The 144179-nt window shown below is 40.4% G+C and overlaps 1 protein-coding gene across 1 annotated transcript; it reads right to left on the bottom strand.

The window, feature by feature from the left end:
- Positions 1 to 38864: 38864 nt before the first annotated feature.
- LOC132406558 (nuclear receptor subfamily 5 group A member 2-like) lies at positions 38865 to 121278 on the bottom strand. The gene is made up of 7 exons (XM_059992383.1): positions 121159 to 121278; positions 116309 to 116424; positions 81984 to 82125; positions 72593 to 73248; positions 56764 to 56883; positions 52539 to 52686; positions 38865 to 40783 (listed from the first exon to the last, which is right to left on the bottom strand). Exons 1-7 carry the CDS (start codon positions 121232 to 121234, stop codon positions 40539 to 40541), a joined length of 1503 nt encoding a protein of 500 aa, XP_059848366.1. The 5' UTR covers positions 121235 to 121278; the 3' UTR covers positions 38865 to 40538.
- Between the last annotated feature and the right edge of the window lie 22901 nt (positions 121279 to 144179).

The raw sequence follows: 144179 nt of genomic DNA, 5'->3' as shown, positions 1-144179 counted from the left end.
TAAAGCACTGAAATCCAGGAATATTGAGAATCCATTCCTGCCCTGGTGCCAGCCAAGTCTCTGTAATGGCCACTACATCATTATTCCATGTATGTATCCAAGCTTTCAGTTCATCACCTTTGTTCCTGATACTTCTTGCATTGAAGTACATGCACTTTAGCCCTTCTACCTTATTACCTTTACACCCTTTATTCTGTTTCTTTTTCCTCAAAGCCTCTTTATATGATAGATCGGCTTTACTCCATGCACTATACTTGCAGCTCTTGCATGACATTTATCCTCCTCCACCTCACTATCTATTCTAACACTCTGGTTCCCCTCCCCCTGCAAATCTAGTTTAAACCCCCCAGAGCAGCACTAGCAAACCTTCCCGTAAGGATGTTAGTCTCCCTCCAGTTCAGGTGCAACCCGTCCTGTCAGAACAGGTTCCACCTTCCCTGGAACAAGGCCCAATTGTCCAGAAACATGAAGCCCTCCCTCCTGCACCAACTCCTTAGCCACATATTTAGCTGCATTATCTTCCTATTTCTAGCCTCACTAACATGTGGCATGGGTAGCAATCCTGAGATTGCATCCCTGGAGGTCCTGTCCTTCAACTTTGCACCTAACTCCCTAAATTCTTTTTGCAGGACCTCCTCCTTCTTCCTATCCATGTCATTACATGGACCACGACATCTGGCTGCTCACCCTCCCTTTTTAGAATACCGAGAACTCAATCCGAGATATCGCGGACCCTGGCACCAGGGAGGCAACAGAGCATCCGGGATTCTCGATCTCTTCCACAGATCCTCCTATCTGTCCCCCTAACTGTCAAATCCCCTATCACTACTGCTGTCCTCTTTTCCCTCCTTCCCTTCTGAGCTGAGGGTCCAGTCTCGGTGCCAGAGATGCAACCACTGCAACTTGTCTCTGGTAGGTTGATCCCACCAACAGTATCCAAAACAGTATACTTATTATTGATGGGAACAGCCACAGGGGTTCTCTGCTCATTTTGTCTGATCCCCTTCCCTCTCCTGACAGTCATCCAGCTACTCTTAGGGGTGACTATCTCCCTGTAACTCCTGTTTATTTCTGCTTCTGTCTCCTGAATGATCTGAAGTTCATCCAGGTCCAGCTCCAATTCCCTAACTTGGTTTGTCAGGAGCTGCAGCTGGAAGCACCTTTTGCAGGTGTAGTCATCAGGGACAATTGTGCTCACCCTGACTTCCCACATACTGCAAACAGAGCACTCGACTGCCCTAACTGCTGCCTCCATTACCTACTCCTAAGCTAATTAGATTAATTAAAGGAGCTTACCTGGCCTTACCTGAAAGCGAGCAAGCTCGGCCTCAACCTCTGCTCACCGAAAATGAATTCCACCACCTACGGTCTCATTCCAAGGGACTCTACAGATCATGTTCTCAATATTATTCCTTTATTAATTTATTTCAACCAGATGACCATAAGACAGAGGAGCTGATTAAGGCCATTCAGCCTATTAATTGTGCTGCATCATTCCATCTTGGTTGATTTATTTTCCCTCTCAAGTAACTTGTCCTAACTCCCATCATAACCTTTGATAGTCTACTAATAAAGAACCTACCAACCCCTGCTTTAAATATACCCAATGACATGGACTCAAGTCTTAGAAACATCCTTTCCACATCAATGTTATCTATGCCTTTCAATATTCAATAGGCTTCAATGTGATCCCCCTTCATCCTTCTGAACTCCAGTGAGAACAAGTCCAGAGCTATCAAACATTCCTCATTCATTAATCTTTTAATTCCTGGAAACATTCTCATGACTTTCTCAAATAGCAGCACATCTTTGGATAGTTGGTGGGGGGGGGGTCCAAACAGCTCATAAATTACAATTTATTATTATTAATTTTTGTATTTTCACACATTCAGATTTTTCAATGGACAATTAATTCATGAATATTAACTCACTAATCCTTCTTTACCCACTACTTATTTAATTATATATATATTATATATTTAATTATATATATTTATCTATATTCTGATTGTAATTTATAATTTCTTCTTATTAATATGTATTGCACTGTACTGCTCCATCAAAACAACAAATTTCACAGCACATGCCAGCGATATTAAAGCTGATTCTGATACTGGCTCTTTGTCAGTTTTTTGTGCATTGATTCACTGATTCTATTGTATTTCTTTATTTCTAATATGAATACCTATAAGAAAATGAATTTTGAAGTAGCACCTGGTGATATATATGGTATGTTGTACTTTAATTATAATGTTACTTTGAATTTTGACCTTTGAAATATTTATCTCCTCTTTAACGACTTACAGTGATCTGTTTCCATGCTCATCATGGGTGGAACATTCCATGGATTTCCCCAACTCTACAAAATGTTCCAAGTTGGTCTTGTTCCTACAGTACATCTTCTAAAGAATCAGTTTGAGACAGTTATGAATATTAAAAGCATTAACTTCCATTTGTCTGTTCAGTTCACCATATACCTTAGGGTAAATATTTATTTATTGTACAGACTACTTTTATATTAGATTGCCTGCAGTTATTAAGGGCAACATACACAATATGCTGGAGGAACTTAACAGTTCAGGCATTATCTGGACCTCTGCCCGAAACTTTGACTGTTTATTTGCATCCAGTATCTGCATAATCTTGTGTGTTCCCATTATTAAGGCCAGTTCGACCTTAAGTGATAGATGGAGTATGTTATTCAATGCCATTTTATGTAGCTGATCTTAGGAATACTTGATATACCTTCCATTTTGATTATGTTGAGCATTCCTGTCTCTTGGAACAAATAATGTCTTTCCATGGAAAATTAAACCTTCCTCTAGCCATGCAGAATTAAATAGTTCTGCACTTGGTATGCCCACAACATGGTCAATGTTTAACACAACCCTACACACCTCCAGTGTTGAAAGTCCCTGTGAATTCCCCATTTTCCAAAATAATTGCCCCAAACTTTCCAACAATATTCCTTATTTAATACCATTTAAAATTAAATCAGAAAAATGGGAATATTCAGCACATTAGATAAAGACTCAACTGGGAGATGAGAGAAGAGTGGAGCCTTGGTTCACCTGGATACGGGCAGTTTCAACATTACTATGTTCCCTCAGTTCTGTACTTGGAGCTATGGCTTAGATTTTTTGCTTAGGGTCTGAAGTGAGATGAACCTGGAAAGAGCAAGCCCTCCTGAAGAGGTCACACATGGCAAAAATGAAGCTCCTCCTATGGAGAAACCAGAGGTTGTTAAGACACATCTTCATGACAAGGTTATTCTTCCAGAGGTGGTTGGTAGCATGGTTGGTGTATACAATAGTAAACTCTTGAACTAAAGCCTGAAGTGATTGGTAATTACCTTTCACTTTTTCTTCATCATCTACCAATGCGTCATGTGCGGTAGACCACTCCCTCCTCCAGATTCATCCCTTTGAAGTAGTGGTTATTATGCAAATATTGTGTAAATAAATCTCATTCCAGAAATTAGAGCATTATGGGTTTCTAAGACAATAAGATGTCAGCACAGTTGACAGTTAGGTCGGCTGGTGGTGCAGTGATATCAGCGCCGGACTTCAGTCGGGCCGTTCCTGAATATGCTTTACATCCGTGCCAGGTTGAATGTTAAGCTTGCAAATGAACCTCGTAAAATAAAGAAATATACTACGAATTGTCTGTGTGAGGAGTGGCATGCCACACAGCCTTTCATTCCGCGCCTTGTAAGGCATGAAAATGCCCGACGCTGGACTCTCAGGCCTGAGTCAATGTCATCATCATCACAGTTGATAAGAATTCTGCATTCAGTAAAAAGCAGAGAGCCAGGGATCACAAGACAGTCTGATGAAAAGCCCCTTGGTCTCATTTGCATTCAAGTGGCCAATCAATTGATTCAGATTCAGATTCAGTTTATTGTCATTTAGAAACCACAAATGCAATGCAGTTAAAAATGAGACAATGCTCCTCCAGAATAATATCACAAAAGTATATGACAAAACAGACTACACCAGAAAATCCACGTAATGTTTGGCAATCCCCAATCCAGAGTCCAGAGAGGCTGCTGGGTATTAATATCGCGCTACCGTCTAGCGTGTTCCCCAGAAAGGAGCTCCAAATCCACCAGACAAACAAGACCAAAAACTAAGGCTACAAGACCTGCACAAAACCACATAGTTACAACATATAGTTACAACAGTGCAAACAATAGCATAATTGATAAAAGAACAGACTATGGGCACAGTAAAAATAGTCCAAGATGTTAAAGGACAGTAAGTTCAAAAGAAATCACCACAGTTTCCACAAGTCCCCAGGGTCCCAACAGACTCGCCATCCCATGCCGGCGGCAGAAGGGAGTACCCCTGCTATGGACTTCTAAGGCGCTGCCCGACTCAGCCTCGCAGACGCAGTACACAATGGAAGCTCCGTCAAAACCAGCCTCACAGATGCAGTACACACCGAAAGTGACCTGAGTCCATCGAAAGGACTCCGAGCCGACGACCATCCCCTCCTGCACAGCTTCTCCGAGCACCATCCTCTGCCGGGCGTATTAAGACAGCCCTACCAATGGCCATCGGCAACACGACCCCGAGGACTGGGGGCCTGTTCTTCCCAGTAGAGTCCCGGACCTCACAGCAGCAGCAGCAATGAAGGAGGTCTTCCTGGAATTTCCCGATGTTCCTCCATGCTCCCACGTCCGTTTTCAATCGATTATGATTGTGCATGGCACCCCACTTCACAAATAACAGATAATCAGTTCTGGAGTGGCCGCTGCAAGCTGTGTCGCGCTGCCATCTTGGATCATGAGTCCTGATGAACAGTGACAGGCACTTCAATTTTCCACAGCATTGTTAGTTATTGCTGTCCATTTAAGACTCAGGCTGTCAATGAATGCCTACCACATGCTTTCATGGAAAGGATTCATGCTGAGCACTCAGTGCTCAATTGTAAGAGTTCCATTTCTAGTGCTACTGTTTGTGGTTTTGCCTTTTGATTTCATTTGTGTCATCCTGTTTATTTTGAGTCTAAATCTTAGTTAATTCTACACCTTACTCTTCACTTGGGTTCACCACCATTGATAGCTCTCTCATTACAAGTTGATATTTTGCAAATTTGGCCCCTTTCTGTGCACTCCTCACCTATAATTTTCTGGTTGATATTCCAAACAACACCTAAGAGAAATTTCCTGGAAATATGACCACTTAACATTAAGGAAACCTTTCACCTCTACAATAGCTTTCAAACTTACAAATTCCCAAAGTATTTCACAACCAATAAGGAGTTTTTTTTAAATATTGTGTTTGGAGCAAGATTCATCAAAGAAGGGTAAAAAGACAGCATTTTTTATTCAGTAGTTCTGCTTTAAAGTTGTGGATTAATTATGGAATCTTTTACAGGCATTTGTGAGGATACATCTAATTTTTTTCCCATTGACCCAATAAAGATTTGAGATTTTTTTATTAATTTTCGTATAAGTTTGTACACTACAACAGAAAAAAAACTGCCAACAAAATGGAGATTTGTACAGTGCTAAACAAACATGTCAAATATACAATTCATAACAATACAGAAAAAGCACCCAAAATGAAATCATATAAGGTTAGTATCCTCCACACCCTCCCACTACAAAACACCAAGCCAACCATTACAATGTGAAGAAAAGTTAATCAGACCTGTCTTCACCACAGAGCTGTAAATATATAAAAATGTATAATGTCTATTACCTAAACTATAAAGTATTTCACAACAAAAAACTGTAAAACTTAACCAGAGAAAAAAAAAGCTGAAAGTAAGAGATTGTAGTACATAAAAGAAGGATAGACCTTTAATCTAAAGAGGAATTATGAAAATATTCAAGAAAAGGTCCCCACACCTCATGAAACTTTATGTCCAAATTAAGAAGTGAATAATGAATCTTTTCAAGGTCTAAACAGGATATAAAATCCCTATGCCATTGAGTATGAGTGGGTGGGGCAACATCTCTCCACCTGAGGAGAACTAACTGTCTAGCTAAAAGAGATGCAAAAGATAATGTTTGATGTTTAGTCAGACTCAAATGTATGTCAACTTCACCCAAGGTGCCAAAAAGATCAATCAGAGGGTTAAATTCGAAATGGCAATTAAGAATATGAGATAAAGTTTAAAAAAATCTCTCCAAAATTTCTACAAACTAGGACAGGACAAATACATATGAATAAGAGAAGCCTCACTCCCTTTACACTTATCACAAAAGGGACTAATATCAGGATAAAACAGTGATAATTTAGTTTTAGACATATGAGCCCTATGTACAACCTTGAACTGCAAAAGGCAGTAGCAAGCACATAAAGAGGTTGAGTTAACTGATTTAAGAATTGAATCCCAAACCTCATCGGACAGAGAAATACTTAAATCATGCTCCCAGGCAGTTCTGATTTAATCAAAGGGGGCACGCCTCAAGGTCACTAACTTATCACGAATAGTATATATTAAACCTTTGCCCATTAGGTTTATACAAAGAATCAAGTCCACAACATTTTTCTTGGGCGTCTCAGGAAAGTTTGATATTAAAGGATTAATAAAATATCTATTTTGAAGATATCTAAAGAAATGAGTATTAGGTAGGCTAAACTTTGCAGACAATTGTTCAAAAGTTGCAAAATGATTATCAATGAAAAGGTCTTCAAAGCGCCTAATGCCCTTTCATGAAATGTTAAGTCATGCATAGAAGGTCGAAAAAGATGGTTATGTAAAATAGGACTAGAAAGACAGAAACCATGAAGGCCATTATATCTTCTGAACTGAGCCCATATTATCAGAGTATGTCTAATAAGAGGATTAACAATTAGTCTAGGCAAATGACAAGGAAGTGCGGATTCAAAAATCCTTACTAGAGTTCAACTCCATTGGCATCCATTTTGGGCAGTCAGGCTGATTATCAAAGAAAGACCAAAAAGTAAGAAAGCATATATTGACTGCCCAGTAATATAAATGAAAATTGGGCAAGGCCATACCACCTTCCCTTTTAGGTTTTGAAGGTGAATTTTATTCAGTCTGGAACGTTTGCCCTTCCAAAGATAGGACAAAATAATAGAATCTAACGAGTCAAAAAAAGCTTTAGAAATAAAAATTGGTTAAGATTGAAATAAGTATAAAAATTTAGGAAGGATATACATTTTAACAACATTAATTCGACCTACCAGAGACAAGGACAGGAGTGATCACTGTGACAAACTCTGCTTTGTATAGTTTAAAAGATTAGTAACATTTTCTTGAAAAAGACTCTTAAAAGTTCCTTGTTACTGTAATACCAAGATAAGTAGTTTTATTATTTACTTCTTTAAAAGAGAGGTCATAAAATTCTAATATTTGTGCTTCTCTGTTAATTAGGAAGAGTTCACTCTTATGTAAATTAAGTTTGTATCCAGAAAGCTGGCTAAATTTACTAAAAAGTAAAAACATTGAGGGTAAGGAAGTAATCAGATTTGACATAAAAAGCAAAAGATCATCGGCATAAAGAGAAACTTTATGCTGAACCCCCTCTCCCCCCCCCAAATCACTATCAATTCAGCACAACTACGAAACGCAATCACCAGTGGCTCTATGGCCAGATCAAAAAGTAAGGGATTTAAGGGGCACCCTTGCAGGGAGCCACATTTAAGATTAAAGGGCTGGGATTGCTGAGAGTTAGTCAAAACAGAAGCAGTGGGACATGAATATAGCAATTTAATCCATGTAATAAAACTTTGACTAAAATCAAATTTTTCTAAAACCGGAAAAAGATAATTCCACTCCACACAATCAAACGCTCTGTTTGCATCAAGAGAAATGACACATTCAGGAATCCCAGTTGAGGATGAATATATTAAATAGATGCCGTATATTAAAAAAAGGGAGGTGATTTTTAATAAAACCAGTTTGATCGTCAGAAATAATTGAGAGTACAATGTTTTCCAATCTATGAGCCAAAAGTTTAACATCAACATTTAATGAAGAAATTGGCCTATATGAAAAGCACTCTGTTGGATCTTTAGCTTTTTTGCTAAAGTATGATACTTGCCTCATTAAATGATGCTGGCCATTTACCATGTTTAAACGAATCAGATAAAACTAAGAATAATTGAGGTGAAAGCAGTGAGGAAAATGATTTATAAAATTCTGCAGAAAACCCATCAGGTCCAGGAGATTTACCAGACTGCAGTGCAGAAATGGCTGAAGATATTTTCTCTAGTGATAATGGCCCATTGAGTCTTGCTTTAAGATCAGAAGAAAGTGAAGGAATATTTAAACTATTTAATAAATGCTCAACAGAAATACCATCATTTAAAGATTCAGGGGTATAGAGTCGAGAATAATAATTCTTGAATGTGTCATTATTTTCAGAATGGTTCAGAGTGATATTCCCATTTTCCATTCGAATTTTGGTAATTTGTTGTTTAGCTTTAGTGCATCTTAGTTGGTTGACTAAAAATTTACCAGATTTATCACCATGAATATAAATCGGCTCTTATTTTCGAGAAGTTGGCATTCAACTGGGTGAGTGGAAATAAGGTCAAATTTAGTTTGAAGTTCCACTCGCTTCTTCTACAGTTCCAGAATTTGGGCATATTGTTGATCTGTTGCTTTAATCTGACTGATCAAATCTAATCTCTCTAAATAGGTCTTTCTTTTTAAATTCACAGTATATGAAATTATTTGACCCCTCAGATAAGCTTTCATGGCATCCCAGACAACCAGAGATGAGATTTCAAATGGCATATTAGTATTTTAAAAAAAGTTATCTGGTCCTTCATAAATTTTATAAAATCGTTATCCGACAGCAAGATCGGGTTAAAACGCCAATGTTTATTCATTTGTGGGAAACCAGGAAAAATTATAGATGGGGTAACTGGGGCATGATCCAAAATCAATATACTTTGATAGTCACAAGAGCAAACAGATGGAATCAGTAGGTTATCAATTACAAAATAATCAATTCTGGTAAAATATGATGGACATGTGAAAAAAAATAATCTCTTGAAAAAATGCCACATGTCAGAGATACCATACTATGAAAAAAATATTCACTGACCTAAAAAAAGAGCGATCAAGAGAAAAAGGAAGAGAGAAAAAAAGTACTTATACGCCATTTTAATTAATCAGATTGAGTCTAAGGAAATCGAAGTGAAAGGGAGACTTTCAGTAAATTTCTGAGCTTCTGTAACCAAATTAAACCACGTTTTGTCTCCAGTACTAAGATTTATTCAGAGATGAGCTGGAAAACACAGAGAGGGCCTGAATTTGCAAATATAAAACTCTTTCATAACTCCTTTATACTCGGTGCAAAGGCTCAGAACTTGATGAGCATAATCCTCAATAATACAAATAACGTAATCCAACTTTCCTCTCCGATGTGCTTCCATAATCAAAAGATCTTTCACCTTATAGTGATGAAACCACAGAATTACTGGGCATGGTTTATGGCCCAACTCTGGCTTAGGCACAAAAGTGCGATGAACTCTGTCTAACACAGGTGGGGTCGGAAGAATGTCTTTCCCAAAAATGTCACAGAGTACAGTACAAAAATATTCAATGGGAGATCCACGTTCAATAGCCTCTGGCAAGCTGAGAATTCGTAGATTATGGTGTCTGCTCTGGCCTTCCAGGTCAGTGACTTTGGATGTTAACTTGCTGTTTTATTCTCTCAGGCCGGAACAAGCGGCCTCCAAACCATGAAAATGGCATTCTAAATCATCAGTAGCAAACTCAAGATGGAAAGATGTTTGGCATGAGCCTCCACTTTGGAATGAACTTGATCCAATTTAGACTCCAATGACTGTAAGAAGACTTAAATTCAAATACTATATCATGTCGATGCTTTTCCAAAATGGAGACAATCTCGGCAGAGGAACCTGTCGCAGAAACTTCTTTTTTCCCTGATCTGGTGAAGTCATTATAAGACAGATAAAACGGAGTGACAGTTTTAAGCGACTAAACCATTGCTATCTTGACCGGAAGTCCAAGATTTGATATCTTAAATGAAAATTTTCTAAAACATGTGTACAATATTCATGTTTGCAGAGGTTTCATTTTGAGAACAAGAACTGAAGGGTACTGTAATTTGTATGCTTTGTAAAGGTAAATTCCACAAGTGTATGATAATCAGTTAAGCAGATTGGCTAGGGTTAACTGGTTAATCTCCCTTCAATGGTAATTAAGCAGGACTTCTAACAATGCTGAATGGATTACCATTCAGGGTAAGGAAAAAAATATAAATAAATCAAATCAGAATCCAGCAATCAATGTACCCATCGATAGAGATAGTCTGAGTCCAAATTAGAGTTAATATTTATCTATTAAATCAATATTACAGATATTGCATTGCCAAAAGCATGGTGGGATGATAGTAATAGCAAATTCATTTGAAAATACCTCCAAGTTCACCAAGTGATGTTGAACTACTTAGGGTTTTCTTGGTCCTGATCCATTTTTACACAGTTAATATCCCATCCCTTTTATGCCAATACCTCTGAGAACGCTCCATCAGGTAACAAATAGTTAACCATCTACATGGCAGACTGCCCTAAAGTACAGAAACATTTATTAATTAGACCATAAAACATAAGAGCAGGATTACGCCATTCGGCACATTGATTCTGCTCCAGCATTTCATCATAGCTAATCCATTTTGCTCTCAACTCCATTCTCCAGCTTTTTCCTTGTAACTATTCATGCCCTGAAGAATTTTATAGAATCACTATAAAAATATTCGTCTTTATAACTGTTCTAAATGGATGTCCCCCTAATTTGAGGCTGTGCCCCCAGGTCCTGGACTCCCACACCAAAGGATACATCCTCTCCATATCCATTCTATAGAGGTCTTTTAACATTTGATAGGACTCAATGAGATACTCCACCCCACCACCCCCCAAGTACTGGCCCAGAACCTTCAATAGCTGTTCAAATAATAACTCTATCTATGCTATTATCTTTCCTGTAACACTAAGGGCTCTTAACTTGTTAAGCAGCTTCAAGTGCCTTTTCAAAGGCCTTCTGAAAATCCAAGTATACAGCATCAACTAATTCTCCTTTGTCTATTCTGCTTGTTATTTCTCCAAAGAATTCCAGAAGATTTATTAGGCAAGATTTTCCCTTGAGGAAACCATGCTGACTGTGGCCTATTTTATCATGTGTCTCCAAGTACCCCAAAACCATATCTTTAGCAATTGACTCAAACATCTTTCCAACTACTAGGTCAGATTAACTGGCCCATAATTTCTTTTTTTTCTTCCTCTCTTTCTTTTTGAAGAGTGAAGTGACCGCAATTTTCCAGTCCTCTGGAACCATTCCAAAATCTATTTATACATGAAAGATCATTACTAGTTCTTACCCAAAGTTTCATCTTGACAATGCTAAATAGCTATTAATGTTTATACTTATGCTTGATTCAAAATGTAATTATTTTCTTTTCAAACTTCTTTTCTCCTCTCCAGCATTCAAGATAAACCAGAGGAATCCACACTCAATGGCCATTTTATTAAACACGATACTCCTGTACCTAATAAAGTGGCCACTGAGTGTATGTTCACGGTCTTCTGCTGTTGTAGCCCATCCACTTCAGGGTTTGACATGTTGTGCATTCAGTGATGCTCTTCTGCACACCACTGCTGCAACACATGGTTATTTGAGTTACTGTTGCTTCCCTGTTTGCTTGAACCAGTCTGACTATTCTTCCTTGACTTCAAGGCATTTTCACTCACTGAACTGACACTCAAAGGATGTTGTTTTCAGTTTATTGCATCATTGTCTATAAACTCTAAAGAGTGAAAGGCATGAAAATGCCAGGAGATCAGCAGCTTCTGAGATACTCAAACCACCCCGTCTGGCACCAACAATCATTCCACGGTCAAACTCACTTTGATCACGTTTCTTCCCCATTCTGATGTTTAGTCTGAACAACAACTGAACATCTTGATCATGTCTCAATACTTTTATGTATTGAGTTGCTGCCAAAAGGGCTGACGAGATATTTGCATTAACGAGTAGGTGTACAAGTGTAGCTAATAAAGTGGCCACAGAGTGTGTATTACCCAAGATGAGCAATTTATCTTGAAATTGAGCAGAAGTTGAGAGTGGATCATTGTTCTACATTCAGCCTTTATGTGAGATATCTTATTGTTCAATCCTAACTCTCTCAACTACTGTGGCTTTTATTGAGTTTTGGCAGGGAAATGCCATTTTGTTGTGGCCCTGAAGTTCAAAACTGAAATAAACAGCTTAATTTCCTCAAATGATAAGCTAATTCTACATTATTTTTACCAATATATTTATGGTCTCAAAGATCACCAGGTATATCTTTAATTAAACTGCAGGATATGTTTAATTCGGCTGCAGGATGAAACTCATATCTTTGGCCCAGTAATGTACCACATTTATAATGTAATTTCCAGGGCATTAATGAAAAACACAGGGAACCCAGCAGGAGAAATAAAAGATTAACTTTTTAAATTTTCATTTAAGTACATTGGTCATAGAAAGAATGTGGCCCAGAGTCAAGAGTGAATCAATTGGACTGGGTTGCACCTATTCACTTTCTTATTGGTTGAGGGAAGCTTAGGCGCCATGCAGACAATCTGTCAGGCAACCAATGGCAGGAATGTGTCAAGGTGGCTGTCGGAAGCAGAGGGCATGTGATGACCTTTACTCATCCAGAGTCACTTCAGTGAAAATTGATAGGGTGGAGAAGTTGATTCTCAGATTGAAGGACTTGCCATACTGTCAGATTTCCCATTATATCTGAAATTTGGAACCAGCGTAATCAATGGGATAAAATATGAAAAGCAGATAAACATAGTGATATTGCTAGTGAAATTTGTGGCAAATTGCAGCCTGTGCTCAATCATCAGCCAATGCACAGACCTGGAAACATGCAGAAATGAGATCATTCAATGAAATGCAGACACTTTTCAAATGTATCAGTGAAATCAGCTCACACTGTCACCAGCATATCATGACAGTCATTTCAATTTGCACACACAATTTGCAATGATTTACTTAAGACTATAGCTTCTTGAGGGGTTTGCAGGTTAAATGCCTGCAAGGCAGTTTGCAAATAACCAATGAGTTGATAGTGCACTTTTTAAAACTGTGGAAGTTATTCGATTCTGTATTGACCCCATACCAATGTGCATTTCAACCATAGGCTAGGATGACTTAAGTAATATATTAGTTAACTTTATTCTGTCTACTGTATCCATATTTCACTACTCAGTTTCCTGTTGAGACTGATTCATTCGGTATTGAATGTCTGACCCAGCCAAAGTACAAAATTCAAAGATCAAAGCATATTTATCATCAAAATACATTTATGTCACTATATAGACCATAAAACAAAGGAGCAGAAGTTGGCCATTTGGCCCATCGAGTCTGCTCTGCCATTTCATCATGAACTGATCCAATCTCCCCTTTCGTCCCATTCCCCTGCCTTCTCACCATAACCTTTGTTGCCCTGACTACTCAGATATCTATCAATCTCTGCCTTAAATATACCCAATGACTTGGCCTCCACTGACACCCGTGGCAACAAATTCCATAGATTCACTACCGTCTGGCTAAAAAAAATGTTTGCATCTCTATCTTGAGTGGGCATCCTGCAATCCTCAAGTTACGTCCTCTCGAACTAGACTCCCCCACCATGAGAAACAACTTTGCCACATCCACTCTGTCCATGCCTTTCAACATACGAAATGTTTCTATGAGGTCCCCCCTCATTCTTCTAAACTCCAAGGAGTACAGTCCAAGAGCGGTCAAACGTTCCTCATATGTTAACCCTCTCATTCCCGGAATCATTCTAGTGAATCTTCTCTGAACCCTCTCCAATGACAACACATCCTTTCTTAAATAAGGAGCCCAAAACTGCACACAGAATTCCAAGTGAGATCTTACTAGTGCCTTATAGAGCCTTAATGTCACAACCCTGCTCCCATACTCTATTCCTCTAGAAATGAATGCCAACATTGCATTCGCCTTCTTCACCACCGACTCAGCCTGGGGGTTAACCTTAAGGGTATCCTGCACGAGGACTCCTAAGTCCCGTTGCATCTCAGAACTTTGAATTCTCTCCCCATTTAAATAATAGTCAGCCTGTTTATTTCTTCTACCGTATACTTTCCAACATTGTAATTCATTTGCCACTTCTTTGCCCATTCCCCCAATCTATCCAAGTCTCTCTGCAGGCTCTCTGTTTCCTCAGCACTACCAGTCCTTCCACCTATCTTTGTATCATCAGCAAACTTAGCCACAAAGCCATCTATTCCATAATCTAAATCATTGATATACAATGTAAAAAGAAGCAGCCCCAACACGGACCCCTGTGGAACACCACTGGTAACTGGCAGCTAACCAGAATGGGATCCCTTTATTCCCACTCTCTGTTTCCTGCCAATCAGCCAATGCTCTATCCACATATGTAACTTTCCTGTAATTCCATGAGCTCTTATCTTGTTTAGCAGCCTCATGTGCAGCACCTTATCAAAGGCCTTCTGAAAATCCAAATACACAACATCCACTGCATCTCCCTTGTCTAGCCTACTTGTAATTTCCTCAAAAAATTGCACTTGGTTTTGTCAGGCAGGATTTGCCTTTAAGGAAACTATGCTGAGTTCTGCCTATTTTGTCATATGCCTCCAGGTACTCCGTAACCTCATCCTTGACAATCGACTCCAACAACTTACCAACCACCGATGTCAAGCTAACATGTCTATAATTTCCTTTTTGCTTCATGCCCCCTTCTTAAATAGTGGAGTGACATTTCCAATCTTCCAGTCCTCTGGAACCAGGCCAGAATCTATCAACTTTTGAAAGATCATTGCTAATGCTACTGCAGTCTCCACTGCTACTTCCTTCAGAACATGAGGGTGCATTCCATCTGGTCCAGGAGATTTATCTACCCTTAGACTATTCAGCTTCCTGAGTACTTTCTCTGTCATAATTGTGACTGTGCATATTTCCCTTCCCTGACACCCTTGAATGTCTGGTATATTGCTGATGTCTTCCTCAGTGAAGACTGATGCAAAATACTCATTCAGTTCCTCTGCCATCTCCTTATCTCTGATTACAATTTCTCCAGCATCATTTTCTATCGGTCCTATATCTACTTTTACTCTTTATATACTTGAAAAAGCTTTTAGTATCCTCTTTGATATTATTTACTATCTTCCTTTCATAGTTAATCTTTTCCCTCTTAATGACCTTCTTAGTTTCCTTTTCTAAGCTTTTAACAACTTCCTAATCCTCTGTCTTCCCACTAATTTTTGCTTCCTTGTATGCCCTCTGCTTTGCTTTTACTTTGGCTTTGACTTCTCTTGTCAGCCATGGTTGCATCCTGTTTCCTTTCAAAAATTTCTTTTTCTTTGGAATATATCTGACTTGCACCTTCCTCACTTCTCACATAAACTCCAGTCACTGCTGCTCTGCCGTCCTTCCTGCTAGTGTCCCTTTCCAGTAAATCTTGGCCAGTTCCTCTCTCATGCCACTGTTATTTCCTTTACTCCACATATACTACCACAAAATTCAATTTCTTGCAGGCCAAGGCATGTTGGTTTATAAAAAGAAAGATTCTTGTACTGGAGGAAGTCAATGGCTAAGTTAGGATATCATCAAATTAATTTTCAGAGTGACTTTATTTAACATGTCATTAGAAGGGTCTCAGAGAAAACAGTCCACCTGGATGCATCACGACTTGGTATGGCAATTGGAACTGACACCACTTTTTATCACTTTTTATAGAAACACGGCTCATTAGCTCCTCAGCGGACTCAATGGTGGGAAAACCACCTTTCTCAAACTTCATATGTCTAGGGTTGGTATGATTTGGGTTCAACCAAAACCTGGAAGTTGGGATGTTTCGACCACCTGAACCCTGAACTGTGTGAATGCTATGTAAGTATTGTTCCCATGCAATTAGACATTGGCAAGAAATGATAGATCATACACTGCATGCAATTATAATGAAAGTATATTTACAAATTTCAACTTTACCGAACAGATAGTAGGAAAAACAAAAGAAAAAAATAAGAGAGCCCAGTTAACCCAGTCCAAATGTGCACATAAATTTGCAGCTCATGTTGATCTTGTCTTTAACTCATGCACTGGACCCACACACCATCTTCTGAATGTCGGTTGAAATCTATCGCAACAAATGGGCTCCCACATGGGAGTATTGGCCCTTTCTCCTTGAAGCCATTCAACTGTACAAAGCTGCCAGTGTCATCTGGACAATATCCTCAGCCATCTTCCCTCCTGTCTTCTCCCAGCTCCCACCAAAAAGACCTCCACCCACACCAGAGTCTGGAACAAAAAACCTCTCTGCCTAACTTCTTCTGGAGCTTTCTTCCATGCTGTGAAGATTACTGACTTGGTCATGACTAGACTGAACTCTTGCCTCAGTAAGGACCTGGACCCATTTTGCCTATCGTCACAATCAGTCAATGGCAGATGCAATCTCAATGGCTCTTCACATGACTTTAAAGGATGCTATTTATTGACTGTAGCTCAGCATTTAATATCATCACTCCCACAATCCTGATTGAGAAGTTGCAGAACCTGGGCCTCTGTACCTCCCTCTGCAATTGGATCCTCAACTTCCTAACCAGAAGACCACAATCTGTGTGGATTGGTGAAAACATCTCCTCCTTGCTGAGGATCAACACTGGTGCACCTCAGGGATGTGTGTTTATCCCACTGCTCTACTCTCTGTATACACATGACTGTGTAGCTAGCCATAGCTCAAACACCATCTATAAATTTGCTGATGATACAACCATTGTTGGTAGAAACCCAGATGGACAAAAGGGCGTACAAGAGTGAGATATGCCAACTAGTGGAATGGTGTCGTAACAACAACCAGGCACCGGCATCCTCAGAGGGATCAGAAGTGGAGAGACTTAACAGTTTCAAGTTCCTAAGTGACAAGATCTCTGAGGATCTAATCTGATCCAAACATATCGATGCAGTTATAAAAAAGGCAAGACAACAATACTTAATTAGGAGTTTGAAGAGATTTGGTATGTTAACAAATACACTCAAAAACTTCTATAGACGTATTGTGGTGAACATTCTGACAGGCTGCCTCATTGTCTGGTATGAGGGGGGTGGGGCTATTGCACAGGACCAAGAGAAGATGCAGTTGGTTGTAAATATGGTCAGCTCCATCTTGGGTACCAGCCTACAAATTACCCAGGATATCTTCAAGGAGTGGTGATTCAGAAAGGTAGCGTCCATTATTAAGGACCTCCCTCACCCAGGGCATGCCCTTTTCTCACTGTTATCATCAGGTAGGAAGTACAGCAGCCTGAAGGCACACACTCAGTGATTCAGGAACAGCTTCTACCCCTCTGCCAGCTGATTCCTAAATGGACATTGAACCCTTGAACACTAACTTACTTTTTCAATATACAGTGGCATGCAAAAGTTTGGGCACCCCTGGTCAATATTTCTGTTACTGTGAATAGCCAAGTGAGTAAAAGGTTACTTGATTTCCAAAAGGCATAAAGTTAAAGATGATACATTTCTTTAACATTTTAAGCAAGATTACTTTTTTATTTCCATCTTTTTCAGTTTCAAAATAATAAAAAAGGAAAAGGGCCCGAAGCAAACATTTGGGCACCTTGCATGGTCAGTACTTAGTAACACCCCCTTTGACAAGTATACCAGCTTTTAAACACTTTCTGTAGCCAGCTAACAGTCTTTCAATTCTTGATTGGGGGATTTTCGTCATTCTTCCTTGCAAAAGGCTTCCAGTTCTGTGAGATTCTTGGGCTGTCTTGCATGCACTGCTCTCTTGAAGTCTATCCACAGATTTTTGGTGATGTTTAGGTCGGGGGATTGTGAGGGCCATGGCAAAATCTTCAGCTTGCTCCTCTTTAATCCGTTGTGGATTTTGAGGTGTGTTTAGGATCATTATCCTGTTGTAGAAGCCATCTTCTTTTCATCTTCAGCTTTTTTACAGCTGGTGTGATGTTTGCTTCCAGAATTTGCTGGTATTTAATTGAATTCATTCTTTCCTCTACCAGTGAAATGCTCCCCGTGCCACTGGCTCCAACACAAGCCCAAAGCATGATTGATCCACCCTCATGCTTAACAGTTTTGCACCCTTATTTCTCCAAATATACCTTTACTCATTGTGGCCAAAAAGTTCTATTTTAACTTCATCAGTCCATAGGACTTGTTTTCAAAGTAGACAATAGACAATAGGTGCAGGAGTAGGCCATTTGGCCCTTCGAGCCAGCACCGCCATTCAATGTGATCATGGCTGATCATCCACAATCAATACCCCGTTCCTGCCTTCTCCCCATATCCCTTGACTCCCCTATCTTTAAGAGCTCTATCTAACTCTTTCTTGAAGGCATCCAGAGAACTGGCCTCCACTGCCTTCTGAGACAGAGCATTCCACAGATCCACAACTCTCTGGGTGAAAAAGTTTTTTCTCAACTCTGTTCTAAATGGCCTACCCCTTATTCTTAAACTGTGGCCTCTGGTTCTGGACTCCCCCAACATTGGGAACATGTTTCCTGCCTCTAGTGTGTCCAATCCCTTAATAATCTTATATGTTTCAATCTGATTAACTCTCATCCTTCTAACTTCCAGTGTATACAAGCTCAATCGCTCCAATCTTTCAACATATGACAGTCCTGCCATCCTGGGAATTAATCTCGTGAAGCTATGCTGCACTCCCTCAATAGCAATAATGTCCTTCCTCAAATTTGGAGACCAAAACTGAACACAATACTCCAGGTGTGGTCTCACCAGGGCCCTGTACAACTGCAGAAGGACCTCTTTGCTCCTATACTCAACTCTCCTTGTTATGAAGGCCAACATGCCATTAGCTTTCTTCACTGCCTGCTGTACTTGCATGCATTAGGCTTGTTTAGATGTTCCTTTGCAAACTTCTGATGCTGAATTTTGTAGTGAGGATGCAGGAAAGGTTTTCTTCTGATGACTCTTCCATGAAGGTCATATTTGTGCTGGTATTGCTGCATAGTAGAACAGTGCACCACCACTCCAGAGTCTCCTAAATCTTCTTGAAGGTCTTATGCAGTCAAACGGAGGTTTTGATTTGCCTTTCTAGTAATCCTACAATCAATTTTCTCGGAATGTTTACTTGGTTTTCCAGACCTCAACTTGACCTCCACCGTTCCTATTAACTGCCATTTCTTAACTACAGCATGAACTGAGGAAACGGCTACCTGAGAATGCTTTGCTATCTTCATATAGCCTTCTGCTGCTTTGTGGGCATCATTTATTTTAATTTTCAGAGTGCTAGGCAGCTGCTTAGAGGAGCCCATGGCTGCTGATTGTTGGGACGTTTGAGGAGTCAGTGTATTTATAAAGCTTTGAAATTTGCATCACCTAGCCTTTCCTAACAATGACTGTGAACAAGCCATAGCCCTAACAAGCTAATTAAGGTCTGAGACCTTGGTAAAAGTTATCTGAGAGCTCAAATCTCTTGGGGTGCCCAAACCTTTGCATAGTGCTCCTTTCCTCTTTTCACTCTAAAATTGTACAAAACAAAAATAATACACTAATCTTGCTTAAAATATTGAAAAGAATGTTTCATCTTTAACTTTATGACTTTTGGAGATCAGTTCATCTTTTACTTAACAATTCACATAACAGAAATTTTGACCAGTGGTCAAACATCTCCATGCCACTGTATATTATTTCTGTTTTTTGCATGATTTTTAATCTATTCAATATATAGAATATATATTGAATAGATTATATGCAATATCTAATTATATTCAATATACCAATGCTATCACTTATTTGTTTGTTTGTTTGTTTATTTATTTATTCTTCTATATTAGGTATTGTATTGAAATGCTGCTGTTAAGTTAACAGATTTCACGACACATGTTGGTGATAATAAACCTGATTCTGATTCAATTCTACTTTCCTGATGGCTGACCCAGTGTTCCTAAGTTGAATATCATTAACATCATTAATATCATTAACTGCTTGTCTCTAACTGAAACCCAAACAATCAGCAGAGCACTCTGCTTGTACAGAAAAATAGTTAATTAAATACCCTAGAGCGTTTGCAGTAAAATCTTAACCAGGGCATTACAGTACACTGACAGTTAGACTGGTACATGGATACTAAAGATTTAGCATGTTATGAGCCAAATATAGATACCTTGGGTTCAGGCACTTTGGTCAGCATGGACCAGTCAGGCCAAAGAGCTGTAGAACTTTATGAAGTACTCTGGCCAACACCACAAGGAATGGCAGGGAGTTGTGGACACAGCTCAGCACATCTTGGATACCAGCTTTCCCTCCATTGAGCCTAATTAAACTTCTCACAGTCTTTAGCGCAGCATTATGGTTCAACCTCTGCACACAGCTAGGACTCCCTACTGAACCTATCTCTCACTTCTTCTGCATCACAGACATCAACAGATTTCCCATAGAATCTGGGATGGTCAGAGTGCAAACACAGCTATGTATGAGCAACAGGGAGCACCACAAGTCCAACCAATTCCTTCTGATCCATTCACCCAATTCTCCACTCATCTTTGGTTACTCTTGGCTCTCCGCTCATGACCCTCACTTCAGCTGGTTATCCAGTTCACTGCTGAGTTGGGGACCCACCTGCTGGCCCATCTGTCTGCAACCTCGGTTGACTTCACCCAGTAAATCTGTGGAGACAGAGGAAACTTTTGACCTCACCAAGCTCCCACAGGAATACCATAACCCTGCCATCAGCTTCAATCAGAGGGAAGCCAGCATCCTGCTGCCTCACAGACCATACGATTGTGATATCAACCTCCATCTGGGTACCACCGCTCCCTGAGATCATCTGAACTCCCTCTCCCCTCCTGAGACCCATCATAAATGACTACACCATTGAAGCACTACAGATTAGCTTCATTCAACCATCCCAGTCCTCAGAAGGTGCAGGATTCTTCTTTGTCAAAAAGAAAGATAGGGTCTTCCTCCCAGCATCTTGGATGAGTCTTCGTGCAAGACTTCCAGAAGGTTAACTTACAGGTTGAGTCTGTGATAAAGAAGAAAAACACAATGTTGGCATTTATTTCAATATAAAAACTGAGGCTTTATAAGACACTAGTCTGGGAATGAAGGGATTAACATATGAGGAGCATTTGGCAGCTTTGGGCCCGTACTCACTGGAATTTAGAAGAATGAGGGAGATCTCATTGAAACCCATTGAGTGGTGAAAGGACTAGATAAGGTGGATGTGGAGAGGATGTTTCCTATGATGGGGGTGTTCACAACTCGAGGGCAGTACCGCAAAATTAAGGGGCGACCTTTTAGAACAGAGGTAAGGAGGAATATTTTTAACCAGTGTGTAGTGAAACTTTGGAATGCTCTTCCACAGACAATGTTGGAGGCCAGTCCGTGGGCATATTTAAGGTGGAAGTCGATCATTTCCTGATCTGTCAGGGCACCAAAGGATATGGCAACAAAGCAGGTGTATGGGGTTAGGTGGGATCCAGGAACAGCCATGATGAAATGGCAGAGCAGGCTTGATGGGCTGAATGACCTCAGTCTTATGGATTATCGTGGTCTCAACAAAATCACCATTAAGAACTGTTACCCTCACCCCTTGATGGATAGCACAGTTGAAACACTGTGTGAGGCCCAAATCTTCACTAAACAGGATCTACGGAGCATATCCAACCTGATTCTCATCTTCAAGTGGAATGTGTGGAGAACAGTGTATGTGACATCAACTGGCCACTACAAGTACTTGGAGATGCCTTTTGGATTTTTCAACAATCCAGCCATTTTCTAAGCCTTCTTTAACAAGATCCTTTGAAACATGCTATGCAGGTATGTGTTCATCTACCTTGATAACATCCTCATCTTCTCCAAAGACTCCCAAGACTATGTCCATCTGGTCCTTTCAGTCCTTCAGCATCTCTTTAAAAACCAACAGTACTGTAATTTAGAAAAATGCCAGTTCCACACCCTGGTCATTTCCTTCCTGGGTTACATCATTTCACCCCAAGGCATAATCAATCTTTGAATGACCCCAACTGTACTCCCTCTAACTGCTATAGCATTTTGTGGGATTCTACAACTTCTGCTGCCGGTTCATCAGAAAACTACAGCTATAGTGTGCTATATTCTGTCTCAATACTGACTCCTCTTCACACAGTCCGTTCCAAGAAAACCTGGATTATAAATTACCTATTCCTGCCACTGTGGATGACAACAGGAAGCAGATCATCTTCAGTATCCACTTCCCAGCCTCAGGCTGAGTTGATATATGCCACACATCGCACTTTGCTCCAAAGTATTTTGCATGAGAAGGCCAACTGAGTATAACCCACTGGCTCCATTAGTCTACAGGAGGAAGCAGACCAGCCAAAGGGTTTCCTCGACGCATCAGTTTCAAGTAGGATGACAGCACGGTCAGATGCAGTGACCACTTGGTGTTGAATTAAAGGTGCATTTGCTTGTCTTCAAAGTCTTTGCTATGATCACAGACCACTGCTGGATTCTAAGAACATCAAGTACTACAGGACTATCCCATCAGCAAATCGCTCAATAGTGATGTTTGCCACTTGATTGTGCCTTTGTAAGTAATCAGATTGCGTTAAAATGCTGCAGGATCCTGTAGTGTGCTGGTTTGTTTTTGGATTCTCTTGGAATTTTCTGCATTTATTGTGTAGAATTTGTTGGTCTTCAATTGTGTATTTTTGAAATTTTCTGTGTTAACCGAGTGATCCTATATTGTCACAACCAAACCCTTTGTTTCTGGGAAGACGTCTTCAACACTGAGCCAGACGTTTGATGCTTCTGCTCAGATCATAAGGATGTCTTCAATGGAGGGTCATAATCCTCCATTGGTTAACATTTTCTTCTAGAGCGATAATTTCTTTATTTTTCAGGGCTGTGCTTTCATTCAAGTTTAGTGGTGTGTAGTTCTTATCCAAAATACATATGCTTGCATGGAATGTTGAATCCAGTTTTCATTGATGAAATATAACTTTGGAAGATTTATCTGACTGTTGTGTAAACTTATAATTTCTGTTATTTCTCTTCCTCCTGTCTTAGGTAGTGTTAATCTAAGTGTGTTTGAGTATACATATTGTTTTCTAAAATTTTTCATTTCAGTCCATATTTTTCTTAGTAAATTTCCCATAAGAACATAAGAAATAGGAGCTGGAGTAGGCCATCTGGCCTGTCAAGCCTGCTCCTTCATTCAATATGATCATGGCCGAACTGACCAGGGACTCATCTCCACCTATCTGCCTTTTCCCCATAACCCTTAATTCACTTTCTATGCAAAAATCTATATAACTTTGTCTTAAATACATTTACTGAGGAAGCTTCCACTGCTTCATTGGGCAGAGAATTCCACAGATTCACCACCCTCTGGAAAAAGCAGTTTCTCCTCAACTCTGTCCTAATTCTACTTCCCCAAATCTTGAGGTTATGTCCCCTAGTTCTAGTCTCACCTACCAGTGGAAACAACTTTTCTGCCTCTATCTTATCTACCCCTTTCATAATTTTATATGTTTCTATAAGATCTCCTCTCAGTCTCCTGAACTCTAGTGAGTACAATCCCAGACAATTCAATCTCTCCTCATAGTCTAACCCCCTCATCTGTGGAATCAACCTGGGTGAACCTCCTCTGCATCGCCTCCAAAGCCAATAATCCTTTCTCAAGTAAGGAGACCAGAACAGCATGCAGTGCACCAGGTGCAGCCTCACCAGTACCCTGTATAGTTGCAGTATAACTCCCTGCACTTAAATTCAATCCCTCTAGCAATTAAGACCATCATTCCATTTGCCTTCTTGATAGCTTGCTGCACCTGCAAACCAAACTTTTGTGGTTCATTTACAAGCACTCCCAAGTCACTCTGCACAGCAGCATGCTGCCTTTTATTGCTAACTAAATAATAATCTGCTTTTTCATTTTCCCTTCCAAAGTGGATGACCTCACATTTACCAACATTGTACTCCAAGGCCAGATCCTTGCCCACTCACTTAAGCTATCTATGTCTCTCAGCAGACTCTCTGTATCTTCTGCACAATTTGCTTTTCCACTCAATTTAGTATCATCAGCAAACTTTGATACACAACACTTGGTCCTCTCTTCCAGATCATTAATGTATATCGTGAACAGTTGTGGACCCAGCACTGACCCCTGCAGCATACTGCTCACTACTGATTGCCAACCAGAGTAACACCCATGTATCCCAACGCTCTGCTTTCTATTAGTAAACCATTTCTCTATCCATGCTAATACATCACCCCCAATTCTATGTATCCTCCAGATCAGTTTGCCAATAGAATATATTAATATGTGTATAGCAAAAGTGTTTATTGCCTTTGCTATATTTTTATTGTTTAGCTCTGTTTGGCAGAATTTCTTAAACCTTGAAGTAAATCCTGTTGAAAGCTATTCCTTTATCACACTATGTCTATTTTCCTTGCTTGTTGAATCCCTAATACTTAATATTCATATTCATCCATCAGTTGTATTGTATCCTGCTGCTGTTTTGTTTTCTATTAGCTCTATTGCACCTTTCTTTATGTCTAATATTCTGCACTTATCAAGTCAAGTCACTTTTATTGTCATTTCAACCATAACTGCTGGTATAGCACATAGTAAAAATGTGATGTTTTTCTGGACCATGGTGTTACATGACACAGTACAAAAACTAGACTGAACTACGTAAAAAAAAACAACACAGAGAAAGCTACACTAGACTACAGACCTACACAGGACTGTGTAAAGTGCACAAAAACAGTTCAGGCATTACAATAAATAATAAACAGGACAATAGGGCAAGGTGTCAGTCCAGGCTCTGGGTATTGAGGAGTTTGATAGCTTGGGGGAAGAAACTGTTACATAGTCTGGTCATAAGAGCCCGAATGCTTTGGAGCCTTTTCCCAGATGGCAGGAGGGAGAAGAGTTTGTATGAGGGGTGTGTGGGGTCCTTCATAATGCAGTTTGCTTTGAGGATGCAGTGTTTAGTGTAAATGTCCGTGATGGCGGGAAGAGAGACCCCGATGATCTTTTCAGCTGACCTATCAGCTGCAGTGTTTTACGATCCGAGGTGGTTCAATTTCTGAACCAGGCAGTGATGCAGCTGCTCAGGATGCTCTCAGTACAACCCCTGTAGAATGTGATGAGGATGTGGGGGTGGAAGATGGACTTTCCTCAGCCTTTGCAGAAAGTAGAGACACTGCTGGGCTTTCTTTGCTATGGAGCTGCTGTTGAGGGACCAGGTGAGATTCTCCGCCAGGTGAACACCAAGAAATTCGGTGCTCTTTACGATCTCTACCGAGGAGCCATCGGTATCTGGTCTTAAGTTCATGTTTATATCTTTTATGTTTATAGACAATAGTTCTATTATTTGAATTAATTGCTTTAACTTTACAGATGAAGGAATAATAATTATTAGTATTATATTATAATTTTATATAATTTCGAATTGTCTTTATATAGAAGGTAAGTCAAGGTATAATTCATTCTGTCATTTCTGATTTAATACCTAATTTTTGTCCAATTCAGTAAATGAGAGAATGGTTTTAAAGCTAAACAAAGCCATAGTGGGCTAAGAGAGATGCCCCAGAAAATATTTTGATAACAATGGTTGTTCTTTTTTGGTTGGTATGCCAATGCTTCATCAGATATTGAAAGAATTTCACAAGTATTGGGTGTAGTTTATATATATTAAGAACTTGTACTAACCATGATTGTGAGACAAATTGAAATGCTTTTTGGTAGTCAATATAACAGCATGAAAGATTTCTGCTTTTCCGCTGGGCTTGATTTAGAATTACAGAATCTATTATCAGTTGCTCTTTCCGTCCTTTCATACCTTTTCAACATCTTTTCTGCTCTTCTGTAAGTATATTGTGGTTATCTAAGTGAGTGGTGATTAGTTGCGAGTTGCTTGATGTTACAATCTTATATATAGTTTGTAACCAAATCATATTACAATATTTTGATGGGTCATTTGTGATTTCTCCTTTAGGTAAGAGATATGTTTTGCTTTCTGTCAAATATTTGGACACTTTATCAGAATTTTTTTTTAAATTATAGATATGTTTTAATAGGTATAGAAGAAGGCAAGCAAATTTTAACCAGATAACCATATAACAATTACATCATGGAAACAGGCCATCTCGGCTGTCCTACTCCATGCCAAATGCTTACTCTCACCTAGTCCCACTGGCCTGCACTCAGCCCATAACCCTCTGTTCCTTTCCTGTCCATATACCTGTCCAATTTTACTTTAAATAACAATACTGAACCTGCCTCTACCACTTCTACTGGAAGCTCGTTCCACACAGCTACCACTCTCTGAGTAAAGAAATTCCCCTCATGTTACCCTTAAACTTTTTCTCCCTAACTCTCAACTCATGTCCTCTTGTTTGAATCTCCCCTACTCTCAATGGAAAAAGCCTATCCACGTCAACACTATCTATCCCTCTCATTATTTTAAATACCTCTATCAAGTCCCCCCTCAACCTTCTACACTCCAAAGAAAAGAATGAAGACCTAACTTGTTCAACCTTTCCCTATAACTTAGGTGCTGAAACCTAGGGAACATTCTAGTAACAGACACAAAATGCTGGTGGAACATAGCAGGCCAGGCAGCATCTATAAGGAGAAGCACTGTCGACGTTTTGGGCTGAGACCCTTCGTCAGGACTGACTGAAGGGAAAGATACTAAGAGATTTGAAAGTAGTGGGGGAGGGGGAAATGCGAAATGATAGGAGAAGACCGGAGGGGCTGGGATAAAGCTAAGAGCTTCAGCTCCGGTCCCTCCGGTCTTCTCCTATCATTTCGCATTTCCCCCTCCCCCCACTACTTTCAAATCTCTTAGTATCTTTCCCTTCAGTCAGTCCTGACGAAGGGTCTCAGCCCGAAATGTTGACAGTGCTTCTCCTTATAGATTCTGTCTGGCCTGCTATGTTCAACCAGCATTTTGTGTGTGTTGTTTGAATTTCCAGCATCTGTAGATTTCCTCCTGTTTGCTCTTAACATTCTAGTAAATCTTCTCTGACCTCTCTCTATTTTGTTGACATCTTTCCTATAATTTGGTAACCAGAACTGTACACAATACTCCAAATTTGGCCTTACCAATGTCTTGTACAGATTTAACATTACATCTTAACTTCTATACTCAATGCTCTGATTTATAAAGGCCGCAAACCAAAAGCTTTCTTGACCACCCTATCCACAAAAGATTCCACCTTCCAGGAACTATGTACCATTATTCCCGGATCAGTTTGTTCTACTGCATTCTTCAATGCCTTACCATTTACCATGTATGTTCTATTTGGATTATTCTTACCAAAATAATAACACCTCACACTTATCAACATTAAACTCCATCTGCCATCGTTCAGCCCACTCTTCTAACTGGCCTAAATCTCTCTGCAAACTTTGAAAACCTACTGCATTATCCACAACGCCACCTACCTTAGTATCATCTGCATACTTACTAATCCAATTTACCACCCCATCACCCAGATCATTAATGTGTATGACAAACAACATTGGACCCAATACAGATCCCTGAGGCACACCACTAGTCACTGGCCTCCAAACTGACAACAGTTATCCACCACTACTCTCTGGCATCTCCCATCTAAACACTGTTGAATCCATTTTACTACTTCAATATTAATACCTAACGATTGAACCGTCCTAACTAACCTTCTGTGCAGAACCTTGTCAAAGGCCTTACTGAAGTCCATATAGACAACATCCACTGATTTACCCTCATCAACTTTCCTCATAACCTCTTCAAAAAATTCAATAAGATTTGTCAAACATGACCTTCCACGCACAAATCCATGCTGGCTACTCCTAATCAGATCCTGTCTATCCAGATAATTATTAATACTATCTCTAAGAATACTTTCCATTAATTTACCCATCACTGATATCAAAATGACAGGTCTATAATTGCTAGGCTTACTTCTAGAACCCTTTTTAAACAATGGAACCACATGAGCAATACGCCAATCCTCTGGTACCATCCCCATTTCTAATGACATTTGAAATATTTCTGTCAGAGCCCCTGCTATTTCTACACCAACTTCCCTCAAGGTCCTAGGAACTATCCTGTCATGATCTGGAGATTTATCCACTTTTGTATTCCTTAAAAGTGCCAGTACTTCCTTCTCTTTATTTTGCTATTAATATAACTGTAGAAAACCTTCGGATTTATTTTCACCTTACTTGCCAAAGCAACCTCGTGTCTTCTTTTAGCTTTTCTAATTTCTTTCCTAAGATTCTTCTTACATTCTTTATATTCCTCGGGCACCTCATTTACTCCATGCTGCCTATATTTATTGTAATATCTCTCTTTTTCCTAACCAAGTTTCCAATATCCCTTGAAGACCATGGTTCTCTCAAAATTTTAGCCTTTCCTTTCAACCTAACAGGTACATAAAGATTATGTACCCTCAAAATGTCACCTCTAAATGACCTCCATTTCCCTATTACATTCTTCCCATAAAACAAATTGTTCCAATCTACTCCTTCTAAATCCTTTTGCATCGCCTCAAAGTTAGCCTTTCTCCAATCAAAAATCTCAACCCTGGGTCCAGTCCTATCCTTCGCCATAATTATATTGAAACTAATGGCATTGTGATCACTGGACCCGAAGTGCTCCCAAACACTTACCTTCGTCACCTGACCTATTTCATTTCCTGACAGAAGATCCAACACTGCCCTTCTCTACTCGGTACCTCTATGTATTGCTGCAAAAAACTATCCTGCACACATTTTACAAACTCCAAACCATCCATTCCTTTTACAGTATGGGCTTCCCAGTCTATGTGTGGAAAACTAGAATCTCCCACAATCACAACCCTGTGCTTACTACAATTATCTATCTCCTTGCAAATTTGCTTCTCCAATTCTCGCTCCCCATTAGGTGGTCTATAATACACCCCTATAAGTGTTACTGCACCTTTCCCATTCCTCAATTCCACCCAAATAGTCTCCCTAGACAAGCCCTCTAATCTATCCTGCCAGAGCACCACTGTAATATTTTCTTTGACTAGCAATGCAACACCTCCCCCTCTTGTCCTTCCAATTCTATCACACCTGAGGCAACAAAATCCAGGAATATTTAGTTGCCAATCACACCCCTCCTGCAACTGTGTCTCACTAATAGCTACAACATCATATTTCCAGGTATCAATCCATGCTCTAAGCTCATCTACCTTTTTAACAATGCTCCTACCATTAAAATAAACGTATTTAAGAAATTCTCCACCTCTTCCTCTTTGTTTATCTCTAACAGTACAAAGAACTTTACTGTCTTCTTTTTCTTCTTTCTCCCATACGTCTGTTCCTACACTCTGTTTCCCCTCCCCCCTCATATCTAGTTTAAATCCACTGGAGCCTCTCTAGCAAACCTACCTACAAGAATATTTGTCCCCCTCCAATTCAGATGTAATCCATCCCACCGGAACAGGTCCCACCTTCCCTGGAAAACTGCCCAATTATCTATAAATCTGAAGCTCTCCCTCCTGCACCATGTTTTCAGTCATGTGTTGACCTGCACTATCTTACTGTTTCTAAACCCACCTACATGTGGCACCGGTAGCAATCCTGAGATTGATACCCTGGAGGTCCTGTCCTTTAATTTTGCACCTAGTTCCCTAAACTCACCTTTCAGGACCTCCTCACTCTTCCTACCCATGTCATTGGTCCCTACATGGACCACAACATCTGACTGCTCACCCTCTCTCCTGAGAATACTGAGAACTTAATCCGAGATATTGTGGATTCTGGCACCAGGGAGGCAAAAGACCATCCAGGATTCTCGATCTCTTCCACAGAACCTCCTATTTCTCTCACTAACTATCGAATCCCCTATCACTACTGATCTCCTCTTTTCCCTCCTTCCCTTCTGAGCTGAGGGTCCAGTCTCAGTGCCAGAGACGCAACCACTGCAAATTGTCCCTGGTAGGTCTTCCCCACCAACAGTATCCAAAACGGTATACTTATTGTTGATGGGAATATACCAATAATTATGGATATTATCACTGCCACTACTTTTCCAGTTTTAGGTATTTTCATTAACTCTTATTATAATTATTGTATTTATTTTTTCTCAGCACAAATTGAACATAGCCAAGCATACTCATTTCTCAATTGCTGGGAACTTTCGGACTATTCTAGTGGAGTTTAGCATTGTGGCTTTCTGAAGATTTACATAAATATTGTTATGTAGGCCTTAATTGTTTAATGCTATTGTATAGTGACTTTGGGATGATACCAATTGTAGGTATTACTATCGGGACAATATATATCCTGTTCATGTTCCAAAGTTTTTCAATTTCCTCTTTTAACTCAGCGTATTTCTGGTGTTATTTTTTACTAATTGATTTCTGTACGGTATGTGTGCTTGGAATGGCCCACATATCTCAAAGATTTGATGATTCAAAGTGCATTTATTATCAATGAATGTATAACTTATACAACCTTAAGATTTGTTTGCTTAACAGTGACTCACAAAGGAAGAAACCTGAAAGAACCCAATTTAAAAAAAAGTAGATCAACCCCCAGTGCCCACAGAGAAAGCAAAAAAAATCAAAACAAATGAAATAAGAATAGAAGTGAGCAACAATGTCATTCCGATGGAAATTCAGTCCTTAGGTCCAAATCCCCAGGGTAACTTGGAGTAGGCCTAAAGCCTCAATATTCAGTTCATCATTTTGGCAGGGCAATCCGCCAGACATGAAGCATTCTCTCAGCCTTAGTGTCACAGAGGGACGAGCTCACAGACTCTCTGGGCCAGCATTTAAATTGTCCAAACCTCGCACTAGGAACTGGCCCCCACCATAGTGAATCACTCTGAGCCTAGATTTCACTGTTGAAGAATCCGTTCTCAACTTCTTCAAATCAGCTCAGCTCTTAGCATGATCCAACTTCACCAGGCTCTCAACACCCTGCCTTGCTAGTCTTTATGGGCCAGTGTTTAGTTTGTCCAAACAGCATATTGTACCTCGCATTAGGACCCAGGCCTTGCCACAGCGAATCACTCTGGGCCTAGCACATGCCACCCAACAATTTGCTTCAGACCTGGATTGTGCAGCTGAAGAAGCCATTCTAGACCTATCCAAATTGGATCGGCACCTAGACCGATCCACCCTTGCACCCAGGTTAGTTGGACGGGCAACAGAACTCCTCAGTCCTTTCTTCTCCCCTCTGAATTGTCCACTCCAACTAGTATGCTTCGGCTCCAACTCCAAGTGCATTGATTTTGCAGCACACAGGCAGTGCCCATGTCACAAATTTGTTTTACCCTCACTCGCATCTTCACTGTTTCTGGTGATAGGTTACCACATTTATTTCAAAAATGTGTTATTAATTACTGCATGTATTTAATCAAATTTATTTGGTTTAAAACCTCAAGTAAGCTGTTGCCAATATTCAAAAGCGCTATCTTAAACAGGGTCTTGAGAAAGTTGTTCTTGCTTGTTTATCCTGTATTATTATATCCAGAAGGTTAATATGGATTGTCCTATCCATAAGAACTAATCAGTCATCACATAACTTGTGGGACTCTGAGGCTAAAATTGGATCAGAATTGTATTCATAATAAGGTATGGTTTCTTTCATGAATTTGTATTTTAAAGCAAGATTTTGGTGAATGATGTTGGCCTCTTGATTCTGCCTGCATAAGTAATCAGATTGAGTTCAACTGTTGGAGGATCCTGTAATGTGTTAGATTGTTTCTGGTTTCTCTTGGCATTTTCTGCATTTATTGTGCAGAATTTGTTGATCTTTTATTATGGTTTTCTGATTATTTTTATGTTAACCACCTGGTCCTGCATTGCTACAAGGATCCCTTCTGTTTCTGGGAAGAGGTCTTCAACTCTGAGCTAGGCATTCAATGTTTCATTGTTGACATATAGTCTGCTCAGATCGGGGAGATGTCTTCCATGGAAGGTCATGCTCTTCACTGGTTAACTTTTTCTTCAATAGTTATAATCTCTTCATTTTCCTAGTTTGTGGTCACATTTAAGTGTAGCAGTATGTCCTTCTTATTAGAATTGCACTTGCTCACATGGAGTGCTGAATCTTGTTTTAATTGTTGAAAGTGTTTCCTTAAAAGTGACTGTTGTGTAGATTTTTTGATGTCTAATATTCCTCTTCTCCCTTCTGTCCCAGGTAGCGTTATTATTACTATTATTTTTTTCTCACCTGAGGTACAGGCATAGCCAAGCATGCTCATTTCTCAATTGCTAGGAACTTTTGGACTCTGCTAGAGGTATTTAGTATTGAGGCTTTCTTTAGATTTACATAGATGTTACTCTGTAGCCCGAATTGTTTAATGCTATTGCGTATTGCCTTTGAGATGACACCAATTGTAGATATTACTATCCAGACAATGTATACCTTGTTCATGTTCCAAAGTTTTTCAATTTCCTCTTTAATACAGCATATTTCCAGTGTGTTTCACTTATTGATTTCTGTAAGTTATGTGTGTTTGGAATGGCTATATCTATTAAATCAGTTATTTCTGCTTGCTTACCCTGTATTATTGTATTCAGACAGTTATTATGGATTTTCCTGTCTGTAATAACTGATCAGTCATGATATAAGTTGTGATATTCTGATTCTAAAACTGGATCAAGCTTCTATTTATAGTAAGATGTGATTTCATAGATGAGTTTGTATTTTAAAGCAAGCATTTTGTGAATGATTTTTGCCAGTTGATTGTGTCTGTATAAGTATTCATATTGTGTTAAACTGCTACAGGATTCTATAATGTGTTGGATTGTTTCTCATTTTTCTTGGCATTTTCTACATTTATCACCCTGAATTTGTTGGTCTTTTATTATGTACTCTTGATATTTTTCTGTGTCAACCACCTGGTCCTGTATTTGCACAAGGAACCCTTTTTTTCAGAAGAAATGTCCAACTCTGAGCCAGGTGTTCAACACTTCCATGTCAACATCTAGTCTGTTCAGATTATGGGGATGTCTTCCATGGAGGGTCATGTTCTTCCATTGGTAAACTTTTTCTTCAATAGTGATAATGTCTTCATTTTTCTGGGTTTACATCTAATTTAAGTTTAGTGGTGTGTACTTCTTATCAGAATTGATTATGCTTGTGTGGGGTGCTGATTCCTGTTTTTGTTGATGAAAGTATATCCTGAGAAGTTTTATCTGACTGTTGTGTAGATTTTCAATCTCTGTTATTCATTTCCCCCTTCTGTCCTCTGTAGTGTTAATCTAAGCACATTCAAATGTATGTAACGTTTTCTGAAATTTATCATTCCAGTTCTTGTTTTTCTTTGTAAATTTTCCAAATCAGTTTTGGACCAAGATATGCCAAGAGAATACAATAATATAGATATAGCTGAAGTGTTTATTGCCTTTGTTATATTTGTACTGTTAAGCTCTGTTTGGCAGATTTTTTTAAGCCTTGAAGTAAATTCTGTCAAAAGTTTTTTTTTCCTTTATCACACTATGATCTACTATCTTTCCTTGTTGCTATCTGAGATAATTATAGGTTTCATATTTATTCATCAGTTGTATTGTATCCTGCTGTTCTGTTTTGTATTCTATTAGCTCCATTACACCTTTCAGTATGTTTAATATTCTACATTTATCCAATCCAAAGTTCATGTTTATATCTTTTGAAAATAATGCTACTATTTGAATTAATTTTTTTGGCTTAACTGATGAAGGAGCATATAACTGCAAATCACCCATGTATAAAAGGTGTGTTAAAGTTCATTTTGTTGTTTCTAATTTCATACCTAATTTTTGTCCAATTCAGTAAATTAGAGAGTGAGTTTAAAGCTACACAGAATGATAGTGGATTTAGAGATTCACTTTGGAAAGTGTCTTGGTTTATTTTGATAACAGTAGTTGTTAATAGACAGTGTGATTACAGTATGCCAATGCTTCATCAGATGTTGCAGGAGCTTCATAAGTACTGAGTACAGTTTATATATATTTTAAAAACCTCTACTAACCATGATTGTGGACAAATTCAAATGCTTTTTGGTAGTCAATATAACTTGAAATATTTCTGCTTTTTCATGGGCTTGATTTAAAATTATAGAATTTATTATCAGTTGTTCTTTACACCCCTTCATACCTTTACAGCATCCTTTCTGCTCTTCTGTAAGTATATTGTGGTTCTCTAAGTGAGTGGTGATTAGTTGCAAGTTGCATGATGTTACAATTTTATATATAGTGTTACAAACCCACAGGTTTTGTTTACTGTGGACTGTTGCTTCAAGCGCCTAAGTGAGGCAGAACTATGATGTTAGTCACAGGCTGTCGCAGTCTGTGCAGATTATAATACAGAGACACAGTAAGAGAGACTGGGGAAGCCGGTAGCTTCAGCTTGCTGCAGCTGGGGCTTGGAACTCTCCTATGCCCACAAGGGTGGAATCAGCACATGGTGCATACCAAATGTGTGACTGTTGCTTCATATAATCCACAGGAGTGGGTTTTGGGGATATCCTGTGGGACCACTTATGTGTTAACCCTTGCCTGAGAATGTTGGGTGGTAACCACTAGAAGACAATATTCCTGTGACAGGTCACTTTTGGTGATAATTCATATGTGGCTTTGGGATGACACAATGGACAAGATCTACGGTAACTGTTAACTCATTTCCAGTGTGGAACCTGTGGAATACTTTGTGCTTACCTACTCTCTCCAGTACAATGTGGATTACAAATATCTCTCCCCTCTCATTTATTCCATGGATGACTGAACTTTCCTACTTTACCATCTCAAGACTCTAAGCCTTGTTCCTCAAGCTTAATATAGTTTGGGAGCTATATTTACACACATTTATACACACAGCACTGTTAACTTCTGTTTATCTTGGTTGAGTTACTATATTACAAGTAGTTACTAATAAAAATAGTGGTTTTAACATCAAAACCAGACTCCATATGTAATTTATTGCTGCTGGTTCATTTCTAAAACATTACAGGTCTTAACAAATTGGGGGCTCATCTGTGACATGAACAAATTTAAAGCTTATTGATTATCAATCCTATTGGCTATTTCTCCTTTGATTGACTTGTGTGCAAACAAGCAGCAATAGATAGTGGGGCATTTCTGGAAGTGCCAACCCCTGAGGCATTAGAGAAGGCCAAAAAGAATGAATTGTTGGCCTCTAATGAGCTGAGCCTTATGGAGGTAAAGCAGGGTATGAGAAAGCCAGAGATTCAGAGGAAAATAGTTGAGTACTGTGTTTACACAGGTGTTTGATGAGGTGTTAACAAGTTTTTCCCATGAGTAAAGAGGAAATCCAGTTACGACTGGAACGAATGAAGTTTGATATATTTAGATTAGAGGCGGAAGAAAAAGAAAGACAGAGGCTGTTTGATGCCTGAGAAGCAGACAAACAGAGGGAAGAAGCAAAAAGCCAGACCCAGTTTGAAATGGGTAAGTTAAGGCTCGAGAGAGAAGTTGCTGTCTCTGAGGAACTGGCCGTACCATTTATTGCCAGCCAGGAAGTTAAACTGGTTCCTTCATTTGAAGAGACTGAGGTTGATAAATACTTCCAGCATTTTGAGAAGGTTGCTCAGAGCCTAAAGTGGCCAAAAGAAAGCTGGTCTCTTGTTACAAAGTGTAATTAAGGGCAAGGTTCAACAAGCTGCCATATCAGTTGGAGATGCAGTTAATTATGAGACAGTGAAATAGACTGTACTTAAAATCTATGAATTGGTTCCAGAAGCTTGTAGGCAAAGGTTTAGAAATTTGATGAAATCTGTGAATCAGACTTAAGTGGAATTTGCTTATCAGAAGTTTGTGTTTTGACCACTGATGCACATCTAAAATGTGAATGATTTTAACAGCTTGAAAGAGTTGATTTTAATTGAAGAATTTAAGAGGTGTGTCCCTAATGAAATAAAGGCATATTTAGATGAAAAGGATGCTGCACTTCACAGGAGTCTGCTAGATTTGCAGATGAGTTTGCTTTAACCCACTGGGTTAAGTTTACACCAAGTGAAAGCTGCCAAAAGAGTAGCATGGAAAGTCAGGGAAAACCAGACTTTAAATCTGGAATTAGTGACAAAGGATGAAGGGAAGTAAGTGAAGGAGAAATATTCTGGTCCTATTTGCCACTATTATAAGAGAACTGGTCATATTATGACTAATTGTTCCATCCTGAAGGAAAAGACAGTCTCAGATGCTTGTATTCAGCATTGTGAAACACCTATAACCCCACTAGAGTCTGCACATTCTGATGAAGCTATTATACAGGTGTTGTATCAGGACCCAAATGCAGGGCACAGACACTGCAGTGCTAGGAACAGGGTAGGACAAGGGACTGGGAACAAGCAGCCTGGGGTAGACTCCAAGCCTGATACTAGACAAAGACCCAGAACCCAAGTCTTACCTCAGGCTCAGACCCTCAAGACCAGGCAAAGACATGACAAGGCTTAGTTAGAGGGCCAAGGCTTAGCCTGAGCTTGGAGGCAGACTAGGAACTGTACATAAACAGAGGCAGGACTCATCTTTCACAAGACATTAACACAAGACTGGACAGAACATAGACAGAGCCAGGACTTCTTTGACAAGCCAGGACTCAACTTTCACTCCACACCAAGGTGAGGCAGGACCATCCCTTAGGTAATGGTAGAACAGCCAGAGGCAAAGACAAGACAGATTTCCCCCCACAGGAAAATAGCAGAACAGCCTGACTTACCCCAGAGGCAAGGACAGGAAGAGACAAACACCAAAGAACAACAGACAGTTCCATCTCTGCTTTGGGGCTGCTCCAAGTGGCTGTTACAGCCAGCAGCCTTGACTGGCTACAGAAACAACCAGATCTCTACCTAGCTCAGAGTGGCTGACAGCCACCCATTTGCCCCAGGAAACAGCCAAACTCATACCACAATGATAGCTCCAACTACTGACAGCAAAGCTTCAAGAAGTAATAGTTCTCCAACACAGCCTAAAGATAGCAAATGGCCATACCAACTACTTGCCAGAGAAGCTTGATAAGACAACCCCAATACCACACACAATACCAGGGCCACTTATATTCCCAGCCAACAAAATGAGCATCAGGTGTTTATGGTTTAGTCCAACCAAAACAAGGGACAACTGGAGGACCCGGAGTCCGGAGCCCACGGACTGGAACGCGGACCCCGGACCGGACCATGACAGATGCTCAGTTAAGGACTGAGAGGTCTGACCGAGTTAGGAAGGGATTCGATCATTTTATGTCAGATGGGCTTGTGTCAGTAAAGAACGGGTCAACCCCGGTACCAGCGAAAATTCTTCAAGATACTGGAGGTTCTCAGTCACTTATATTGGACAGTGTTCTAGAGTTTAGTGATGAGACTGACAATGGTGAGATAAATATTATTAAAGGCATTGGGCCGGCATTGTTTCTGTGCTGCTGCACAAGGTAACTTTAGTCAGGGTTAGTTTCGGGACCTGTTAAGATAGGACTCTGCTCTAATTTACCAGTGCAAGATGTTACTTTGCTGTTAAGGAATGACCTAACAGATGGTAAAGTTGTTCCTGCAGTGCAGCTGACAACTAAGCCAACCACTGATGATCCACAGATGGATTCTACCATTTATCCCTCCTGCGCAGTAACCTGAAGTCAGCCAATGCAGATAGACCTGTGCAGCATGATTCTGCTACCCAGGATAGCCAGTCAGGATTCAGTTTTGATGACATGTCAGGGACTTCTCTGCCTTCATTGTTTCACCAGGATCCAGGTATTAAATCTGATGAGAAAGATTTTCTCTCTGTTTAGTCTGCCTTTGTATGCACCAAGCTTTTGCTTTAGTGCACCTATAAATTCTACCATTCTTTTGTTAAGCTTATTGAATCTTGTATGAACCTTATATTTCCTTAATTCTTCTTTAGCTTTCCCCTTAACTTTCTTGCTCGGATTTTCCTTTTTATACTCCATTAGGTGGGCTATTTCCGCTCCTAAAGTTTCAATTTTGTTTCTTAATCTCTTCTGCCATATTGGTGATTTTGTTTCTCTACACAGTTTTGAATTTCTGTTAATGTGTACTTCTATTTTTATAACTGTTGCTCTGCTCTGCTTTTAATGCTGCACAGTATGCTATTGTGTGTAGTTCTTTAAATGTTTCAAGTTTTCCTAAATGTTGTGGTAAGATAATGTTGTTGAGAGTATTAACAATTTTTGCAAATTTTGTTTTTGTCATGGCCTGGACCATGAAGTCCACGTTCCGGTTCATGGTCCGGTCTGTGGACTCCAGACTCTGGGTCTTCCGGCTGTCCCTTGTTTCATTTAGGCTTTATCCTAGGCACCTGATTCTAGTCTTGGGACCGGGAATGTAAGTGGCCCTAAGTTTAAGTGCAGGTGCTGGTTCCTCTTGTTAGTATCCTGTCTTTGCCTCTGTGGGGTTTGTCTTCCATTTGGGTCTGTTCCCAGTGCCCACCTTATGACACAATGAACTGGCAATACATGGACCCAGCAAGGCAGACACTGTCATCTAACTCTTGTCATCCTGGGTTCCCTCCTGATTGAATACCTCTCTCCACCACCACCCCCCCCCATCCAAGTCATCCTTAGTCCTGGTGAGCCTGTTAGGTCAACTGGAGGCTCCCATGGGGGTGGGGGGGGGGTACTGTCATGGTCTAGTTAGAGAAGTCTGTGTTCTGGTTCATGGTCCAGTCTGTGGACTCCAGGTCTTCTGGCTGTCCCTTGTTTCATTAGGACTTAATCATAGGCACCTGATTCTTGTCTTGGGTCCGGGAATATAAGGGGCTCTGGGTTCAAGTATAGGTGCTGGTTTGTCTTATCAGTATCCCTTCCTTACCTCTGTGGGGGTTGTCTTGTATTTGGGTCTGTTCCCAATGCCCACCTTATGCTAGTTTTGGTATGTAGGGTATTTTAGTTGGGTCAATGCTCATATGTTCTGTTAGTGTAGTGTTAAATATTAGGATAATTTTGTTTATAAGCTCAGCTTCATCATCAGCTTTCTATGAAGGCTCTAGAACTGTCTTACTGCTGTTAATGTATAATTGTGAAGCAGTTGAAATAATTGTATTTTCATCAGTGAGTGGGTTACATCTTCATTATTTTCTTGTGTATTATTACTATTGTATTTGCACAGTTTGCTGTCTTTTGCACATTTATTGTTTGTCTATCCTTTTGGGTGCAATCTTTCTTTGATTCTATTGTGTATCTTAACTATTGTATATGCCTGTAAGAAAACAAATCTCAGGGTTTTATATGGTGACATATACTGTATGTATTTTGATGATAAATTTACTTTGAACTTGGCACTTTGACAATGACAGTGAACTTTGTCAGTTTGGAGATCCAGCCGTACAGATGCATTTAGGATTCCATGATTTGGTCAGCACTATGTAACACATTTTAAGATATTAAGGTGTTGCAAGCAAGGTAATAATTCATTGCTGACTTGAATTACAGTAACCTTTGCAGTGAAGGAACTCCCATAAAGTTTTAAAATAAGTTCTAAATTTAGTCCCAGGAAAGATTCAACTTATAAATGAGTATGGCAGAGAAATGGGCCCCTTTTGGACCATGATGTTGTGCCAATGACACCTCTTTTCTACCAGCACATGGTCCATTTTCTGCATCACCATCTGCCTTTCTAAAAGTGAGTGCTAAATAAGAGAACTGTAGATTTCCAATTAAGGATGTGTGTATATGTTAGAGGGAATGAACATTTGGGTCAGTGGATGGCTGTTGATCAAGAGGGCTCCCTCACAAGTACAAGACAGTGTAAACCAAAAGTGTTGTGTGACCTCAGTTACTCAGTTCTATCCAATAACTGCCTAGACTCTTAATTAATTTGGTGGTGGGATTCACAATTTTTGAATCTCATTGACAGTGGAAGCCTGATTAAGACTTCCATTTTGTTGTCATGATGCCATCACCCAGTCCTCCACAATTGACAGACATAATTATGATTCAGTGGCTTTGCCAAATTATTTTCAGATGCATGTCTGCTTTACCAGGTGGACCCTAATGGTTCATTTCATCCTCTGAAACTGCATTCTTTCACTCATTCCTGTAGAGCAATAGTGTCCTTGAATCATGTGGCTTTCAATGAACTGCACCAACACAGCCTGACATCACACACAAGGATCACAATCTTCCTTAACAGACATTAGTGAACCAGATGAATGTTTATGACAAATTTGTATTTTCATGTTCACCACTTAATTAGCTTTAATTCACATATTACTAAACTGACCCAATTTCAATTGGCCCAACAGACATGGTTAAATTTGATCCTATCACTTTAACTCATTAGATCCTGGATTACTGGGCAAGTGGCATCCATCCCTTTCGTTACCAGTTTGAGTCTTTCTGCTTTGCTTTGAGAACTCCAGTAAATGAATGGTATTCCACACAAGAACAGTGGTGACTCATTATGATGGCAAAACAATGTCTAGAATGGTTCCATTATAAATAGAATCCACAAACATACAGAGGCAGTATTTAATTTTACATCTGCCAACATGTGTTTGTTTCTATCTGTCCGGTCATCAATGTGCAAATTTGTTTCCATATGTTTTCTGTTGGGTTCCCAAGGACTTTTATCCACTGTTTAGCGCTCGTTCATCCCTCAGAAGTGCTTGGCATGGAGCATTTCAATGAGCAAGTTGTTACATGGCACATCTCCATTCAAATGCTTGAGGTAAAGGTACTCCTCAGCTTGCATGCTGATAGCTCGTATTTCCGGGAGCCGTAGGAGTAACTGCCCAAACTGGTCAACCTGTTGGGGGAAGCGCATGGTGTAGTCCATCAGAGCCCTGTTAACCTTTTCCTGGATACTTTCCACAAAGGGCTGGTTCTCTAGGTTCTTCACATCTGTGTAAAGAAAAGTTGACAACTTAGTGGCTAGAAGCTGATGCCCATTTGTTTGTTATTTACAGTGAAGATCTGTCATCCAAACATTCAGAAATCACAATGACTTGGCATCAACACGCTCACATTCAAGGAGGAGTGTTCAAAGGCTTAGATAGAGTGGATGTGGAGAGGATGTTTCCTATAGTGGAGAAATCTAGGACCAGAGGGCACAACTTCAGAATAGAAGAACCTCCTTTAGAACGGAGTTGAGGAGGAATTTTGTTGGTCAGAGTGTGGTAAATCTGGAATTCATTGCCGCAGGTAACTGTGAAAGCCAAGTCTTTGGGTGAATTTAAAGGGGAGTTTGATAGATTATTGATTGGTGTTAAAGGGTATTGGGAGGAAGCAGGAGAATAGGGCTAGGAAGAACAGTAAAACAGGCATGGTGGAATGGCATAATGCTGTTTCTCTGTCTTATGCACTACACATCTTATGTTCTCAGTATTGTTTATTTTTTATCTGTACAATTTGTCTTCTTTTGAAGTTGGTTGTTTTGTCAGTCTTTATTTATATATAGTTTTTCATTACATGTATTGAATTGCTTTTCTGTTGCATTGTCAATTACAAATTCATTACATTTCTTTATTTTACTGTAAGTGCCTGCAAATAAATTAATCTTTAAAGTAAACTTTTTATCAAACTAACATATATATACTGTGACAATAAATTTACTTTCTATTTAATTGACTTTGATCTCACAAGAAGACATTTCCATTTTCTGCTCACTGTGGCCACTGTTCCCGTGACCCATCCACTCACTGAAGCTCGGTCCCTCATTTCCCTTCAGCTGACCTGGTTTTGTTGGTGTCCTTTCCAGGAAACATAGCTCTTTCTGTTTCCTATTCTCTCTTTAAATTAACTGGGTTCATTGAAATATTACTATGATTTCAAACCTTTTAGATTATCAATAAAATAACATCAGATAATGCAGAAAATTAAAAGTAAAAACAGTCCCCAAATTATCGGAGCTTTACTGTTATTGTTTACTGTGTTAGTGAGAGACAATATTCATTGTCAATTCATTCTTACTTCAGAAGTAGTTAAGAGTCAAACACTGAGGTCAGCCAAGCAGGGCAAGGATTGCATATTTGCCTCCTGGAAGGACATCAGATCGAGGCACGACTGCATAAGTGCGTGGACATTAGTGAGATAAAAGGAAGACAATTTTATAGAGTGGGCATCAGATTAGAGGGAGACAGAGTACGAGGGTTTTGGCTCAATGGGACTTCAGCGATAATGGGTCAAGGTGAGGTAAATTACCTGTGAAGAATAGAAACAAGAAGTAAATGTGTGAAGCTGGTGTTCTGTACTGGGTGTCAGATGTGGGATACCTGCATGACTCCCAGCCTCCTGGATGGACACACCTGTGCCAGGTGCATCGGGATGCAGCTCCTTAGGGACCGGGTTAGGGAACTGTAGATGCAGCTCAATGAGCTTTGTCTGGTCAGGGAGAGTGAGAAGGTGATAGATAGGAGCTATAGGCAAGTAGTCACACCGGGGCCTTGGGACACAGGTAAGTGGGTAACAGTCAGCAGATGGAAGGGAAGAGTCAGATACTAGGGAGCACCCCTGTGGTTGTCGCCCTTAACAGTAAGTACTCTTGTTTGAGTACTGTTGGGGAGTATGGCCTATCTGGGAGAATTAACAGTGGCTGCACCTCTGGCACAGAGTCTTGCCAGAGGGGTAGGGAAAGGAAGAGGGTGGTAGCAGTGATAGAGACTCCATAGTTAGGGGTCAGACAGGCAGTAAAGAAACATGGTTGGTCATTTGCCTCTCAGGTGCCAGGGTCTGGAATGTTTCTGATCGTGTCCATGATATCCTGAAGTGGGAGGAGAACAGTCAGTGGTCGTGTTATGTATTGGTACCAACAACAAAGGTAGGAAAAGGGAGGAGGTCCTGAAAACAGATTACAGGGAGTTAGGAAGGAAGTTGAGAAGCAGGATCCCAAAGGTAGTAATCTCTGAATTACTGCCTGTGCCATCAGACATTGAATATAAGAATAGAATGAGATGGAGGATTGGAGCAGTGGGCAGGGATTCAGATTTCTGGATCATTGGGACCTCTATTGGGCAGGCATGACCTGTACAAAAATGACATGTTGCACTTGATATGAGGGGAACCAATATCTTGGCAGGGAGATTTGCTAAGACTATTGGGGTGAGTTCAAATTAGAATTGCTGGGGGGTGAGAACCGAACTGAAGAGACAGAGGAAGGGGCAGTTGGCTCACAAATAGAGAAATCTTTGAGACAGTGCAAAAGAGAGGATAGGCAGGTGATGGAGAAGACATGCGCTCAGCCCGATGGTTTGAGATGTGTCTATTTTAATGCAAGGAGTATTGTGAACGGAGTTTAGAGCGTGGATCAGTCCTTGGAGCTATGATGTTGTGTCCGTTACACAGACTTGGATGTCTCATAGGCAGGAATGGTTACTCAAAGTGCCAGGCTTTTGATGTTTCAGAAAGGAGAGGGAGGAAAGCAAAAGAGGTGGGGGTGTGGCACTGTTGATCAGAGATAGTGCCTTGGCTGCAGAAAAGGAGGAAGTCATGGAGGGATTGTCTACTGGGTCTCTGTGGGTGGAAATTAGACCACCCAATAGTAACAGGGACATTGAGAAGCTGTTAGGAAGACAGATTCTGGAAAGGTGTAATAATAACTGGGTTGTCGTGGTGGGAGATTTTAATTTTCCAAATATTAATTGGCTTCTCCTGAGAGCAAGGGGTTTAGATGGAGTGGAGTTTAAATGTGTTCAGGAAGGTTTCTTGACACAATATCTGGATAAGCCTACAAGCGGAGAGATTGTACTTGATCTGGTATTGGGGAATGAACATGGTCAGGTGTCAGACCTCTTGGTGGGAGAACATTTTGGAGATAGTGATCACAATTCTATCTCCTTTACCAAAGCATTGGAGAGGGATAGGAACAGGCAATGTAGGGGAGCATTTAATCGGAGTAGGGGGAAATATGAAGCTATTGGGGAGGAGCTTGGAAGCATAAATTGGGAACAGATGTTCTTGGGTAAATATATGGCAGAAATGTGGCAAATGTTCGGGGGATATCTGCGTGTCGTTCTGTGTAGGTACGTCCCAATGAGACAGGGAAAGGATGGTAGGGTATAGGAACCATGGTGTATAAAGGCTGTTGTAAATCTAGTCAAGAAGAAAAGAAAAGGTTCAAAAAACTTGGTAATGATAGAGATCTAGAAGATTATAAGGCTGGCAGGAAAGAGCTTAAGAATGAAATTAGAGGAGAGCCAGAAGGGGCCATGAGAAGGCAGACAGGATAAAGGAAAACCACAAGGCATTCTACAAGTATGTGAAGAGCAGGAGGATAAGACGTGAGAGAATACGACCAATCAAGTGTGACAGTGGAAAAGCGTGTATGGAACCAGAGAAGATAGCAGAGGTACTAAATGAATTCTTTGCTTCAATATTCACTACGGGAAAGGATCTTGGCGATTGTAGGGATGATTTACAGTGGACTGAAAAGCTTGAGCATATAGATATTAAGAAAGAGATTGTGCTGGACCCTTTGGAAAACATCAAGTTGGATAAGTCTCCGGGGCCAGATGAGATGTACCCCAGGCTACTGTGAGAGGTGACGTAGGAGATTGATGAACCTCTGGCAATGATCTTTGCATCATCAATGGGACAGAAGAGGTATCAGAGGATTGGAGGATTGCAGATATTATTCCCTTATTCAAGAAAGGGAGTAGAGATAGCTCAGGAAATTATAGACCAGTGAATTTTACTTCAGTGGTTGTTAAGCTGATGGAGAAGATCCTGAGAAGCAGGATTTATGGACATTTGGACAGGCATAATATGTTTAGGAATAGTTAGCATGGTTTTGTCAAAGGCAGATCATGCCATATGAACCTGATTGAACTTTTTGAGGATGTGACTAAACATATTGTTGAAGGTAGAGCAGTAGATGCAGTGTATATGGATTTCAGCAAGGCATTTGATAAGGTACCCCATGCAAGGCGTATTGAGAAAGTAAGGAGGCATGGGATCTAATGGGACCTTGCTTTGTGGATCTAGAATTGGTTTGCCCACAGAAGGCAAAGGGTGGTTGTAGACGGGTTATATTCTGCATGGAGGTCGGTGGCCAGTGGTATGCTTCAGGGATCCTTCTCTTTGTGATTTTTATAAATGGATGAAGTGGAGGGATGGGTTAGTAAGTTTGCAGATGATACAAAGGGTGGAAGTGTTGGGGATAGTGAGGAGGGCTGTCAGAAGTTACAGCGGGACATTGATAGGATGCAAAACTGGGCTGAGAAGTGGCCGATGTAGTTCAAGCCAGATAAGTGTGAGGTGGTTCATTTTGGTAGGTCAAATATGATGGCAGAATATAGAATTAATGGTAAGACTCTTTGCAGTGTGGAGGATCAGAGGGATCTTGGGGTCTGAGTCCATAGGACACTCAAAGCTATGACGCTGGTTGACTCTGTGGTTAAGAAGGTTTATGGTGCACTGCCCTTCATGAACCGTGGGATTGAACTTAGGAGCTGAGGGATAATGTTGCAGCTATATAGGACCTTGGTTACACCCCACTTCGAGTACTGTGCTCAGTTCTGATAGCTTCCCTACAGGAAGGATGTGAAAACCATGGAAAGGGTGCAGAGGAGATTTACAAGGACATTGCCTGGATTGGGGAGCATGCCTTATGAGAATAGGTTGAGTGAACTCAGCCTTTTCTCCTTGAAGTAATGAAGAATGAGAGGTGACCTGATGGAGGTGTATAAGAGGATGAGAGGCATTGATCGTGTGAATAGTCAGTGGTTTTTTCACATGGCTGAAAAGGTATAGTTTTAAGCTGCTTGGAAGTAGGTACAGAGGAGATGCCAGGGGAATGTTGTTTACACAGATGGTGGTGAGTGTGTTGAATGGGCTGTCAGCGATGGTTGTGAAGGCGGATACAATGGGGTCTTTTAAGAGACTCTTGGATAGGTACAGGGAGCTTAGAAAAATTGAGGGCTATGGGTAACCCTTGGTAATTTTTAAAGAAAGTACATATTTGGCACAGCATTGTGGGCCAAATTGCCTGTATTGTGCTGCAGGTTTTCTACGTTTCTATAAGATATAGAAGTAGAATTAGCCCATTTGGCCCATTGAGATTTTTGGCCCATTGGTCATTTTTATAAATGACGTGGATGAGGAAGTGGAGGGATGGGTTAGTAAATTTTCCGTGACACAGTGGTTGGGTGCGTTGTGGATAGCGTGGAGAGCTGTCAGAGGTTACAGCGGGACATCGATAAAATGCAAAACTGGACTGAGAAGTGGCAGATGGAGTTCAACCCTGAGAAGTGTGAGGTGGTTCATTTTGGTAAGTCAAATATAATGGCAGAATATAGCACTAATGGTAAGACTCTTGGCAGTGTGGGGGATCAGAGGGATCTTTGAGTCCGAGTCCAAAGCTGTTATGCTGGTTGACTATGATTAAGAAGGCTTATGGTGCATTGGCCTTCATCAACCATGAGAATGAGTTTAGGAGCTGAGAAGTAATGTGCAGCTCTATAGGACCCTGGTCAGAACCCACTTGGAGTACTGTGCTCAGTTCTGGTCGTCTCACCATTTAGGAAGGATATGGAAACCACCAAAAGGGTGCAGAGGAGATTTACAAGGACATTGCCTGAATTGGGGCGCTTGAGTTATGATAATAGGCTGTGAACTCAGCCTTTTCTTCTTGGAGTGGCAGATGATGAGAGGTGATCTGATAGAGGTGTATAAGATGATGAGAGGTGTTGATAGTCAGAGGCTTTGTCCCAGGGCCGAAATGGCTAAAATGAGAGGGCACAGTTTTACGATGCTTGGAAGTAGGTACAGAGGAGATGTCAGGGATAAGTTTTTACACAGAGAGTGGAGAGTGCATGGAATGGGCTGCCAGCAATGGTGCTGGAGGCAGATATATTAGGGTCTTTTAAGAGTCTCCTGGATAGGTACATGGAGCTGAGAAAAAAAGAGGGCTATGGGTAACCCTAGGCAATTTCTAAGTGAGAACATGTTTGGCACAGCATTGGAGGCCGAAGGGGCTGTATTGTGCTGTGGGTTTTCTATGTTTCTATACTGAATAGATTAAAAAAAAACATTCAAAAACAGAAATACTGTATTTAAAAAAAAGTGAGGTAGTGTCCAAATATTCAATGTCCGTTTAGGAATCGAATGGCAGAGGGAAGGTCTGTTCCTGAATCGCTGAGTATGTGCCTTCAGGCTTCTGTACCTCCTAGCTGATAACAGTGAGAAAAGGGCATGCCCTGGGTGCTGGAGGTCCTTAATAATGGACACTGCCTTTCTGAGACACCATTCCCTAAAGATGTCCTGGGTACTTTGTAGGCTTTTACCCAAGATGGAGCTGCTAGATTCCAACCTTCTGCAGCTTCTTTCAGCCCTGTGCAGTAGCCCTTCCATATCAGACAGTAATGCAGCCTGTCAGAATGTTCTCCACGGTGCAACTATAGAAGTTTTTGAGTGTATTTGTTGACATGCCAAATCTCTTCAAACTCCTAATAAAGTATTCTCGCTATCTTGCCTTCTTTATAACTACATCAGTATGTTGGGACCAGGTTAGATCCACAGCGATCTTAACACCCAGGAACTTGAAAATACTCACTCCCTCCACTTCTGATCCCTCTATGTGGATTGGTATGTGTTTCTTCACCTTACCCTTCCTGAAGTCCGCAATCAGTTCTTTTGTCTTACTGACATTGAGTGCCAGGTTGTTGCTGCGGCACCACTCCTGTACACTCAGTTGTCACCACCTGAGATTCTACCAACAATGGTTGTATTGTCAGCAAATTTATAGAAGGTACTTGAACTATGCCTAGCCACACAGTCATGTGTATATAGAGAGTGGAGCAGTGGGCACAGCACACACCCCTGAGGTGCGCCAGTGTTGATTGCCAGCAAGGAGGATACGTTATCACCAATCCGCACAGATTATGCTCTTCCCGTCGAAGTCGAGGATCCAAATGCAGAGGGATCCAAATGCAGAGGGAGGTACAGAGGCCCAGATTTTGCAACTTCTTATTCAGGATTGTGGGAATGATGGTATTAAATGCTGAGCTATAGTCAATGAACAGCATCCTGACATAGGTGTTTGTATTGTGCATTTGGTCTAAAGCCAAGTGGAATGCCATTAAGTTTCCATCTACAATTGACCTATTGTGGTGAAAGGCAAATTGTCTTGGCAAATTCCTCCAACTCAAGCTACAAATTAACCTTTAGAAATACTGCACAAGGACTCCCAACTCCCCTTGCTCCTCAAATTTTTGAATTTTCTCTTGATTTAGAAAAAGTTTATGCAGGTATTTCTTCTACCAAAGTGCGTGACGATACACTTTGTGACACGATATTCCATCTGCAACTTATTTGCCCATTTTCCTAATCTGTCTAAGTCCTTCTCACTACTTCCTCAAAAGTACCTGCCCCTCTACCTATTTTAGTATTGTCTGCAAACTTGGCCTCAAAACCATCAATTCCATCATCAAAGTCATTGACATACAACATAAAAAGAAGAGGTTATGACACAGATGCCAGTGGAACACCATTAGTCACTGGCAGCCAAACAGAATAGGCTCCCTTTATACCAATCTTTGCCTCCTGTCAATCAGCCACTGCTTTATCTATGCTAGTATCTTTCTTGTAATACCATGGGTCGTAGCTTGTTAAGCAGTCTCATATATGGCACCTTATCAAAGTCCTTCTGAAAATCCAAGTACACAACATCCACAGATTCTCTTTTGTCTACCCTGCTTATTATTTCATCAAAGAATTACAACAGATTTGTCAGGCAAGATTTTCCCTTGAGTAAAGTATGCTGACAGTGGCCCCAAATGCCCCCAAACCACATCCTTGACAACTGACACCATCATCTTCACAACCACTCAGGTCAGGCTAGCTGGCCTATAATTTTCTTTCTTCTACCTCTGTCGAGTCAGCAGGAGACGCTCATGGAGTGAGTACTGTTTTGGATTCGCTCCACAACCTTTACTTTTTTTTTAACCTTTGATCACCCTTATTCAACTTATTTTTACCTATACCGAAAGTTTCTTTGTTATTTTTTTTGAACTTACTGTTAAGAGTTTGTCGTGAATTTTTGAAGATATGCAAACAGAAATGTCTCTCAGGTCTAAAGGACGAGAACCTGGACGCAATCCGAACGGTAACGGAAAGAAGCAGGCTCTGCCATAACACACTCAATTAACTTATGAATTGTTTATGGAGGTTTTGGACAAAAAAATTTGATGAACTACAACAATTTTTTAAACAAGATATAAAGGCTTTTCAAGATTACATGGTTAAGACGGATTCAGTAATTAACCAGCAGCAAGCTCTTATCGCTTCTCTGCAAGAAGACGCTCGGAAAAGAGATTGGACTATTGAAAAACTGCAACAGGATTTAATTTTGACCATTAAACTGATGGAAGCACTTAAAGCCAAGAGTGACGATTTTGAGAATCGGTCCAGAAGACAGAACCTACGTATACTTGGTCTTCCAGACGGCATAGAAAAAGATGGCCCTTCGAAATATTTTGCTCAACTATTAAAAGAAGCATTCCTGTTGATTTTCCCAAACAACCCTCCTTTATTGGATCGAGCTCATAGAATTCGGCATTGATCACCGAATGCTACAGATAAACCTTTGGTTGTAATTGTCCGGTTTCATTATGTACACGACAAAGAACAACTTATTTGTGCAGCTTGTCGGGCAGGAATGGTTAAATTTCAAGAATACTACTTCCGTTTGGTTGAAGACTTTAGTCCGAATCTTTTAAAAAAAAAAGGCTTCTTTTCAAACCGTTGATGGCTGAATGTTACGAGAAAAATCTGAAACCTGCGCTTCTATACCCTGCGAAGCTTTGAATCTCTCCACCGAATGTCCCTCGTCAGGTTTTTCTTTCAACTTCAGAAGCGAGAAGTTATCTGGAGAAGAACTTTCCTACTGCTACAGATACCAGTCTCTAATAAATGAACAATTCTGATTGTGTAAGATGGTTCTCGATTTCTTAAACCAGAATTAACCTCTGGTTATTGGTGTAGGTTTATCCTATACTTTATACTTAAGTTAAAGTGTGTTTTCGTCATATCAATTGCTTTGTCTTATACACTTTAACAATTATACTATATTCTTGTCTATTAACTTTGTTCCTTCGAAGGTATATTTTTAACCCTTTGAAGGTGAATTCTTTTTGATTAAGATGGTGGTTTTTTGAAAAAGATTTTTGGTTCTGTTTAAGATGACGTTATTTTTTTTTCTTTCGTCTTCTTCCTACAATGCATCGCTTATCATAGCTTAAATATTTTTTGTTTTGTCTGGGCTAGAGCCCGATTTATAAGTTTTTAGTGACTATATTCTTATTTTTTTACAACTAACTATATTTAGAAATATGGTTTTTAGTATAGCGATTTTAATTTTTAAAGTTGGGGTGGTTTTTTTATATATCCTTTATATATGGAGTGGTCTTCCGTTGACATAGGGTTAGAATTAGTCTCATTTTTTCCTTTTTCAAGCCATATTTTGGCTTTTTCTCTTTTTCTTGGGGGGTGGGGCGATGGTCTGTCTTCTAATTTTTTTTTCATCAGTTTGTGTTAGTTTTTTCATTTGGGCTGTTTTTGAACTTCAAATATGTCTGCATTGTCATCACTTCCGGGTCCTCTCTTTACTTTTGTTCCTCTTCCGGGTGCATGAGTTTACAAGTTGGTTAACCCTTTCTATACCAAAGGGTTGATTTTAGAATTATGGCTCAGACCATTAATTTTGTGTCTTGGAATACTAATGGTTTAAATCATGCAATTAAATGAAAGAAAATTTTCAAAGTATTCCAAAGACTTAATGCTCATATCATTTTTGTACAAGAAACTCATGTGAGGAAGGAGGACAAATCTCATTTTTTTAGGTTTTGGCGGGGTCAACAGTATCATGCAAATTCGAACGCTAAAGTAAAAGGAGTTTCAATTTTTATTGACTCCTCTGTTCCATTTGTTCAACATGATATCTTTTCGGAACCGAATGGTAGATTTTTGTTAATTATGGGTTTACTTTGTAATAAAAAGGTTGCTTTGGTTAATGTTTATGCTCCAAATGTGGATTGTCCTGACTTTTTTAAGTCCTTATTTACTTCTTTACCCAATCTAAATGAATATAAGTTAATAATGGGTGGTGACTTTAATTGTTGTTTAAATCCTTCTTCTACCTCTGTCCCTTCTCAAAGAGTGAAGTGATATTTGCAATTTTCCAGTCTTCTCGAATCATTCCAGAATCTAGTGATTATTGAAGGATCATTACTAATGCCTCCAGAATCTCTTCAACCACCTCTTTTTAAACCTTGGGGTGTAGACCATCTGGTCCAGGTGATTTATCTACCTTCAGACCTTACAGTCTCCCAAGAATCTTTTACACACTTCTAACCCCTGACACTCTCAAACTTCCACCATACTGCTAGTGTCTTGCACAGCAAAGACTGATACAAAATACTTATTCAGTTCATCTGTCATTTTCTTGTCTCTCATTACTACCTTTCCAGCATTGTTTTCCAGTGGTCCAATATCCACTCTCATCCCTCTTTTACACATTATATATCTGAAGAAACTTTTAGTATCCTCTGTAAAATTATTATGTCGCTTACATTTGTATTCCATCCTTTCCTTCTTGATGAGATTTTTTTCAATGCCTTTGCTGATTTTCAAAAGCTTCCCAATCCTATAACTTCCCACTAATGTTTGATCTATTATATGCCCTTTCTTTGGCTTTTATGTTGGCTTTGACTTCTCTTGTTAGCCATGGTTGTGACATCTTGCCTTCAGAATACTTCTTCCTCTTTTGGAAGTATATATCCTATGCCTTCCAAATTGCTTTGAGAAACTTTAGCCATTGCAGCTCTGCCCTCATCCCTGGCAGTGTCCTTTTCCAATCAATTTTGGCCAGCTCTTTTCTCATGGCCTGTAATTCCGTTTATTCCACTGTAATAGTAGTACACCTGATTTTAGCTGATTCTCAAAGTTCAGGATGAATTTGGTCATATTATAATCACTTGTCCCTAAGGGTTTTTTTTACCTTAAGCTATCTAATCAATTCTGGTTCATCGCACAGCACCCAATCTAGAATAGCTGATCTTCTATTGGGCTCAACCTTCAGCTTCTCTAAAAATCCACCTCATATACATTCTAGAAATTCCCCCTCTTGGCATTTGACACCAACTTGGTTTTCCCAATCTAGCCTGTCTGGTTCCCAGTGAACCAGATAAGCTGTTTGTAACAATCTCATAGCTTTATGGTTTCCCACTACAGTTACAGCACAATATAATTAAAAAGCCCATAATGGAAATCTGTTCATTGACTGAATTTTTAAACTCCACTGACACTATCACAGTACCTTAACAGTGCTGATGGAGGTTCTTGCCCTGAAAAGGCTACTGTTTAATCATGTCCACAGATGCTGCCTGACCTGCTGAGTTCCTCCAGCATTTTGTGTGTGTTGTTTTTTTATTTTATTCCTAATGTAATTGATTACTTGAATTTTAATTCCCCAATTACTCTGGTGAAAATAAAGCTCTGATCTTCATTTCAATTTCTCAGCTATCCAGACATTCATCCATTAACTGATCTAAAATCTCATCATATCCTACATACTAGGAAATTCCAGGGGAACACTGGAGAGCTGTCAACTACCAAGGGCAGTGGAGAGGAAGGAATTCTTAACTCCTGAATTCTTAAGGCTTACCTGGGCTGAAGAGAACCAAGAATTTCAGGCAGACAAACTCATGACGATCTATCTGCAGGGACTGGAGCTTGGCTACCAATTCCTGTGTGCGGTTCACCAAATTATTCAATGTGGCACCTGATTGTGAAGCGATGGTTGAAAGGTCAATCTGAGAGCAGGCAGAGCAGAGTTAATCCAGGCAAGAATATTGCAAGTCATAAAATGTAAAGTTAAAGTACATGGTCATTCCCCCAAGTTACTTAATTACTCCAAATTTAAAACCCAACCTTTAGCATCTAAGATATTTGAGCTCCGGAATTACAGACATAAATGTTCCTACTTCACCTCTCCTTTAAAGATCCTTCTTATAACCTAAATTCTACACCAAGTTTTGACTTGATGTTGCCTTATTTAGTGCAATCAATTGCTATTTGATCTGTTATTGTCTCATTAGAGTCAGTCAATTGTTATTTAATGTCATTCCGGTGAAGATGTTTGGGAGATCTTTTCTATAATAAAGGGATTGTTATTCCTATAAAGCTACTTCATTCTGGGAAAACTAATGCATCTCTCTTCCACAGAAAATACTATTCTTTGGAAACTATCTTTTCAATGGGATTCTACCTGGTAGATGTAAAGGAATTTGTACAACCTAGAAAAATGATATTCCAAAGCAGATAGAAAAGCAAATTGAGAAGATGTTGGATATTTGAAATAAAGAGACAAGACTCTGGAGATAGTCAGGATTTTTGACAGCATCAGTTGAGAGAGAAACAGATTTGAAATCTCAGGTCAGTAATTCCCCAGCAGACTGGAAAAGTGAGAACACAAGCATGATTTATTGAATTATATTACTCTGATTCATTGGTGTGAGCAGGGGCAGATGGCAGAGGAGTTATGTGGCGTTGGACTAGACCTTAAGCCATGGTGTCACCTGTTGTGGTCTATTATGGTTGGCTGAAGATTTCAGTGGCCTTCATATAGACCATAAGATATAGGGGCAAAATTGAATTATTTGGCCCATTTCTACTTCCACCCTGCCCTCAGATTTACCTGGTCCATTTCTGACACCACCTTCTCCTTTCTTAATCTCTCTGTCTTTGTCTCTGGAGACAGCAAATCTACTGATGTCTATTATGTGCCAGAGGTCTTTGAGTGTCGGGGAGAAGGAGCAAGTGCCAGTGTTATTACAAAGGAAAACTATAGGATGTTAATATGGGTAGGTTACCTGGACCAGATGGACTACATCCCAGAGTCCTGAGGGAGATTGCTGAAGAGATAATTTATGCATTGGTCATGATCTTTCAAGAATCACTTGATTTTGGCATGGTCGTGGAAGTCTGGAAGATTGTAATTGTCAATCCACTCTTCGAGATGGGGAAAGGCAAAAGATAAGAAATTATAGGACATTTAACCTAACTGCAGTGTTGAAATCTATTATTAAGGATGATATTTTGAGGTACTTTGAGGCTAATGATAAAATAAGTCAAAGTCTGCATGGCTTCTGTGAAGGGAAATCTTGTCTGACAAATCTGTTAGAGTTCTTTGAGGAAGTAACAAGCAGGGTGGACAAAGGAGAGGCAATGGATGTTATTTATTTGGATTTTCAGAAAGCATTTGATAAGATACTACACATGAGGCTGCTTAACAAGATAAAATCCTATGATGTTATGAGAAAGATACTGGCATGGATAGAGGAATGGCTGACTGGCAGGAGGCAGTAAGTGGGAATTAATGGGGACCTCTTCTGGTTGCTACCAGTGACTAGTGGTGTTCCTCAGTGGTGATGTTGGGACTACAATTTTTCACATTGTTTGTCAATGATTTGATTAGTGGAATTGATGGATTTGTGGCAAAGTTTGTAGATGATACAAAGATCATTGGAAAAGTAGGTAGTGCTGAGAAAGCAATACATAAGGTGTAGGACTTAGACAAATTGGAAGAATGGGCAAAAATGTGGCAGACAGAACACAGTGTTAGGAAATGTACAATAATGCATTCTGGTAAAAGAAGCAATGGTGTGAACTATTATCTAAGTAGGGAGAATGTTCAAACATCAAAGGTTCAGAGATGCAGTGAACTTAGGGGTTCTCGTGCAAGACTCCTAGAAGGTTAATTTACTGGTTAAGTCTATGATAAAGAAGGTAAATGCAATGTTGGCATTTATTTTAAGGGGAATAGAATATAAAAGTAAGGAGATAATGCTGGGGCTTTATAAGACACTAGTCAGGCCACACTTGGAGTATTGTCAACAGTTTTGGGCCCCGTATCTCAGAAAAGATGTGTTGTCATTGGAGAAAGTCCAGGGGAAGTTCAAGAGGATGATTCCAGGAATGAAGGGGTTAACATATGAGGACTGTTTGGCAGCTTTGGGCTTGTACTCACTGGAATTTAGAAGAGTGCCGTGGGGATTTCATTGAAACCTATCGAATGTTGAAAGGAGTAGATAGGGAGGATGTGGAAAGGATGTTTCCTATGGTGGGAGTATCCAGAACTAAAGGGCACTGCCTCAAAATTGAGGGGAAACCCTTTAGAACAGAAGTGAGGGGGATTTTTTTAGCCACAGAGTAGTAAAGTAGAGGAATGCCCTGCCACAGACTGTGGTGGTTTCCAAGTCTGTGGGTATATTTAAAACAGAAATTAATAGTTTCTTGATTGGTGAGTTCACAAAAGGATATTGCGAGAAACCAGGTGTATGGGATTGAGTGGGATCTGGGATCAGCCATGATGGAAAGGCAGAGCAGACTCAATGAGCTGAATGGCCTAGTTATGCTCCTATGTTTTCTGGTCATATGTTCTTATAAATCCACTAACTCTCGCAGCTACTTTTTCCCACCCTGTTCCTTGTAAAAATGCCATCACATTCTCTCAATTCCTCAATCTGCTTTCAGAATAAGGCTTTTCATTCCAGAACTAAGAGATGTCCTCCTTCTAGGAAAGGGGTTTCCCTTTCTCCATCAACACTGCCTTCAACCACTTCTCTTCCATTTCATGCCCATCTGCCCACAACACATCCTCACCTACCACCCCACCAGCCACAGCATGCAGCACATAATTTTCCATAACTTCTGTCATCTCCAGTGGGATCCCACCACCAAGCACATCTTCCACTCTCCCCGACTTTCTGCTTTTAACAGGAATCACTCCCTCGTCTATTCATCCCTCCCAAATGATCTCTGCTGGCACTAATTCTTGCAAGCAGAAGTAGTGCTACACTTGCCCCTACACCTCCTCCCTTACTCCTGTTCAGGGCCCCAACCAGTCCTTCCAGATGAGGAGACACTTCACCTGTGAGTCTGCTGGGGGTCACCTATTGTATCCGTCAATCCCTTTGTGGCCTTTTGTATATCAGTTTGAGACCCAATGTGGATTGGGAGACTGCTATGCCGAGCATCCACACTCTATCTAGCAGAAAAAGTAGGATCTCCCATAGGCCACCCATTTTAACTACTCTTCCCATTCCCATACTTCAGTCCATTGCCTCCTCTACTGTTGTGATGAGGTCACACTCAGATTGGAGGAGTAACACCTGATATTCTGTCTGGGTAGCCTCCATCCTGATGGCATGAACATCGATTTCTCGAACTTCTGGTAATTTCCCTCTCTCACCTTATCTACTTGCATCCCTGCTCATCACCCCCCTCTGGTGCTCCTCACCCTTTTCTTTCTTCCATTGTCTTCAGTCCTCTCCTGTCAGATTTTCCCTTCTCCAGCCCTGTATCTCTTTCATCCAACTTCTCAGCTCTTTATTTCAGCACCCCCGCCCCGGGTTTTATCTATCACCTTGTAATTCTTCCTCCACTCCCCTCCACCTTCTAACTCTGACTCCTCATCTTTTTTCTCTTGTCCTGATGAAGGGTCTTGGGCTGAAATGTCGACTGTACTCTTTTCCATAGATGCAGCCTGGCCTGCTGAGTTCCTTCAGCATTTGTGTGTGTTGTTTGGATTTCCAGCATCTGCAGATTTTCTTGTTTGGGATTAGTGTTTGGGTGTTTTTGCTTTACTTCTTTGCTGGAGTGGCACAGCATCGTGGACTGAATAGCCTGTTTCTGTGCTGTACTGTTCTATGTACTCTGTGGACTTTGTGCTGGTTGTTAGTGCAAATACCACATTTCGCTGTGCAGAATATTTTGATGTACAGGTGATAAGTAAATTTGAATATTGCTCTTGAAATGTTATTCATCAGAAACTCATGTGAAGCACAAGCATCAACAGTAACCACCTTGGTCCATGATCTGTTTTTTACCTGTTGCCCAGTGATAAGAAGAATACTTGACTCTTTCCCATGAGCCAGCTGCCTGCAGATATGGTCCATGATTAGCAGTTCACTCCAGCAATTCTGGAGAAGTTTCATCTGATCATCAACCTGTTAAATACACAGTAAACAGCAAACATCAATTCAGAGATCAAGATTGAGGCTTCATTCATTCAGTTTTCGACTGCTTCCTAAAGTGTGAAACTGGAAACCAACCCTGCCCTCCAAACTGTATTCTCCCAAGCATGGTAAAGAACACAAAAATGCCATGGGCTTGATTTGGTCAAACCCCACATGTGTTTGTATTGAATAGGTCAGCGGGTCTTGTGCTGCACGTTAGGGGTTTCAACTGTTGTAGACTTATGGGGAATTGATGACATAGAAGGATTTTATCCCACATTCCAGAATTTTTGGGCAAACACTTTCCCATCTTATGAGACAGTGAGTTTATATCCTACATCCTCAGGGTTAAATACGTTCTGTTATTGCTACTAAGTATTTTAAATCTATGCTCCATGGATTTTAACACCTTGATGCACCCCCCCCCCCTTTATTTTATCTAGGCTCTTCATATTTAATTGATTCTGTCCTTAAACACCAAAAGAGTAAACCTAAACCGTCCAGGGTTTCTTCACACCACTATTTTGCAATTTTTGGCAACACCTTCCTCCCCCCTTCTCTCTTTTTATTAATCTCCATTCTGGTCACCCTCCCTCCCTCACCTACTCATCACATTCATCTAGTTTCCTTTCTACCATCAATCACTGTCCTCTTCTATCAAATTTCTTCTTCTTCAGCCCTTTAATTCTTCCATTTTCTTAATTCATCTTCCAGCCCTACTTATCCACCTTCACTTCACCTTGTCTTCCCTATCATCTGATAGCTTTTACTTCTTTCCCTCCTTCCACCATCTTATTCTGGCTTCTGTCCCCTTCCTTTCCAGTCCAGATAAAGGGGCTTGACCCAAAACATTAGTCTTCTCCTTAGAAGTTGAGAGAGGTAGATAGATGGCTGAAAGATGACGGGGAAAGGTGACTTTTTTTTTAAAAAATGATTGCGGCAAACAGGCTAGACTGCACAGGAGTGTAACGTAGCGTGCCAAAGGTTTAAAAAGGAGAGGAAGTTTTCAATGGTTACTTAAATTGCAGCAAGAGACGGAGAGGGAAGAGGTAAAAGAAGCTCGGAGGGAAGCTGTTTTTTTTAACTGATCGTGGCAAAGAGGCTAGACTATGCAGACGTGTGAAAGTTGGCCTTTGAGATCAGCGGGGGAATTTAAAAAGCGAGCAGAGGCTGAGTACAAGCTTCAGTCCAGGTGTGGTAAGGCTGGGTAAGCTCCTTTAATTAATCTAATTAGCTTAGGAGTAGGTAATGGAGGCAGTAGTTAGGGCAGTTGAGTGCTCCGTTTGCAGTATGTGGGAAGTCAGGGCAAACACTGCTGTCCCTGATGACTACACGTGCAAAAGGTGCATCCAGCTGCAGCTCCTGACAAACCGTGCTAGGGAACTGGAGCTGGAGCTGGATGAGCTTTGGATCATTCAGGAGGCAGAGGCAGAGACAGACAGGAGTTTCAGGGAGATAGTCACCCCTAGGAGTCAGGAGACAGGTAGTTGGGTGACTGTCAGGAGAGGGAAGGGGAATAGACAGGAAGAGCAGACCACTGCTGTGGCCGTTCCCATCAACAATCAGTGCACTGCTTTGGATACTGTTGGTGGGACCGATCTACCAAGGATAAGTTGCAGTGGTTGCATCTCTGGCACCAAGATTGGACCCTCAGCTCAGAAGGGAAGGAGGGAAAAGAGGAGAGCAGTAGTGATAGGGGATTCGATAGTTAGGGGGACAGATAGGAGGTTCTGTGAAAGAGATCGAGAATCTCGAATAATCTATTGCCTCCCTGATGCCAGGGTCCACGATATCTCGGATTGAGTTCTCAGTATTCTCAAGAGGGAGGGTGAGCAGCCGGATGTTGTGGTCCATGTAAGGGCCAATGACATGGGTAGGAAGAGTAAGGAGGTCCTGAAAGGTGAGTTTAGGGAGCTAGGTGCCAAGTCAAAGGACAGGACCTCCAGGATAGCAATCTCAGGATTGCTACCAGTGCAACGTGCAGGTGGGTTTAGAAATAGTGAGATAGCGCAGATCAACATGTGGCTGAAGAAATGGTGCAGGAAGGAGAGCTTCAGATTTTAGAAAATTGGGTCATTTTCCAGGGAGGGTGGGACCTGTTCCAGTGGGACAGTTTACATCTGAACTGGAAGGGGACAAATATTCTTGCAGGTAGGTTTGCTAGAGAGGCTCCAGTGGATTTTAACTAGATACGAGGGTGGGAGGGGAACCACAGTGTAGGAACAGATGTATGGGAGAAGGAAGAAAAAGAAGACAGTAAAGTTCTTTGTACTGTTAGAGATAAACAGAGAGGAGGAGGTGGAGAATTTCTTAAATGCATTTATTTTAATGCTAGGAGCATTGTAAGAAAGGTGGATGAGCTTAGAGCATGGATTGATACCTGGAAATATGATGTTGTAGCTATTAGTGAAACATGGTTGCAGGAGGGGTGTGATTAGCAACTAAATATTCCTGGATTTTGTTGCTTCAGGTGTGATAGAATCAGACGGACAAGAGGGGGAGGTGTTGTGTTGCTTGTCAGAGAAAATATTACAGCGGTGCTCTGGCAGGATAGATTAGAGGGCTCGTCTAGGGAGACTGGGTGGAATTGAGGAATGGGAACGGTGTAGTAAAACTTATAGGGGTGTATTATAGACCACCTAATGGGGAGCGAGAATTGGAGGAGCAAATTTGCAAGGAGATAGCAGATATTTGTAGCAAGCACAGGGTTGTGATTGTGGGAGATTTTAATTTTCCACACACAGAGTGGGAAGCCCATACTGTAAAAGGGATGGATGGTTTAGAGTTTGTTAAATGTGTGCAGGATAGTTTTTTGCAGCAATACATAGAGGTACCAACTAAAGAAGGGCAGTGTTGGATCTCCTGTTAGGGAATGAGATAGGTCAGGTGACGGAGGTATGTGTTGGGGTGCACCGGGTCCAGTAATCACAATGCTATTAGTTTCAATATAATTATGGAGAAGGATAGGACTGGACCCAGGGTTGAGATTTTTGATTGGAGAAAGGCCAACTTTGAGGAGATGTGAAAGGATTTAGGAGTGGATTGGGCCAATTTGTTTTATGGGAAGGATGTAATAGAGAAATGGAAGTCACTTAAAGGTGAAATTTTGAGGGTACAGAATATTTGTTCCTGTTAAGTTGAAAGGAAAGGTTAAAAGTTTGAGAGAACCATGGTTTTTCAAGGGATAATGGAAACTTGGTTAGGAAAAAGAGAGATATATACGATAAATATAGGCAGCATGGAGTAAATGAGGTGCTTGAGGAATATAAAGAATGTAAGAAGAATCTTAAGAAAGAAATTAGAAAAGCTAAAAGAAGATACGAGGTTGCATTGGCAAGTAAGGTGAAAATAAATCTGAAGGGTTTTTGCAGTTATATTAATAACAAAAGGATAGTGAGGGATAAAATTGGTCCTTTAGAGAATCAGAGTGGACAGCTATGTGTGGAGCCGAAAGAGATGGGGAGATTTTGAACAATTTCTTTTCTTCGGTATTCACTAAGGAGAAGGATATTGAATTGTATAAGGTAAGGGAAACAAGTAGGGAAGTTATGGAAACTATGACAATTAAAGAGGAGGAAGTACTGGCGCTTTTAAGGAATATAAAAGTGGATAAATCTCTGGATAAATATCTAGTGGATATTCCCTAGGATCTTGAGGGAAGTTAGTGTAGAAATAACAGGGGCTCTGACAGAAATATTTCAAATGTCATTAGAAACGGGGATGGTGCCGGAGAATTGGCGAATTGCTCATGTGGTCCCATAGTTTAAAAAGGGTTCTAAGAGTAAATCTAGCAATTATAGGCCTGTCGGTTTAACATCAGTGGTGGGTAAATTAATGGAAAGTATTCTTAGAGATGGTATATATAATTATCTGGATAAACGGGATCTGATTAGGAACAGTCAGCATGGATTTGAGTGTAGAAAGTCATGTTTGAGAAACCTTATTGAATTTTTTGAAGAGGTTACGTGGAAAGTTGACAAAGGTGAAGCAGTAGATGTTGTCTATATGGACTTCAGTAAGGCCTTTGACAAGGTTCCGCACGGAAGGTTAGTTAGGAAGGTTCAATTGTTAGGTATCAGTATTGAAGTAGTAAAATGGATTCAACGGTTTCTGGATGGGAGATACCAGGGAGTAAGTGGTGGATAACTGTTTGTCAGTTTGGAGGCTGTTGACTAGTGGTGTGCCTCAGGGATCTGTACTGGGTCCAATGTTGTTTGTCATATACATTAATGATCTAGATGATGGGGTGATAAATTGGATTAGTAAGTATGCAGACGATAATAAGGTAGGTGGCGTTGTGGATAATGAAGTAGGTTTTCAAAGCTTGCAGAGAGATTTAGGCCAGTTAGAAGAGTGGGCTGAAAGGTGGCAGATGGATTTTAATGCTGATAAGTGTGAGGTGCTACATTTTCGTAGGAATAATCCAAATAGGACATACATGGTAAATGGTAGGGTATTGAAGAATGCAGTAGAACAAAGTTATCTAGGAATAATGGTGCATAGTTCCCTGAAGGTGGAATCTCATGTGGATAGGGTGGTGATGAAAGCTTTTGGTATGTTGGCCTTTATAAATCATTGAGTATAAGGGTTGGGATGTAATGTTAAAATTGTACAAGACATTGGTAAGGCTGAATTTGGAGTATTGTGTACAGTTCTGGTCACCGAATTATAGGAAAGATGTCAACAAAATAGAGAGTACAGAGAAGACTTACTAGAATGCTACCTGGGTTTCAGCACCTAAGTTACAGGGAAAGATTGAACAAGTTTGGTCTTTATTCTTTGGTGTGTAGAAGGTTAAGGGGGGACTTGATAGAGGTATTTAAAATTATGAGGGGGATAGATAGAGTTGACGTGGATAGGATTTTTCCATTGAGAGTAGGGGAGATTCAAACAAGAGGACATGTGTTGAGAGTTAGGGGGCAAAAGTTTAAGGGTAACATGAGGGGATTTTTCTTTACTGAGAGAGTGATAGCTGTGTGGAACGAGCTTCCAGTAGAAGTGGTAGAGGCAGGTTTGGTATTGTCATTTAAAGTAATATTGGATAGGTATATGGACAGGAAAGGAATGGAGGGTTATGGGCTGAGTGCGGGTCAGTGGGACTAGGTGAGAGTAAGCATTTGGCACGGACTAGAACGGACGAGATGGCCTGTTTCCGTGTTGTAGTTGTTATATGGTTAAAGGGTTACCATGAGGTGCAGGATTAAAGTTACTGCCCAAATCAACTTGATCTCTCATCATCTTGTAGTTGTATAAGATGATGAAAGGCATTGATCGTGTAGATAGTCAGAAGCTTTTTCCTAGGGTTGAAATGGCTTTTACGAGAGGGCACACTTTTAAGGCGCATGGAAGTAGGAACAGAGGAGATGTCAGGGGTAAGTTTTTTTATCCAGAGAGTGGTAAGTGTATAGAAGGGACTGCCGCTGATGATGGTGGAGGTGGATACGATAGCGCCTTTTAAGAGAATCCTGGACAGGTGCATGGAGCTCAGAAAAATAGAGGTCTATGGGTAACCATAGGTAATTCTAAGGTCAGGACATGTTTGGCACAGCTTTGTGAGCTAAAGGGTCTGCATTGTGTTGTAGGTTTTCTATGTTTTTATGTTTCTATCTTGCTGAATGGTGGGGTGGGCTTAAGAGCCATGAGGTATTCTCCATCTCCTAATACACATGTCCCTAAGAGTCAGACAGTCACCTGACCTCAGACTGAATGAATAACAAGCTGTCTGTCTCCAATTGCCCCATCAAACTTTAGTCCCTGTAGGAAGAGTTCACACAATACTGCCCACTGCTGAATAATTATTTTAATTGGCATTTCGATGACAAACTCCACCATTTTTTCACCGACTCTATGAAATTGGACAGTGGGCAGGGGAGCTGAAGGAAGCAGGATGGGATGCTGACTGATGTATTACAGGGGCTTTTCCTGAATGGCTCTCCCTGGATTAGTAAGGAAGTTAGAGACACGTTCAGGCATCCACACCACACAAGTGTCCCGTCAGAAAATGTGGGCATTTTCCTGTCATTTTCCGTGCACAGTGTGTTGTGTTTCCATCATCCTGTTTGACACAATCTCTCAAACACATTCAGTGCTAAACAAAAGAGCCAACAAGTCACAGAGAATAATGAGAGCACTGTCAGTAAACAAGCCCTTAGTGTTCTAACATGTAACAGTCTGGCAGAACTTTGCAACAGGAAATCAGTGCATTGTTTACAGAGAAAGCACGTGTAGAAATGTCGCTGATAAATCTTGCAGCGTTTTGTCCTGTTTCTCCTATCCCTTTCCAATGATAACAATCATTCAGCCTCGAGCATCAATTAACAAAGTAATGTTCACACTCTGCCTGATGTATAAAGCAATATTCACTAGCAAAAAGTACTCTTACTCAAACTCTGGGCAATACAGGATCTAACGAAAATATCTCCCATCTGCCAAGCAGTGAACAATGCAAGGTACTGATCACAGTACTGGCTTCCTGGGCAAAAGATAATGGAAGTTTTATGCGGCACTTTTCTAGACATGGAGAAAGAACAATGTCCACTCAGTAGCCACTTTATTATGTACACTCGTACAACTGCTCTTTATGCAAATATCTAAACAGCCTATCACGTGGAAACAACTCAAAGCATAAAAGCTTGCAGACATGGTCAAGAGGTTCAGTTGTTGTTCAGACCAAACATCAGAATAGGGAAGAAATGGGATCTAAGTGAAATTGACCGTGGAATGATTGTTGGTACCAAACGGAGTGGTTTGATTATCACAGAAACTGCTGATCTCCTGGGATTTTCATGAACAACTGTCTCTGGAGTTTACAGAGAATGATGTAAAAAAAAATCCATTGAGCAGCAGTTCTGTGGGTGAAAACACCTTGTTAATGAGAGTCAGAGGAAACCAGCCAGAGTGGTTCAAGCTGTCAGGAAGGCAACAGTAGTTCAAATAACCATGCACTACAACAATAGTGTGCAGAAGAGCAATACAGAAACATAGAAAACCTACAACACAATGCGGGCTCTTCAGCCCACAAAGTTGTGCTGAACATGTCCCTACTTTTTTTCTCTCAGAATTTACTAGGCTTACCTATAGCCCTCTAATTTACTAAGCTCCATGCACCTATCTAAAAGCCTCTTAAAAGACCCTATCGTATCCGCCTCCACCACCATTGCCGGCAGCCCATTTCACACACTCACCACTCCCCGAGTAAAAAACTTACCCTGACATCTCCTCTGTACCTACTCCCCAGCACCTTAAACCTGTGTCCTCTTGTGGCAACCATTTCAGCCCTGGGAAAAAGCCTCTGATAGTCATCCACATGATCAATGTCTCTCATCATCTTGTACACCTCTGTCAGGTTACCTCTCATCCTCCTTCGCTGCAAGGAGAAAAGGCCGAGTTCACTCATCCACAGGAGTACTCTCTAGTACCTGACTCTTCCCCTTCCCCTTCCTGACTGTGACCCATTTGTCCGTCTCCCGTGACCCAGTGTGTCCACCTGCCTATCACTCCTCTCTATCAACTCCTCACACTCCCTGACCAGGTGAAGGTCATCGACCTGCATCTCCAGTTCCCTAATTTGGTCCCTCAGGAGCTGCAGCTCGACACACCTGGTGCAGGTATGGCCATCCGAGAGGCTGGGAGATTCCAGGAGCCCCCCACATCTGGCATCGAGCACAGAAAACCGGCCTCACACACATACTTCTTACCTCACCTCATCCTGTTACCGTCTAAGCCCATTGAGCCAAAGTCCTACCACTCTGCTGCCTCTCACTCTGCTGCCCACTGGATATGGCGGTCTGTTTTTTAAACCTTTTGCGCTCTACTGGCTGACGTCACGCGCCTGTGCAGTCTCGCCTCTCTTAAACCCGAGTAGTAAAAAAGTCCTTTCGTTCCGAAAAATCAACAGTTCACTCGCAGCCTTCTTGCTCCAAATTTTAAAAAATTTTGAATCTTGAAGTGGATAGGCTACAGCAGCAGAAGACCATGAACGTACACTGAGTGGTCACTTTATTAGATACAGGAGGTTCCTGTTAAAAGTAGCTACTGAGTGTAAGTGGTTAAACAACAGTCCAGATTTTCAGATTCCAGATGATGCACGTTGCTTAGGGAGCACACTGGACAGAACCCAGGGATCTAGATTCTCAATAAGTGACCACTACCCACTACACAGTTCTGGTACTACTTTCCTTTGCTTGGAACAATGAAGACCCATTGATCCATGTCCACTTGTCGTCCATACCACAAGGGCAAAATATGTTCCCTTGCTCCCAGTCATTCTTCAGTTACACCTGTTACCCTTTCACTCTCTTCTGCAGCTCCGCACAAAGGGCAGGTACTACGTCAGGCTGACACCCAATTTCCACCTGTGTCTCCCCTTACACTGTAGCTCTCTATTCCATTTACCCCACAAACTCCTTCTCTTCCCTTGCTTCTGCACCACCAACAGAATGCAAGTATTTACTTCCAATTACCTATTTACACCATATTCTCCTTCCAGTCCCTCCACCTCTACATAGTGGAGGTACAGCACACCTCATATCCTGTCTATCTTACACATCTATCTGTCTATCAACCCTTACTACTTGTTCTCTCTCATCCCACCCACAAAGTGTACTGGAATGTAGGAAGTTGCAGAGAAAAGTGGATTCAGCCCAATACATCACAGGCACGTTCCTGTCCAACATCGGCAGCATCTTCATGAGGTGCTACCTCATGAATGCAACATCCATTATCAACGATAGCCACTATCTGGGCCATGCTACCTTCTCACAGATACCATCATACAGGAGGTACAAAAGCTCGAAGGTCCACACAACCTTGTTCAAGATCTGTTGAACTATTTGGTTCTTGAATCAATTGGCACAAACCTAATTGCTACCTCAGTATACTAACATGGTGACCACACTTGGCACTACAATGGACTGTTTTTGTTCTAATTGTGTTTCCTCTTGTAAAAGTTATGTAGTATTTATGTTTAATTCCTGTTCATTGTGTGAATACTAATTATATGATGCCATGTACCCGAAATGTTGCTACATCTAATGTCTTTGAACAGAAAATCCTACGAAAGGGAGTAGGTTTGGCCCAGCACATGTTGGGTAAAGTCCTTCCAATCACTGAGCACATCTACATGAAGTACTGTTGTAGAAAAGCAGCATCCATATCAAAGATCCTCACCACCCAAGCCATTCTCTTTTCTTGTTGCTACTATCAGGTAAAAGTACAAGAGCCTCAGGACTTGTACCATCAGATTCAAGAACAGTTGCAACCCCTCAACCATTAGGCTCTTAAATAAAAGGGGATAAGTACACCTGCATTCCACAACCAATGATTTCAAAAAATAAAAAATAAGAAAAATAAAAAGAAGCCATTACATTAACCATCCAAGTTTGTACATAAGCTGCAACTCATCTCAATGTTGTCTTTAACTCACGCGCTGAACTCACACCACCTTCTGAATGTCACTCAAAATCAATCTCAAACAAAAAGACTCCCCCATGGGAGTATTGTTCCTTCCTCCTTGAAGCCATCCATCTGCACAAAGCACCTTGTGCAACAGGGACAGCATCCTCAGCCATGTTCCCTCGTGTCTTCTCCCAGCTCCCCCCAAAAAGACCTCGACCCACACCAGTGTCAGTCCAAAAACCTCCCTGTCCAGCATTCTCTAGAACTTTCTCCCAATCTCACCATCCTGATTGGATGATACTATATTCCTAATAATGAACACCACAACCCCTTATCATTAGCTCAAACCCAAACATGGCTGAAAGCAGAACAGACTGCTCTTACAGAACTGCTAAAATTAAATACCTACCAATTGGCAGTAAAAATCTTAACCAGGGTGGTGTAGTCAGCGTCCTATAGATTTGCTGAGTAGGTCCACAAGAAAATGAATCTGAGGGTTGTATATGGTGACATTCAGTATAAGTACTCTGATAACAAATTTACTTTGACTTGATGTAAGTTTTATATTGCACACACACTCATGACAATAAGCTCAACTTTGACACTGACTGTAGCAATCCACTCACTCACACTGGCCTTCCCTTCCACTCCCTCCTACTGTCATCCCAACATTGCTCAGGTACTTCACAATGACTCCAGTCACACTTGCTACCCTCTTCACTGTCCCCACACAGCACAAGTATTACATTTCGCTCATCTGGATAATACAAGGCCATGACTATCAAACATTGCACAATATGGCTACACAGTGCTTGGGTGTGGACACACTATGACCCAGGATTGATATTCAGGGATTATGCCACCCAAAAACCTGAGGCTGTTCACCCTTTCCACTGCTGACCCCTCAATGAGAACTAATATGTGTTCTTGCAATGTCTCCATTCATTTATCATGCTTGGGATGACATGTTATTGTTTAAATTCAGCTGTTTGATGAATGGACATTAAACTGTTCTCTAAGTGCCTCTACTCCATTGAAGTGGGTTCTCAGTGTAGGTCATAGGCCTTGTGTGAACTCTATTGAATCCCATAGTGATCATTAGGGATATACATTGATCAAAAAAGCAAAACCCTGCAGATGTTGTAAATCTGAAATTCAGATAGACATTGCTGGAAATTCTTGGGCTTAAAGTGAAAAATATTCCACCATACGCAGCCACTGCACAAATCTGGATTCTGGGACGCTTGGAAAATATTCATGGGTGTGAATTCTCAGTCACTGGTAATTGTGTCATTCAGTCATTGTGAATAGGTTTTACAGAGTTCAAAAAATTTCTCCCTCCACTGATGGTGTTGTCTTATTTTTATTTTGGATGTCCATCAATTCCTGGACTCCATAGAAGAAAAGGCTCTTAACTTCCAGGTAACTCAGTGAATGTAAAGAACCAATGAAGCTGCTTGTCCTCACTGAACAATAGAAACTAGCATTCCCATAAGCATACCTGTTGCAAGAGTGTATTTGAGGATGATATTTTAAAAAATATATTTAGAGCTAACTGAATGGTGACAGACTCTCTGACCCAAGAAGACTGTGCTGCCCAGTTACACCCTGTGACCAATGAACCTACAAAATGTATTTGGAATGGTGTGAGAAAACCCATGTGGACATGGGGAGAACATATAATCTCCTTACAAACAGTGGCAGAATTGAACCTGTGTCACTGATGTTGTAATACTGTTCCACTTACTGCTAAGCTGCATGCCACCCCAATGGTTTGACTCACTTCATGACTAATCAAAGTCTTTGAACTGAGTATAAGCCAAATGACACAGTGTGATAGAACACTCTCCCTTTACTTGAATGAGTGCAACTCCAAAAACATTGGAAAAATTCAATAACATCCCAGTACAATGCAGCCCTCGTTTGGTTTCCCATGCACTGTGGTCACTTACCAAGGGTTCTTCAACATCACCTTGCAAAACTGTCTCTGATCTGAGGAACAACAGAAGATGCAGAAATACCAATGACTTGTCAAGGATCCGAGGACAGAACCTCAGAATATAGGGACGTCCATTTAAAACTGAGATGAAAAATTCCTTCAGCTAGAGACTGACAAATCAGTGGAATTTGCTGCACAGAGGTGCAAGCTATTGGGTGTATTTAAGGCAGGAATTGATAGGTTTTTGATTGGTAAGGGAGTTAAGAGTATGGACAGAAAGAAGGAGAATGTGGACGTAAAAACCAGCCATCACTGAATGATGAAGTGGACTCAATGGATCAAATGGTCTAATTTGGTTCCTACATCTTATGGCTGCAGATTCACACACTATCCTGGCTTGGAAATACGCTATTGCTCATTCAATACTCATGGATCCAAACGATGGAACTCCCTATCTAATGGCACCATGAAAGCACTTTGATTGGATGAATTGCTGATATTTTGAAGGAGGAAAACCACTAATTTTTTGAGGGATGTGCAGTATGTATGGCCTTGGCAGCAATGACCACATATAGACGATTCCTGGTAAATGTCAGCTAATTCCACCAGTTCTTGTGCATCACTTGGCTTGCGGTACATCCTAGCTGTCATTAAGCCTGGTGTGGAGACTTCAATGCACAGGATTGCAAGGAGTTGAAGAGGGTTGTACACTCAGCCAATTCTTTAACTAGCTTTCCTTCCATGAAGATATTTTCAAGATGCAATGCCTCAAGAGGTTGGTGTTCATTATTGGGGACCCTCACCATCCAGGACATGCCTCTTCTCATTGCTGCCATCGGGGAGGTGTTACTGGAGCCTGAAGACACACACTCAATGTTTTAAGAACAGCTTATTCCTCTCCACCATCAGATTACTGAACAGACCATAATAAATCTGTGGACTCTCTTTTGTGAAGTTCAGTTCTGAATGCTATATGCTTACTTTTATTGTTTACATGATTGTTCTTTTTCTCTTTCTGCACAGGCTCCTTGTTTTAATGGGCTCTATGGGGTTTCTTTGTTTCGTGGCTGCCTGTAAGGAGATGAATCTCAAGACTGTAAAAGTAAATACTGATAATAAATTTACTTTGAAATTTGATCTACCTCACTTGTTATTCTCTTTTTGCACTAATTATTTTTATATTTCCTTTTTGTAATTTTTATGTATCGTACTGGAGTACTGCCGTAAAACAAATTTCATGACATATGGCTGTGAAAATAAAACTTGATTCTAATTCTGATTCAGAGAAGTATACCAGGCAGAAACAGAATCAGTTTTCTCTTCACTAACGTTTGGAGAAGAGTGCTGTAAACATTAGCCTTACATTGGAAAGTGATTTCAGTGGCAGCCTGGTGATAAAAAGACAGCATGAAGCAAAGAGATTCTCCGTTCTCGGGAAAAACAGGACGCTACATCCTGTTTATTTACATTGTAAGGGCAGTTCCTGAGAGAAGACAAGGCACCATCCAGTACTGAGCAGATGAACCCTCAACAAGGAATGCACTTCCTGTTGTAACTCACTTCCGCAGCTTCCCTCCAACATATAACTACTGCTTCCTAACTTCCCAAAAGAACAATGGTTGACAGACGACTGGATTTTGATTTGGTTTGTTAAGGATATCACTGTTACAGATCACTGACAGCAATAACTTCCATTCATATCACACCTTATGAGTAGCAAAACTCCGTTCACAACAAATTCATTACTTGAATCTGAGCCACAGAAGATGATTAAGAGCACTATCTGAAAGGTTTGGCCAGGGCAAATGGATCAAGAGAGGTCAGATTGGAGGGGCTTGGAAGTTCTGGATGTGGATAGGATATTTCTAATAGCAGAGTGATCTAGGTCAAGAGGGCAGAGCCTCAGAATACAAGGAAATACCTTTAGAACAGAGATGAGGAGAAATTTCTTTAGCTAGAGGGTAGTGAATCTGTGGAATTCATTGCCACAGATGACTGTGGAGGCCAAGTAATTGGAAATATTTAAAGCAGAGTTCGATAGGTTGTTGATTAATAAGGATTGTCAAAGGACTTGGGGAGAAGGCAGGAGAATGGGGTTGAAAGAGATAATAACTCAGCTGTGATGGGATGGGAAAGCTGTTTCAATGAGCTGAATGGCCTAATTCAGCTCCTCTGCCTAATGGTGCCTTGATACAGATCTATATTGAAGTTTATTTACCACATGTACGTCGAAAAATACAGTGAGATGCATTATTTGCAGTAACAACCAGCACATCCAAGGATGTAAGAACATAAGAAAATAAGAAATAGGAGCAAGAGTAGACCATCTGACCCATCAAACCTGCTCTGCCATTCAATAAGATCATGGTTGATCTGGCCATGTACTCATCTCCACCTACCTGTCTTTTACCCATAGCCTCTAATTCCCCGTGTGCTGGGGGATGCCCACCAGTATTGTCGCACATTCCAGTGTAACTATGGCATGTCCATAATGCTTGGCAGAATAACAAAGTACACACCGAAGCAAAGCATACCAAGCAACAAAGCAATAACAGATTGAGTTTAGGAGCTGAGGTAATGTTGCAGCTATATAGGACCCTGGTCAGATCCCACTTGGAGTACTGTGCTCAGTTCTGGTCGTCTCACTACAGGAAGGACATGGAAGCCAAAGAAAAAGTTCAGAGGAGATTTACAAGGATGTTGCCTGGATTGGGGAGCATACCTTATGAGAATAGGTTGAGTGAACTCGGCCTTTTCTCCTTGGAGCGATGGAGGATGAGAGGTGACTTGATAGAGGTGTACATGGTAATGAGAGGGATTGATTGTGTGGATAGTCAGAGGCTTTTCCCCAGGGCTAAAATGGTTATCATGAGAGAGCATAGTTTTAAGGTGCTTGGAAGAAGGTACAGAGGAGATGTCAGGGGTAATATTTTTACGCAGAGAGTGGTGAGTGCGTGGAGTGGGCTGCCGTCGGCAGTGGTGGAGCCGGAAATGATAGGGTCTTTTCAGAGACTCCTGGATGGCTACATGGAGCTTAGAAGAATAGAGGACTATGGAGTTCTAAGAGCATGTTTGGCAGTAGTATTTTTTTTACACAGAGAATGGTTAGTGTGTGGAAGACTTGCTTGGGTGGTGATAGTGGCATATTAATTATGTGCATTTAAAAAAAATCTAAGAAGGGAACATGGATGCTAAAAAAAATGGAGGGCAATGTAGGAGGGAAAGGTTAGATTGAACTTAGGGTAGGTTAAAATGTCAGCACAGCATCGTGGGCTGAAGAGCCTGTATTGAGCTGTAATGTTCTCAGCTCTATAACACTGACAGAAATTACCATTATAAACTGTGTAATTTCCTTAGAGATTATTTTGTACGTTGAATTCTTCTAACAATCGTTGAGATTAGTAATTGCATTATCTGATGCTCTGTGCCTATGATGCTTCAGTAAGTTTTTCATTGCACCGGTACATAAATTACTTGTACATATACAATAAATTTAACTTTGAATTTGTGTTTAAATCCATGACTTAACTTCCTATTCTTCTCCCTGCATCCGTTTAGAATTTGAGTTATCAAAAACCCCTCAGTCTCAGATTTTAAATTAACAATTGATTGGGCTTCAATTATTACTTGCAGGGAAGTGTTCCAAATTGCCACTGCACACTATTTGTCAAGCAAACCTCTTTCTAGAGTCTTAGACACACAGTCTGGAAACAGATTCTTTGGCCCACTGAGTCCACATCAATCCTAATGATTTCTCTCCATATTTCCATCAACTCCCTCCAGAATGCACCCCCCAAATTCACATCAAAAACAATTCACAATGGCCAATTACACAACCAACTTACATGCTTTTGGAATATAGGAGGAAACTGGAACACTCAGAAGAAATGTTTGTGGTCAGAAGGGGAATATGCAAACTCCACACCAGCAGAGCTGGAGGTTAAGATTGAATCTGGGTCTCTGGAGCTGTTAGTAGTCTTGCTAGCTACATCTCTATGCTGCTTTGGAGGCCCAGCTCTAATTTTAAAAATAGAGCCCTTGGACTCGAGTGAAGTATACAGTCATTGAGTACTACAGCACAGAAACAGGTTTTTTGGACTGTGCTGACCTTCTATTTCTGTTGTTCCATCTCCCCTGTACCTAAACCATAGCCCGCTATACTGCTATTATCCATATATAGTATCAAACCAAAGTTCTCTTAAATGTCTGTCCTTACATAGTCTGCTATATGTTACTCCAGAAAGGTGTTACCCAGCCAATCATTTCCAGGACAGTTAGGGGTAAACTTCTCCTTGTCAGTAGTCTTTGCATTTGAAGAACAATATGAGGTTAATTTCATGAAAATTCTTTGGGATTGTGCATTACCTTCAGTTCCTTGAAGTAGATGCTACTTCTGGCCCACTCCACCAAGGAGAACAAGGTCTGGTCAGCCATCTTGCACATAATTCCAAAGGTGTTGAGCCTCTCGTGCTTTCCTCTGGAGGTCTGCTCTTGCTGCAGATAGTTTAAGATCTTCGCCCGGATCAGCGCCTCATCTGGCTCACATTTCACTAGCTCTTGCATCAACTGGGGCACTGTTGTACTTGAGTTGGGCCTGTAGGCCATAATGTATGGGTTGCCAAGCAATGACTCCTGGGAGCCTGAGTAACTGGGGTCCATGTGCTCTGACTTGACATGACAGCCCGGGAAGGGGCTGCAGAGCTGATACCCTGAAATGGTGCCATGAGGTGCAACTGACATACTGACCGGCAAAGAGCCAATGGGGCTCCCATCCTGGTCTCCCATTGAAGATGGTAGGCCGTTGTAGCTTAACGATAAGCACCTGGATACTGAGTGCAGACTTTCACTGCTGACTGGTCCACTCAGATCTGTTGGAACACTTTGCATCACGTACGTTGTGGGGTCCAATTTAACTCTGTTTCCATAGACAAGAGCCTTCTTCTGTTGCTTTAACGCCCTGTCTTGCTTGTACAAAGGTCCAAATTTGTTGCGGCCACCTCTCATACGATCTGCTCTCACAGCTGTAAGAGTAAGTGTAACCAGTTAGGGCACAGGTAAATACAGATGTAAATACTGTTGGAGTCTTATCTTCAGCTTCCACTAAGCCCTTTATGGAATTTACATCCTAAACCTCTTCAGTTTCTTTTTCATATTTAACAGTATAGCATTTAAACCAATGAAACAAAATCCTTACATAAGAAAGTTAATACACGTTTTGAGGATGTTGGTTTAATTGATATATGGAGGGACCTTTTCCCCGACAGAAGGGATTACACTCATTATTCTGCTCCCCATTCTGTATATACAAGAATAGACTATTTCATAACATTTGGAAAAGACAAAGACAAAATAAGCACCTGTGGAATTAGGACAATAGATGTAAGTGACCATGCACCTATATATTTATCTGTTGATTTTGACCTACAACCAAAGAATACTATTTGGAAACTAAATTTAAGTCTACTCAATGATCCGTACTTTAAGGAACAAATTAAAAAAGAAATTGGTCTCTACTCAGAATTTAATGATAATGGAGAGGTTTCACCTCCCATTTTATGGGATACTCTGAAGGCTGTCTTAAGTGGGAAAATTATAGCGATATCTTCATATAAGAAAAAAAAATAAGGAATAAAACTTAAGAGATTACAAAATAGGCTGAAGGAACTAGAGAAAAAACACAAATTGAATTTGGCACAAGGTACATTAGGGGAAATAAAAAAAAAATTGGAATGAAATTAATAGTTCAGCTACGCAAGAATTCAAGAAAAATTCAATGTTTCTGAAACAGAGACATTATGAAAGCGGATCAAAGTCTATGAAAATAGTGGTGTGGAAACTGAAAAAAAAAGATAGCAGAAAATACAATTCATAGAATTAGGGACCTAAGAACAAAAATGATATAAAATAAGCTAAGTGAAATTCAAGAAGCTTTTGAAGTGTTTTACAAAATTCTATATTCTAATGTTCCAGGGGGAAGCATAATCCAAATTGACACCTTCTTGAATTCTCTAGAGTTACCCTCTTTGAGCGAAGAACAAAATAGAACGATGACTGCTGACATAACTGAAGTTGAATTAAAAGCTGCAATTAGTAGGCTTAAATTAAGCAAATCACCAGTATCAGATGGGTATACGGCAGAGTGGTACAAAGAATTTAAAAGTGAGTTAATTCCTGTTTTACTCCCCACACTGAACTGGGCTCAAAAAAAGGCACAAATGCCACCCAGTTGGAAGGAAGTGATAATCTCAGCTATACCGAAAGAAGGCAAGGATAAAATGGAATGCGGGTCATTTTGACCAATATCCGTTCTTAATGTAGATTATAGATTATTTACCTCCATTATGGCCAAACGATTAGAGGAGTTTCTACCCATACTGATACGTAACGATCAGACAGATTTTATAAGACAACACAAAACACAAGACAATATACCAAGGACACTTCACATTATGGATCATATACAAAAAAATAAAATCAAAGCAATAGTGATAAGCGTGGATGCTGAAAAGGCAATCGATTTAGTTAATTGGAATTTTTACATAGAGTTTTACATAGATTTGGTTTCCAAGACAAAATTATTAAAACTGTACAGACACTAAATGACAACCCTACTGCTAGGATTAAAATCAATGGATATTTATCAAATAGTCTTACCCTAGAAAGGGGCATGAAACAGGGTGGTGCATGGTCACTACTTCTCCTCGCATTATATCTGGAACCATTAGCTCAATACATCAGACAAAATGAAGATATCAGGGGAATTACTATTAAAGGGACAGAGCATAAATTGGCTTGTGATGCGGATGACATTTTGATCTATCTAGGGCAACCAACATACTCTTTACCTAAATTGATGCAATCCTTTGAACAATATGGTCAATTATCAGGATACAAGATCAACATAGATAAAACCCAATTACTTTCATATTACTATAGCTCACCAAGAGAAATTGAAAGTAGATATCCCTGGGCATGGCAAGCAGAGTATTTCAAATATTTGGGCATCATTATGCCAAAAGATTTGGCAAAATTAACAGAATGTAATTATCAGCTTTTATATAAAAAAATTAAGATATGGCAAGATGGAACGTGATTCCATTTTTCAGTCTCAGTTCAAGGATTGAGTCTATTAAATATCCCCCTCTATTAGCCTAGACTGTTATATCTCTTTCAGACCCTACCAATAGAGATTAATCAAAAGCAATTCAATGAATGGAACAAGATGTTATCAAGGTATATTTGGCAGGGTAAAAGGCCTAGAGTTCGTCTCAAAACTTTGCAATTAGCAAAGGAAAAGAGGGGGATGGGTTTGCCTTTTCTTAGAGATTATTATTTTGCAGCAGTTGAGAGCTGTGATATGTTGGTGCAACCCATCATATGACGCTCAATGGAAAAACATTGAGGAGCGGGTACTTCCCATCCCCATACAAAAATTTTGGCTGATAACAACCTGCAAAGGTACATAAATACTATTGATAACCCATGGGTGAAATTGACTCTTAAAGTATGGAAAACTGCTGTAAAAGAATATAATCTAGAGGGAGATATTGCAATTCTTAAATGGTGTGCGTATGACTCGGATTTTACACCAAATAAATTGGATGCTAGATTTAAGGACTGGACAGCTAAAGGAATAACAGTTCTTTGCAATATAATGAAAGAAAGAACACTCCTCAGTTTTGAAATGCTGAAAGAGAAACACATTAGAAAAACAAGATTTTTATCGGTATTTACAGATGTGACGATATGTTAATAAGACGCTTAAAAATGTAACCAAGGCAAGTACATGCTTGATAGAGCCATTCCGAAAAGCATATAATTCAGATAACGGTAGTAGAATCATTTCAAGCATGTATAAGGGATTGTCAAATCTTAAAACACATTCACCTTCATACATTAAAACAAAATGGGAGAAGGAAGGAGGGATAATTATATCTGAGGAAGAACGGACAATAATATGGAGGTATCAATGGAAGTGTACCAGTTCACAGAAATGGAGGGTGTTTGGATGGAAAAACTTGATAAGGTATTTTATTACACCCTCTCAGAAATCCCATTATGATAGTAACCTCCCTGTTTGCTGGAGAAATTGTGGAAATCAAAATGTAAATCATTATCATATTTTTTGGGACTGCCCTGTTATCAAAGACTATTGGAGGGGGATACACAATGCCCTACAAGACATCTTTAAATGTGAAATACCCAAGAATCTAGTCTGTTCTTGATCTTCAGTCTTTAGAGCTAATCCCACAATCCCAGTAGAAGTGGTGGATCAGTTGGGATTGGATGTAAGGAGTCAGACATTAGGTAGAACACTGACAACATCGATCCAAGGTGGGATTTTGACTAAGCAGTGTTCAATCATGATCCCACAGATGGCAGCTTCAGCTATTGGTTCTTCAGGTAAACTTTTACCTGAAAAGTCTGAATCAATGTTCCTCATATATATAGAGCAGGACTGCATCAGTACAATAGCACATTATCAGTAAAGCAAAATGAACCTGCCTCATGGTGGTCTAAAGCAGCCCAGATTCTGTTAGAGAATTTCAGAAAGAAAAGTAGGAAAAAGGAGGAATGATCTGCCACATAATCCCACAAACTGTGAGATAAATGAGGAAAAAAATGTTCCCTTAGTTTATGGATATCTTGTACTATCTAACATTTGAGGCCAGATGTCTGCCTATGTTACATTCTTTTAACATATGATTAATACTCAGTCTATTCCTTTATAAGTACCTAAGTCACCCGAACCAGAGGAGCTGCACCCTAGGGTTCTGAAAGAGGTAGTGTTAGAGATTGTGGTGGCATTAGAAATGATCTTTCAAAAATCATTGCACTCTGGCATGGTGCCAGAGGACAGGAAAACTACAAATATTACTCCATTCTTTAAGAAAGGAGAAAGGCAGCTGAAAGGAAATTATAGACTAGCTAGCCTGACCTCAGTGGTTGGGAAGATGTTAGAGTTAATTGTTAAGGATGAGATGATGCAGTACTTGGTAACACAGGACAAGATAGTACAAAGCCAGCATGATTTCCTTCAGAGAAAATCCTGCTTGATGAACCTTCTGGAATTCTTTAAGGAGATTACAAGTAGGATATATAAAGGGGAGTAGTGGATGTTGTATATTTGGACTTTCAGAGGGCCGTTGACAAGGTGTCACACATGAATCTGCTTGCCAAGTTAAGAACCCATGATATTACAGGAAAATTACTAACATGATTAGAAAAACTGGCTGATTGGTAGAAGTCAGTGAGTGGGAATAAAAGCAACTTTTTATGGTTGGCTGCCAGTGACTAGTGGTGTTCTGCAGGGGTCAGTGTTAGGACCGCTTCTTTTTATGCTGTATATAAATGATATAGATGATGGAATAGATGGCTTTGTTGCCATGTTTACAGATGATACGAAGATTGGTGGAGGTTTCAGGTAGTGTTGAGGAAATAGGTAGGATGCAGATGGACTTAGATTAGGAGAATGAACAAAAAGGTGGCAAATGGAACACAATGTTGGAAAATGTATGGTCAATAACTTTAGTAGTAGAAATAAAGGAGCCAACTATTTTCTAATTGGGGAGAAAATCCAGGAATCTGAGATGCAGAGCTACTTGGGAGTCCTTGTGCAGAGCACCCTGAAGGTTAACTTGCAGGTTGAGTCGGTGGTGAGGAAGGCAAATGCCATGTTAGCACTCATTTCAAGAGGTCTAAAATACAAGAGCAAGGATGTGATGCTGAGGCTTTATAAGGCACTGGTGAGGCCTCACCTTGAATATTTTTGGGCAGTTTTGAACAGTTTTGGGCCCTGCATTTTAGAAAAGATGTGCTGGCATTGGAGAGGGTCCAGAGAAGGTTCACAAGGATGATTCTAGGAATGGAAGGGTTATCATATGAGGAACGTTTGATGGCTGTGGGTCTGTACTTGCTGGAATTTAGAAGGATAAGGGGAGATCTCATTGAAACCTTTTGAATGTTGAAAGGCCTAGACAGTAGATATGGAAAGGATTTTTCTCATGATGGGAGGGTCTAGAACAAGAGGGCACGGGCACAGGATAGAGGAGTGCCCTTTCAAAACAGAGATATGGTGAAATTTCTTTAGCCAAATGGGTGGTAAATTTGTGGAATTTGTTGCCACATGCAGCTATGGAGGCCAAGTCACTGGGTATATTTATGAATAAATGAAATTAATTTATCTTGTTCAATACAAACATAAGAAAAAGCATCATTTACAACAATGATTTCATTGGACAAAATTACAACAAAAAACAGATTTTTTTTTAAAACAGACTGAAAGGGTGTAGGCTGAACCTACAGCTTATTATGCCTACCCCTCTTACTTATACAACAACATATACGTCAATCATCACATTAAAAACAAAAAAATTCATAATCTTTTAACACAAAATCCAATTCCAAATATCATTTATTTACATTACTCCCAATCATTTTAAATAATATATTCTATATTTGTTTATTAAATAATTTTTTAAACTTGTTAAGTGTAGTGCATGTTTTTAAAATGGTTACTACAACTGTTCCACAGATTTATCCCTCTGACTGAAATACAATGATTTTTAACATTTGTTCTTATCCTTTGTTTTTGAAATATACATGTTCCTCTCAAATCATGTTGACTTTCTCTTATTTTAAACAACCTTTGGATACTTTGTAGTAGCTGTCCATTTTTTACTTCATACATAATTTGTATTATTTTAAAATTTACAAAATCTCTGAATTTTAAAGTGTTTAGTTGAATAAATAGTGGATTGGTTGGCTCATAATAACTTGACTTATTTACAATTGGTATAACTTTCTTTTGGAGTAGAAAAATTGAATTTGTATTTGTTTTGTATGTATTTCCCCATTCCTCTACACAGTAACTCATGTATGGAACTATAAGTGAACAGTATAATGTATACAAAGATTCCTGATTTAAAAAATCTTTCGCTTTGTACAGTATTGCAATAGATTTTGACATTTTTGCTTTGACATAATTTATTTGTGGTTTCTCGCTTAATTTACTATCTATTACCACCCCTAAAAATTTTGTTTCCAATACCTTATCAATTTCAACATCATTTATTCTAAATATGAGTTTGGTGCACAGTTTCCAAATATTATGAATTTAGTTTTACTTAGATTCAGTGATAATTTGTTAGTATCAAACAATTTCTTTATAATTTTTAGTTCTTTCTCCACTGTATCCAAAAGTTGTTTCAGATGTTTCCCACTACAAAATATAGTTATATCATCAGCAAGTAACATACATTTTAATGTCTGAGAGACCATACATATATCACTTATATACAAAATGAACAGCAATGAACCAAGCACTGAACCTTGTGGAACCCCACAAGTTACCCTCAAAAGTTTTGAATTCGAATCGTTTATATGTACATACTGATAACTCTCTTCCACATAATTATTTAACCAGTCATGTGCCACCCCTCTAATACCATACCTTTCTAATTTTGTTAATAATAGTTTATGGTCAATGGTGTCAAATGCTTTTTTAGATCAAGGAATATTCCCACTGTGTATTCATTTATTTCTATAGTGTTTGATATTTCTTCTACAAAATCTATCAATGCTATTGTAGTGGTTCTGTTTTTTTTTCTGAAACCATATTGCTGTTCACAGAGTATATTATGATTTTATAACAAAACATTTAACCTTCTTACAAATATTTTTTCCAATTTAGGGCAGAGATTGATAGGTTCTTGATTGGACATGGCATCAAAAGTTACGGAGAGAAGGCCAGGAACTGGGGTTGAGGAGGAGATAGAAAAAAATGATCAGCTATTATTGAATGGCAGAGCAGACTCGATGGACCAGATGGCCTAATTCTGCTCCTATGTCTTATGGTCTGTGGTCTTTATCTTCTAGTAAGGTTACCAAAGGTATCTTGCCTGCAAAGAGGATTCAGGATTGACTTGTGACTCTCCATCCTTCCAGTACTCAAGTAGAATGATAAGGCAAACTAATTTTCACAATGCCATCGCTTAGAGAAGGAATTGCTACCAATCAGCTGTAATCAAATGGAAAGACAGTATAGTTTTGGATGCAAGTGTCTAAATGAAAAAATGAGACTTTATAAGGCATTGGTCAGTCTGCGTGTGGAGCATTGTGAGCACTTTTGGGCCTTTTATCTAAGAAAGGATATGCTGGTATTGGAAAGGGTCCAGAGGAGGTTTAAAAGAATATCCTTGGAAAAAAAGGGGTAATGCTTGGTGAAAGTAAAATGAAGAGGGAGCTCATTGAAACCTATCTACTATTGAATAGCCTAGATAGAATGGATGTGGAGAGGGTCTACGACAGAAGGCACACCCTCAGAACATAAAGGCATCCTTTTAAAACAGAGTTGTAAAGGAATTTCCTTAGGCAGAGTACATCTGCAGAATTCATTGCCACAGGCAGCTGTAGATGACATTGGATATATTTAAGGCTGAGATTGATAGGTTCTTGTTTAGTAATAGCATCAAAGGTTACAGAGAGAAGGCAGGAGAATGGGGTTGAGCAGGATGATAAATCAGCCATGATGGAATGGCAGAGAAGACTTGATGGACCTTGTAGCCTAATTGCTGTTCCTATGTCTTATGGTCTTATGGACATGAAAATTAGTTCTCTTGTGAGACTAAGGAAGTTTGTCTAAAGCTGTAGCAAGATGTAGATCAGCTGGAAAGTTGGGCATAATGCAAGCAGAATTAAATTAATTGAAAAGAATTGACTTATTTTGGGAAATCTAAAAGGAGTAGGGCATACAGAGTGAATGGTAGGGCATTAGGGGACATTAAGGAACACAGTGACCTTGATGTTCAAGCCTATTGTTCTCTGACAGTGACAGCACAGGTCTAAGGAGCAGGGAAGAAGATATACAGCATGCTTAGCTTCATACGCCAAGGCATAGAACATAATCATTGGGACATCATGGTGCAAGTTTACAAAACACTGGTTGAATCAGCCTTGGGGTCTGGAATGTAGTTCTGGTTGGACCACATTTAGTGTCTGGAACATAGTTCTGGTTGGACCACTTTTGGTGTCCGGAACGTAGTTCTGGTTGCCACACTGAAGGAAGGATGTGATTGCATAGGGGGAATGCAGAGAAGGTTATTGGGAGAGGACTTCAGTTATTGGGAAAGTTTGGATAGGTTGGGCAAAATAGGCTAAGGAATGACCGGATTATGGTATATGTGATTATGCGATGCATATATAGGTATATATGATTGTGGAATATATATAGGAGAGATAGAATTACTTCCCCATGGCAGTAGTATCAAAAGGTATCTGACGGTTGTTTTGTTTTGTGCAAAGAGCAGTTCATATTTAGAACACATTTCCAGAGGAGATTTTAGAATCAGATACACAAAATTACCATATTTAAGAGGCATTTGGGCATATACTTAATGGTCAAGAGGTAGAAGGATATAAACCTATTGAAGGAATATGTGACTAATGTAGATGGGCAAGAGGGTCAGAAGGGAAGTAAAGGGGCAGGAGACCTGGTTCTGCTCTGCACAAATTCCATGTTGGTAAATATGGCAAATTTACTGGGAATTTTAACTAAATAATCTCATATCAATTAAAAGTTGAAAGAATTGTTTTTTTTACATTAACTTGCAGATTTACTTAATTACTGGAGTTTAAATTTCCTAGTGATTCAGATCGCTGCCTGTGTCAATGGTCCGGAACCATTGCTACTGGTCTGGCACCTCACTAATATGCAGTTACTGCTCTTCACAAAAACAAGTGTGAAATATATAAATACCTTCCAGCTTCATCCCCACAGTCAGACATTTCTGAAATCGACAGTAAGGACAACGTTTCCTCTGGGCTTTGTCAATCTGACAGTTCTGATTTTCCACACAGGTGTAGTGTTTGTTGTTCTGAACTGTGCGCTTAAAGAAGCCCTAAAAATAGAAGAATACACATGGCTTCTTAATTTAGTTAATCAACAACATTTCCTCTGTGATGCAAGAGGCAGCTGCCTTTACAAGGCATGTATCAGGCAAGGAAATTGTGCTCTGACCTCGCACTTCCAGCCGGAGATTCTGACTGCATCTGAAGACCCATCATGGGGCTGTTTTAGCCCATGACATAATTATTGGCCAAGTTCTATGTAGCTGATTTCTGCTCGTAACTTCTCTACTCCCTACATTGCCTGTAGGTGGTTGAATTAGAAACAAACAGCCATGGGTCTGTAGTAGATCACAATATAGGCCTTGCTTTCATCGGGTCAAATCATGCCTTAATTTGTGATGGATAGATAGATAGACAGATACTTTATTGATCACAAAGGAAATTACAATGTTACAGTAGCACTACAAGTGTATGGATATACAAATACTAAAAAAAGTTTGCTTAAATATAAGATGTACAAGATTTGCGAGCCAAAGATTACAGCACTTACAAGATTTACAAGATCATATTGATAAGATGGCAATGCAAGAATTACTGTAATATTATACAGTAATGGGTGCACCTTCACACCTTCCAGATAAGAAGTGATGATGGTATTACACAACATTGCACAGAGTGTCAGTGATAGCAGGTGCGGCAAACAGAGCTAAATAGAGCTTAAACAGATCTCTAGTACGTAGAAGTTAATAGGAGGCAGGTCATCACTTCTCCAGCTATAGGTTGACTCATTATAGAGTCTAATGGCTGAGGGTAAGTAAAACCTCATTTAACATGTTTTGGAGCAGCACAGTGGTCCTAGCCTATTACTGAAAGTTCTCCTCTGTTCAGCCAAGGTGGCACACAGAGGGTGAGAAAAATTGTCCAGAATTGCTAGGATTTTCTGTAGGGTTCTTTGTTCTACCACAGCTCCCAGCATGTCCAGTCTGACTCCTATAAGAGAACCAGCCTTTCTAATCAATTTATTGAGTCTGTCAGCCTCACCCATGTTGATGCCATTAACCCAGCACACCACTGCGCCGAGAATTGTACTGGTAACAACAGACTGGTAGAACATGTGAAGTAGAGGCCTGCGTACTCCAAGGGAGCTCAGTCTCCACAGGAAGTAGTGGCAACTCTGGCCCTTCTTGTACACAGCCTTTGAGTTGGTGCTCCACTTAAGTCTGTCATCCAGGTGCACCCCCAAGTATTTGTAGGTCCACACCACATCCACGTCCTCACTATCAATAGTAGCAGCAAGTAGTGCAGGCTTGGTCTTCCTAAAGTCTGTTACCATTTTCTTTGTCTTACTGATGTTGAGTTGCAGATGATTCAACCTGCACCATTTGAAATGTCCTCCACCAGGGCCCTGTATTCATCCACCTGTGTTCCCATTATACACCCAACTATTGCTGAGTCATCAGAAAATTTCTGCAGATGACATGACTCAGTGTTTTATCTAAAGTACAAGGCATACAGGGTAAACAGGTAGGGGAGACAATATAGTCCCCTGTCTTGCTTATAACCATGTCTGACACATAGTTCTCTAGCCATACAAACTGTGGATACAACATTTCAGAGAAGAGAACTCAGAATCAGAATCGGGTTTATTAACACCTGCATTTAACGTGAAATTTGTTAACTTAGCAGACTCTGTTATTTTGTTATATTGATGCATGTTATATTATTTCATGTTTTTATTTATTGCTATTTATTCATATCTGTATTTTTACAATTTGTTTGCGGTGAACAGTTCCTGATGTTTACAGCTTACTGTCACTGTTCCATAGATTTGCTAAATATGACTGCAGAAAAAGAATCTCAGGTTGTATGTGATGACAAGCATGTACTACTCTGATAAAAGGTTTTACTTTCAAACTTTGTAGCTGCTCTAACATCTCACTTTGCACTTATTTTTACTGCCTTATATAACTCCATGGTTCCGTGGTTCAATTTAATATCAGAGAATGTATACAGTACACAACCTGAAATTCTTACTCTTCACAGACATCTATGAAATAGAACAATCCCCAAAGAATGAATGACAGAAACATCAGAACCCCAAATCCCCTACTCTTCCATCCCATGCTCAAGTAGCAGCACAAGCATTGCCCCTCCTTCCACTTGCACCAGAAAAAATATGTATTACTGCTGGTAATGGTGCTACAAACAATGTTTCCATTGTCCTGTCCCCTGCCGTACTTGTGCCTATAACAATAAACTAGGCTTGACTTTAACACTCAATCCTAATTGGCCACTGAACCATTTGGCTTTCTACAGGAAATCACAGGGCAATTAAGAACGTATCATGTTACACCATGTCCAGAGTCACATATAAATCAAGTAGACCAGCAGTTTTATTTCTCCGAAGCACAAACATAAATCAGCAATATTTTACAAACCATAATGATTACATTTTCTCTTCAGTTTCTTCAGATCCATAAAGTGTAAAAGAGAGGCGAGAGTGGATATTGCACTCCTGGAAAATGATTCTGGAGAGGTAGTAATGAGAAACAAGGAAATGGTGGATGAACTGAATAAGTATTTTGTACCAGTCTACACTGTGAAAGACACTAGCAGTATGGTGGAAGTTCCAGGTGTCAGAGGTCATGAAGTTACCACTAATAGAGAGAAGGTTCTATGGAAATGGAAATGTCTGAAGGTAGTTTTATGGGAAGGATGTAATAGAGAAATGGAGGTCATTTAAAGGTGAAATTATGAGGGTACAGAATCTTTATGTTTCTGTTAGGTTGAAAGGAAAGGTTAAAGGTTTGAGAGAGTCATGGTTTTCAAGGGATATTGGAAACCTGGAAAAAGAGAGATATCGACAATAAATATAGGCAGCATGGAGTAAATGAGGTGCTAGAGGAATATAAAGAATGTAAAAAGAATCTTAAAGAAATCAGAAAAGCTAAAAGAAAGTATGAGGTTACTTTGGCAAGTAAGGTGAAAATAAATCCAAAGGGTTTCTACAGTTATATTGATAGCAAAAGGATAGTGAGGGATAAAATTGGTCCCTTAGAGAATCAGAGTGGACAGCTATGTGTGGAGCCAAAAGAGATGGGGGAGATTTTGAACAATTTCTTTTCCTCGGTATTCACTAAGGAGAAGGATATTGAATTGTGTAAGGTAAGGGAAACAAGTAGGGAAGTTATGGAAACTATGACGATTAAAGAGGAGGAAGTACTGGCACTTTTAAGGAATATAAAAGTGGATAAATCTCTGTGTCCTGACAGGATATTCCCTAGGACCTTGAGGGAAGTTAGTGTAGAAACAGCAGGGGCTCTGACAGAAATATTTCAAATGTCATTAGAAACGGGGATGGTGCTGGAGGATTAATGTATTGCTCATGTGGTTCCATTGTTTAAAAAGGGTTCTAAGATAAACCTAGCAATTATAGACCTGACAGTTTGATGTCAGTGGCGGGTAAATTAATGGAAAGTATTCTTAGAGATGGTAAATATAATTATCTGGATTATCAAGATCTGATTAGGACCAGTCAGCATGGATTTATGCATGGAAGGTTATGTTTGACAACTCTTATTGAATTTTTTGAAGAGATTGCTAGGAAGGTTGACGAGGGTGAAGCAGTAGATGTTGTCTATATGGACTTCAGTAAGGCCTTTGACAAGGTTCCGCACAGAAGGTTAGTTAGGAAGGTTCAATCATTAGGTATTAATATTCAAGTAGTAAAATAGATTCAACAGTGGCTGGATGGGAGATGCCAGAGAGTAAGTGGTGGATAACTGTTTGTCAGGTTGGAGGCCGGTGACTAGTAGTGTACCTAAGGGATCTGTACTGGGTCCAATGTTGTTTGTCATATACATTAATGATCTGGATGTTGGGGTGGTAAATTGGATTAGTAAGTATGCAGACGATACTAAGGTAGGTGGCGTTGTGGATAATGAAGTAGGTTTTCAAAGCTTGTAGAGAGATTTAGGCCAGTAAGAAGAGTGGGCTGAACAATGGCAGATGGAGTTTAATGCTGATAAGTGTAAGGTGCTACATTTTGGTAAGAATAATCCAAATAGGACATACATGGTAAATGGTAGGGCATTGAAGAATGCAGTAGAACAGAGTGATCCAGGAATAATGGTGCATAGTTCCCTGAAGGTGGATAGGGTGGTGAAGAAAGCTTTTGGAACGCTGGCCTTTATAAATTGGAGCATTGAGTATAGCAGTTAGGATGTAATGTTAAAATTCTACAAGACATTTGTAGGGCCAAATTTGAAGTATTGTGTACAGTTCTGGTCACCGAATTATAGGAATGATGTCAACAAAATAGAGAGAGCACAAAGAAGATTTACCAGAATGTTACCTGGGTTTCAGCACCTAAGTTAGAGGGAAAGGTTGAACAAGTTAGGTCTTTATTCTTTGGAGCATAGAAGGTTGAGGGGAGACTTGTTAGAGGTATTTAAAATTATGAGGGGGATAGATAGAGTTGACGTGGATAGGCTTTTTCCATTGAGAGTAGGGGAGATTCAAACAAGAGGACATGAGTTGAGAGTTAGGGAGCAAAAGTTTAAGGGTAACAAGAGGGGGAATTTCTTTGCTCAGAGAGTGGTAGCTGTGTGGAACGAGCTTCCAGTAGAAGTGGTAGAGGCGGGTTCGGTATTGTCATTTAAAGTAAAATTGGATAAGTATATAGACAGGAAAGGAATGGAGGGTGTTGGGCTGAGTGCGGGCCAGTGGGTTTAGGTGAGAGTAAGCGTTCGGCACAGATAAGAAGGGCCAAGATGGCCTGTTTCTGTGCTGTAATTGTTACATGTTATAAGGTTATATAAATAAGTCACCTGGACCAGATGGTATATATCCCCGGTTTCTGAAGGAGGTGGCTAAAGAGATTGGGGAAGTGGTGATAATGATCTTTCAAGAATCATTATTTTCTGGAAGATGGAAAATTGCAGATGTCATTCCACTCTTTGAGAACAGAAAGAGGCTGAAGAAAGGAAATGAGGGGCAAGTTAGATTGACTCAATGGTTGGGAAGATGTTGGAGTTGATTATCAAGAACAAACTTTCAGGGTACTTCGAGGCACATGGTAAAATAAGCCATAATCAGCATGGCTTCCTAAAGGAAAAACTTGCCTGATAAATCTGTTGGAATTCTTTGAAGAAACAACAATCGGGATAGACAAAGGAGAATCAGTTGATGTTGTGTACTTGGATTTTCAGAAAGCCTTTGACAAGTTTTCACACATGAGGCTGCTTAACAAGCTACAAACCCATGGTATTACATGAAAGATTCTAGCATGGCTGATTGGCAGAATGCAAAGCAGTAGGAATAAAGCAAGACTTTTCTGCTCGGTTACCGGTGACCTGTTGTGTTCCACAGGGCTCTGTGGTGGTATCGATTCTTTTCATGTTATATGTTAATGATTTGGATGATAGGATTGATGGTTTTGTTGCAAAGTTTGCAGATGATATGAAGATAGGTAAAGGGGCAGGTAGTAGAGAGAAAGTAGAGAGGCTATAGAAAGACAGTCAGATTCAGAGAATTGGCAAATAAATGGCAGATTGAATATAATGTCAGGAAGTGTATAGTCATGTACTTTGGTAGAAGGATGCGTGGAAACTGGAGAGGGTTCAAAGAAAGTTCATGAAAATGATGCCAGAATTAAATGGATTGAATAGTGAAAGGCCTTGATAGAGTGGATGTGGGAGGATGTTTTCTATAATGAGAGAGTCTAAGACTAGAGGACACAGTCTCAGAATATAGGGGTGTCCCTTTAGAATGAAAATGAGGAGGAATTTCTTTTGCCAGAGAGTGGTGAATCTGTGGAATTTGTTGTTGCTACAAGCAGCTGTGGAGGCCAAGTCTTTATGTATATTTAAGATAGAGGTGGATAGATTCTTGATTAGTCAGAGCATGAAGTGATACGGTGAGAGGGAAGGAGATTGGGGCTGAAAGGAGAATTTAATCAACCATAATGAAATAATGGAGCAAACTTGCTAAGCTAAATGGCCTAATTCTGCTCCTATTTCTTATGGTCTAATATCTTTTATTGTTCCAATTTGACCAAATTTTGTGGTGTCACAATTAGATTTGAACTCTGGACTCCAGACGGTCTGTTCGATCTTCCACTAATTGAGTACAATAGAGTCATAGAGTTTTTCAGCATAGAAACAGGCATTTTGGCTTCACTCATCCAAGCAACAAAGTTGCCTACCTGTGCTGGTACCATTTACCTGCATTTTGGCAATATTCCTGCAAACCTTTCCTAACCATGTACCTGTCCAAATAATTGACTAACACACCAAATGGTAAACTTTCCACCTCCTACTCTCTGAATTGGTTTCCAAAACTTTGATCTCATCATACTGTCTTGGTCCTGAATAATTTAAGGAATATTTCTGGAAGGATACAAGATCGAAGTTCCTCTTGGGATTTTGAGGCCTTGTAAAAAATAATTGTTGAGCAGATAGCCAAACAATTGCCAATAGGTTATTGCCTAATGCATTTTTTAAAATGACCAAACTGGTTGATTCTCTGTTATTGTGGCAGTTCTTGTCTCCCCATTATGGGAGGGATGTTTAGAGACCATCACAGGAAAAGACTTCTCCACCATTAATCACATCTACAAGGAGAACTATCATGAGAAAGCAGCACATCATCCATCATAAAACATAAGACATGCTCCGCATTCCTTCATGGCTGATTTATTATCTTTCTCAACTCCATTCTCTTGCCTTCTCCCCATAACCTTTCATGCCTTGACTAATCAAGAACCTATCAACTTCCAACTTAAATATACTCAAAGACTTGGCCTCTATAGCTGCCTGTGACAATGAATTCCACAGACACACCACCTTCTGGCTACATAAACTCCTTCTCATCTCTGTATTAAATGGATGTCCCTCTATTCTGAGGCTGTGCTTTCTGGTCCGAGACTCATCCACTGAAGGAAGTATCCTCTCTGTATCCACTTTGATTAGGGCTTCCAAAATTCTATAGCTTTCAAAGCATCTCCGCCCACTCCACCACCACCCCGCCTGATGCATTCTTCTAAACTCTAGAGAATACAGGCCCAGAGCTATCAAACACTCCTTATACATTAACCCTTGCATTCATAGAATTATTCTTGAGAATCTCATCTAAACTCTCTCCAAGGTGGTCTGACCATTGCTTTATAAAGCTTCAGCATCGCATTAAAACTCTTTTATTCTATCCTCCCAAAATGAACACTAACAGTGGATTTGCCTTCCTTACTGTTGGCTTATCCTGCAAATTAACCTTTGAGGAATCCTGCACAAGGACTCCAAAGTCCCTTTGCATGTCTAATTTTATTTTTTCCCTATTTAGGAAATACTCAAGACACCCATAATCTAGGCCAGGCTTTTTTTTTGATGCTGCCTTCAGAAAGGAGGTACAGGGACTTTGGGTCTCACAATACTAGGTTGAGGAACTGTTATGAACCTTCAGCCATCAGGCTCCTGAACCAGCATAGGTGACTTCACTCACCTCAACACTGTATTGATTCCACAACCTGTGGACTCATTTTCAAGGACTTTATGTCTTATATTGTCAATATTGATCATTTATTTATCTATCTATCTATCCATTTATTTATTTGTTTATTTATTTATTTACTTGCTTTTTTTGTATTTGCAGTTTGCTTCTTCAGGGTCTTGGCCTGAAACATCATCTGTTTACTATTTTTCCATAGATGCTGCCTGACCATTGAGTTCCTCTAGAAATTTGTGTGTATTACTTCTGTCTTGTTTGTCATGGGTATGAACCTCCTCACATCAGCAGCAGCAGATGTAACCCATGACCCAGTGTCAGAGCCTGACGTCCAATAACCTGCAATATGGGGGTTCATGGATGACATCTCAGTAACTACTGTAACCCATATCCAAGCAAGATAGGTATGAAAACCCTGGACAATGTAGCTACCTGGGCTATTATGACCTTCAAGGTCAGGAAATCCAAATGCAAGGTGATCAAAAAGGACAAGGTTACTAGCAAGTTCAGTCTTCAGGTACAGGGAGAAGTTATTCCATCGATAGAGGACAACCCAGTGAAGTGTCTTGGAAAGTGGTTTAATGCAGCAAAGATGGAGAGCACCAACATCATTGACACTGTAAAGCAGAAGAAGATCAACAAAAATGAACTCCAAGGTAAATTTAAGACATGGCTGTATCAACATGGTCTTCTATCAAGTCTGCTTTGGCTTTCCACAGAGTACGAGTCCCCCATCACCACCGTAGAAGGCATTGACAGGAAAGTCAACAAGCACCCCAAGTTTTCCCCAAGTTCTCCCCAAGTTTTTCTTCAGTGGGACTCTACATAAGATCAGGCTAGCTACAGCTCCCATCGTCATCGGTGGTGGAGGAGTTCAAGGTGACAAAGTGTATAGTTGTGTTAACACTGAGGGGCTCTAACAACAGACTAATAAACCAGCAAGATTGGGTTTAAAGTGGGATGCCAGCTCAGCCATAGATCAGGTTGTGAGCTCCCTGCAACTGGGAGACATCATTGGCAACCCATGCCTGGGATGACAAGGCCTCGACTCAGCACACTTCCAATGATGGACAAGTGTAAGTGCAAGGAATAGGCGTGACATGGTCCAGGCAGAGGCACAAAAATGTGAGGATGAAAGGCGGGTATCAAAGGCAGTGGAGTTAGGGTCACAAGGTGTCTGGATAAAATAGGATCTTCCTAAGTGCAAGATCACTTGGGCAGAGCTTTGGAGACTGAAGCCCTTTTGCATTTCTTTCCTCCTGAGGTCTGTGTGCAACACTCTCCCTACACCATCACAAATGCACACATGGGGGCTGAGAGAGAACCCTAACTGCAAGCTTTGTGGTCAGCAGGGTTCACTGGTACACATACTGTCAGGATGTAAAGCAGCTTTAACCTAAGGACAGAATAGGTGGTGCCTCAACAAGGTCTTGCTGTCTCTTGATGACACACTGGAATGGGAGAGTTGTAGAAAGAGACCAGCTGGCAGAGGGGTTAACAAAGCATCAAGGAGAGGGCTACACCAGTCATATTAACCAGGCTGAAATCCAGTCTGCTGCAAACTGCCAAATCATAGGAGATGAGGGTCGATGTGGGGAGGGAGATGCAGTTCCCAGAGGTGATGCAAACCACACTTGAACCAGACATTGTACTGTGGTCCATGACAAGAAAATCATCCTGGTGGAGCTCACAGTACCATGGGAGGAAGGATGCGAGGAGTCTCATGAGAGGAAGGCCCTGAAGTACCAGCCCTTAAGACTGATTTATACTTGTGCATTGCATCTACGCCGTAGGTACTGCATACCCTGCGTGTACCTATGCAGTACCCTATGCCTCAGGGTGATGTGCACCTCCCCAAAAAAGTAACTGACGCATTACGGCGACACAGACCGCAACAACTGTGATTGGTCTGCTTTGTAGCATCACATTTCCTCCTATACATTTCTGGTTGCTTCTTCTCCACTATGTCTGTACACCAATGTGAAATAGATGAACCAAATCATCAAATCTACTTGCTGACATCCGAAAATGTTTGAAGTGCATTTCCTCGTCCATGTCTGTCACGAAGAAACTCAACACAGTGGCATATAAACCCCACCACCAACTTGCGTTTTGGCACACACCAATGCATACTTGCTATGGTGTAGAGCAACACAGAAGTGAAAATCAGGGCTATGGCATAGGCTGCGGCATAGTCTGTATGCACAAGTATAAATCAGCCTTCAATCCAGGAGTGCAGGGGTAAAGGATAGCAGGCATGGCTATTCCTCATGGAGATTGGCTGTAAAGGGTACTCAGTAACGTTGGTAAGGAGGTTGCTGTCTGTATTGGGCCTTGATAAAAAGAACAAAAACCAAGTAGCTTACAGGATGGGGAGAAAGCAGAAAGAGCTGCTTGCTGGGTATGGAGCAGACAAGAGGAGTTGAGCTGGAAGTCAGAAGCAGATGGGCAATGACTTGGCCATCACTGCTGATCCACCAATTGGGAAGTGTAGTGCTTAAGGGTTGAAACATTCTACGAAGGTTGGGCACCACCTGACGACATCTGCTCCTAGCCAAAGGCTACAGTTACCTCATCAGGTAACGGTAGAGATCACCTGGGTACATGATGCAAGGATTTCCAGCATCTGCAGACTTTTTCATGTTAGAAATACTAGAGAAAATAACTCTAGGTAGGGTGAGAGGGGGAAAGCTTAAACAAGGATTTCACAGGCAAGTGGAGTTTTTGCACGGAGAGTGGTAAGTGCCTGGAATGCATTGCTAAAGTTGGTGATGGAAGACAACACAACAGTGACACTTACAGGCATTTAGACAGATCAAGTCAAGTCAAGTCAAGTCAAGTCAACTTTTATTGTCACTTCGACCATAACTGCTGGTACAGTGCATAGTAAAAATGAGACAACGTTTTTCAGGACCATGGTTTACATGACACAGTACAAAAAACTAGACTGAACTATGTAATATAAAAAAACCAGAAAAAGCTACACTAGACTACAGACCTACACTGGACTGCATAAAGTGCACAAAAACAGTGCAGGCATTACAATAAATAATAAATAGGACAGTAGGGCAAGGTGTCAGTCCAGACTCTGGGTATTGAGGAGTCTGATAGCTTGGGGGAAGAAACTGTTAGTCTGGTTGTGAGAGCCCAAATGCTTCGGAGCCTTTCCCAGACGGCAGGAGGGAGAAGAGATTGTATGAGGGGTGCATGGGGTCCTTCATAATGCTGTTTCCTTTGTGGATGCAGCGTGTAGTTTTAATGTCCGTGATGGCGGGAAGAGAGACCCCGATGATCTTCTCAGCTGACCTCACTATCCGCTGCAAGGTCTTGCGATCCAAGATGGTGCAATTTCTGAACCAGGCAGTGATGCAGCTGCTCAGGATGCTCTCAATACAACCCCTGTAGAATGTAATGAGGATGGGGGGGTGGGAGATGGACTTTCCTCAGCCTTTGCAAAAAGTAGAGACGTTGCAGGGCTTTCTTTGCTATGAAGCTGGTGTTGAGGGACCAGGTGAGATTCTCTGTCAGGTGAACACCAAGAAATTTGATGCTCTTTACGATCTCTACCAAGGAGCTGTCGATGTTCAGCGGGGAGTGGTCGTTCTGTGCCCTCCTGAAGTCAACAGCCATCTCTTTTGTTTTTTTCACATTCAGAGACAGGTTGTTGGCTCTGCACCAGTCCGTTAGCCGCTGCACCTCCTCTCTGTAAGCTGACTCGTCGTTCTTGCTGATGAGACCCACCACGGTCGTGTCATCGGCGAACTTGATGATTTGGTTCGAGCTGTGTGTTGCAGCATAGTCGTGGATCAGCAGAGTGAACAGCAATGGACTGAGCACGCAACCCTGGGGAGCCCCCGTGCTCAGTGTGATGGTATTGGAAATGCTGCTCCCGATCCGGACTGACTGAGGTCTCCCAGTCAGGAAGTCCAGGATCCAGTTGCAGAGGGATGTGTTCAGGCCCAATAGGCTCAGCTTTCCAATCAGTTTCTGAGGGATGATTGTGTTGAATGCTGAACTAAAGTCTATGAACAGCATCTGAACATATGTGTCTTTTTTGTCCAGGTGGGTTAGGGCCAGGAGGAGGGTGGTGGCAATTGCGTCATCTGTTGAGCAGTTGGGATGGTACACAAACTGTAGGGAGTCCAGTGAGGGGGGCAGCAGGGTCTTGATATGCCTCATGACGGGCCTCTCCAAACACTCCATGATGATGGATGTGAGTGCAATGGGACAGCAGTCATTTAGGCAGGTCACTGAAGACGTCTTTGGCATGGGGACGATAGTGGCAGCCTTGAAGCACATTGGAATAGTGGTGCTGCTCAGGGAGATGTTGAAGATGTCAGTGAGAACATCTGCTAGCTGGTCTGCACATCCGCTGAGCACTCTACCAGAGATGTTGTCTGGTCCAGCAGCCTTCTGTGGGTTGACCCTGCACAGGGTTCTTCTCACGTTGGCCACGGACAGACACAGCACCTGGTCATTCGCAGGAGGGGTGGACTTCCTCGCCGCCACGTCTTTTTCCGCCACAAACTGGGCGTAGAAGTTATTCAACGCATTTGGGAGGGAGGCATCACCTGCACAGTTAGGTGATGTTGTCTTGTAGTTGGTGATGTCCTGGATGCCCTTCCACATGCGCCGTGTGTTGCCGCTGTCTTGGAAGTAACCGTGGATTAGCTGGGCATGTGCACGCTTTGCCCCTCTGATTGCTCGGGACAGTTTGGCCCTTGCTGTTGGTAAAGCTGCCTTGTCGCCTGCTCTGAAGGCGGAGTTGCGGGACCTCAGCAGCGCACGCACCTCTGCGGTCATCCATGGCTTCTGGTTGGCACGTATAGTGATGGTCTTGGACAGAGTAACATCATCAATGCACTTGCTGATGTAGCTGGTCACTGATGCTGTGTACTCCTATAAGTTGGTAGAGTCGCCATCATTTGCAGCCTCCCTGTACGTGTGCCAGTCAGTGTGCTCAAAGCAGTCTTGAAGAGCAGAGATGGCTCCTGCTGGCCAGGTTTTCACCTGCTTCTAAACAGGTCTGGAGCACCTGACGAGCGGTCTGTATGCTGGGGTTAGCATAACAGAAATGTGGTCTGAGTATCCGAGGTGGGGGCGGGGCGCTGCCCGGTACGCATCGGGGATGTTTGTGTAAACCAGATCCAATGCGTTCTCCCCCTCGTTGCAAAGTCCACATACTGATGGAATTTGGGGAGCACTGACTTAAGGTTCGCGTGGTTAAAGTCACCGGCGACAATAAACAGACCAGTTCGCTAATAGCCCTGTACAGTTCACAGAGCGCCTCCTTAGTATTAGCGCTGGAGAGAATGTAGACACCGAATATAATGACAGAGGTGAATTCCTGTGGCAAATAAAATAGTTTGCATTGAACTGCCACAAACTCCACTAACGATGAGCAGTGTCTGAAAACCAGCACAGAGTTCTTACACCATTCCGTGTTGATGTAAACACAGACACCGCCACCGCGAGCCATACCGGAAACAGCTGCATCTCTGTTATACTTGCAGTTACATGAATATGAAGCGAAGATGTGCAGAAAGACAGATCTGGTTTAATTTGGTATCATAGACAGCAGGCCAAAAGACCAACTCAATGATGTACTAATTGCTAAGGTTACTTTGTGACCATTGAACTGTCACGAATGTCCCACGCAGAGACTCACCAGTAAGTTGCACACCACAGTAACTGGGGATGGGCTTCATGGTTTTAAAATGCTACATAGTTGACGATACTTCAGAGGCAGCTTTCACATTCTACAACAGTTGTGAATCCTATATCAGGATATTGTGTTGGGGGTTGGTGGTCATTTTCCATCAGCTTTTTACACAAACTAAAGCACAGCAAACTTTTGAACTTTTGTTAACAACATCCATTTACTCTGATGATAATTAAGTTATTGTCACCTATGATAGGCTGGGAATTTTTTGTTCTCTTCAGTATCTTGATTCTGACTGTATTTTCAATGTCCTCTTACAGCATTATACAGGGATACAGAAGAAAACTGCCATATCTTCCTTTTACGAAATTCACAATGACCCATTCCTTCATAATCCCTAGTTCTAGAGACACAATGGTCCCGCACATATTATTGTGACACAGAAGTATGGCACAGTGCTAGGACAAAGTAATGATAATGCACATCAAGATAGTGATCTTGCTAAATCCTGGAACAGCAACTTTGCTGATGGATATTGGAGGCTCCTTTGTGAAACTAATTTGTGCCTGAATACCAAACATCCCACTAACCCTGTGCGGCCAATCACTGTCATAACCGAGCTTTCATTAGTGATTGCCACATCGGTATGGTCACTGGCTTTCCCGTGGAATGAGTTCCTCAACAGCGAAATGATGAAAAGGTTCTCAGTGCATTGCAGCAAACACTGAAAGGTGTTTCAGCAGCATGTACCCGGTCCCAAAGATCAGCAGTATCTCTCATCGAAACAAACACATAAAACTAGCACAAGGTTTCCTTGTACCACACATTCAACATCTCCCACAAAAATTGGAAAACTGATACACACTAATGTGAAATAAATGCTGCACAGGATCAGAAAAAGCTGCAGAGGGTTATAAGCTCGGCCAGCTCCATCATGGGCACTAGCCTCATCACCATCTAGGAAATCTTCAAAAGATGATATCTCCAAAAAGTGGCTTCCATTATCCAGGACCTCCACGACCCAGGACATGCAACTCTTCTCATTGATACCATCAGGGAGGAGCTTAAAGACACACATTCAATGTTTTAGGAACATCTTCCCTTCTACTATCAGAACTCTGAATGGAAAATAAATCCAGCTATATTACCTCGCTATTTTTGCTCTCTTGTTGCACTATTTAGTATTCAATCATGGCTGACTTTTTTTCTATCTCCTCCTCAACCCCAGTTCCCAGACTTCTTCCTGTAACCTTTGATGCCATGTCCAATCAAGAACTACCGATATCTGCCTTAAATACGTCCAACGACCTGGCCTCCACAGCTGCATGTGACAATAAATTCCACAAATTCACCACCCTTTGGCTAAAGAAGTTTCTCTGCATCACTATTTTGAAAGGGCACCCCTCTATCCCGAGGCTGTGGATTCTTGTCCTAGACTTCCCCACCATGGGAAACATCCTTTCCACTTCCACTCTGTCTAGGTCTTTCAACATTCAAAAGGTTTCAATGAGATTCCCCCTCATCTTCTGAATTCCAGCAAGTACAGACCCAAAGCCAGCAAAGGTTCCTCATGTGATAACCCTTTCATTCCTGGAATCATCCTTGTGAACCTCCTCTGGATTTTTCTCCAATGCTAGCATATCTTTTCTAAGATGAGGGGCCCAAAACTGTTCACAATACTCAAGGTGAGGCCTCACCAGTGCCTTATAAAGCCTCAGCATCACATCCTTGCTCTTGTATTCTAGACCTCTTGAAATGAATGCTAACATGGCATTTGCTTTCCTCACCACTGACTCAACTTAACCTTCAGGGTGTTCTGCTCTAGGACTCCCAAGTCCCTCTGCATCTCAGATTCCTGGATTTTCTCCCAGTTTAGAAAACAGTCGGCACATTTATTTCTACTACTAAAGTGCATGACCATGCATCTTTCAGCATTCTATTTCATTTGCCACTTTCTTACCTATTCTCCTAATCTGTCTAAGTCCTTCTGCGTCCTACCTGTTGCCTCAACACTGCCTGCCCCTCCACCAATCTTTGTATCATTTGTAAACTTGGCAACAAAGCCATCTATTCCATCACCTAAATCATTTATATACAGTATAAAAAGCAGTCCCAACACTGACCCCCTGTGGAACACCACTAGTCACTGGCAGCTAATCATAAAATGATCCTTTATTTCCACTCACTGCCTCCTACCAATCAGCCAATGCTCTAACCATGTTAGTAACTCTTGTAATACGATGGGCTCTTAACTTGGTAAGCAGCCCCATGTATGACACCTTGTCAAGGGCCTTCTGAAAGTCCAAATATACCACATCTACTACATCCCCTTTATTTATCCTACTTGTAATCTCCTGAAAGAATTCCAACAGATTTGTCAGGCAGGATTTTCCCTGAAGGAAGCCATGCTGACTTTGTACTATCCTGTCCTGTGTCACCAAGTGCTACATTACCTCATCCTTAACAATGAACTCCATCATCTTCCCAACCACTGAGGTCAGACTAACTAGTCTATAATTTCCTTTCAGCTACCTTCCTCCTTTCTTAAAGAATGGAGTAATATTTGCAATTTTCGTCTCCTCTGGCACCATACCAGTGTCCAATGATTTTTGAAAGATCATTTCTAATGCCACCATAATTTCTAATGCTACTCTTTCAGAACACTAGGGTGCAGTTGCTCTGGTCCAGGTGACTTATGTACCTTTAGGTCTTTCAGCTTTTTGAGCACCTTCTCTCTTGTAACAGTAACTGCACCCACTTCTCTTCCTTAACACACTACAACATCAGGCACACTGCTAGTGTCTTCCACAGTGAAGGCTGACGCAAAATACTCATTTAGTACATCAGCCATCCCCTTGTCATCCGTTATTATTTTTCCTGCCTCATCTTCTAGCAGTCCTACATCATTTCTCTTTGAGTTTTAACATGCTTGAAAAAACTTATACTATCCACTTTGATATTATTTGCCAGCTTGCTTTTGTATTTCATCTTTTCCCTTCTGATGATTCTTTTAGCTGCCCTTGGTAGGTTCTTAAAAACTTGCCAATCCTCTATTTTCCCACTAATTTTTGCTTTGTTTTATGCCCTTTCTTTTTCTTTTACAATAACTTTGACTTCTCTTATCGACCACAGTAATACTATTTTACCATTTGAGTGTTTCTTCATTTTGGAATATACATGTCCTCCACCTTCTTCATTTTTCCCAGAAACAATTTCCACTGCTGCTCTGCTGACATCTTTGCCAGCAGCTCCTTCCAATTCCTCTCTCATACCACTCTAATTTACCTTACTCCGCTGAAATATTGCTATGTCAGACTTTACTTTCTCCCTCTCAAATTTCAAGTTGAACTCAATTATTTTGTCATCACTGGTTCCTAAAGGTTCTTTTACCTTAAGCTCTCTAATCACTTCTAGTTCATTACATAACACCCAATCCAGTATAGCTGATCCCCTAGTAGGCTCAATGACAAACTGCTTTAAAAAGCTATCTCCTAGGCATTCAACAAACTCACTCTCTTGAGATCCATTACCAACCTGATTTTCCCAATCTACCTGCATGTTAAAATCTCTCATGACTATCATAACATTGCCCCTTTAGCTCGCCTTTTTTATTTCCTGTTGTAATCTGTGGTCCACATCCCAGCTACTTTTGGGAGGTCTCTGCATAACTGCCATCAATGTCTTCTTACCCTTGCAGTTTCTTAACTCAACCCACAAGGATTCAACGTCTTCCAATCCTATGTCACATCTTTCTACTGATTTGATGCCATTCTTTACCAGTAGAGGCACACCATCCCCTCTGCCCACCTTCCTATCCCTCTGATATAATGTGTAACCTTAGACATTCACTTCCCAATTGCAACCATCCTTCAGCCACATTCAGTGATGATCACACCTGGCAATCTGTAATATTGCAACAAGATGATCCACCTTATTTCTTATACTATGTGCATTTAGATACAACACGTTGAGTACCATATTTGCTGTCCTTTCTGACTCCACATCCCTAATGATTTGATACTCAGCCTGTTGACTGCAACTAAGTCCCATCACCTGCCTGCCCTTCATGACAATCTGACTACATGCTATCTTTACTCTTATTTATTTATTTATTTATTTATTAAATTTTTAGAAAATTACAAAGAATAAATGTAATGATAAAATAGTAAGAAAGAGAAAAAATAATATTAACCCTCCCCCCTCCCCTTAACCCTACTCCCCTTAACCCTTGCAAAAAAAGATAGAAAAAAAAGAAAGAAGAGAAAGATTGCATGGATATCTTAGGATCCCCACATGCTCCATGGAGTTCAAAATAATTTTAATATTTATTTTTACTTTCCCCAATTACTTTATAATTTTATCTTCAAAGGACCTATGTATTTAATCCTATCTTTTGTAGGTATGGGAGCCAAATTTTCAAAAATATATCATATTCATTTCTTAGATTGTATGTAATTTTTTCAAGTGGAATACAACTATATATTTCATTATTCCAACGATCCATAGTTAAATATAAATCAGATTTCCAAGTAACTGCGATAACTTTTTTAGCTGCTGCCAATGCAATTTTTATAAATTTTTTCTGATACTTATTCAATTTAAGTTTCGGTATTGTCCCTTCAATGTCTCCTAATAAAAATAATATTGGACTATGTGGGAGTTGTACTCCAGTAATTTGTTCCAATAAAAGTCTTAGATTTATCCAAAATGATTGAATTTTAAAACAAGACCAAGTAGAATGTAAAAAAAGTACCAATTTCTTGATTACATCGAAAACATTGGTCAGACATATTTGAATTTAATCTATTTATTTTCTGTGGTGTTATATATAATTGATGTAAAAAATTATATTGTACTAATCTAAGTCGAACATTTATTGTATTTATCATACTATCAGAACATAATCTTGACCGGCTTTTTCCATCAATTTTAATATTCAAATCAGATTCCCATTTTTGTCTTGATTTATGAATTCCTGATTTAATTGTCTGTTTTTGCATCAAATTGTACATACAGGATGTAAATTTTTTAATTTTTCCTTTTTGAATTAATATTTCTATTTCACTAGGTTTTGGCATCAACATTGTTTGATCCTGCTTTTCTCATAAATAAGCCTTTAATTGAAAATAACAGAAAAGTGTTGTTTGATAATTTATATTTATTTTTTAATTGATCAAATGACATCAATATACCTCCTTCAAAACAATCACCTATATATTTAATCCCCTTTTGGAACCAATTATGTATAAGTTTATTATCCATTGTAAAAGGAATAAGCCTATTTTGAATTAAAGTTCTTTTTGCTAATAAAGATTTCTTTATCTCATCATCCATATTTACCTTATTCCATAAATCAATCAAGTGTCTTAATATAGGAGATTCTTTTTTTTCCCATATCCATTTGGATTCCCATTTATATGTAAAATCTTCTGGTACGTTCTCTCCTATCTTATCTAATTCTGTTCTAATCCATGCCGGTTTTTCTTCATCAAAAAAAGACACAATAAATCTAAGTTGATTTGCTTTATGATAATTCTTAAAATTTGGAAGTTGTAACCCTCCTAAATCAAATTTACATGTCAATTTTTCCAATGATATTCTTGACATCTTTCCTTTCCAAAGAAATTTCCTTACATATTTATTCAGTTTGTGAAAAAACTTCTGAGGCAATTGTATTGGTAAAGTTTGGAATAAATATTGCAATCTAGGAAATATATTCATTTTTTACAGCATTACCTCTACCTATTAATGTTATTGGTAACATCATCCATTTATCAAGATCCTCTTTTATTTTTTTAATAATGGCAAATAATTTTGTTTATATAAATTTTTTACATCATTATCAACTCTAATACCTAAATATTTTATCCCATTTATTGACCATCAAAATTGAGTTACTAATCGACATTGATTATAATTTCCTTTGGTAAGGGGTAAAATTTCACTTTTATCCCAATTTACTTTATACCCTGATACTTTCCCATATTCTTCCAATCTAAAAGATAGTCTTTGCAAAGATTGCAATGGGTTTGTTAAATAAATCAAAACATCATCAGCAAATAAATTAATCTTATATTCTTCTTGATTAACTCTAAAGCCCCCAATGTCTGAATCTGTTCTAATTAATTCAGCTAATGGTTCTATTGCCAATACAAATAAAGCAGGTGATAATGGGCAGCCTTGTCTAGTTGACCTCGTTAAGCAAAATGGTGTTGAAATCTGACCATTTGTAACTACTTTAGCTTGAGGATTAGTATTTAAGGTTTTAATCCATTGTATAAAAGATTTTCCTAACTCATAATTTTCCCAATACCTTAAATAAAAAATCTCATTCCAATCTATCAAATGCCTTTTCTGTATCCAAAGCAACTGCCACACTCATTTCCTCTCTTTTTTGTGCCAAATGAATTATACTAAGTAACTGGGTTATATTATCCATTGATTGTCTGTTTTTAATAAAAAACCTGTTTGATCCAGATGTATTAATTTTGGTAAATATTTAGATATTCTATTAGATAAAATGTTTGCTATTATTTTGTAATCTGTATTCAACAAAGAAATAGGCCTATATGATGTTGGTTTTAAAGGATCTCTATTTTTTTGGCAATACAGTTATGATCGCTGTTAAAAGAGGTTGTGGGAGTTTATGCATTCTTTCCATTTGATATATTAATTCCATAAAAGGAGGAATTAATAAATCTTTAAATTTTTTATAAAATTCAGGAGGAAAACCATCTTCTCTTGGGGATTTATTACTCTGAAGTGATCCTAAAGCTTCTTCAACCTCTTTTAATGTAAAGGGAATATCTAATCCTTTCTGTTCTTCCAAATTTAATTTTTGTGATAAGAATTTATCTATCTCAGCAATCTTATCTTGTGATTCTGATTGATATAGTTCAGTATAAAAATTTTTTAAAAGTTTCATTAATTTCTAAAGGTTTATAAGTAACCTTATTTGTACTTGTTCTAATTGCATTTATTGTTTTAGAAGCCTGTTCTGTTTTCAACTGCCAAGCAAGAATCTTATGTGATCTTTCACCCAATTCATAATATTTCTGTTTAGTTCTCATAATTACTTTTTCTGTACGATATGTCTGGAGTGCATTATATTGTAATTTTTTATTAACAAGTTGTCTTTGTTTTTCTTCTGTCATATACATTTGAGATTCTTTTTTTAACTTTATGATATCTTTTTCCAATTGATCTATTTCTGCCATGTATTCCTTAATTTTAGATGTATAATTTATAATCACCCCTTAAATATGCTTTCATCACTTCCCATAATACAATTTTATCCTCAATTGAATGTAAATTTGTATCCAAAAAAAATTGAATCTGTTTTTTCATAAAATCACAAAAATCTTGACGTTTTAATAAAATTGAATTAAATCTCCATCTATAGATCGATTCCTCCTTATCCATAATTATCATTGTCATTATCAAGGGGGAATGATCTGACAGTATTCTTGCTTTATATTCCACACTTTTCACTCTATCCTGAATATTTTTTGATAATAAAAAAAATCAATCCTTGAGTAAGTTTTATGTCTATTTGAATAAAATGAATAGTCTCTTTCCCTTGGATTAATTTTTCTCCATATATCAATCAGGTTTAAATCTTTCATTAATGATAAAGTTAGTTTTATTACTTTTGATTTTGAGGCAACTTTAGTTGACCTATCCAAAAAACTGGATCTAAACAAAAATTAAATTCTCCACCTATTAATATTTTATCATGTGCTTCAGCCAAGTTCAAAAAAACTTCTTGTATGAATTTTGCATCATTTTCATTTGGTGCATAATTGTTCATAAGAGTCCATAATTCTGAAAAAAATTGACAATGTATAATCACATATCTCCCACAGAATTAATTACTACATTTTGTATTTTAATTGGTAAAGTTTTATTAACCAAAATTGCAACTCCTCTCAATTTTGAATTAAATGAATCTGCAATGACATTTCCAACCCAATCTCTCTTTAATTTCTTACGTTCTGTTTCTGTTAAATGTGTTTCTTGTAGAAAAGCTATATCTCCTTTCATTTTCTTAATATATGTTAAAACTCTTTTTCTTTTCACAGGTCCATTAATTCCATTAACATTAAAACTTAAAAAATTAAGTAGATTAATCATTCATAATACCTTGGGAACTCTTTAAAATTCTCCATGTTGCTATGAGTCTCTCCCCAACCATCCAGGCAAAAAAGAAGAAAAATAGAAGAAAGGTATCTAATATATAAGAAAAAAAAACAAAATACCCCCCCACTAATGTTGCGAATAAAAAGAAACACAACATTAACCCCCCCCCCATTTTATGGGTCATGGCAATCGCCATGATTGTACACATGAAACTCGCAGCCATCGATCAGGAGCTCCTCCAGCTCCCCCGCAAAAAAAAGAAAGAAAATATATTAGTGAAGAATAAAAAAGAAAATAATTAATGTCTCTACTCCCAATTAATACTCATATATATATTTTTTCTTATTCCTTATAAATGTCCGTCGTCCAACCTTATTTCAGTCTTCATCATTAGCCCACTTCATTTCTATAATTCTTTACTCCTCCTCGTGGATATCAGGTAGTTCTTGTACAAATTTCTCCGCTTTCTGGTAGTCAACGAAAAATCTTCTTTCTTCGTTATCCAGGAAAATTATCAATTTTGCTGGGTAGCTCAATAAAAATTTATAGCCCTTTTCCCATAAAGATTTTTTCACTGGATTAAATTCCTTCCGCGTCTTCAGAAGATCGTAACTTATGTCTGGATAAAAAACTCTTTTCCCTTTTATCATCAATGGCCCATTACTCTTTTTAGCACCTTGAGTAGCTGCCTTCAAGATCATTTCTTTATCTTGGTACCTTAAGCATTTTATCAAAATTGATCTTGGATTTTGATCTTGTTGAGGTTTTGGTCTTAAAGCTCTGTGTGCTCTTTCAATTTCATTTACTTGACTTCCTTCTTTCATTTCTATCCTATCTTTACTCTTTTACCATCTGTCCTTTCCTGAGTTCCATCATTCCAGAACCCACCCCCTACCAAGTTAGTTTAAACCCTCCCCAAAAGCTCTAACAAACCTGCCTGCAAGAAGATTGGTCCCCATTGGGTTCAGGTGCAACACATCACTTTTGAACAGATCATACCTTCCCCAGAAGAGATCCCAATTATCTGAGAACCTGAAGCCCTGCCCCCTGCACCAGCTTCTCAGCCACAAATTTATCTGCCAAATCATCCTGTTTCTACTCTCACAGGCACATGGCACAGGCAGCAAACGAAAATTACTACCTGGATGCTCCTACTTCTCAGCATTCTCCTTAGCTCTCTAAATTCTCTTTTCAGGACCTCTTTGCTTTTCTTTCCTATGTCGTTGGTACCAATATGTGCCAAGATGTTGTGGACATGATCTGAGACTTCCCTGACCTTGGCACCTGGGAGGCAACATACCATCCTGTTCATGTCCACAGAATCTCCTGTCTGTTCCCCTCACTATCGAGTCCCCTGTCACTTCAGCTCCCTTCTTCTCTCTCTTTCCCTTCTGCACCACAGACCCATGCTCAGTGCCAGTAATCCGGTCGCCGTGGCTTTCTCCCAGGAGGTCATCCCCCACAAAACTATCCAAAGTGGTATTCTTGTTTCTAAGGGGAAATAGCCACAAGGGTGCTCTGCTCTAACTGCCTATTTCCATTTCTCCTGACAGTCACCCATCTACTTGCCTCCTGCAACTTCAGGGTGACTACTTTCCTGCAACTTTGATTAGTTATATCCTCGCTCTCCCATACAAGCCAAAGGTCATCCCGTTGCTGCTCCAGATCCCCAACACGATCTTCAAGGAGCTGCAGCTGGATGCACTTCACACAGGGAAGCATATAAAAGCAAGGAGACAATGATGAGTCTTTATAAGACACTAGTCAGGCCACACATGAGGTATTGTCATCAGTTTTGGGCCCCATATCTCATAAACGATATGTTGTCATTGGTGAGAGTCCAGAGGAGGTTTACAAGGTTGATTCCGGGAATGTTAGAGCTAACATATGAGGAACATTAGGAGCTTTGGGTTTGTGCTCACTGGAATTTAGAAGAATACATTGGGATCTCATTGAAATCCTACTGAATGTTGAAATAACTAGATATGGGTGGATGTGGGGAGGATGTTTCCTGTGGTGGGGGTATCCAGAACTAGAGGGAACAACCTCAAAAAGGCATCCTTTTAAAACAGAGATAAGGAGAATTTTGTAAGCCAGAGGGTAATGAAGCAGTGGAATGCTCTGCCATAGAATGCAGTGGAGGCTAAGTCTGTGGGTATACTTAAGGCAGAAATTGATTGTTTCCTGATCGGTCAGGGCATCATAGGATAAGCAGGTGTATGGGGATTGAGTGGGATTCGGGATCAGCCATGATGGAATTGCGGAGCAGACTTGATGGGCTGAATGGCCTAATTCTGCTACTATGCCTTATGGTCATATATTGAAAGAAATTGCAGAAGTTTGTAAACTCAGCCAGCACTATTACAGGCACAACCCTGTCTACCACTGGGGGCATCTTCCAGAGAAGAAGGCAGTATCTATCACTTAAGATCCACAGAATCTGGAACATACTCCCTTCTCATTAATACCATTGAGGAGGAAATACAGGAGCCCAAAGACCAACACTCAATGATTCAGAACAGTTTCTTTCCTCTGCCATCAAGTTTCAGAATATTCCGCGAATCCCTGAACACTACCTCATTATTCTTTTACTGTCCACTATTTATCAATTTCTAAATTTCTTGTATTTTTTATATCTTTACTTGCACTGCTGCTGCAAAAAGGCAAATTCCATGTCATATGTCAAAGATAATAAATCTAATTTTAATTCTGATTTATGGAAATATTGGCTAATGGACCTGGGAACAGCCTGTATCTACATTTTATCACACACCAGACTACTCCACAGTTAAAGAAAAAATCACCTCCTGATGAAGGATCTCGGCCCAAAATGTCCACAATTTATTCTTCACTATAGTTGCTGCCTGACCCGCTGAGTTCCCTCAGTATTTTGTGTGTTTGGATTTCCAGCAGGCTTCCTTGTTATTGTAATATATATATATTCATTCCTCAGCACTGGAGTGTTTTGCAAAGAGAACTGTCAATCATTAAAAAAATATAATTAATGAATGTGTCTTTTAAGGGCTGGTTTTAAGGCCAAGGTTTTCCAAATCCATCATGACTACTAAAAAAGGAATTTCCTGTTTATGAACATGGTTTGACAGTGTCGTATCTCTTTCCACTAATCTCTGTGTTAATTTGTCAGTAAATAAATCCTGTGTAGGCAGCAAGAGGCCCCTCCAGCAGGTTCATCCTGGATATGAAAATGGGTGTCATTGCCCACTGACTCCCTCCAACAGGAGATCAACAATGTCCATTCAATACGAGATCAATTTAACCAAATGGACAGTATTCAATAAAGGCATCAATTTTTGAGAGGAACTGGAATGGAAAGGAAATACTGATTTTTGTTGCAAGAGTGGTATTTGCTGTATGAAATAATATGATTGCTTGGAGATCTTAAAGAAGGAAAAGGGATTTTGTGTTCTTGGAATGCAGTTTGCAGCAAAGCAGTCAAATCAGTGAACTAGCAATCTAATAGTCTGGAATTAATCCCCAGAGATACAAACTGAAATCCCACAATACTAATTGCTGAATGTAGATTCAGTTAATAATTTGGTTTCTCAAATAAGTAAAAGTTGTAAAAATCCAGTCGACAGGACATCTGATATCCTTACTTAATCTGCACTAGGCTACTCTAGACCCAACAATGTATTGGACTCTGAAATAGTCCATCCTGGTAAATATTTCCTGCGCTTTTTCTAGTGCAATAATATCTTTTGGATGAAATAAACTGTACACAATACTCCAAGTGAGGACTCACCAATATTTTATATAACTGCAAAATAACTTCCCAACTCCTGTATACTAAATACCTTAGCTGAAGAAGGCCTGTGTGCAGAAATGTCAACTTCACCACTTCTACCTGTTTTCAGCAAACTATGTACTTCCACAACTAGGTCCCTCTGTTTCACAGCACTTTCCAGAATCCTACTATTCATTGCATGTCCTTTTTTGCTTTGAACTCCCAAAAGACAATATTTCACATTTATCTCAACTGAAGGCCATTTGCCAATCCTGAGCTACATACTGTACCTAGCTGATCAATATCCCTCTATAATTTTTCATAACCTTCCACACTATCTACAACACCACTGATTTCAGTAACATCTGCAAACTTATTATCAATGTGTAACAATAGCAAAAATCACTGCTTAGAGTTGAACACCAGAAACTGCCTGCAAGGAGTTTGTACATTTTCCCCGTAACTGTGTGGGTTTTCTCTGGATGCTCAGGTTTCCTCCCACTTGAAAAACATTTACATTCAGGGTTAATGAGCTGTGGGCATGCAACGTTCACACCAAAAATGTGGCGACACTTGCAAGCTTCCTAGACAGTGGACTGTGTTGGTCATTGACACAGAATGATGTATTTCACTGTGTTTTGATGTTTCAATGAACATGTGATAAAGCTAATCTTTAAAAATCTTTATATACCACATCCAAATAATTTATATAAATTACAATCAAAAGTTCCCAGCACTAACACCTGTGATACACCGCTACACACAAGTTTCTAGTCTGAGAAACATCCCTCAGCTATCAAACTGCATCCTATCCCTTAGTCAATTATGAATGATTTCCACTATCTCTCCTGGAACCCATGTGAGTTAAATTTCCAGACTAGCCTGCTAGACTTCCATTCAAAAGCCTTGCTAGAGTCCGTATAGGCAACAATCATCTACCCTCTTATGTACTTTATTTGAAGAACTTCAGGAGATTTGTCAGACAGGAATTCTTATGCCCTGTCTCTCAAAATGTTGACCACTAAGTATGACATAAAAGACCACAAAATATGATCTTAGAAGACAAAAACAATCTCAGCAGTGTCCTGATCAAAATTTATTTCTCATTTGAGGTCAGTAAAGCAGAAAATCTCACTGTCATCGATAAGACCTTAAGACATTGTTTAACATGAAACCAACACAGTGAGTTAGCAGAGGACTGATGCACAACTCTGATATAGCAGGGATTGTGACGTGTGACACATTTTTGTCTGGCCTGGGGTATTATAAAACAAAACATTGCATCCAGTACTTTTGCAACTATTTGAATATGTTGAAGAGTTTAATTTCCCCTGGCATTTTTGCATGATGTTCTTTCCTCCAACTATATATTCAAATCAGCCTTGCCTCCATGGACTTTGCCTGTACTTCTCACTATCTCTATAAAGCAGTCAACATAATGAAAGACCCCCTTCCTCCATGGACATTCTCTTTTCTACCCTTTCCGCTTGGGATGAAGGTACAAAAGCTTGGACTTACGTACCACCAGGTTCAAGTACAGCTTCTATCCCACTGGTCTAAGATATCAGAATGGACCTGTATGATAAGATGCACTCTTGACCTCAGGTTCTACTTCATCATGGTCTTGCACATTATCGTCTGGCTGAATTGCACGTTCTCTGTCATTGCCTTTTTCTTGTACCAACTCAATATCCCTGATGTGATGAAATGATGTCTACCGAAGGCATGCAAAACAATGGGTTGTCACTCACTGTACCTTTGTAGATTTGAGAATAATAAATCAATTTACCAATATTCCTTCTTCATCAATTGGTGATAATTATTTTGCATATGTGGATGGGAACAATGCACTATTGAAATCCTTTCATATACACTACTTTATTAGATACACCTGTACACTTGCTCATTAATGCAAATATCTAATCAATCAATCAGTCATGTGCAGCATAAATGCATGGTCGAGAGGTTCAGTTGATGTTCGCAGCAAACACTGGAATAGAAAAGACAATAAGACAAAGGAGCAGAAGTCAGCCATTCAGCCCATCAAGTCTGCTCTGCCATTTCATCATGAGCTGAAATGTGATCAAAGTGACTTTGACAGCGGAATGATTGCTGGTGCTAGATGAAGTGGTTTGGATATCTCAGAAACTGCTGACTACTTCCCGGGTTTTTCCAGTCACACCAGTCTCTAGAGTTTACAGAGAATGATGCAAAAAAAAAAGACAATCCGGTGAGGGGCAGTTCTGTGGAAAAATTACCTTCTAATGAGAGAGGTCAGAGGAGAATGGTCAGATTGGTTCAAGCTGAAAAGCAGATGACAATAACTCTAATAACACATGCTACAAAAGAGGTGTGCAGAAGAGTATCTCTGAAGAGTTAACACTATATCTTGAAATGGATGGGCCACAGCACCACAAGATCATGAACCTGTCGTAAGGGGACAGGAGGCTGGACCCAAGTGCAGGACACAGGCACTGAAGTACTAGGGGCAGGACAGGAACAACTGAACAATAGATAAGATGTGGTGACCATGGTGTGTGTGAGGGACGGTTCGTTCAAGGTGATTCTGGGGCTCTAGAAGAGTCTGAATTCAGGCAAGGCAGGACCCCAGAGTTCAGGCAAGTTCTAGGAGTTCACTGGGCAGGCCACATAACACCTGGGCAGGGCCCAGACCTCCCAGGCAGGAACACAGTGGCCTGAGCAGGTCACAGGGCACCTGGGTATGTTGCAGGGCACAACCCATCAGCAGCAAGGGATGAAAAGGGGCAGAGTCTCCCACCAGGCAACAGCAGTCCAGCCAGGCTTGCACAACAGAGGCAAGGGATAGGAAGGGAACTAGGTCCAGGGTGACTGCCACTTACTCAAAGGACTTGTCTTTAACAAGGGAAACTCCAAGCCCACACCACACCCCCCACAAACTCCACTCAGTCCCAGATCCCCCTATATACACCGCCAGCTGATGGGCATCAGGTGCACCTTCTTGAGACCCAACAAGCCACAATGATCCACAGGTGTGACTAATTGGGCTCAAGGACAAAAGAAGGGACAGCTACAAGACCCAGAGTCCGGCATCCGCGGACCGGATCAAGACCCGGAATGCGGGCTACGGACCGGACCATAACAGAACCACGCACTCGGTGTCCACTTTATTAGGTACAAGAGGTATCTAATAAAGCAGCCACTGAGTGTGTGTTTTCCAGATTTAGATAAGGAATGGAATTCAAATTTCCTTTCATCTGCAATGAGATTTGAATTTGGATTTATCGATTACTCATTGAGACATCTGTATTTTTTTCAAGCAGAGTACTCCTTACAAAACCTTTGTTGCTGTATTACTAATCTAGTAATTAAAGTTCAGGGCTATTGTTCCTGTGGATAACAATAGCATATTATATCATAATATCATTGAAGATAAGGAAATTTAATATCCACTTTCAGTCTGTCCATCATAAAAGGTTTCAATGATTCCCTGATGGATTATTACTGCCTATGTTGTGTGAAGAAATAATCTATTATTAATTTTAAGACTTCTTTTCACAAGATCATTTTCTACATGGGAGATCACTGCAGCACTATTAGAATACTCTGTAAAGTTTGTTACTGCTATCAAATTTAATAGTCTTTGTCACAACATTATTCCCTTCTTAAAAATTACAATATCAATCCATTCTAAATCCATAATGAATAACATTTTGCTCAAGGGGTTACTCCTCTGCTTTCAAAAGTCCCAACATCCCTCCTAAATGCTTTTGATATTGTACTAAACTATTTGACCTTAAAAGGCACTACCTCCAATCTAGTGATTCATTCTATCAATGTGGGTATTGGCAGCAGGACAAGTGTTTAATATACGTTACTAATTTGTTCTTGAACTGAGTCACATTTAGACCAATTCAGATGTCACAAGAACTAAGGCACAAAACTGCCTGAAATAGGAGCAGAAATTGGTCACCAGCCTCTTATGCCTGGCACCATTCAATATGATAATATCTGATTTATACTGTCCTCAACTCCTCGCCCTGAATTCCTCAATGTTGCAAATATTTGTCTATCTCTACTTTAAGTATGCCTAATGGCCTGGCCTTCGTCTTCTGGGGTATATTTCCAGAGAGTCATTACTCTGTAAATTAAGACATTTCTATACACCTCAGTTTTAAATGGCCGCCTAACTTATAATGACTTATATAGGAGCTAATCATGGCTGATCCACTTTTCCTCTCAGCCCCAATCTCCTGCCTTCCTCCTGTATTGCAATTATCTTGTAACTACAGTATGTTCCTTTATTCAAGACTCTTCCACAAGTAGAAGAATCAACTATTTCTCAGCAGTCTGGAAGCAACACAGATTTTGGATCAGGATGACAGATTTTCTTCTCATGAATCCATGGGGAAACCAGACTGGCTTTTACTAAACTTGTTGGTTCTATTAGCATTACTGGTTATAAACTTATCAAAGTTGGAAGTAAATTTATTATCAAAGTACATATACTGTATGTTACCACATACAAGCCCGAGTTTCATTTTCTTGCAGGCATTCACAATAGATCAAAGAAATGCAGTAGAATAAATGAGAAACTGCATACAAGGATGAGCAAACAACTAATCTGTTAAAGACTATCAAAAATACAAACAAAAGCAAATAATAATAAATTTAAAAAACTCAGAACGTGAGTTGTAGAGTCCATGAAAGTGAATCCATTGTTAGTTCATCAGCATTTCTAATCCTAATAACTATGGTAGCATTTGAACTTCTACCTCTGGGGACCGCCTTCCCATGTCTCAGAGGAACCACTGACACTCAACCAACCTGGCATAATAGGCAGAAGGCTGAAGAACAGGACCTCAAGGGTGGCGTTCTCAAGATTGCTGCCAGTGCTATGTGATATTAATGGTAAGAATTGGAGGAGATGGCAGTTGAATGTGTGGCTGAGGAGTTGGTGCAGGGGGCAGGGTTTTAGATTTTTGGATCATTGGGATCTCTTCTGGGGAAGGTGAGACCTGTACAGATTGGATGGGTGCACCTGAACTCAAGGGGGAGTAATATCCTTGCAGGTTGGTTTGCTAGTATGGTTCAGAAGGATTTAAACTAATTTGCAAGGGGGATGGGACCTGGAGCAATAGAGCAGTGGAAGAAGCGCATGGAGTAAAGCCAGATCTAACATATAGAGAGGCTTTGAGGAAAGAGAAGCAAAATAAATGGTGTAAAGGTAGTAAGGGCTAAAGTGTGTGTACTTCAATGCAAGAAGCATCAGGAACAAAGGTGATGAACTGAGAGCTTGGATTCATACATGGAATTATGATGTAGTGGCCATTACAGAGACTTGGCTGGCACCGGGGCAGGAATAGATTCTCAATATTCCTGGATTTTAGTGCTTTAAAAGGGATAGTGAGGGGGGAAGGGGAGGAGGTGTGGCATTACTGGTCAAAGACATATTACAACTACAGAAATGATGGGTAATGTAGCAGGATCCTCTTTTGAGTCAGTATGGGTAGAAGTCAGGAACAGGAAGGGAGCAGTTACTCTATTGGGAGTATTCTATAGGCCCCCTGGTAGCAGCAGAGATACCGAGGAGCAGATTGGGAGGCAGATTTTGGAAAGGTTCAAAAATACCAGGGTTGTTATCATGGGTGACTTTAACTTCCCTAATATTGATTGGCACCTGATTAGTTCCAATGGTTTAGACGGGACAGAGTTTGTTAAGTGTGTCCAGGATGGATTCCTGTCACAGTATGTTGACAGGCCGACTAGGGGGAATGCCATACTAGATCTAGTATTAGGTAACGAACCAGGTCAGGTCACAGATCCCTCAGTGGGTGAGCATCTGGGGGACAGTGATCACCGCTCCCTGGCCTTTAGTATTATCATGGAAAAGGATAGAATCAGAGATGACAGGAAAATTTTTAATTGGGGAAGGGCAAATTATGAGGCTGTAAGGCTAGAACTTGTGGATGTGAATTGGGATGATGTTTTTGCAGGGAAATATACTATGAACATGTGGTCGATATTTAGGGATCTCTTGCAGGATGTTAGCGATAAATTTGACCCGGTGAGGAAGATAAAGGTGAAGGAACCATGGGTGACAAGTGAGGTGGAAAATCTAGTCAGATGGAAGAAAGCAGTATACATGAGATTTAGGAAGCAAGGATTAGATGAGTCTATTGAGGAATATAGGGTAGCAAGAGCTTAAGAAGGGGCTGAGGAGAGCAAGAATAGGGCATGAGAAGGCCTTGGCGAGTAGTGTAAAGGAAAACCACAAGATATTTTTCAATTATGTGAAGAACAAAAGGATGACAGGGGTGAAGGTAGGACCGATTAGAGATAAAGGTGGGAAGATGTGCCCGGAGGCTGTGGAAGTCAGTGACACCCTCAATGAATACTTCTCTTCAGTATTCACCATGAAAGGGAACTTGATGATGGTGAGGACAATATGAGTGAGGTTAATGTTCTGGAGCATGTTGATATTAAGGGAGAGGAGGTGTTGGAGTTGTTAAAATACATTAGGATGGATAAGTCCCCAGGGCCTGACGGAATATTCCCCAGGCTGCTCCACAAGGCAAGGGAAGAGATTGCTGAGCCTCTGGCTAGGATCTTTATGTCCTCATTGTCCACGGGAATGGTACCGGAAGATTGGAGGGAGATGAATGTTGTCCCCTTTTTCCAAAAGGTAGAGATCGTCTGGGTATTTATAGACCAGTGAGCCTTACGTTTGTTGTGAGAAAGCTGTTAGAAAAGATTCTTAGAGATAGGATCTATGGGCATTTAGAGAATCATGGTCTGATCAGAGACAGTCAGCATGGCTTTGTGAAGGGCAGATCATGCCTAACAAGCTAGATAGAGTTTTTTGAGGTGGTGACCGGGCATATAGATGAGGATAGTGCAGTGGATGTGATCTACATGGATTTTAGTAAGGCACTTGACAAGGTTCCGCACGGTAGACTTATTCAGAAAGTCAGAAGGCATGGGATCCAGGGAAGTTTGGCCAAGTGGATTCAGAATTGGCTTGCCTGTAGAAAGCAAAGGGTTGTGGTGGAGGGAGTACATTCGGATTGGAAGGTTGTGATTAGTGGTGTCCCACAAGGATCGGTTATGGGACCTCTACTTTTCATGATTTTTATTAATGACCTGGATGTGGGGGTAGAAGGGTGGGCTCATAAGTTTGCAGATGACAAAAACGTTGGTGGTGTTGTGGATAGTGTTGCGGATTGTCGAAGATTGCAGAGAGACACTGATAGGACGCAGAAGTAGGCTAAGAAGTGGCAGATGGAGTTCAACCCAGAGAAGTGTGAGGTGATACACTTTGGAAGGACAAACTCCAAGGCAGAGTACAAAGTAAATGGCAGGATACTTAGTAGTGTGGAGGAGCAGAGGGATCTGGGGGTACATGTCCACAGATCCCTAAAAGTTGCCTCACAGGTAGATAGGGTAGTTAAGAAAGCTTATGGAATGTTAGCTTTCATAAGTTGAGGGATAGAGTTTAATGATGGTAATGATTATGATAATGTAAGGTAATAATTATTAATAATAATAACAATAACAACAACAACAACAACAATAATAATAATAATAATAATAATAATAATAATAATAATAATAATAATAATAATAATAATAATAATAATAATAATAATAATAATAATAATAATAATAATAATAATAATAATAATAATAATAATAATGCAAGGTAATGATGCAACTCTATAAAACTCTGGTTAGGCCACACTTGGAAACTGTATCCAGTTCTTCTTGCTTCACTATAGGAAGGATGTGGAAGTATTGTACAGAGGAAATTTACCAAGATGCTGCCTGGTTTAGAGAGTGTGCATTATGATCAGAGATTAAGGGAGCTAGGGCTTTACTCTTTGGAGAGAAGGAGGATGAGAGGAGACATGATAGAGGTATACAAGATATTAAGAGGAATAGATAGAGCAGACAGCCAGCGCCTCTTCCCCAGGGCACCACTGCTCAATTCAAGAGGACATGGCTTTAAGGTAAGGGGTGGAAAGTTCAAGGGGGCTATTGCAGGAAGGTTTTTCACTCAGAGAGTGGTTGGTGTGAGGAATGCACTGCCTGAGTCAGTGATGGAGGAAAATACACTAGTGAAATTTAAGAGACTACTAGACAGATATATGGAGGAGTTTAAGGTGGGGGGTTATATGGGAGGCAAGGTTTAAGGGTCGGCACAATATTGTTGGCCAAAGGGCCTGTACTGTGCTGTACCATTCTATGTTCTATGTTCTATAACTAGGAGGAAATTGCTTGGCTGACATCTATGATCTTTAGAATAAGGATTATTGTATTATTGGGATGTAAGAGTGGGAAGTGTACTAAGAGTTGCTTTTAACTTTAATCCACCATTGTTGAGTGCTGACATTCTAACAAGTTGTTAGATCAGAGCTCACAGGGAACCTGAAATGTGATCTTAAAGAGGTGTATAAAATCATGTGGGACACAGATAGAGGTAAATGTAAGCAGCTTTTTTCCCAGGTTTGGGAAGTCAAGATCTGGAAGGCATAGGTTTAATATGAGAGGCAAAAGATTTAATAGGTACTTGAGGGGCAAGTTGTTTCTTTACACAAGGGGGGTATGTATGTGGAATGTGCTGCTAGAGGAAGTGCTGGAACAGGTATATTAACAACTTTTAAAAGACAGTTGGACAGGCGCATGGATCGCAAAGGTTTAGAAGCTTATGCGCCAAACATTGATATATGGGACTAACTTGGATAGGCATCTTACCTGGCTGGAACAGTTGGGCTGATGTCTGTTTCTGTGTTGTATGTCTGTATAAAACTATGATTCTGGTTGCTGTCACTGTTTTTTAGCTTAAAGGCAATGGAGGCCGCCAGATGTGGGATGAGGGAAGCCTTACAAGTGCACAAATGTTAGAAGTAAAAATGACTAAAAAACAAGTTACCTCAAACAGTCTAACGGGGGGGGGGGGGTCATTATTTCCCTGGCTATAGGTTGACCCATTATAGAACCTAATGGCTGAGGGTAAGAATGACCTCATATAGTGAGTGATCTTTGGAGCAGTGCAGTTGTCTCAACGCAGATGATATAAAAGCCTGAAACCACATATCACTAGGCACAATAGATTACAAGACAAGCATTTCTCTGTACCTGAGTGCGTGACAATAATAAACCAATTCCAAATGCAAGGTCTCAAGAATTAGCTGACAACACTTCATACCTTACAACTTTCACACGTTAGGAGTCCATAGTGATATCCCGAGACCTTGTCTCCACAAATCGGACATAACTCCTCACACATTGGTACGAAGGGGTACTCCATTTTAACTTGGGAATCTATGATTCAAAGAAACAAAATGTTATTAATGTATTCAAATTTGTAGTCACTTCCCTCATCTGTCCCATAATCCCATAATCCCATGAATTTGCCTCATTAAAAAATTGTGTTTGAACAAGATCATTCCTGGTTGATTTTTTAAAGACAAAATGAAAAAGAGGGAATAAAATTTGCATTTTATAGCAGCCCTCATCTCCTTTCAGATTATGCAGATCATCTTGCAGATAAAGTGTCCTTTTGAAGCACAATATCTGTGGTATATAGAAAACACTACAGATGAATTCTATGCAGCAAGCCCCCAATAACAGAAGTAGGATAATGAACTGGTAATGAGGAACTCTTGTCAGACTTAAACTCCTGCTCTTTTCCAAAACAATATCTACATTCACCTGGGAAAACAAAGAGGCCTCAAAGCCTCGCTTCCATCTTTTCTATGGCAGAACTCTCTCAGAGCTGTAGTGAAGAGTTTTTGTGCTCTAGTCTCAGGAGTGTCTCAGGAGGAGTCTCAAGAGCATTTCCCATTGAGAAACAACATAAAGCACAGAACAGTGAGTAGATTTAATATCCTTAACGGGAATCCAAATTACATTGGAAATCAGAATCAAATTTAATATCACTGACACGAACAAGAGATTCTGCAAATGCTGGAAATCCAGAGCCACACACACAAAATGCTGGAGGAATGTTTTGGGCCCAATGGCATCCTGGTAAAGGGTCTCAGTCTGAAACGTCGACTCTTTACTCCTTTCCATGGATGCTGTCTGACCTGCTAATATCACTGACATGTCATGAAATTTTTAATTTTCCTGCAGTAGTAGTGATTAAGCAAGGAGCAATGTGATCATTGTCTGAAGGTGAACCAGTATCAAGATCACTTGGAGCTTATCACTTTCCACAGACACTGTTGGGTCCATTACTGGAACCTTAGTTTTCTGCTGCTGTTTATATTCAAGACTTCAGAGATCAGGTTGAAGAAAGTGAATACATCAGCAAGTTTCACAAGTTTCATTTATCCTGAACCAAAATGAAAATTGCAGTATTTGGGGGAGAGTATGACCTTCTGTTTTGCAAAAAGTATAGTGAAAACCATGAACAACCTTGGGGTATTTAAAGCGTAGAAGGTAGCACAAATTTTCAATGTCTCAACCTCTGTCCCTTGCACATCCCATCAACATTTACTTTAGGTCCTTTGATTTCTCCCTCCTCTTTTCCTGATGGCACTTCAACATTATAGTCTCCTTTCAGTTTTGGATCTTTCAAACTGAGATCATAGGTAACAACTAGCTTCAATCTTTGGTCACTACTTCAGACTTTACCTCTTTTAGTACCCTGTAGATCAGGCATGGGCAACTACGGCCCGCGGGCCATATGCGGCCCGTTAAGCTTTTTAATCCAGCCCGCAGAACTTGATGAAATTATATTAATAAATCTTGTTAACGTTTTTTCCCCGCAATTCTGGCATTTTCCCAATAGATGACGCACTCTATATACATTGACCTTTGTTGAGGTGCAGCGTATTACTCCACATTTGCGCTTTACTCTTTGTTCGGCTCGACCTATTTGTGCGAACAGGCGTTCAGCGTCATGAACATCAACAAAGCCAGCCACAGATCCAAGTTAACTGACCAACACCTCAGATCCATCCTGAGAATCGCCACAACAAAATTAAATCCAGACTTTGATGCGCTGGCTAAAAAGGGAGACCAACAACACTGTTCCCACTGAAACTTAAAATAAGTTTCTTCGTTGTGTTATGTAAAAAATGCATTTGAAAATATTTTTTTCAATAAGCCTTACATGTTACATGTCATTTCTGTTAAGTGATGGACATGAGTAGTGCGCAGGTGCACGTACGTTCTCAAAATAAAAAATGCACTCCAGATCAAATAACGTGCTCCGCATACTGGCACGCTGTCCCTGTTCTGTCTTTGTGCTGGTTGTTGTTGAGTTTTGGCACAGGGGACAATTGAATAAGAAGGAGCAGGACAAGTAGACCTGCATCTCCTACGCTTTTTGAAATAAAGACAGTCAGGAGGAGAGTGATGATGATAATATCTTGAAGGATAACAGAATTTTCAGTGCTTTAAAATAATAACTGTTACTATTTAAAAGAGCTGTATTTTATTCATTTAATTTTCAGTGTTTTAAAAGTCATTTCAATAAATAGCTAAATACCATGGGACTTCAAAGACAGATATTTTGTTGTAATGCATTTGTTCATTTTCAATTGAAATTAAAGCACATGTTTTCTACATATCCCATGATATTTTATTTTCTCTTATGAGGTGTATTACCAAAACACTCCGTCCATCTGCTCCTGGTCCGGCCCCCCTGTCAAATTTTAGAACCCTTTGTGGCCCACAAGTCAAAAAGTTTGCCCACCCCTGCTGTAGATCCATAGATATCTACAGTACTGTAACTCTGTGGACACTTAGTATGAGTGACAATTATTGTCTCTGACCATCAAAATTAGATTGGTCACTTCATAATAGTGCATCTCTTGAACTTCACTTGCAACCCATGAAAAGTAAAAAACAATGCAATGCAACTGGATGCTGAATTAAACAAATGCTATATTTTGTGGGATATCTCAGATTTACACAGTGTTGGTGACCAAAATCACTCTATTAAGATTTAGGAAAGGAAAGAGCTATTGTGATTGAATTTGAGTGTGAAAGGATATTTTAAGAAAGGGAGGAGAAAAATTTGGAGTGGCAATGGTTTAGAAGTGAGTTTAGCCAGTCAAAGTAAATCAGATTGAAAAAATTGCTACATGAGTTTTCTTCTGATTTTTCTTTCAGCTTCACTTCAGTATCAAAGTGATGGGACGAAGAGACACGAGATTCTGCAGATGCTTGAGGAACACATGAAAACACTGGAGTAACTCAGCAAATCAGGCAACATATTTGAGGGGAAAAAGTAGTTGACGCTTTGAGCTGAGACCGTTCATCCTGTTAAAAGAATCAAAGTAGTGACTACTGTGGGAAATGACACATGATCTTATTGAATGGCATGAATAAAGGATCTTTCTTCCACAACACAGATCAGCAAAAACAACTTTCAATCACCCTACATTTAGTGACTTAATCCTATTCACACTTATATCATCTGCACCAATCTTCCCCCTCCCCACCCCAGATTCTACTACTCACCAACATACTCAGGGCTTTATCATCCTTCATAGTTCTACTAATTGGGTTTGAACAATCCAATACTCCAGCTCAAAGGCTTGTCACCAAACTGTCAATAATTAGCAGTGGAGGAACGTAAGAATTGGAGCCAATCAGCCTCATAACTGTTCTGCTTTTCAATTAACCTATCAAACCATTACATGTGGCATACTTGAAGGGAATCCACATGGTCACAGGGAGAAGGTGCAAACTCAACACAGACAGAATGAGAATTATATATTGAGCCTGAGCATTACTGCACCGCCCTGCTGCATCCAGACCCCTTACAGACTGCACGTTGATCAAACTTTTCCAAAGCACAATGATGGAATATTCACTTAAGTCAGTCCTGTTTTTAGCTTCCTTTATGCTTTGCTAATGTTTTTCTTTTAAAAGCAAAATAACAGGGATCATTGAAAAACGAAGAGGCTGAAGAAAAAGAAAGTGGAGGTGCGTTGTTTCAGAGCTTAAGGTACAATAGAGAGGAGAGCAATTAAATTAAGCAATCAAGTCTGAAATTTGCATACAAGTGCACTCAGAGCTCTCTAAACTCAAATAGGTTTTCATATCTTTTCAACTGTAAGAAAGAGTTTTGCCTTACAATTTCTTCTGACTGAAGTGGATGGTATTACGTCAGAGGACTGAGAGGACTCTAGTCATTTGAGTGGCATTGCTCAATAACAGAGATAAGACCTTTCATGGGTGCTTTCAAAGGTGGAGTGAGGAAAATAGAAAAAAAAGAATTAGTTGGTGCCTTCTGCATGATCCCTGTGTGTCGAGTTATGTGAGGGGGAAGGTGCTGTGCTGTGTGTGATCAATTTGACACCACACAGAGCACTGGAACCATTTATTAATAAGCTTCAGGCTTATTCATTTTTGAATAAGGGTAAAAACTATGGAAACATCCCATTGGTCTCCTTGGTTTTGTATTGAAAAAAGACTCTCAGCTTCTATTGCTTTAGAAATAAGGGAGATAACAGGGTGAGAAAGTCACATATAACATGCTGAGGTGTCTGAAAAAGACCTTCAAAACACAAAATCCCTTCCAGGTCGGATGTTAAGTATCCCAGAAGGGAAAACTAATATCACTAGAAGAGATTGGGAGAGAAACATCCCTTTACAAATGTACTGTGGCAAACTGCAAAACAATACCAGGAACATTCCATCTGCTCCCAAAACTGTAAACTTTTTCTATAGATAACAGAAAAATACAGAACACCAAGTGTATGCAATACCACAGAAAAATTTGTGTAGAAACTTCTTCATTGATTGCTAATCAAAGTGGTGTGTGTGTGTGTGTGTGTGTGTGTGTGTGTGTGTGACTCCAGAAAGCCATTAGGAGTAAAAGTATCTTCATTACCACATTTTAAAAAAGAAGCCAATTCATCCAACAAATTAATGATAGTGTTAAATTTGTAAAAAATCTATTGGACATTTTGCATCAAAGAACACATCGTGTTGGATGAATGAGTTAGGAATCTTTGCAAACAGAATAATTTCTAAAGATGGAAATTTACCAGCAACACAGTTAAAAGAAAAGAAACACAAGTTTCCTGTACTCACTCTGTATCAACATTTGGTCTGATCCCGAATCCTGAATGTAGAGGAAGTTGTTTTCAGTATCTATGTTTGGCAGCATTGCCAAAGCTGAGTCTGTCAGTTGTGTGCACACTCCTGGGAACACACTGCACCGTTAATACTAGAGGTGCTTTGTAGCGACTGTGGTGAGCAGGGAAAGCATCTTCACAGGAAGAGGAGGAGGGACAGAGCCACTCAGTGGACTGACATGCTGACTGGCCACTCATGGATTGTTTCTTATCATCCAATGGTTAGGAGATTAGGTAACAGAAACGGGAGCTTACACATTAACCATGTCAGTCTTATCATGGCTAGTTTACCATCATGATTGGACTGGTTTATTCAGCAGGCCTCTGACCTCACTGAACACATGGGTCAATTCAGCACAGATCAGAGGGCTTTGCAATTTCACCATATAGTGTGTTTTAGCCCACAAAAGTATGGCTCAGAAGGTCATGTCCTGGTGCTATAACACAGATGCAAGTACAAACATAGAAAGAAACATGAAAAAGAGGAGCTGGAATGAGGGAATGAACTGCCTGGGGAAGTGAACCAGTACATGGTCAAAAAGTGTTTAGAGGGACATGGAACCAGGTGTCACAGGCTTGGGATCGAAGGAAAGGCTTCTAAGATCTGACTTAAGATCTTTAAGACAGGTTCAGCAGCCAGAGGATAGATTGTTTTCACCAAATGAGCAAATGGGATGTCTGACTATCTTGGTCGGCTTTGACCAGTTGGGCCAAAGGCCTTGTTACCATGCTGTATGACCCTTCAAGCCTGCTCCACACTTTCATATAATCATGGCTGATCTATCTTAATACCAGATGTTTCTCTCACCATATCCCTCTGTCCTTTGTGACTAGAAAATTCTAAGGATTCAAAGTAATCTCAAAGTTTGTATGCAGTATACAACTCTGAAATTTGTCTTCTCCAGCCAGCCATAAAATAAACAAAACCATGGAAGCCACTCAACAAAAAGAAAAACATGAACACTCATGTGCAAAAACATGTGCAAATGGCACCAAAACATCAAACACTCACACATAAAACAAGTCGCAGAAAATGATCCCTGTCTTGAATTAAAATTCAATGACTTGGCCTCCCCTTACTTATTGTCATACAGAGTTCATTGGATTCCATTGGTTCACAAAAGCAGTTGCTGGTGAACCTGTCTTAAAGAACTTAACTCAGTTCTGATAAATCTTACACTGTATCTCAAGTCTGTGATGCAATGCTCCAAGCACCCCAAACCAGGGGAAGTTGAGCCTTACCAAATTGCTCCATGTAATCGTCCTGACAGCTTTTGATCAATCCAGTGAATTTTCATTACCCTAACTACAGCAAATATATTCTTTATTTAATGTGAGAAGACTAAAATTGCACACAATTCTTCAAGATTCTGTATTTGTAACATATCATTGTCCCTGCATTCAAAACCTCTACCAATTGTTCATTTGGCTTCTTAACTGCTTGCTTCATTTGTATGTTTTCTCTCAGTAACAGATCTAGGAGGACATTAGTACCACTGCTACATTAACATTTCCTAATCTATCACCATTGAGATATGACTCTGTCTTTCTGTTTGTCTGACTAAAGTGGGCAAGTTCACACTTACAGACTGCTGGAAGAACACAGCAGGTCTGACAGCATCTATGGAAAAGAATAAGCAGTTCATGTTTTGCTCCCATGCTGAGCCTGTCAATTTCTTAAACTTTGCCTCTAACTTCACCCTGCCCTCAAATTTCCTTGGTCCTTCTCTGACACCTCTATCCAATTTCTCAAACTCTGGAGGGAAACTACATACTGTTATCTTTTATAAACCAAATGGCCCTGACAGCTGTATTGACTGTACATAGAACAGTACAGGACAGGCCGTTCAGCCCACAGTGTTGTGCTGAACCAGCTAAAAAGCAATCAAAACACCCAAACACTCATCCCTCCTCCCTATAGTGCAGATAAAAAGTATTCTCCACTTTACCACTCTGCCCCCCAGAAGATTTCATGTTTTATTGTTTTACAACAATGAATCACAGTGGATTTAATTTGGCTTTTTTGATGCTGAACAACAGTAAAAGACTTTCATGTCAAAGTGAAAACCAATCTCTACAAAGTGATTTAAATTATTACAAATAATATACACAAAATAATTGATTACATAGGGCTTCACCCACTTTAATGTGACACAACAAATCATCACTGGTGCACTTAATTGGTTTTTGAAGTCACATAATTAGTTAAATGGAGATCACCTGTGTGTAGTGACGGTGTTTCAATTGATTGCAGTAAAAATACACGTGCATCTGGAAGGTCCATCTGCTGCTGAGTCAGTATCCTGGTAAAAACTACACCACAAAGACAAAATAACATTCCAAGCAATGCGGCAAAATAGTTATTGAAATGCACAGCGGATAGATACAAAAAAATTTCCAAGTTAAGGCAAAGAGAAAGCAACTGTTGAATAAAACGCACATGAAATCTTAGCTAGAGTTTGCCAGAAGGTATGTGGGAGACTGAAGTCTGCTGGAAGAAGATTCTATGGTCTGATGAAAACAGAATTGAGCTTTTTGGCCATCAGACTAAATGCTAACAACACAAACAAAATACTGGTGGAACACAGCAGGCCAGGCAGCATCTATAGGAGAAGCACTGTTGACGTTTCGGGCCGAGCCCTTTGTCAGGACTAACCAAAAGGAAAGATAGTAAGAGATATGAAAGTAGTGCGGAGAGGGGAAATGCGAAGTGATAGGAGAAGACTGGGGGGGTGGGATGAAGCTAAGAGCTGGAAAGGTGATTGGCGAAAGTGATACCGAGCTGGAGAAGGGAAAGGATCATGGGACAGGAGGCCTCAGGAGAAAGAAAGGGGGAGGGGTGGAGCACCAGAGGGAGATGGAGAATAGGCAGGGTATTGGGCAGAGAGAGAGAAAAAAAACAAACAACTAAATATGTCAGGGATGGGGTAAGAAGGGGAGGAGGGGCATTAATGGAAGTTAGAGAAGTCAATGTTCATGCCATCAGGTTGGAGGCTACCCAGCCGGTATATAAGGTGTTGTTTCTCCAACCTGAGTGTGGATTCATCTTGACAGTAGAGGAGGCCATGGATAGACATATCAGAATGGGAATGCGATGTGGAATTAAAATGTGTGGCCACTGGGAGATCCTGCTTTCTCTGGCAGACCGAGTGTAGGTGTTCAGCGAAACGGTCTCCCAGTCTGCGTCAGGTCTCACCAATATATGAAAGGCCACACCGGGAGCACCGGATGCAGTATACCACACCAGCTGATTCACAGGTGAAGCGTTGCCTCACCTGGAAGGACTGTCTGGGGCCCTGAATGGTGTGGCCTTTTATATATTAGTGGGACCTGATGTAGACTGGGAGACCGTTTCGCTGAACACCTATGCTCGGACCGCCAGAGAAAGCAGGATCTCCCAGTGGCCACACATTTTAATTCCACATCGCATTCCCATTCTGATATGTCTATCCATGGCCTCCATTACTGTCAAGATGAATCCACACTCAGGTTGCAGGAACAACACCTTATATATAGGCTGGGTACCCGCCAACCTGATGGCATGAATATTGACTTCTCTAACTTCCGTTAATGCCCCTCTTCCCCTTCTTACCCCATCCCTGATTATTTAGTTGTTTGGTTTTTTCTCTCTCTCTGCCCAATACCCTGCCTGTTCTCCATCTCCCTCTGGTGTTCCCCCCCTCCCCTTTTCTTTCTCCCGAGACCTCCCACCCATGATCCTTTCCCTTCTCCAGCTCTGTATCACTTTCACCAATCACCTTTCCAGCTCTTAGCTTCATCCCACCCCCTCCGGTCTTCTCCTATCATTTTGCATTTCCCCTCCCCCCACTACTTTCAAATCTCTTACTATCTTTCCTTTCAGTTAGTCCTGACGAAGGGCCTCGGCCCGAAATGTCGACAGTGCTTCTCCTTATAGATGCTGCCTGGCCTGCTGTGTTCCACCAGCATTTTGTGTGTGTTGTTTGAATTTCCAGCATCTGCAGATTTCCTCATCTTTGCAGACTAAATGCTATGTTTGCCTAAGCCAAACACTGTTCATCATGAAAAACACAGCATCCCTACCATGAAGCATGGTGGTGGCTGCATCATGCTGTGGGAATGCTTCACTACAGCAGGCCCTGGAAGACCTGTGAAGGTAGAAGGAAAAATGAATGCAGCAAAATTAAAATATTTGCTTTCCAGCAAGACAATGACCTCACTCCAATTGAGAGTTTGTGGCTGTTCACTCACAATCCCCATGCAGTCTGACAGAGCTTGAGCTGTTTTGTAAAGGAGAATGGGGAAAATTGCAGTACCCAATCGTGCAAAGCCGATAGAGACCTATCCACACAAACTCAAGACTGTAATTGCTGCCAAAGGTGCATCTACTAAATAATAACTTGAAGGGGGTGACCAATTATGCAATCAGTTATTTTGTGTTTAATAATTGTATTAAATTTAGACTAATTTGTAGAAATTTGTTTTCACTTTGACATGATAGAGTCTTTTCTGTTGATCAGTGTCAAAACAGCCATATTAAATCCACTTTGATTCAAAGTTGTAAAACAATAAAACATGAAAAGTTCCGGGGGGGGGGGGGGTGAATAGTTTTTATATGCACTGTACATGATGTCCAAAAGGCCCCTGAAAGCCTCTCATGTATTTGCCTCTACCACCATAGCAGGCATCCAGCACTCTCTGAGTAAAAACCTTACCCCTCACATCCCCTTTGAACCTGCCACCTCTCACATTCAATGCATGCCCTCCAGTATTGGAAACAGTTCAACCCTAGGAAACAGATGCTCCGTTTACTCTATCTCTGCCTCTCATAATCTTATAAGCCTCTATCAGATCTACCCTCAGCTGCTGCCACTCCACAGAAAACAACCCAGGTTTGTCCAGCTCTGATGATAGTGCATGCTCTCTAAACCAGGCAGCATCCTGATAAACCTCTCCATTACCCTCTCCAAAGCCTCAATCCTTTCTATAGTGAACCAACCAGAATTGTATGCAATACTCCAGATTTGGCCTAACCAGAGTGTTACAAAATTGCTATCAAACCACTTGACTTTTAAACTCAATACCTTGATTAATAAAAGCAAGCATTCCATAAGTCTTCTTAACTACCTTATTGAACTGTGTAGTCATTTTCAAGCGGCTATGAACTTGGATCCCAAGGATCTCTGTGCTCAGCTACACTGTTAAAGGATCTTGACCATAACAGTGTACTGTCTCCTTGCATTTGCCCTATTAAGATGCAACACCTCACATTTATTTGTGTTAAGCTCCAGCTGCCATTTCTCGGCCATATCTGTAACTGATGTATTTCAGCTGTATTCTTATCCAGTCTTCTGCACCATCTACAACTCCACCAATCTTGGTAACATCTACAAATTATTTTTTCCTATCCTGTCACTTGTAAAATAGATCTGTTTTTAGGATGAAACTTTCTTCTTCAAAAGTATCGGAGTTTTCCTCCTTCTTCAAAGAGTAGGGTTTCACTTCTGCAACCATTGATACACTTCCTTCATTTCCCATGTATCTGCCTTTACGAAATCCTCCCACTGCGAGAACAGGGGGTAAGGGTTCTCCCTGTCCTTACCAACCACCCTACAAGCCTGCATGTACAACACAACTTTCTCCATGACTTCCACATCTATAATGGGATCCTATCATTTAACACATCTTTCCCTCCACCCCTGTTATTGCTGGGGTCATTTTCTATATGACTTTCTTGTCCATATGTGCTCCTCGCTGTTCTCTCTCCTGGCACTTAACTCTGCTAGTGAGACAAGAGCTACACCTGCCCTGTACCTCCTACTTCAACATCATATATAACCATATAACAATTACAGCATGGAAACAGGCCATCTTAACATTTCTAGTCCATGCCGATGCTTACATTCACCTAGTCCCACTGGCCTGCACTCAGCCCAACACCCTCCATTCCTTTCCTGTCCATATACCTATCCAATTTTACTTTAAATGACAATACTGAACCTGCCTCTACCACTTCTACTGGAAGCTCGTTCCACACAGCTACCACTCTCTCAGTAAAGAAAAATCCCGTCATGTTACCCTTAAACTTTTGCCCCCTAACTCTCAACTCATGTCCTCTTGTTTGAATCTCCCCTACTCTCAATGGAAAAAGCCTATCCACGTCAACTCTATCTATCCCACTCATTATTTTAAATAACTCTATCAAGTCCTCCCTCAACCTTCTACACTCCAAAGAATAAAGACCTAACTTGTTCAGCCTTTTCCTGTAACTTAGGTGCTGAAACCCAGGTAACATTCTAGTAAATCTTCTCTGTACTCTCTCTATTTTGTTGATATCTTTCCTATAATTTGGTGACCAGAACTGTACACAATACTCCAAATTCGGCCTCACCAATGTCTTGTACAGTTTTAACATTACATCTCAACTTCTATACTCAATGCTCTGATTTATAAAGGCCAACATACCAAAAGCTTTCTTCACCACCCTATCCACATGAGATTCCACCTTCAGGGAATTATGCACCATTATTCCTAGATCACTCTTGTCTACTGCATTCCTCAATGCCCTACCATTTACCATGTATGTCCTATTTGGATTATTCCTACCAAAATGTAGCACCTCACACTTATCAGCATTAAACTCCATCTGACATCTTTCAGCCCACTCTTCTAACTGGCCTAAATCTCTCTGCAAGCTTTGAAAACCTACTTTATTATCCACAATGCCACCTATCTTAGTATCATCTGCATACTTACTAATCCAATTTACCACCCCATCATCCAGATCATTAATGTATGGTGGTGGCATCTGTTGGTCTCGAGAGACCATGGATCTGCACCTGGAGACCAGCAGTTGCACAAGCTGCAGGCCTTCCCCTCTCCACACCACTGATGTTGTCCAAAGGAAGGGCACTAGGACCCATGCAGCTTGGCACTGGTGACATGGCATAGCAATGTGTTGTTAAGTGCCTTGCTCAAGGACACAAACACGTTGCCTCAGCTGAGGCTCGAACCAGTGACCTTCAGGTTACTAGTCTGATGCCTTGCCCACTAGGCCACGTGCCAACACAATGTATATGTATATTATTGTATATGACAACAAAATTGGATCCAATACAGATCCCTGAGGCACACCACTAATCACTGGCCTCCAACCTGACAAACAGCTATCCCCCACTACTCTCTGACATCTCCCATCTAGCCACTGTTGAATCCATTATACCACTTCAATATTAATACCTAACGTTTGAACCTTCCTAACTAAATTTCCATGCAGAACCTTGTCAAAAGCCTTACTGAAGTTCATATAGACAACATCCACTGCTTTACCCTCGTCAACTTTCCTCGTAACCTCTTCAAAAAATTCAATAAGATTTGTCAAACATGACCTTACACGCACAAATCTATGCTGACTATTCCTAATCATTAGGAATGTTTATTCCTAATCCTTCAGGGACCCAAACAGTCCTTCCCAGTAAGACACCACTTCACCTACAAGTCTGTCATGGTTGTCTACTGTATACAGTTCTTCCGGTGTGGCCTCCTCTACATTCAATTTAATTCAAGTTTAAATGTCATTCAACCATACATGAATATCCATGAATACAGCCAAACAAACCAGTGTTACTCCAGGGCCAAGGTGCAGAACACAATACCAACAGTCAAACAGCACAAAACTCACAGAGCGCATAAAGCAATCAGTAAGATACAGACACAACCGTAAAACCCAGACCCAAGCCATGAATGCCGCAGCAATCCGCAGATGATCAGAATTCAGCTTGTCTTCTGCTGAGTGAACACTGGGAGGCAGCGCTGTCTCCAGCCTGGACACCATACCACAGCCCCAAAACCCCCACCCCCCCACCGGTGGAGTGCAGCAGCCCCAATGCCTTTTCGCCACTTTCTGGTGGCTGAAAGAGGCAACGCTGTGGCTGAGGCCTAGTCCTCGCACATACAATACTGTATAACAAGCACAAATAAAATATTAGTAAAATGCAACCACACAAAAAAACTATATATAGTCCAGACACTGATTCCATGAATGCGCAGAAACCTGCATTTTTGCCATCAACAGCTTGTCTTCTTCCAAGCAGACACTGGGGACAGCACCAACTACAGCCCAAACACAGCACCACACCTCGCCCGGTGGAGCACATCTGTTCTGACACCTCTCGCCTGGAGGCTGTAACCAGGCTTTGCCATGGTTGAGGTCCAGTCCTCACTACAACCGAGGGCACACAGCTCCCTCACCAACTGCCCATGTTCTCAGTCAATAAATTAGTGAATCAAACTTGCAGCATTCCATGTTAACAATGTCCAAAAGGGTCTTGCGATCATAAGTGATGAAGATAGTCACTTGCTATTAGACTGTAGGCCTCCTTTGATTCAGGCAGCAGTATGATGCACAGCTACTTCATTTTTGCCACCAACAAGCAATTGGCTGATGGGCAGACCTGCAGTACTTTAAATTCCTAATGTCATTGTTAAATTGGTAAGTTGGTAATTGGTCATTGGTAATGTTTTAATGTATGGTACATTGGTGAGTACATTGGTACCTTGAGCATAGATTAAAGGATTGCTTCCTTGAGCACTTTCACTCTATCTGCTATAAAAGGTGGAATTCCCAGTGGCCACCCATTTCAATTTGCCTTCCAATTCCCATTCCAATACGTTGGTCCATGGTCTCCACTACTGACACAATGAGACCAAACTCAGGACGGAGGAGCTAAAACTTGTACTCTGTCTGGACAGCTTCCGATCTGATGTATAAACATTGATTTCTCTAACTTCCAGTAATCTTTCCCATTTTTCTCTTTTTCCATTCCCCATTCTGACTCTCCCCTCACCCTTCTAGTCTTAATGATGGGTCTTTCCTCAATATATTGACTGTTTAGTTCCTCTTCATTGATGCTACCTGACTTGTTGAGTTCTTCAAAATTTTCAGCACCTGTGGAATCTCCTGTGTTTTTAAGTTCATATTTATCCATATTGTACTGCATCTATGACACATTTACCCATTCACTCAGTTTGAATGAGCTGCCTTTAAGCTTGGCATCCTTCTCACAAGTCACAAACCCACCAGGGTCTGTGTCACCAGAAATCCTGGAAGGAGGAAAGACATTTCCTGCATCCAAACCATTTTGAATATCTGGGGATGATTCACTGATTCTGGGGTCTCTTGCCTTATATCCAGATTCTTCACACTTCCTGTCTGTCAATTAATTTTCAATCCATGCTAATTACATTAACTCTAATCCAAAGTTTTTTCACTTTTTAACTTATGTGTGGTAAAGTACACTTTTGCGCACTTATGTATAGTTAAGGATTGTAAAACATGCAAAGATTATCTCTGGGGTCTCTCCACATCCCTTTTTGTGACATTTACTGAGAGAATTGTATATGAAGGGTCCAAAACGTTGTTGAGGACCCCTTCCACCCATCCCACAATCTTTTCAATCCACTATCATTAAGGAGACGACACAGGAGCATCAGGACTTGGACTGCCGGCTTCTTCCCTCAGGCTACGAGACTAATGAATACCCTGACACCACCAAGGTCTGGTCACCAGGACAGCCAGCTGTTTACTGTTTACTCTATTGTCTACTGCATACTTCACATCTATTTTTGAATTATCTTTTATTAACTTATTTGTAGCAATATTTTGTTTGTGTGCTGTGTGTAATATATGTATTGTGGGTGTACAGTAGTCTGGAAGAAAGTCATTTTGTTGAGTTGTATATATGTATAGTCAGACGACTTCAACTTGAATTTGAGTTAAAATAAGAGACATCACAGAGGCTACAGATGTTGGACATCTGGATAAGCACATGCAAAATGCTAGAGGAACTCTATGGGTCAGGCAGCTTAAATGCAGGACAAAGGACAATCAACCTTTTGGGCTGAGACCCTTTGTTAGGCCTGGAAAGGAAAAGGGCAGAAACCAAAATGGTTTCCTTCTTCTGTTTTGTTTTGGCTTCTGCCCCCTTCTTTTCGAATCATGGTGAAGGCTCTTGTCACAATACATCGTCTGCTTGTTTTCCTCAATCGATATGTGTAATCCACACAGTTCCTCCAGAATTTTGTGTGTCTGTTATTGTTAAATTAGACTACTGTCATATACGTTAGGGTGAAATTGAGTACCTTATTTATAAGAAGTTCACAATGTGAATGTGACCAATAAATTTAACAATGAATGCAAAACAGCAGAATTGTGCAAAGACTGTAGTGCAATCTGAAGTATCTCCAAGAGGATGAATTTGTAAAATGCCTACAAGATGGCTTTTTAGAAAAGCTCATGGTAGAGGCCACTGGGGGATCAGTTATTCCGGATTAGGTGTTGTGTAATGAACCAGAATTGATTAGAGAGCTTAAGGTAAAGGAACACTTTGGAGAACAGTGATCATAATGGAATTCACCCTGCAATTTGAGAAGGAAAAGCTAAAGTCAGATGTATCAGTGGAGTAAAGGGAGTTACAAGGGCATGAGAGAGGAGCTTGTATTCATGTTCATGTCTACGTGTGAGTATGCAGACATTCAGATTCAGATTCAGTTTATTGTCATTTAGAAACCACAGATGCAATGCAGTTAAAAAATGAGACAACATTCCCTCAGAATGATATCACAAAAGCATATGCCAAAACAGACTACACCAGAAAATCCACGTAACGTTTGGCAATCCCCAATCCAGAGTCCGGAGAGGCTGCTGCGTATTAATATGGCGCTACCATCTAGCGCGTTCCTTGGAAAGGAGCTCCAAATCTACCAGACAAAACAAGACCAAAAACTAAAGCTACAAGACCTGCACAAAACCACATAATTACAACATATAGTTACAACAATGCAAACAATAGCATAATTGATAAAAAAAACAGACTATGGGCACAGTAAAAATAGTCCAAGATGTTAAAGGACTGTAAGTTCAAAAGAAATCACCACAGTTTCCACAAATCCCCAGGGTCCCGTCAGACTCGCCATCTCACAACGGCGGCAGAAAGGAATACCCCCGCTATGGACTTCCATGGCACCGCCCGACTCAGCCTCGCAGATGCAGCACACAATGGGAGCTCCGTCGAAACCAGCCTTGCAGACACAGCACACACCGAAAGCGACCTGAGTCCATCGAAAGGACTCCCGAGTCCGTCGAACCTCTGAGCCGACGACCATCCCCTCCCCTCCGGCACAGCTTCTCTGAGCATCATACTCTGCCGAGTGTATTAAGAGGGTTAGGTAGAATCTAGGGTTGCCATCAGCAATGTGACCCCAAGGACTGGGAGCCTGTTCTTCCCAGCAGAGTCCCGGACCTCACAGCAGCAGCAGCAACGAAGAAGGTCTTCCTGGAATTTCTCGATGTTTCTCCGTGCTTCCACGTCTGTTTTCAATCGATTATGATGGTGCACGGCACCCCACTTCACAAATAACAGATAATCAGTTTCGGAGTGGCTGCTGCAAGCTGTGTTGCGCCGCCACTTTGGATATGCTGTCACATGCATACATGGCAAGGGTTTGAGGGATTAATTTAATCAGAATCAGAGTCATGTTTATTATCACCAGCATGTGATGTGAAATTTGTTAATTTAGCAGCAGCAGTTCAATGCAATGCATAATATGGAAGAGGAAATACATAAATAAATAGATTGATTACAGTATATGTATTTTGAATAGATTAAGTATTGTGCAAAAAACAGAAATACTGTATATTAAAATAAGTGAGATAGTGTCCAAGAGTTCAATGTCCTTTTAGGAATCAGATGACAGAGGGGAAGAAGCTGTTACTGAATCGCTGAGTGTGTGCCTTCAGGCTTCTGTACCTCTTACCTGATGGTAACAGTGTGGAAATGGCATGCCCTGGGTGCCTGAGGTCCTTAATAATGGACGCTGACTTTCTGAGACATCATTCCTGGAAGAAGTCCTAGGTACTTTGTAGGCTAGTACTTAAGATGGAGCTGACTAGATTTATAACCCTCTGCAGCTTCTTTCAGTCCTATGCAGTAGCCACCCCTCCATACCAGACAGTGATGCAGCCTGTCAGAATGCTCTCCACAGTACATCTATAGAAGTTTTTGAATGTATTTGTTGACATGCCAAATCTCTTCAAGCTCCTAATGAAGTATAGCCGCTGTCTTCTTCATAATTACATCAATATGTTGCGACCAGGTTAGATCCTTAGAGATCTTAACATGCAGGTACTTGAAACTGCTCACCCTCTCCACTTCTGATCCCTCTATGAGGATTGGTATGTGTTCCTTCGTCTTTCCCTTCCTGAAGTCCCCAATCAGCTCTTTCATCTTACTGACATTGAGTGCCAGGTTGTTGCTGGGGCACCACTCCACTAGTAGGCATATTGTCACCACCTGAGATTCTACCAACAATGGTTGTATTGTCAGCAAATTTATAGATGGTACTTGAGCTATGCCTAGCCATATAGTCATGTGTATATAGAGGTGCACCACTGTTGATCATCAGCGAGGAGGATATGTTATCACCATTCTTCACAAATTGTGGTCTTCTGTTTAGGAAGTTGAGGATCCAATTGCAGAGGGAGGTACAGAGGCCCAGGTTCTATAACTTCTCAATCAGGATTGTGGCAATGATGGTATTAGATGCTGAACTGTAGTCGATGAACAGCATCCTGACATAGGTATTTGCATTTTTCAGGTGGTCTAAAGTCGTGTGGAGAGGCATTGAGATTGTACCTGCCATTGACCTATTGTAGTGATAAGCAAATTGCAATGGGTCCAGGTCTAGTCATGACCAACCTCTCAAAGCATTTCATCACTGTAGATGTAGAAACATAGAAACATAGAAAACCTACAGCACCACACAGGCCCTTCGGCCCACAAAGTTGAGCCGAATGCATCCCTACCTTAGAAATTACTAGGCTTACCTATAGCCCTCTATTTTACTAAGCTCGATACACCTATCTAAAAGCCTCTTAAAAGTCCCTATCGTATCTGCCTCCACCACCATTGCCGGCAGCCCATTCCACGCACTCACCACTTACTGAGTAAGAAACTTACCCCTGACATCTCCTCTGTACCTACTCCCCAGCACCTTAAACCTGTGTCCTTTTGTGGCAACCATTTCAGCCCTGGAAAAAAGCCTCTGACTATCCACACAATCAATGTCTCTCATCATCTTGTACAGCTCTATCAGGTCACCTCTCATCCTCCTTCACTCCAAGGAGAAAAGGCCGAGTTCACTCAACCTATTCTCATAAGGCATGCTCCCCAATCCAGGCAACATCCTTGTAAATCTCCTCTGCACCCATGAGAGTGCTATTAAGGCAGCTCACAGTGTTCTTTTTAGGCACTGGTATAATTGTTGCCTTTTTGAAGCAAATCTTCCGCCCATAGTAGTAAGAGGTTGAAAATATCCTTGAATACTCCCTCCTGTTTGTTGGTTTTCAGAGCCTTACCAGTTACTCCATCTGGACCTTCCGCCTTGCAAGGGTTCACTCTCTTTAAAGACAGTCTAACATCTGCCTCTGAGACAGGAATCACAGGGTCATCAGGTGGAGCAGGGATCTTCATACCTGTAGATGTGTTCTCCCTTTCAGAGCAGGAATAGAAGGTGTCATGTTCATCTGGTAGTGAAGCATTGCTGCCATTCATGCTATTGGGTTTTGCTTTGTAGGAAGTAATGTCTTGCAAACCCTGCCAGAGTGGCCATGCATCCAATATCACCTCCAACCTCGTTCAAGATTGTCTCTTTGCCCTTGAAATAGCCCTCCTCAAATCATACCTAGTGTTCTGGTACAGGCCTGGGTCACCAAACTTGAATGCTACAGATTTAGCATTCAGTAGACAACGTACCTCCTGGTTCATCCATGGCTTTTGGTTTGGGAATGTATAGTAAGTCATGTATAGTAAGTCATGTAATGTAATGTATAGTATAGGAGAACTAGGATAATTCCAACAAAAATTCTCAAGATCACCAATCTGAAACATTAGCTCTGTTCTCCTGTCCACAGAGGTTGCCTGAACACCTGAGAAGTTCCAAGATTCTCTGTTTTTATTGTCAGTCCCCAGGAACTGCACTGAAAAGAAAATTGCCAATCAGGCAAGATCTCCAAACAGTAAAGAACAATCTCTAAGCTGCCATGATGAACATGAGCAACCATGCCTTATTATTGCTCCAAACTCTTTCTTAGGGAAGCAGGGACGTGAGTTTGGAAACAAGATTGGGATGGAACAAGACCAATTGGCTCGCATGCATTTTTGTTATTGATCAATTGCAAGTCCCCTTTTCATGAAGCCACCAGTTACAAATTCCTCTCTGTCCTGACAAGAATATACTGTTGTTTGTTCATCACAGCTGGGAGTTAATCCTAGTCCATTCTTTGCCTTTTGTGGAATCACCTTCAGCAAATTCTCCGCAGAGATATAGAAGCAAGGTACCAGCTTCTTAAGGAATAAACAAAAATACTGAACAAATCTCAAAGCACTAACAAAAAATACATCAACAGTATATGGAACACTACAGAATATTTCCTAAATCAATTGAACAACACCTCCCAACACCAATCTCTCTGCAATGTCTGAACGGGCATCCTGCATGTGATAGTGCTCCTTGAAACATCAATATCAGAATCAGGTTTATTGTCATTGACATAAGTCATGAAATTTTAAACAAAAGAAATTCTCTATATGCTGGAAATCCTGATGAAAGGACTGATCACTCCTCGCCATAAATGCTGACTGACCTGCTGAGACCCTTCAGTATTTTGTGTGTGTTAGACATGAAATTTGTTTTATTTTGTGGCAGGCATAACAAATTACTGAAAGTTACAATCAAAATAATTAAACAGTGCAAAAGAGGAATAGTGAGGACCTATTCATGAGCTCATGGACTGTGCATAAATCTGATGGTGGAGGGGAAGAAGCTGTTTATAAGCACTGAGTGTAATTCTTCAGGCTCCTGTATCCCCTCCCTGATAGTAGTAATGAGAAGAGGGCATGTCATCAGCTCTAAGCCCCAGATCTCATTCTACAACAGTACTGTGGAGGTAACATCGCTAAAGAGACCAAAGTAGTTAAAGAAGGTCAAAAGGCCTTTGGCTCCTAATAGCTGGTTAGGCACAAAAATGCCCAAGAGCTTACAAATCTGCTTAGAATTTTAATCTGAAAATTCTAAGCTCATAACCAGTCTCGCAAACAAACTATATCTTTTATTGGTCCTTCCCTGATTATACTCCGTATTGTTTCTGAATGGCAAGGTTATACTTGCCTGGAGTGCAAAGGAGGAATTTTATCTAAAGTCCATAAACTTATCAAAAACTAATGAAAAGTTGCTGATAAGTTTAAAGAACTTAGTAGATAGAATAATGATCAGAAAGGAAAGTAGTGAATGATTTTTTAAAAATTTTATTGCAATGGAAATAATGAACAATATTTTTCTTTGTCAATCCAGTTGGAAGTTCTTGCATTAATCATAATTTAGTATCTTCTTAAATACAACCAAACTAACACTCAATGGAACAAAAGTGGGTGGGGCATAGTTGCATAGTGATTAGTATAATGATTACCAATAAGCTAGGTTCAATTCCCACCACTGTCTGTAAGGAGTTTATATGTTCTCTCTGTGACCATGTGGGTTTCCTCCATGAGATACTGCTTCCCCCTAATTCCAAAGATGTACAGTTAGCTGTATGTGGGTTATGTTGTCACTAGAAGCATGGCAACAGTGGCACCTTCCCATGGCATCTCCTCAGACTATTTTGGTTGTTGACGCAAACATCTCATTTTCGATGTACATGTGATATATGAAATTAATACTTATCTTTAGATAGCCAATAATATCTGTTTTTCTCTTTGTTATGTTGGTTGAGAATCTATGTGAGATTTTGGGTTATTTACTTGCTGTTGGTGTTTAGAGCAATAATGAAGGTCCTCCATCTCTAGTCTGTATAGAAGGATTCTTTATTACTGTTTCTGTAGCAATTTTTTTTGACCATTTAGGATTGTTAGCCCTGAGCTGAACCACCGAACATGGGGGACCGATGGATCAGTCTTAGTTTGGCCACTAACCTTTGACTTGTTTGGAATGTGCGACCCTACCAAGAGCCAAAGCATAATGCCTTGCTCCAGCTAACATACCCCACCGGGTCATTGAGGAATGCAATCCTCCTAACCCAACAAAGTTGTGGCCGTCTTGGAGAAGATTTTGGGTTGATAGTGCAGAAATTTTCAACATTCAGAAAGCACACTAAACCAATACCAACAGTGCTCTAATGAAAACAAAATTGCTGGAAACACTCAAAATGTTGGGTAGCTTTGGAGAAAGAAAAAGTGTTACTGTCTCAGGTCAGTAACCTATCATCAGAACAGACCTCTGTACAATTTTGTAGGTGTAACCACCACGCCCACCCCAACAAGAGCATTTAGTAAATATACCTTCATCATAGTGATAGAGCATAATAACAAGCCCTTCAGCCCAACTTATCCATGCTAACCTAAGCTAGTCCATATGCCCGTGTTTTCCATATTATTCTAATCTTTTCCTATCCACCTAACAGTCCAAATGATACTTAAGCATTGTAATTGTACCTGCCTCTACTGTTACATCTGGCTGCTCTTTCTATATTCACATGATATTCTATATTCTATGTTCACTGAGTGAACAAATTTTCTTTCCCCTCTCACCTTCAGCCTTTAGTTTTGCACTCCCTACTCAAGGAAAATACTGTGATCATTCATCTTATCTATGCCCATTACAATTTTATAAATCTCCATAATGTCACTCCTCAGCCTCCTATGCACCAGAGTTACTGGCCTCAGTCTATCCACTCTATCCTTCATCATTGCTGGGTCAAGAATGTTGGATCTCCCTTCCCTACAGAAACTCCCTAACCAACAGGACTTTGGACATAACTTCACCCAGACAGCAGAAGTTCCAGGAAGCAGCTCACTGTCATCTGTTCAGTGCCATTGACAACACTTGTTCTAGTATCTTCACCATGTTGGCTGCAGCAATTTATGAGGCAGACTACTTCCATATTCTTAAGGGTAAGGAGGGATAAGCAGTAAATATTGGCTTTACCAGTGATGTCCCAACACTCCATACAAGTGATAAGTGATCAGGCTCTTAGTTGTACACTGGATTAAAACTGACAATCAAAAAAGAATTAATTCCCATTCCATTGTTTTTAAAACTAATAAGTGTAAAGTATTTATAAAATGAAAGCAATACAAATAATTTGATTTTCCTGAGCAGAGTTTTTTGCTCACGGTCTCTTTCTGCATTCTCTGTGCTCATGATCTAAATTCTATAGATGTGGAAGTATATTCTTTTGTTGCCATGAGTAGTCCCAGGAGAAATCAACAAGACTAATTGGTGGGAAGTCCCTCTGGTGATGTAAAATTGGTACCTTAACATGCCAGAAAAATTCCCAACAATGAAGTACTTCTAAAAACCTTTGAGAATAACAGAAGCCCTGTGTCCAACGTTATCACTTGTCAAAACATCAGTGTCCCTCTATTAAGCATTTGCAGAGCATTTGAAAAGCTATAATAATAAACATTTACTTTAAATTAGAAGATAACATCTGCTAAAATATCTAAAAATATTAAATAAACATAAACAAGAGAAAATCTGCAGATGCTGGAATTCCAGGCAATGTGTACAAAATGCTGGAGGAACTCAGCAGGCCAGACAACATCTATGGAAAAGAGTACAGTAGGTGTTTTGGACTGAGACCCTTCAGCAGGACTGCAGAAAAAAAAAAGACGAGGAGTCAAAGTTAGAAGGTTCCCAATCGCTCTATCTCTGTTTCTGGAGACATTGATGTCTATTACAAACCCACTGACTCTCACACCTACCTGAACTACACTTCTTTCCACCTGGTTACTTGTAAATATGCTATCTCCCTCTCTCAATTTCTCTGTCTCTGTCATATCTACTCTGAGGATGAGGCTTTTCATTCCTGAATGAAAGAGATATCCTCCTTTTTCAAAGAAAGGGGCTTCCCTTCCTGCACCATCAATGCTGCCCTCAACCGGATCTCTTCCATTTTATGCATGTGTGTTCTTACACCATCCTCCCACCACCCCACCAGGAAGAGTGTTCCTCTTTTCCTCACATAGCACCCCACCAGATTCCATGTCCAGCACATAATTCTTTGCAACGTCAGCCATCTCCAATGGGATCTCACTACCAATCACATCTTTCCTTTCCCCACACATTCTGTGTTCTGCAAGGATCGCTTCTTACGTGACTCCCTTGTCTATTCATCCCTCCCCACTGATCTCCCTCCTGGCACTTATCCTTGCAAGTTGAACAAGTGCTAAACCTGCTCTTACATCTCATCGCTCAATACCATTCAGGGCCTCAAGTAGTCCTTCCAGGTGAGGTGACACTTCACCTGTGAATCTGTTGGGGTCATCTATAGTAGGCAGTACTCCCAGTGTGGACTCTTGTATATTTCTGAGATCTGACGTAGATTGGGAGACCGCTTTGCTGAGCACCTATGTTCCATCTGCCAGAAAATTCAGGATCTCCCAGTGGCCACCCATTTTAATTCCACTTACCATTCTCATTCCGACATGTACATCCATGGCCTCCTCTAATGTTACGATGAGGCCACACTCAGGATGGAAGAGCAACACCTTATATTCCGTCTGGGTAGCCTCCACCCTGATGCCCTGAACATTGATTTCTTGAGCTTCTGGTAATGGCCTCACTCACCTCCGCCCCTTCACCATTCCCCACTCTCTCACTTTATCTCCTTGTCTGCCCATTGCCTGGCTCTGACGCTCCTCCCCTCTTTTCTTTCTTCCATAGCCTTCTGTTCTCTCTTATTGGACTCCCCCCTTTCCAGCCTATTTCTTTTTCACCTGTCAACTTATTAGCTCTTTACTTCACCCCTCCCAGTTTACCTGTCACCTTGTGTTAAATAAATGTAGCTCCCTTTCCATTTCACAGCTAAGTAATCCTCATAGAAACTTGATGCAGGGATTAGGGGAGATTCTCCAGGAGAGGTAGGGCCTCTGTACCTCTCTCTGCAACTGGATTGTTTACATTCTCATTGGAAGACCACAATTGGAGTGGATGAGTAATAATATCTCCTCCTCGCTGACAATCAACACAAATGTACCTCAAGGTGTGCTTAGCCCTCTGCTCTACTCTCTCTACACTTATGACTGTGTGGCTAGGCATAGCTCATGCCATCTGCAAATTCGTGCATGACATCACTGTAGCTAGCAGATTCTCAGGTGTCATTGAGGAAGCATGTCAAAGCAAGATAGATTGGTTTGTTGAGTGAAGTCACGATGATGACTTTGCACTCAGCATCAGCAAATCCAAGGAATTGAATGTGGACTTAAGGAAGAGGAAGTTGGGAGAACATGCACCAGTCCACATTGAGGGGTTAGGGATGGAAAGGGTGAGCATCTTCATGTTCTTAGGCATAAACATCCTGGAGTATCTATGCGAGGCCCAACATATGGTGTATTTACCACAATAGCATTTGGAGTCTGAGGAAATTTGGTATGTCATCAAAGACTAGCAAATTTCTACAGATGCACAGTGGGGAACATTCTGACAGGTTGCATTACTGTCTGATATGAAAGCTCCAATGCACAGGACTGCAAAGGCTACAGAGGGTTGTAGTCTTAGCCATCTACTTCACAAGCACAAGCCTCCCCACCATCGAAGACATCTTCAAAGGCAGTGCCTCAAGAATCCATCATTAAGGACTTTTACCAGCCTGGATATACACCCTTTTCAGTATTACTATCAGGAAGTTGGTACAGGAGCCTGAAGATGCATAGACAATGTTTTAGGAACAGTTTCTTCACCTCTGCCATCAGACTTCTGAATGCACCATTAATTCATGTTCACCACCTCACCATTCCTCTTTTGCTCTATTTACTTATTCTTGTAAATGATTGTTATTGTTATGCCTTACATTACACAGCTATTACAAAGCAACAAAATGAACAATTTATATGTATCAGGGATAATAAACCTGATTCTGATTCATAAAATCTGAGTCATCTTAGGCAGATCACAATCTCCCAGGAAATGAACAGCTGAGCTCAGCCAATAAGATAGAATCTTCCACACTCAGTGAGAAATTATGTCAGTTCCATGCACAAAGTCCATAAAACCATAAGACCATGAGACAACAGAGCAGAAACAGGCCATTCGGCCCATTGGGTCTGCTCTGCTATTCAGTCATGGCTGATTTATTAATTAATTTATTTATTAACCCGATTTTCTTGTCAAAACCCCATAACCCTTGACATTCCTCCTAGTCAAGAACTTATAAACCTCTGCCTTAAATACAGCCACAGACTTGTCCTCCATAGCCATCTGTGACAATGAATTCCTCAGAATCACCACCCTGTGGCTAAAGAAATTCCTCCTCATCTTTATTCTAAAGGGATGACCTTCAATTCTGAGGCTATGTCCTTTGGTCCTAGACTCTCCCAATACTGGAAATACCCTCTGCACATCTACACTATAGCCCTTTCTAATAGCTTTTAAATGTTGGTACTTTGCCTCCATTAACCACCTCATCTAGTAGGTTGTCCCATATACAGTACATACCATTCTCTGTGTAAAAAAGTTGCCCTTCAGGTACATATTAAATCTTTTCCCTCTCACCTTATATCTGTGCCCTTTAGTTCTTGATTCCCTAGCCCTAGGAGAACTATATGCATTTGCCCTATCTATTCCCTCATGGTGTTTATAAAATCAGCCCTCACTACCTTATGCTCCAATGAATGAAGTCCAAGCCCACACTTTATTCATCATTGTTATTGTTTTAACATATTCTACCTAAATGCATTGTGTAATGATTTTATCTTTATGAATAGTATGCACTGTAAGCTTTTTTCAGTACATGTGATAATATTTAACCAATATCAATTCCAATACTCCGCACATAGCCTAATGAAGACAAACCTGTCAACACAGAATTATCCAGCCACCTATGTTTTCCTTCTGAAGGTAAGATGGTTTAGGCTAAAGCTTCACACTGTGCTCCTTTGCACATCATCAACAAGATTTCTTTATCCTTGTACTCCAGACAAGTGTAGTAAATAGCAATAAATCATTTACCTTGTAGATTACAATAGCAATAATGGCTTTCTGTGATTCCTCAAGACCTTTGGAACACGAACACCACAGCTCTCTGACATACACTGAACAGATAAAGTTCAGTGTAGTATTCTCTCTATTAAAGTGGGTGGGCTTGCATTTTTCCACACCATATTCTACCTTCTATATTCATTCCCTCTCACTTAACCTATCCATAGCTTCAGCAAATCTTGATACATTGAAGAACAAAAAAGGCAGCCATGATTGAATGGCCAAATGGCCTAATTCTACTCCTATACTGCATGGTTTTATGGCATAGTACTTCTTCTTTTGACTGTATATAGCCAAGGCCCACTTATGGTACCCATCAATATGATAATGTCTTATGTATTCACTCTTGCTGTTCTCATAAACTATGGCCAAAAATATAGCAATTTCCTTATAGTATAACCATATAATCATATAACAATTACAGCACAGAAACAGGCCATCTCAGCCCTTCTAATCCTTGCCGAACGCTTACTCTCACCTAATCCCACCTACCTGCACTCACCCATAACCTTTCGTTCCTTTCCTGTCCATATACCTATCCAATTTGTTTTTAAATGACAAAATCGAACCTGCCTCTACCTGCCAATATATCACAGCTTAGTTTTGGGAACTTCATTGCTAAAATCACAAGAAATTGCAAATTGTGAACATAGTCAAGTTGATAGTGCAAATCTGCCTGCCCTCCAGTGACTGTCTACACGTCCCTAAAGTCTTGTGCTGGTTGGGGTCGACCATGGACATTATGTCTCAGCTGTTTACATGATACACAAGCTAATATGCAAGCCAAAACTGTATGATATGGAGAGCAAGCTGTTGCCCACTTAGCAGTTCACCACCCCCCCATGCAGCTGATGAATTCAAAGAAACGACAATTTGGCACCAGCAGCATCACAGGAGTTGTCAGTCAGCATTGACTCACTGTAGGGACTCCAGCTCTAGACTTTTCCTTGAGATTTACTCCCAAAGCCTTCCCCTTGAGTAGTTATAGCTACAAGGCAGTGGAGGTTTGAGATCAGAGTTTTCCTTCTCCTAGATGAGCTGCTAACCAGGGCAGACGAGCCCCATCTGCCTGAATTGACAGGTTTTAAGGTGCCAGTATCCTGTCTTTGTCCCTTCTCCTCTCAGTAGAAACAATTCTATCATGGCTTAGTAGCTAAGCCACTCAAGAAGGCCAGGTGCTAAACACAGTTGTCAGAGGCTATTTGAAATGCATTCCATTGGGAGCATTTAAGAGGTAATGGGAAATTATCCTCACTACCATCCCCTTCTATAACATCCTCAAGGAACAGAAATGGAGTTCCCAAATGATCTAAACTAAACTTAGCAACTAGGCTTAAAAACCTTCTCACAAATAGTCTAAACTAAGCCTAATAACTAGGCCTAATAACAAACCTACTCCCAAATCGACTAAGCTAAGTCAAATAGTAACAGTAATAGTGAAATACAGATTGGACTTATAACGTTAGAGCTTTGATAATAGGGCAGCACATTTCATGTTCCATGGATACATGTCCCATTGCCTCAGGGAAGCATCTAACATAATCATCTCCTTCCCAACCAGTCATTCTCTCTGCTCCTAACTCTCACCAGGGAGAACTTACAAAACAATCAGAGTATGAACCAAGCTCTAATACCGCTGCTATCTCATTGTCATAAGACTCATGAATTTTTTACCTCCCTGTCTACCTCCCTTTGTCCACCTGCAGTGCCCATTCTCTATTGCAGCATCACGATACTTTGCTATCTGTACTAACACATAAAAATGCTGGAGGAACTTAGCAGATCAGGCACCATCCACGGAAAGGAAGAAAGAGCCAATAATTTGGGTGGAGACTTCTGACCAGGATTGGAAAAGAAAGGGGAAGAAGACAGAATACAAAGGTGGGGGAGGAAAGAGTACAAGCTAGG

This window comes from Hypanus sabinus, chromosome 16 (assembly GCF_030144855.1).
Source record: "Hypanus sabinus isolate sHypSab1 chromosome 16, sHypSab1.hap1, whole genome shotgun sequence".
Lineage (NCBI taxonomy): Eukaryota > Metazoa > Chordata > Chondrichthyes > Myliobatiformes > Dasyatidae > Hypanus > Hypanus sabinus.
The sequence above is the reverse complement of the archived record's forward strand: the minus strand, read 5'-3'. Positions and strand labels throughout refer to the sequence as shown.

Excerpts from the sequence above, each read along its gene's own strand:
- LOC132406558 (XM_059992383.1), bottom strand. The coding sequence starts at position 121,234 with ATGCTGCCAAACATAGATACTGAAAACAACTTCCTCTACATTCAGGAT. Across the intron at positions 116,425-121,158 it reads AGACCAAATGTTGATACAGA|ATTCCCAAGTTAAAATGGAG; the intron begins GTGAGTACAGGA and ends TTTGAATCATAG. Across the intron at positions 52,687-56,763 it reads TTCTTATCACTGGGCAACAG|ATTGACCTTTCAACCATCGC; the intron begins GTAAAAAACAGA and ends GCCTGCTCTCAG.